The sequence below is a fragment of the Antechinus flavipes genome, chromosome 1, assembly GCF_016432865.1.
Source record: "Antechinus flavipes isolate AdamAnt ecotype Samford, QLD, Australia chromosome 1, AdamAnt_v2, whole genome shotgun sequence".
NCBI classification, from domain to species: Eukaryota; Metazoa; Chordata; class Mammalia; order Dasyuromorphia; family Dasyuridae; genus Antechinus; species Antechinus flavipes.
In genome coordinates, this window is record NC_067398.1 from 177,530,856 (window position 1) to 177,675,034 (window position 144,179).

Below are 144,179 nucleotides of genomic sequence, written 5' to 3' on the forward strand. Positions count from 1 at the left end.
CAGATCTTACTGGGAAAGGTTCTAGTTTTTCCCCATTGCATATGATGCTTACTGAAGGTTTAAAATATATGCCCCTAACTATTTTAAGGAAAAGTCCTTTTATTCCTATGCTCTCAAGTGTTTTTATTAGGAATGGCTGTTGGATTTTATCAAATGCTTTTTCTGCATCTATTGAGATGATCATATGGTTTTTGTTTGGTTGGTTGTTGATATAGTCAATTATGTTAATAGTTTTCCTAATATTGAACCAGCCCTGCATTCCTGGTATAAATCCTACTTGGTCATAGTGTATTATCCTGGGGATGATTTTCTGTAATCTTTTTGCTAATATTTTATTTAAGATTTTAGCATCAATATTCATTAGGGAGATTGGTCTATAATTTTCTTTCTCTGTTTTCAGCCTACCTGGTTTAGGTATCAGTACCATATCTGTGTCATAAAAGGAGTTTGGTAGGACTCCTTCAATCCCTACTTCTTCAAATAGTTTATTTAGCATTGGAGTTAATTGATCTTTAAATGTTTGATAGAATTCAGATGTAAATCCATCTGGTCCTGGGGGTTTTTTCTTAGGGAGTTGATTAATAGTTTGTTCTATTTCTTTTTCTGAGATAGGAGTGTTTAGGATATTTACTTCTTCCTCTGTTAGTTTAGGCAAGTTATATTTTTGGAGGTATTCTTCTATTTCATTTAAGTTGTCGAATTTATTGGCATAAAGTTGGGCAAAGTAACTCCTAATTATTGCTCTAATTTCCTCTTCGTTAGTGGCGAGTTCTCCCTTTTCATTTTTAAGACTAACAATTTGATTTTCCTCTTTCCTTTTTTTAATCAGATTTACTAAGGGTTTGTCTATTTTGTTGGTTTTTTCATAGAACCAACTCTTAGTTTTATTAATTAATTCAATAGTTTTTTTACTTTCAATTTTATTGATCTCTCCTTTTATTTTTAGAATTTCAAGTTTAGTGTTTGATTGGGGGTTTTTAATTTGTTCCTTTTCTAGCATTTTTAGTTGCAAGCCCAATTCATTGACCTTCTCATTCTCTATTTTATACAAATAGGCCTCTAGAGATATGAGATTTCCCCTTATTACTGCTTTGGCTGCATCCCATACATTTTGGTATGATGTCTCATTATTATCATTTTCTTGGATGAAGTTATTAATTATGTCTATAATTTGCTGTTTCACCCAATCATTCTTTAGTATGAGATTATTTAGTTTCCAATTATTTTTTGGTCTACTTTCCTGTGGCTTTTTATTGAATGTAATTTTCAATGCATCATGGTCTGAAAAGGATGCATTCACTATTTCTGCCTTACTGCATTTGAGTTTGAGGTTTTTATGTCCTAATATATGGTCAATTTTTGTATAAGTTCCATGAACTGCTGAAAAGAAGGTGTACTCCTTTCTGTCCCCATTACATTTTCTCCAGAGATCTATCATATCTAATTTTTCTAGTATTCTATTTATCTCTTTGACTTCTTTCTTATTTATTTTGTGGTTTGATTTATCTAATTCTGAGAGTGCAAGGTTGAGATCTCCCACTATTATAGTTTTACTGTCTATTTCTTCTTGCAGCTCTCTTAATTTCTCTTTTAAGAATTTAGATGCTACACTACTTGGTGCATATATGTTTAATATAGATACTTCTTCATTATTCATTCTACCCTTTAGCAAGATATAGTGCCCTTCCTTATCTCTTTTGATTAGATCAATTTTTGCTTTAGCTTGATCTGAGATCAGGATGGCTACCCCTGCTTTTTTGGCTTCATCTGAAGCATAGTAGGTTTTGCTCCAACCTTTTACCTTTAACCTGCATGCATCACCCCGCTTCAGGTGTGTTTCCTGTATACAACATATTGTAGGATTCTGGCTTTTAATCCATTCTGCTAACCGCTTCCTCTTTATAGAGGAGTTTACCCCGTTCACATTTATGGTTAAAATGACCAATTCTGTATTACTTGCCATCTTGTTAACCCCGGTTTATGTTTTTCTCCCTTCTTACTCCCTTACCCCCCTTCCCAGTATTAAGCTTGTGAGCACCACTTGCTTCTCACAGCCCTCCCTTTTTTAGTATCCCTCCCCCCCTTAGAGTTCCCCCCCCCCAACTTGCCCCTTTCCCTCCCAGTTACTGTATTCCCTTCCACTTAGCTTACTCCTTCCTTTTTCACTTTTCCCTTCTCACTTTTCAATGAGGTGGGAGAAGTTTCACCATAGATTGAATATGTCTAAAATTCTTCTCTTAATGCCAATTCTGAAAGCAGTAAAATACTCACTATATTCATCCCTCTCCATTCTTTCTCTCAGATATACTAGGTTTTCTTTGCCTCTTCATGAAATGTAGTACCCCCACTTTCCCTTTTTTCTGGTACAATGTCCTTTCCACATCTATTTTCTAGAACAAGGTATACATGTATTCTTTATACATCTTTATAGCCGAAATATAGTTCCCAAGATTAATCTTTACCTTTTTAGATTTCTCTTGAGTTCTGTGCTTGTAGATCAAATTTTTTGTTAAGTTCTGGCTTTTTCATCAGAAATAGATGAAATTCACTTATTTCGTTGAATGTCCATCTTCTTCCCTGGAAAAAGATGCTCAATCTCGCTGGGTAAGTTATTTTTGGTTGCATACCAAGTTCCTTAGCCTTTCGGAATATCATATTCCAGGCCCTTCGATCCTTTAATGTGGATGCTGCCAGATCCTGGGTGATCCTTATTGTGGCTCCTTGATACTTGAATTGGGTTTTTCTAGCCGCTTGCAGTATTTTTTCCTTTGCCTGAGGGTTCTGGCATTTGGCCACTATATTCCTTGGTGTTTTGATTTTAGGATCCCTTTCAGTAGGGGATTGATGAATTCTTTCAATGTCTATTTTACCTTCTGTTTCTATGACTTCTGGGCAGTTCTCTTTGATAATTTCCTGGAAAATAGTGTCCAGGCTCTTTTTTTCATCATACTTTTCTGGAAGTCCGATGATTCTCAGGTTGTCTCTCCTGGATCTGTTTTCCAGGTCTGTTGTCTTCCCCAGAAGGTATTTCACATTCTTTTCCATTGTTTGATTTTTTTGGATTTGCTTGACTGATTCTTCTTGTCTCCTCGAGTCATTCAATTCTGATTGTTCGACCCTGATTTTCAGGGAGGTATTTTCTTCACTCACTTTTTTAAGATCTTTTTCTAATTGTCCAATTGAGTTCTTTTGTTCTGTGGAATTTTTTTCCATTTCACCAATTTTGTTTTCCAGTTCACCAATCCTATTTTTCAAGGATTTGGTTTCTTTATCCACTCTCTCTTTAACTGACTTCTCCAGGCTCTTTTGCCAAGCCTCCCTCTCCTTTTGCAGAGCCTCCCTCTCCTTTTGCCAAGTCTCCCTCTCCTTTTCCCATTTTTCTTCTAGCTCCCTTGTGAGAGCCTTTTTAATTTCCTCTATGAGATTCATCTGTGCTGAGGAACATATGATCTCCTCCTTTGGGGATTCACCTGGGGACTGTTTGTTTTTAGTCTCCTCAGGATTTGGAGTCTGCTCTTTATCTGTATAAAAGCTGTCCAGGGTTAAATTCTTTTTCAGTTTCTTGCTCATTCTGTCTAATTATCAAAGACAAACTATCAAAGAAACAGAAGGAAAAAAACCCCTTGAATGGAGGCTGCTTTCTTTGGGGGAGGGGCAGGGTATTCGTGAGGCACGGGTCCTACTGTGCTATGGTGCCTGCACGCTGAGATCCGGGCGCTTTGAGATCCGAGCGGGCTGAGACACTGTGGGGGAGGGGTGGCCAGGTCCCGAGAGACTCCAGCTGTTTGGGGCTGTATTCTTCACCCCCGATGTTTTTAGCTTCTCTGCTGGGCTGCTGACTCGCTGCTGGAGCAAAGTTTCTAATCCTGTAGCAAAGCTCTCCCCGCAGAGACGGCTGCGATCACGCCCCACCCCCTCTCCGTTCTACTCGGTTCTGAGCTGCTATCTGTGCTCTCGCTGCAGCTGCTGCCCGCAGACTGCTTCAGCTTTAAATACCGTCCCCGCCCTCGCGCAAAAACAGACCTTTCTTGACGAGTCTCAAGGATGGTTTCTCTTGGTAAGTAATTGTATTTTTTTTTTCAGTCGAGCATTAATTCAGAGGCATGAAATGAAATGAATAGTGAGAGAAAAACACGGAGGTTATACAGCAGTGTATTTCCTCTCCGCCATCTTGGCCGGAAGTGCCAGTGTTCCACTTCCTTAATGGGATATTATGCAAGTCCTCTATGTGATTGCAACTTCCATTACAAATTCTACCACTTCTTATACCATAATTCTCACATACCCAGCTATTATTCTGCTCGTCACTTATACCAGTTTTTGTTCCTCTTGGTTTTTTCTTAATACTTTACTTTGTCTTAATATTTTACTTTCCTTTTGTCAGACTACTTTCTTGTCTTCACAATTTTAATACTCTACTTAAATAATCCATCTAAACATTTCTTCTGATGAACTACAGTTCATCCTTTTTTAATCCCCAACCCTGAGTAATTCCCAAACTATCTCTTCCACACATGCTGAGCAGAGCCTTGCAGGCAGTGTTCACTATAAATTCATGTTATCCATCTTCAGCTGGAACCTTTTCAGTTTTATTTTGCTTAAATTGATTCCTTAGTTTTTCACCTATATTCTCCTTAAGCTTCCCATACTTGCCCTTTCTCCACATCCTTAGCTAGGAACTTCCCCTCTTATTTTACTAAGAAAATTGAGATTACACACCATGAACTTCCTCTTCACTCTTTCTCTTCATCTCCAAACATACCAACACTACCTTCTACTTTCTTCTCTTTCTCTTGAATTTTAATTATGATGATTCTTCTCACCAAAGATTGGGAATACATTTACTTGCATGCTTAATGCCATTCACTAGTTCTTTTTTTCATTTTTTTTCAACAGATTAAACTCTCAATCATATCCCACTTCAAATCTTTGCTCTCTATGTCTTGGTTCCTTTCCTATTGCCTTCAAAAACATTCATTTCTGCAAACCTTCAAAACAAACTCCCCGAAAATGCCTTCACTAAACCCTATTCTGCATGTTTTTCCTATATCTCTCCTTTTCATCCCTAACCTACTAGAAAAACTAATTATACAGGCTTCTTCCAATTTCTCCCCACTCAACTCTTTGTAAGCTAACTTCTAATCTTCTCCCTTGACAAAAGCTGCTTTTGATAAAATTATCAAAAATCTCTTAATTGTCAAACTAGATAGTTTTTTTCCCAATTCTCATCATTCTTTGACATATGTATTATATGACTTTATTAACTTAGATACTCTCTACTCCCAAGGTTGTTGGTAATAATACTTCAAGTGTTTGCTGAAGCCATCACAAACTGGCTGAGAGAGCTGGTTGTTAAAATTTTAAGATAAGCTTTATACTTCAGAAATAAGAAAATATTAGATATCGAGTATTGATTATTATTTTTCTGATTTCCTAGATTTAAGAAAGTGGTGAAGAAAATATTGATAATATAAATAAAACTTAAAAGTGATTTTGCAACTGGTTGTTTTTTACCAGCCTGCTTCTACAGTTTTCCTTCACTATTCTCCTCTTCCCTGTCTAATCATTCCTCAGGTTGACTTTCCTAGTTCATTATGCCTATTATTTAGACTAACTATGGCTGTTAGTAAAGCACTTTTTTAGGCCTTATTTTCTCCCTATATACTCTCAGTGACTTCATTTGTTTCAATTGGCTTAATTTTCATCTACATGGAGATGGCTCCTAGATTTATGTAATTAGCCCATCTCTCTCTTAAGATTGAATCAATAAGTATTATGTACTTATTGTACTTATCATAATGCCTGGCACATAGGATATCACTAGATTACAGAGTAAATGAAAGGGAATAAAATGTAAGAATATTGGGAAAGGAAGTGATGAGTTATGAAGTACTTTGAAATCAAAATTTTGTATTTGAACCTGGAGGTGTTAGAGAATCATTAGGGTTTATTGAGTATGAGAATGACATAGTTAGACCCATAATACAGAAAAAAAACAATTTTAATGGTTGAAAGGAAGATATACCAAAATGAAGAGAGAACTATGACAAGTAGATCAATCAGAATGCTATTGCAATGTAAAGTACTAGATGAAGAGGCTCAACAATAGGGGGGTTTGGCCTTATCAGCAAAAAGAAGGGAGAGTATTCAAGAGATGTTACAATAGAAAAATTGATAGGCCCTGGCAACAGATTGGATATGGTGGCAAAGAGATGAGAAGTAGTGAGGAACCAAAAATGATAGCTAGGTTGCAAGTCTTTAGTCTTCATCACCATTTTTATTGGACATTTCAAACTAGATACCTGAAATTCAATTCAAATTCAATAGATCTAAAATAGAATTCAAAATAATTTTCTTAAACAATGCATTATTAGTGGAGTTGTTAACTGATCCAGTCATTTGGAGAGCAATGCTTATAGTATCTCTTTTTGTGATGACAAGAAATTGGAAAATGCATGGATGCTCATCAACTGGGGAATGGCTAATTAAATTGTGGTATGAATATATATTGTTCTATAAGAAATGATGAGCAGGATGATTTCAGAAAAGCCTGGAAAGATTTACATAAACTGATACTGAGGAAAGTAAACAGAACCAGGAACCACTGTACACAGTAAGTGGAAAATTGTATAATGATCAACTATGAGAAACTTGGCTCTTCTCACACAATATGGTATTTGGGATGGAAAATGTCATCTGCATCCAGAGAGAGAAGTATGAAGAATGAATGTGGATCAAGAATTCTTTTCAGTTTTTTTGTCTATTTACTTTTTCCTATGTTTTTTCCCTTTTGTTCTGATTTTTCTTTCATGACATAACTAATGGAAATATTGTTTAAAGTTATTGTATATGTATAACCTATATGAGATTGCTTCCTGTTTTAAGGAGGGAAGAGGTAAGGGAGGAAGGGAGAAACAAAATAGAACTCAAAATCTTATAAATACAAATGCTGAAAAATATCTTTACATGTAATTATAAAAATAAAATATTGAATTTAAAAAATATTGTTTTTCCCAGCCAGACAAGATCTCTTAAAACCTTCCTACTGAAGATCTTTCCATTTTTGCTGTGTATTATTTTCCCTTTGATCCAGTCTCTTTTTCTGTAAGCATAGGTATTCATATCTTTAAACTATTTGTCCCCCAGGCCTAGAATATTCACCCTCCTTACTTCTATTTCAAAGAATTCCTCTCTTCCTTCAAGATACAGCTAAAGGTATCATCTATATAAAACCTTTCCTGATATCACCAACTGTTGGTATCCTCTCTTTCTAAGTACCTCATTTTTAACAACATTGTATTTATTTGAATCTTTATATTTATTTTTATAGACTCAATCCTCTATAAGATGTTCTTTTCAGAGGAGGGATTGTTGCATTTTAAAAAAATAATTGCAATATTAATATCTGTCATATAATAGGTACTTAATATTTGTTAATTGATTGAGGCCTGTAATAAAGAATAAAGAAGTTACAATTACCAAGAAGATATATAAAACAATTTCAAAATTATTACAAAATTTAGTTCTACACATTGTATGAAATAGATCTCTCTCAGACCATTAGCACAAAAATTCTGTTATTTCCTGTCATCTCTTTTTGCTTCTTCCATTCCCTTCCTTTATGTTTCTTTTCCTTTAATGATACAGGCTATGCATATCTTGTGCTTTAGAATGACTTCAAATAAAAAGCATTCCCTATTGGCCAATTTAATTGTTCCAAATCACTCAAGAAATGCTTTGAATTTAATAATTTTAAGGAATGGTTTTAATATTAAAATAAATCAGCCAATTATTTAATCTTAAATAACAAATGAGCTGAGTTACTTAGCTATCATGACAAAGTGCTAAGTTGATGCAATATTGATATTTTAATTGAATTGTCATTTACACAATCATTTTTAAAATCTGTTCTTAAATGTGTTTTTAACGGATCCTGTTTTAAAATTAACTCTTGTTTCTTGGCAACTTCACTTTTTAATAGTTTTTTTAATTTATATTTGATTATTTAAATGGCCTTAATTATCCCTAGCATTGTTCCCCTCTTCATTCCTAGAAAATCTTTCCATATAATAAATAATACTTTTAAATAAAAAAGGAGAAAAAATGTTTAATTTATCAGTATATCAAAAAAGTCTGCAAATATGTGCAATATGCTACATTTATGGATGTTCAAACATTGAGGCGAGAAATGGTATTTTTTAATATCTTTCTCTTTTTCTTGAGTCATATTTGTCTCCTTGTTATTTTGCTATATTTACTTTTGATGTGTATGTGTGTGTATCTGTGTGTTCTTTCCTTTCACATTGTGAAATCATTTTGTATATTATTTTCTTTGCTCCATTTACTTCAATTTCAAATGGTAATATTGATCATTCAAAATCTCTCTGTAAATTCCTGTATTTTTTTTATATTCATTTGGTGCATAGTGAATTTTATTCACTCTTATTCTGTATATATAATAATTTTCTTAAGTGTGTTTTGTGTGGGTAACAAATTATATTTTAACATGATCCATCATTTTGCTTATTTTATTGATTAATTTTTCATATTTAAGGTTCTGCTATATTTTTCTCAAATTAATATTTTACCTCTTCTTCTTTAAAAATTTGTTTATTTAGAATATTCATTTTAAGAAACTGAGGTCCAAATTCTCTCTTTCCTTCTTTTCTCTCCTGATTCTTCTTCCTCCTCTTCTTCTCTTCCCTTTGAAAACACAAGCAATATGATATCAATTATACATGTGATGTCATGGGAAATATTTCCTTATTAAATGTGTTTCCAAAAAATCAAGGTAAAAAATGGAATAGCTATGCTTCAATCTGAACTCAGAGTTCAGATTCCCTCTGAAGATCAATACCATTTTTCATCATGCTACTTTTGAAATTATTTTAAATCACTGGATTATTTAGAATAGCCAAGTCTTTCACAGTTGATCATTATTACAATATTGCTATCACTATTTACCTATCCATGCATCTATCTATCTATCCATCTATCCATCCATCCATTCATCTAGCTAGCTAGCTAGCTAGACTTATATCCTATATCTCTGTCTTTCTTTTTGTCTTTTTGTCTCTGTCTAACATTATATACTTCTCTACAAAATAACTCTTTAGGCAACAACTGCTTAGTTATTTTTTCAGAAATTCAATTAACAGATTAGACTTAAAAATAAAGAAATCAATTGAATTAGGTTGTTTATTAAAAAGAAAATTTAATAACTGAGTTAATAATGAATGATATCTATGTTTATGACTTACTTGATTTTAAGTTGCCTATCTTTCTTGAATAATTTTATTTCATATGTAGGAATTTCATTTCACAAATTTATTCTGTACATACATAGGTAATTGGGAAGTCTGTGTTTTGAGATTATAATCTTATGAATTGCTTATATCAGTCTATTAACTCTGGATATTAATGTAAGGGATGTATTATGATTGTGTCAATCTGGCACAGCATAAAGCGTGAATTCTATGATGTATTTTAAACTCTATATTCATGAATTGTTTTCTTCTGAGTGGGTGGAACAGAACTATATAAAGATATATATTATGTTGCAAGATCTGTCTCAATTTGAAAATTCTACATGTATGTATATATAATATATTTATTTACAAAGTATAAATATTAATAATAAAGATGATGAAGAAAGAAAATTATTATGAACTCAATAATTATGGAACATCACTTCAAACATTGGCTTCCAGGTAAGAGTAGTCAATGGAAAAATAAGAAAATAGATCGGGGCATGTTACATATAGAAGAGACCTCATTGTTTATTCAATCCAAATACCTCATTTTATTGATAAAGGAACTAATGCTTCAAATATTTAAGTAAACTGTAAAATTAAGAGGCAAAGGTAGTTTGAACCCTGGTCTTTTGCTGCAAATCTAATTCTATTTCCTTCTATACCATAACTACCATATAAATAATTTCCCTTGTAGTTCTTGACTTCCAAGGGAAATTATTTAGTTATTTTGAAAAAAATATATTATTGATATTTTATGGGTTTTGTACCTTATAGATACTTATAAAAATAAAAATCAGTTCTGTATAAACTGAATCTTTATGACTTTTACGATAATTAAAATTCTTACATTCTAAAAATTGGAAAAGCGTATGGCCTTAAGAGAGGAGAGTTTAACAAGACATGATGAAATATTTACACTTAATGTTTTAGCCATTGTTAGCATCTCATATACTTGCTAGATGAATGCTAGGAATCTTGTAATCATTAACTTTTCACTACAATTATTGCAATTATTTATTAATTAAAATTATTCCCTTTGTAAAGGGAACCTTTCTGTCTGATTCTCTGTCTCTGACTCCATCTCTTACACACACACACACACATACACACACACACACACAGTTTCTCTATATTTAATCTATATTTATCATTTATTTCTCTGATTTCAATTGAGTCTCTAAAATTATATACAATTATTAAATGCTTCCAGAAATAGAATTTTTTAAAAAATCACTTGGTAGACATTTTAAAGCTTTACAGTTTGTCCAGCTGTACATACTTTTAATATACATACTTTTCCTTTTAAATATATACACTTTTCCTTTTCATTCAGCAGTCTAATGAAATTGAATACTATCAATAGAGTTCCATTGATGTCACCTTTCATTCTTCCTTTCTTCATATTGCTACTTCCACTTACTTTTACTTCTCTAGTAGGGCCTTTTATACTGTTCTTCAATGAAATAAAAATAAATGCCATGTAAAGAAACATATTCTGATAGTGAAAATTTATTATATTTTGTTGTATTCTTTGTTTATTTTACTGTCATGGATGCTTTTTGAATAAGAATAACATGTTATTAATTCAAGATTAACTTGTGATCCACTGTAAACTCCAATGCTTCTCTCATATTCATCCAGTATTTCATCATTTACCATTGGCCAAATTTGATTTTTCTACATAAGATAAAGATGGTGTGCTGGGATCTGTTGATTTACATTCTGCATTTTTTGATCACTTCTACATGTTACCAAAGTTAATAACATCCCTCCATCATCTTAAAAGGTTATGGCTAATGAATATCAAGGGAATTGACAAAAAGAAGGAGAGGGAATCAGATCTCAATTTTACAAAATAGTAATCTTCAAAACAATCTGCTACTGTCTGAGATATAGTGATGGCTCAATGGAATAGATAATAGATGACACATAATAATAAACAAATATCATTATTTAGTGTTTATTAAATGCAAAAATCTATGATTTTAAGGACAAAAACTCACCATTTGATCAAAAGTACTCAGAAAACTGGAAAGCAGGTCAGGAAAAACTAGATATAAACCAAGACTTCTGCATATGAGATAAGGTCAAAATTGGTGTGTGAGTTAGCAAAAGAGATGATGTCATGAGCAAATTGGGTGATATAGAATAGTTTTCCTGTCAAATCTAAGGTAAGGAGAAAATCTATGACCAAATAAGAGATAGACTTCATTATAAAATGTAAGACTGATCATTTCAATAACATTAAATTTAAAAGACTGCATAAATAAAATCAATGTCACCAAGATTAGAAGGAAAGCAGGAAACTCAAAAAATATATAACATAAATGTTAACATTTGATAACATTTCTCCACTATACATAGAACTGATTGACATTTATAAGAAAAGTCACTTCCCAACTGACAAATGGTCAAATTGTTTTAACATCCAATACTAAGAAGAAGAAATAAAAGTTATCTATAATCCCATGAAAACATGTTTTGAATCACTATTGATAAGAGAAAGGAAAATTATAACAAGCTTGAGGTAACTACACACAATTTAGATTGACTAACGTGATATTAAAAAAAAAAAAAAACTTACATGTTTGAAGGAAAGTGAGAGGGAAAGAAATGCCATTGCACTACTGGTGGAATTATGAAATGTTTCAATAATTTACGAGAACAATTTGAAACTGTTCACAAAGGGTCAGAAAACCACTCATATTTTTTGATTCAGAAATACCATTAACTGGATATGAATCCAAAAGATGTAAAGAGGAAAAGAGAAAGAAGTTAAATATAGAAAAATATTTATAGTAGTTCTTTTCATGGTAGTGAATTAGAAATTGAGATCATGAACATAAATTGGGGAATTGATGAACAATGTGTGGTATATTATTTTAATGGAATACCATTGTAATGTAAAAAAAAATTATAAGAAGGGTAAAAAAGAAAAAAAAAGAAATAATAAATAGGATGCTTTCAGAAAAACCTAGGGAGATTTATGCAAACTGATGCACAGTGAAATGAGCAGAACCAGAAAAACATTGTACATAGAAACAATGATATTGTACAATGATCAGCTATGAATGACTTCTCTGTTTTCAGTGATTCAATGATTAAAGACAATTCAAAAGGTCTTATAATGAAAAATGTTACTCACTTGCAGAGAAGGATCTGATGGAGTCTGAAGTATTTTGTTATCTTCCTATATTTTTTTTTATTTTATTCCTACAAAAGGGCTAATATAGAATATGTTTTTCATGAGTGCACATGTATGACATTTAGCAAATCACTTGCCTTCTAAAGGAGAGAAAACGGTGGAGAAAAAAGAGGAAGAAACAGAATTTGGAATACAGAATTTTTAAATGAATATTTAAAATTGTTTTTAGATGGAATTGATAAAAATAACATGAATTTAAATTATAAATTGATGATGGAAAAAGTTTTAGATAAGCAACAGTAATAATTAATTCCAGAGAAGAGTGATAATTGTTCATATGTGGTTATGTTTGTACTTAAAAAAGAGTTATGCAGAGTAAATATTATTTGATTGGAAGGGCTGGAAATATTTCATCAAGGTTGGGGAATATAATTGTAAACTATCATAGGAAGAGAAACTTTAACAATAGAATATATATATATATATATATATATATATATGTAGTATGCTAGACAGCAGAGTGGGTAAGAGTCCAAAAGATTTCTATGTAGTACTCTAACTTCTAAAGTTATATTGTAATTATTGCATATACATAAAGCTGAAAGCACTTTGAAGTGATGCCCACTGAATGGAATGAAAAAATAATGTTTTAAAGAGTTCAGAGGAGGCTGAATCACTATTAATTGGTATTGAGGAAAGAATAACAAAGGAGATGGTATTTAAAGTTGGTCAGTATAATAAAAAGGAATACAGTTTGAGGGACAATATTACAGGTTAAGATGATATGGTGAATGCAAAGGTGGATATGCAAAAGCATGTCTATTCAGTCTCACTAAATTAAAGGCATTTTGCAAAGGGTAGGAATTATTTGATTCAGCTATATGTGTATATCAACCCTTTGAAGAAAAGGTAAATTGCAACATCAAATTGGGAAAATGAAGATCAAAATATTGAGGGTACAATTACAATCATTTTATCCTGACCCATTGAGATAAATGATTAAGATTGAAAAATGAAAGGAATATAAGTAAACACAGTAATAAGAACTATTATTATATCTGATAGAATTTAACAACTTTCAAGCAATATCAGTAATAAAAGAGGTAAAAAGAGTCTAGAATCCACTCTCAGCTGCAATCACTTGCCAAATCTCCTTGCCAAAAGAAAATATAGCAAGCACATTGATTTAAAATACAGTCATACAGAGGTAAAAATGATGGGAATTAATGGAAGGGGGAAAATTATAAAAAACTGAAACCAAATCATCTCATTGTCATCAGAAGCTGAAACAGGAAAGAAGCAAATAAACCAAAAGACCATAAACAGTTCTAAAACTATTTTCTTCTTTAGTGAGAGAAGCAGCATGCTGAACTGAAGTGTTAGATTTGGAATCAAACACTTTGAGTTCAAGTTCCATATATATGAAATAGTCTATGAAGTTGAACAAGTCACTTAAATTTTCTCTCTCTTAGTTTCCTCATCTATATTATGAGAACGTTAGATTAGATAACTCCTAAAATCCCTTCCATCTTTAAATTTATGGTTATATGACAGAGGAAGCACCACATTTGTACTGTACATAATATTTCAGTCATCAATATGCTATTTGAAGTAATGAAAATGCTATAAAAGATAAAGAAAAAGCAAAGACCCATACAAGTAAATGCAAAAGGAATCAATGCTGTTTCTTTTTTTTTTTTAATAATTTTTTATTGATAGAACGCATGCCAGGGTAATTTTTTACAGCATTATCCCTTGCATTCATTTCTGTTCCGATTTTTCCCCTCCCTCCACCCCTTCCCCCAAATGGCAAGAGTCCTTTACATGTTGAATAGGTTGCAGTATATCCTAGATACAATATATGTGTGCAGAACCAAATAGTTTTCTTGTTGCACAGGGAGAATTGAATTCAGAAGGTATAAATAACCCAGGAGGAAAAACATAAATGTAAGCAGTTTATATTCATTTCCAGTGTTCTTTCTCTGGGTGTAGCTGCTTCTGTCCATCTTTGATCAATTAAGGCTCTCTTTATCAAAGAGGTCCACTTCCATCAGAATACATCCTCAAACAGTATCGTTGTTGAGGTATATAATGATCTCCTGGTTCTGCTCATTTCACTCAGCATTAGTTCATGTAAGTCTCACCAGTCCTCTGTGTATTCATCCTGCTGTTCGTTCCTTACAGAACAATAATATTCCATAACGTTCATATACCACAATTTACTCAACCATTCTCCAATTGATGGACATCCTTTCATTTTACAGCTTCTAGCCACTACAAACAGGGCTGCCACAAACATTTTGGCACATACAGGTCCCTTTCCTTTCTTTAGTATCTCTTTGGGGTATAAGCCCAGTAGAAACACTGCTGGATCAAAGGGTATGCACAGCTTGATAACTTTTTGAGCATAGTTCCAAACTGCTCTCCAGAATGGCTGGATGTGTTCACAATTCCACCAACAATGTATCAGTGTCCCTGTTTTCCCACATCCCCTCCAACATTCCCCATTATCTTTCCCTGTCATTCTAGCCAATCTGACAGGTGTGTAGTGGTATCTCAGAGTTGTCTTAATTTGCATTTCTCTGATTAATAATGATTTGGAGCATATTTTCATATGTCTATAAATAGTTTCAATTTCTTCGTCTGAGAATTGTCTGTTCATATCCTTTGACCATTTATCAATTGGAGAATGGTTTGATTTCTTATAGATTAGGGTCAGTTCTCTATATATTTTGGAAATGAGGTCTTTATCAGAACCTTTGATTGTAAAAATGTTTTCCCAGTTTATTTTTTCCCTTCTAATCTTGTTTGCATTTGTTTTGTTTGTACAAAACCTTTTCAGTTTGATATAATCAAAATTTTCTATGTTGTGGTCAATAGTGATCTCTAGTTCTTCTTTGGTCATAAATTCCTCCCTCTTCCACAGGTCTGACAGGTAAACTATCCTATGCTCTTCCAATTTATTTATCATCTCATTCTTTATGCCTAGATCATGAACCCATTTTGACCTTATCTTGGTGTATGGTGTTAAGTGTGGGTCAATGCCTAGTTTCTGCCATACTGATTTCCAATTTTCCCAGCAATTTTTGTCAAATAATGCATTCTTATCCCAGAAACTGGTGTCTTTGGGTTTGTCAAACACTATATTATTATATTGGCTGTTTTGTCCTTTGAACCTAACCTATTCCATTGATCAACTAGTCTATTTCTTACCCAATACCAGATGGTTTTAGTAATTGCTGCTTTATAATATAATTTTAAATCTGGTACAGCTAGGCCACCTTCATTTGATTTTTTTTTCATTAATTCCCTTGAAATTCTTGACCTTTTGTTTTTCCATATGAATTTTGTTGTTATTTTTTCTAATTCATCAAAGTAGTTTTTTGGGAGTCTGATTGGTATAGCGCTAAATAAGTAGATTAATTTAGGTAGTATTGTCATCTTTATTATATTTGCTCGCCCAATCCAAGAGCATTTAATATTTTTCCAGTTGGTTAGATCAGACTTAATTTGTGTGGAAAGTGTTTTGTAGTTTTGCTCATAAAGTTTCTGATTTTCCCTTGGCAGATAGATTCCTAAATATTTTATACAATCAGTAGTTACTTTAAAAGGGAATTTTTTTTGTATCTCTAACAGTTGGGTTTTGTTAGTGATATATAAGAATGCTGATGACTTATGTGGGTTTATTTTATATCCTGCAACTTTGCTGAAGGTGTAGATTGTTTCTAATAACTTTTTGGTAGAATCTCTGGGGTTTTATTTTATGTTCAGAAAAAAGTGATAATTTGGTTTCCTCATTGCCTATTCTTATTCCTTTAATCTCTTTCTCAACTCTTATTGCCAAAGCTAGCATTTCTAATACAATATTAAATAGTAACGGTGAGAGTGGGCAACCTTGTTTTACTCCTGATCTTATTGGGAATGGTTGCAGTTTGTCCCCATTACATATAATGCTTACTGCTGGTTTTAAATAGATGCTACTGATTATTTTAAGGAAAAGTCCATTTATTCCTATATTCTCAAGAGTTTTTAATAGGAATGGATGTTGGATTTTATCAAATGCTTTTTCTGCATCTATTGAGATGATCATATGGTTTTTGTTAATTTGATTATTAATATGGCCAATTATATTGATCGTTTTCCTAACATTGAACCAGCCCTGCATTCCTGGTATAAATCCTACTTGATCATGATGTATTATCCTGGGGATGATTTTCTGTAGTCTTTTTGCTAATATCTTATTTAAGATTTTAGCATCAATATTCATTAGGGAGATTGGTCTATAATTTTCTTTCTCTGTTTTCAACCTACCTGGTTTAGGTATCAATCAATGCTGTTTCAAGAGCAGGGAAGGAATGCTTCTTGAAACATGAAGATACCAAATAATGGGGGAGGGAGGGAAGAAACATAGATGACATTCCTATGAGGAGAAATAGAAATTGAGAGGATATTAACAATAAATCATGTAACTATTTTTATACCAAAGTTCTTCAGATAGACCTTGTGGGTGTCCTTATATCACTTCTATGCACCAATACTCCCTCTACTTTAGTCTAGGTTTGTAGCCTTTTTAAGTTAAATATTTTATGTTCAGTGTTGTAGCCAACCTCAATACTGTTATCCTCTTTGAAGGAATCAAATAATATCATTGAAAACATCAGACTAAAAAGCATGAAAACAAGCACATAACCTTACTTCAATGATGAGGAAAGTGTGAAAACATCATACATTATACAGAACCCATGCAATCATGCCATCATGAAACTGGCATACAATATTGATGAATTTCTCTGAACAACTGAATTTCTCTATAATTTTCCACAGGCCATCTGGACTAACAGTTTCATAAGCCTTTGTTTGATTGGTGATCAGTGAGTACAGAACTCTGTACTCAACATGATGACTATTTCTTGACTCTTTCTAAAACCACACTAACTCTCCTTTACATAGCCATTTTCCAAGTGAAGGATTAACTGATTAAAGAAGACTGACAAGAATCTTGCAAACAATGACTGAGAGATTCATCTGTGTGATTGGCACAGTACTACCTATTTCTTATATATAACTGGGCAATGAAGGCATCCTTAATCTCTTGGCATTTAACTTCCTCTTTCCATATAACACAGAATATTTGTCAGCTATTGTATAAGCTGTAGATTCCCTCTATTATAAATCTTAGCTGGAATGGAATCAGCATTAGGCACTTTGCCACACAAGAGGAACCTCCAAAACCTCTTCTTCAGTTGGAAGTGTGGCCAGAAAGGAATTGACTTCACCCTTAAGCTTAGGGCTCAGGAGTTTACATAGGATGTATTCATGGCTTCGATAATTGAGTCTTTTGAATAAAAACCAGCTAGGAATGGTGTGCCTGTGAGGGCAAGGCTGCCTAGTATAATAACTGAGGAGGTAATTGGGAGGAGTGAATATAGTCCTCCTATTTTTTGAATATCAAGTAGATAGTTTATGGCTTCAACATTCGTTGATAATAATTCGTTGAGAACTCTATCTACGGTATTGTTTAGCCCATCTTTTCAGAATCATATCTGTTGGAATCTTTACAAACTGCTAACTCATTAGAGTTGATAGATTATTGATCTGATCTTACAAGAAGATGTTTTGAGCCAGAACCTGAAATAAGGTACTAAGTAGAATTAATTGATACAATGCTTGTGTTCACACTTTTACTCATTGGAGTTCACAAGTATGAGAGATTCACAAAGTTAACTATGTAATTTTGTGAATTCACACCTCCCTTGAAGCTCTTAGGGCCAGAGAGCACTATGGGAGAAAACCCATAATCCCATTCTCTCAGAAGAGTCATATATAAACCAGTGAAGAGTGATTCATTGGAATATATTTTCCACTTGGCTGGCTGGTGGCAGAAGGAGAGTTTTCAGAGGAAGAAGCCACGAGTTGGAGCTGAGCTGAAGATTGAGAAGGCTCTCTCAGAGGCACAACCAGATTCATCTTCATCTCACACTACTGTGGTGGCTGGGCTCCTGTACTTCCCCCACTGAGACCAAGCTGGTCTGAAAGACTTGCCAGAAAGCTAGCCGAGCCCCAAGTAAAGGAAACAAGAGATTCATTCCATCTTTGTGCTGGCTGGAGGCTGAAGAAAGCAGAGGCAGAAGCTGGAGGACAAAACCTTTGGATTTGGAGACATTCGGAGGAAGCTCTTGGAACCAAGCAGAGAGAGAGGCCTCAACTAACCAGGCTACTTTGGAAGGAGAAAATAAATGTTTGTATTTTTACCAGCTGGCTGCATTTGGAGTAATTATTGATCTGAACTGAAACTAAGGCTGCCTCCGGAAAACCTCCCCCGAGAAATCTGCACCTCTCCCCCAGAGAGAACCATCATCTTATCTTATTATATTAAAGAAGAAAAAGATCACCACACATATCCTTATCACAATCAACATAGTTCCATTACTATTAAGCACAAAATGCATAAAGGTCACCACTAGTTTGTAATCATAATATTTTGGTAGGTAAAATAATAAGATCTTACAAATGATGTGATAAAATTATTAAATATTAAAATGACAAAATGATAAAATTGTTCAAATACTGTGTAAATAGTCTTCAGAACATCATAAAAACATTTTGGATTGTTACTATCAGAATAAAACTGAATTTCATTTATTTCTTACTGAGCCAAAAGTCTTGTATCTCTCTAAGCTTTGCTTGCACTTTAATTTTGATGGAATTAAATGTTGCCTTATTAGGTAAATTCCGTAAAGTTCTTATTTTTCATTTCTTGGCTTCAGATTTTACCCATCTTTTTTCATCAAAGCAATCCTGACATTTGCAATTTTTCCAGTCCATATATAAGTGGAAGTCACATTATTACAAGCCTATAACAATACAAGCTTATTAACTAGATTGGTTTTGTTTCCAAAACTTAGTCTAGCTTTGGCACACTCCTCATTATTGTGACCAGTATGTAATGACCATAGTACCTCCAGTTCCAAAAATAGCAATCTGACCTTCATTTTGTTTCACTCAGGGCTGCTGTTTGCAGGGGATACCTTCTGAGTTTTCTAGCAACAAGGGTTGTTTGTCTTTCAGATCTATTAAATTTCTTGTTCATAAATGAACACATTCCATGTACCAGATCTTTACAAAAATTGTATATGTTTTCATTTTTTGACCACTTGGTACAATCCCTTCCTGCTGTGGTAAGCACGCCAAGGTTAGGACTGGTGAATCAAACAATTTTAGAGCATCTCTTTTAGTCCCTTACCTCATGCCAGGAGATGAACTTTGCCATCCTTAAGAAGACTACTCAGAAACCCAGAAGGCTTCCAAATCCCATTATTGTTTCAATCCATTGAGAAGATAACCTTTTGGTCAATGTCACTTATGTGTAGGGTTGTGATTACAGTTTCCAGGGCATCCATACCTGCTGATTCATCACTAGTTTGTAATCATAATATTTTGGTAGGTGAAATAATAAGATCTTACAAATGATAAGTGATAAAATTATTAAATATTAAAATGACAAAATGATAAAATTGTTCAAATACTGTGATTATTATATAGTTATCAAATATTTAAATAATTAAATAGTAAAATAGTCTTAATAATGTCTTTTGACTCAGGTGAATGTGGAATTTAAGTAAGGAAGAGTTACTCAAAGTTGTTAGCCTTACTCTTCTTAAATCCCATCAAAGCCTCATGTCAAGACAAAAGTCAATTGTCAATGGACCTGGATGCAGTTGATGACCTTGGTATCTTTAGTGTCTGACCAAATTCTAAGAACACTACAGAACTTACTTATGATACCCTCATGGCCCATTGAAACAAAATATTCACATCTGCCTACTATACTGGGGAAGTCTTCATATGCCTATAGTAGACAACCCTCTAATTCAATGACAGCACCACTGGTTACTCTCTTTTTTTTTTTTTTTTAAATTTTTTATTTAATAATTACTTTATATTGACACTCGTTTCTGTTCCGATTTTTTTTTCCCCTCCCTCCCTCCACCCCCTCCCCTAGATGGCAAGCAGTCCTTTATATGTTGGATATGTTGCAGTATATCCTAGATACAATATATGTTTGCAGAACCGAACAGTTCTCTTGTTGCATAGGGAGAACTGGATTCAGAAGGTATAAATAACCCGGGAAGAAAAACAAAAATGCAGATAGTTCACATTCGTTTCCCATTGTTCTTTCTTTGGGTGTAGCTGCTTTTGTCCGTCATTTATCAATTGAAACTCAGGTCTCTTTGTCAAAGAAATCCACTTCCATCAAAATATGTCCTCGTACAATATCGTTGTCGAAGTGTATAATGATCTCCTGGTTCTGCTCATTTCACTTAGCATCAGTTCATGTAAGTCTCTCCAGTCCTCTCTGTATTCATCCTGCTGGTCATTTCTGACAGAACAATAATATTCCATAACATTCATATACCACAGTTTACCCAGCCATTCTCCAATTGATGGGCATCCATTCATTTTCCAGTTTCTGGCCACTACAGACAGGGCTGCTACAAACATTTTGGCACATACAGGTCCCTTTCCCTTCTTTAGTATTTCTTTGGGATATAAGCCCAATAGAAACACTGCTGGATCAAAGGGTATGCACAATTTGATAATTTTTTGGGCATAATTCCAGATTGCTCTCCAGAATGGTTGGATTCGTTCACAACTCCACCAACAATGCATTAGTGTCCCAGTTTTCCCGCATCCCCTCTAACATTCATCATTATTTTTTCCTGTCATCTTAGCCAATCTGATAGGTGTGTAGTGGTATCTCAGAGTTGTCTTAATTTGCATTTCTCTGATCAATAATGATTTGGAACACTCTTTCATATGAGTGGTAATAGTTTCAATTTCATCCTCTGAAAATTGTCTGTTCATATCTTTTGACCATTTATCAATTGGAGAATGGCTTGATTTTTTATAAATTTGAGTCAGTTCTCTATATATTTTGGAAATGAGGCCTTTATCAGAACCTTTAACTGTGAAAATGTTTTCCCAGTTTGTTGCTTCCCTTCTAATCTTGTTTGCATTAGTTTTATTTGTACAAAGGCTTTTTAATTTGATGTAATCAAAATTTTCTATTTTGTGATCAGTAATGGTCTCTAGTTCATCTTTGGTCACAAATTTCTTTCTCCTCCACAAGTCTGAGAGATAAACTATTCTATGTTCCTCTAATTTATTTATAATCTCGTTCTTTATGCCTAGGTCATAGACCCATTTTGATCTTATCTTGGTATATGGTGTTAAGTGTGGGTCCATGCCTAATTTCTGCCATACTAATTTCCAATTATCCCAGCAGTTTTTATCAAATAATGAATTCTTTTCCCAGAAGTTAGGGGCTTTGGGTTTGTCAAACACTAGATTGCTATAATTGACTATTCTGTCTTGTGAGCCTAGCCTTTTCCACTGATCCACTAATTTATTTCTTAGCCAATACCAAATGGTTTTGGTGACTGCTGCTTTATAATATAATTTTAGATCAGGTACAGCTAGGCCACCTTCATTTGATTTTTTTTTCATTAATTCCCTTGAGATTCTCGACTTTTTATTGTTCCATATGAATTTTGTTGTTATTTTTTCTAGATCAATAAAATATTTTCTTGGAAGTCTGATTGGTATAGCACTAAATAAATAGATTAGTTTAGGGAGTATCGTCATCTTTATTATGTTCGCTTGGCCGATCCAAGAGCACTTAATATTTTTCCAATTATTTAAGTCTGACTTTATTTGTGTGGAGACTTTTTTATAATTTTGCTCATATAATTCCTGACTTTCCTTTGGTAGATAGATTCCCAAATATTTTATGGTATCAACAGTTATTCTGAATGGAATTTCTCTTTGTATCTCTTGCTGTTGGGTTTTGTTGGTGATGTATAAAAATGCTGAGGATTTATGGGGATTTATTTTGTAGCCAGCTACTTTGCTAAAATTATGAATTATTTCCAATAGCTTTTTGGTAGAATCTCTGGGGTTCTCTAGGTATACCATCATATCATCTGCAAAGAGTGATAGTTTGGTTTCCTCATTGCCTACTCTAACTCCTTTAATATCTTTCTCGACTCTTATTGCCGAGGCTAGTGTTTCTAATACGATATTAAATAATAATGGTGATAGTGGGCAACCTTGCTTCACTCCAGATCTTACTGGGAAAGGTTCCAGTTTTTCCCCATTGCATATGATGCTTACTGATGGTTTTAAATATATGCTCCTGACTATTTTAAGGAAAAGTCCATTTATTCCTATGCTCTCAAGTGTTTTTCACTAGTTACTCTCAATATGATTTTGACCATCAACAAGAAGGTTTCATAGGGATCTGGCTCCTGAGTATGCTACAGCTTCTTGGAGCCATAAGGGAGAACTGGGTGGCAGGTGGGAAACAAAGATTGGTGAGTAACCTTGTAAAAGATTTAGCAGCCCTCACAACAGAGGTGCTAGTTCTCCTTGAAAGCCCTATACACCTTGATAATGATCTTTTTATATTGAAAGTTTTCTTGATGAAAAAAGGCAGGTTTTTGCAAATAACTTTCTACAATTGAAAATAACTTTATAGTCACAATTGATTTAAAAGTGAAGAGAATAGGGGAAGCTAGGTGGCACAATGGATAGAGCACCAGTCTGAAGTCAAGAGGACCTGAGTTCAAATCTGATCTCAGACATATACTTTGTTGTTTATTTAAAGAAATAAAAGCATTTGATTCATCAGTACAAGGTGTAGCTTTTTTCCAACAAGGTATCTCCTACTTATATGCTAAGATTAGGCAAAAATGTTTTGATGCATGATGCAACAACAATACTTTTTTCCTAATGAATCTATAAAATAAGGCATATGTCATTCTTACAAGTTATTTGACATGTCTTTACTGATGTACAATGCAGATACAAATCAAATGAATCTTCTCATGCTTTTCAATATTCGTCATATTCATTATCCTTTTTTTAAACAACATAATAATGTGCCACAACTTATTCAGTCATTTTCCAATCTGAAGATATCTATTTTATTGCCAGTTCTTTGCTACAGACAAAACCCAGCTACAAATATTTGAAGGCATAGGGCTCTTTTCTTTTTATATTTGTCATTCTTGGAATTTATATCTAGCAACGAGATACTAATGTTTCCTCTATGCTTCAAATTTCCATTTTTCAGATTTTCAATATGACATATTCACTTATATATCCCACCACCACTGTGATATTATAAGGAGATTCCATGTTGGATCCCATCTAGAAAAGTTCCTGGTCACTTTTTAGGTATATTTCTTTTATTTTTCTCTTACCAGTACTCAGAAATTAATGGAGGGATTTTCTTACACTCTTTCATACAATTTCAAGAGTTGATAGTGATCATAGAGATCGTTGAGTTCAATACTCTAATCAATATTTTTCCTTCACTGAGTCTATTACAATATTGTTCCTTCACTGCAAAATTATTTTTGGCATAGTTTAAATGGATTTTAGAAAATACAAACCATATCCACTTGAAATTAGCTTGAAAATAGTTCAATTAGCTTGCAACATATTTAACTATTTCCAAGTTTCTTTCAGACAATTCCTATGTTTATTGACATTTTTACTATACTTTATACCCTTAATAAATTTCTTCTCTCTCTTTCTCTCTCTCTCTCTCTCTCTCTCTCTCTTTCTCTCTCTCTCTCTTTCTCTCTCTCTCTCTCTTTCTATCTCTCTGTCTCTCTGCCTCTGCCTCTATTTCTCCTTGTGTATGTCTCTCTGCCTCTCTTTTTCTCTTCCTTTTTCATCTTTCCCATAATTCATGTGGCCCATAACTTATACAATAACTTTTTAATAGAATCTTATAATTCACAAAATTCTTTATATACATTATGTCAAAGTCTCTTAAACTATGGGTCAGGATCATATATATGGGGTCATGCATCTGAATGTGGAGGTCATGATCAATTTGACAATACTGATTGATATCAGTATTACTTCTACAATATCATATAGATTATGAATAAGGAGTAATTTCAAGGCTATTGTATCACTAAAGATGAGGAAATTCATTTTAATTCTCAATCTCCAAGAAAGTCCTTATTCAAACACAGAAAAATCTTCTAAAACTCTAATCTAGAAACTATATGCAGAAAACCATCTTTGTAGTAATGGTTAGTAACATCATTGATTTTGTCATTATGACAAGATGTGATTGAGCTATATTCCTCTAATGTTTGTTGTTATTTTTCAGTCATTTTTCAGTTGTGTCAACTCATCATAACCTCATTTTGGATGTTTTTTGGCACAGGTACTGAGGTGGTTTGCAATTTCCATCTCCATCCCATTTTATATGAAGAAATTGAAGTAAACAAGGCTAACTGACCTGCACAGGGTCACACAGTTAGCAAGTATTTGAAACCAAGTTTGAAGTCATATTTTTCTAGACTAAAGGTTTGGTTCTGGTTCTCTAATCCTTGTACCACATATCTGATCTTAAATCTAGGAATTATTAATATTTTTCGTTTCTTCCATTTTTAAAAAAATTGACCCTTTGGTTAATCTTGTGATTCCTATGGGACCCCTCCTAAGAAAAAAAATTTAATGTGTATAATAAAATCTAGGATTACTAATGAAACCAAATATAGTGAAATGTAGTTGTCAAAATGCATTTTAATCTAGCAGGAGTCAAAATGTTAGAGAAAAGGTAATAAGTAGTTTGAGTCTTCCCCAATCTCCTCTGAATATCAATGAATGATACCATAAAACAATTCCTGAAGTGGCAAAATCCACAAAAGGAGAAGCCAACGACAACTTAAAGGTCAGCAGGAAAGATCTATTGCATCAGGGTGGGAATGAAGCACAATTCAGCACAGGTAAATCAGCACAATCCCAGCCATAGCAAACCAGAAGCAGACTTTGAGAGCCATTCAATCATAAGCAGAAATGGCTGCATCCAGCGCTCTCAGTCCACAGATGGTAAGGGTGTCAAACAAGTTATTAAAAGGAGAGTTAACTTTGTTATCTTCTGAATGTGTGTTTTGATCTTCTTTTTTTCCTCATAATAACTTTTTATGGTCAAAAGTTTTACTCTTAATTATTTTATTTTTCCATTCTATTTCTTAACTTAATTCTTTGAAATTTTAGAGGCACTGGGGCAGGACTCTGTTGCTTTGTTCACATTCAAATATGTGTGGAAGTCTTGGGTGGCAGTCCGAGGGCAAGGAGAAGTACAAGCACATCAGAACTTGCAGGCTTTAGGGGAGCTTGGATTCTTGTTATAGTTCCAGAACAGAAAACAGTGCTTAGGGTCACTCATGGACGAGAGAACAGGTCAGCAAAATAGTAGATTTGCACAACTCCTTAGATCAGACAATCCTGGAAGAATTGAAAACTTATTAGAAGTAACTCTGAAAACAGGTTCACAAACCCTCTGAAATCTGGGACAAATCACTCTCTACTGTGAAAGCAGAGCCCACTTTATCAAAGAGTTGAACATAGAATGGAAAAATAATCAAAAGTAAAACTTTTGACCATATGGTGAAAAGGAAGATCAAAACATACACTCAGAAGATAATAAAGTCAAAGCTCCTACATTCAAATCCTCCAAGAAAAATAAAAATTTGTTTCAGATTGTGGAAGATATAAAAAAAGGATTTTGAAAATCAAATAAGAGAGGTAGAAGGAAAAAAAATGAAAAGAGAAATGAGAGTGATGAAGAAAAAAAATGAAAAAAAAGAATCAACAGTATGGTAAAGGAGCAAAAAAAATGCTAAAGAAAATATCACCTTAAAAACATAATATGCTAAATCATAAAAGAAGCACAAAAAACAATTCAGGAAAAGAATTTTTTGAAAACTAGAATTATCTAAATAGAAAAAGATGCATGAAAATTCAGTGCAGAAAAAATTCCTTAAAAGTGGAATTGGCCAAATGAAAAAAAAAAAAAGGTACAAAAGTTTACTGAAGAAAATAATTCCTTAAAAATTCAAACTGAGAAAATGGAAGCTAATGACTGTTTAAGAAATCAAGAATCAGTCGAATAAAGAAAATAGAAGCCAGTGTCCAATATTTCATTGGGAAAAACAACTAACCTAGAAAATAGATTCAGGAAAGATAATTTTTAAAATTATTGAACTACTAGAAAGCCATGATTAAAAAAAGAGGCAAAGTAACATCTTTCAAAAAAATTATCAAGGAAAACTGCCCTGATATTCTAGAACCATAGGGTAAAATAGAATTTTAAAGAATCCATTGATCATTTCCTAAAAGAAATCTCCAAATGAAAATTCCCAAGAATTTTATTGTCAAATTTCAGAGCTCATAAGTCAAGGAGAGAATTTTTGCAAGAAGTAAGAAGGAAACAATCAAATATTCTGAAATCACAGTCAAGATAATACAAGATTTAGCAACTTCTACATTAAAGAAGAGTTCTTAGAATATGAAATTGTAAAAGACAAAGGATTATAATGAAAAAATCATCTACCCAGCAAAACTGAGAATAATTATTCCTAGAGAAAAATAGTTATTTAGTGAATTAGAGGTGTTTCAAGCATTTGGATGAAATGATTAGAACTCAATAGAAAATTTGATTTTCCAATAGGAAACTCAAGAGAAGCATAAAAAAGTAAACAGAAAAGGAAAAGTCACAAGGAACTTAATAATATTAAAGTGTTTACATTTCTTCATGGGAAGATGATGCTTACAACTCATAATAATTTTCTCATTATCAAGGCATTTAGAAGTATATATTAAACAGAGGGCACAGGTGTGTGATTATAATATAGACAAATGATAGATTAAAATCAAATTAAGGGGTAAAAGAGGAATGCACTGGGAGAAAGGAAAAAGAATAAGGTAGAATGGGATGAATTATAAAAGAGGTAAGAAAAAGCTTTTATACTGGAAGGGAAAATGGGGAAGGAGAGGGGTGACAGCCTTATTTTTATCAAAATTGACTCACAGAGGGAACAACATATGACCTAAAGTATAGAAATTTCTTTTCCTATAGAAAAGTAGGAAGGGAAGGGGATAAGAGAGGGAGGTGACATATAGGAGGTTATACTAGAGGAGGAAATATCAGAAGCAAAACACTTTTGAGGAAGGACAGAGTGAAAGAAGCAAAATAATATAATAAATGGTGGGGGAAATAGGATAGAGGGAAATACAATCAGCAACCATAATTGTTAAAAAAAAAAAATTGAAACGTTTTTCTGATAAAGATCTTATTTCTCTAATAGATAAAGAACTGAGTCAAATTTATAAAACTAGAAGCAATCTTCCACTCTATAAATGATCAAGAAATAGAAAGTTTTCAAATGAAGCAATTGTGTGTGTGTGTGTGTGTGTGTGTGTGTGTTTGTGTAGTGATATGAGAAGGTGCTTTAAGATGCTATTGATAGAGGGAATGCAAATAGAAACAACTCTGAAGTACTGCTCATGTGATTAGATTGGCTAATAGGACAAAAAAGGATAATGATAAATTGAAGCATACTTTTTAAAAACTTGCCTGACTTTTCTTGAGATTCTTTTTTTGGTGGAGGAAAGTATGTTTTCTTTCACAACTTAACTAATTTGGAAATATGTTTTGCATGACCACACATGTATAACAAATACTTAAATGCTTGTCTTCTCAATGATAGTGGTGAGGAAGGAGAAAGGTATAAAAGTTGGAACTCAAAGTTTTTAAAACAAATGTTAAAAGTTACTTTTATATGTAATGGGGGAAATAAAACACAATATTTTTAAAATGCTGACAGCAGTGTGTGTGTGTATGTGTGTGTGTGTGGGTGTGTGTGTGTAATATCCTCTACTTAATATAATCTTTTCTAAATGCTTTGGGTTCCTAGAATTTTAAAGTTTCCAAAGCATTTAAAAATTATCACATTTGATCTTTACAGCAATCCTTTGAGATTGTGATTATATATATTATTTGCGCATCAACTTACTAATTAAAAAAAAAAAACTAGAAAAGAGTTGAATTGGCTTGCTTATGGTTGAACTAGTTAGCACATTTGGACAAACTTCTGTTAAACTCAAATCCAACTATCTTTCCTATATTACATTATATCTGTAAAGTAATATTTGTCTCATATACTTGCTACTTTGAGCAACAACAAAACACTATGAGTTGAAGTTCCTTTGGAAGGAATAGAAACCAATCAGCAAACTAGTTTGGGGCTAGATGGGTTTCTCTGCTGATCTATGTTATGCATGACAATTTAGGCTCCCACTTTCCATTACTAATTTATTTCCTTTTCATCCCTTTGGAGACCAGTGAGAACATTCCCCTAAATCAAAAAGCTATTTTTGTAATTCAAAGTATGTTTTTATATTTAACAAAACTGCCTGAAAATAATGGCAAATGTGCAAATTGATAATCAAATGCCATAGAATTTAGGTGGGTTAAAATCTTTGACATGTGTAAGATTGTTCACACCAAAATGTTGTCATAAATAGCTTCTAGCCACACTTTCAGACAAAAGAAGTTTACTCTTCCTAGTTGCCTATAGCTACTTAATTACTTTAAAAAGATGTTAAGTGGAGTGACAGCCAATGAATTTGTCCATAGCTCTTTTCAGTGACAGGAAAAATTTGTTTGGATTTTTCTTGTTTAATTCAACAGTAATCAGTGGGTGTTGCTTTAGACCTCAGGTATCAATTAGGTATATTTGAAAATATGACACCCTGATTTGGGATTCTTTCACTATTTTTGCTCAATTCTTCTTCATGATGCTAAGGCCTCCTAATGACCCTGAAAGAATCTTGCAGTTAAAGATCTCCTAGAAATCCATACAAGCTTGTTGTTGGTTGTTTTTGGTTGTTATTGTTGTTGTTTTGTTTATTAAGTTGAAATATATTGACTTGAAATGGGCAAACTAAGTATCATGAACTCAAATTTTTCCTAGATGCTTCAAATTGGCAAATCAATGCTGAGTTTCCTTAATGAGGATCAAAAAAATGCTTTAAAAGTAGTGTTGGTTGTGGAATGCTAGTGTCTATTTCACATTTCTATTCAGCTATCCCAAATATTGGACCTAATTCCAAATCATAGCCATAATTGAGGAAAGAAGTAATTGTTGTGAAGGGGTTTGCCTTTCTTGGGTCCTCTAATTACAACTACTGACCAAACACCACCAATGAACACACTAAGATAAGCTTGGGAGCTGAAGCAACATTATACCATACTGCTTCCCAGTTTTCACAGCCATCATTCAGGGTAGTAACTGTTATGCAGAAGAAAGTGGAAAGCCATTCTCACCCATCACCAACTAATACCCACACAGAAGGCAAATGAGCCAATCTACCTGAAAAAACAAGGGACTCTGATGGAGAGACAGAGAGCAGCCTGTTTTAGACAGGTCAAGTCACAACCACCCTGACTACCATCTCTCCTGAGATCTTAATGGAAACAGTCTAGGACCCCAATCCCAAGAAAATTGAAAATTCCAATGTTTCCAATCCATTGCCTTCAGACATACTCCTAGGAAGAAATCCCTGTGAAGAAGTGCCCTGGCAACTGCTTCAGGAAGTGCTTTAGTCACAGCTTCTGAAGATCCAGAAAAGAAATTTCTTGCCACCTAAGCACTTGGAGCCATCAAATGGTTCAACATCAGAAACTGATATAAATTTTTCAGTAGAAAATACATTAAAGGAGATTCAGTAGTATCTGCTTTGTTGTTGTACCCTAAGGACAGTAAGATTTCCTTATGACTTGCAGCATAAATGTGTTGTCTAGTCTATTAGAATGCAAACCCCCTAATGTCCCTAATGTACCTTTGTCATTTTTATGACAAAGTTAGAAACCAGATTGCAGAGACTTAAGAGAGTATGAAGAAAATAACTGTAACATTTGTTGGCCTTCTCAAGGATTTTAGTTGCAAAATGGAACAAAGAGAGATATGTAGTAATAACTAACAGGGATAGATAGATTCTTTTGTTTTTTGAGGATAGAGGAAACATAAATATATACATCTATGGCTCAAGAAGCTTTTGTGGCTCTGCTTATCATTTAAAAATCTTCTCAATCTTTTTCTTAACCTATCTTTACAACCTGATTTCACATTATTCAACTTGATTCCTTTTACATTCTAGCCAAACAAACCCACTTGTCTTTGCTACATGACAGTTCATCTTTGATTCTACATTTGCATGAAGCTGACCATGATTTTCTCCTTCCCTCCTCTATACCTTATAATCCTTAGTTTTGGTTTTCCTTTCTGTTAATGTTCTACCTCACTTCCTAATTTATATATATATATATGTATATATATGTATATGTATGTATATATGTATATATATGTATATGTATGTATATATGTATAATATAATATATATATATATATATATATTATATATATATATATATATATATAATGTCACATTCATCTACCAGTTAATATATAACTTCCCTTCAGTGAAATATAAGTTCTAGGAGATAGAGAGACAGAGGGACAGAGACAGACGGAATAAGGAAGGAAGAAAAAGAGTGAAGGAGAAAGGGACAAAGGGAGGGAGAGAATATATAACTCCTTGATAATAGGGACTATCTTTTTGATAATATGAAGCACTTGGACAGTGTTTTGATCATAGTAAGCACTTAATAAATGCTTCATTCATTCATTGCACTTCTCATAACTGTTTAAAATCAGGACCTTTGTTTATTATAGAGAAATTGATATGCATAAAAGAGCAGGTGACCCAATGGTTAGAATATTTGGAGTCAGGAAGATTTATCTTCCTTAGTTCAAATCTGGCCTCATCCACTTACTAGCTGTGTAATTCTGGACAAATTATCCTAGACAAGTAAGTCATTTGCTTTGTTTACCTCAGTTTCCTCATTTGTAAATGACCTGAAGAAGGAAATGAAAAACCACCCTGATATCTTTCCAATAAAATCCCAAAATGGAATCACGAAGAGTCAGAAATGATTGAAAACAACTGAACAACAACAACAAAAAGAACACTTAAATAATTTTTTAAAAATATGATTTCTCTTATTCTTAAGTGGATAAATTTTAGCCAGATCTTGTGTCCTTTTTGTTCTCCAGAATGCTTGTGTATAATGGTGTTTTTCAGTTTTTTAGAATATGTTTTATTTACTTTTAAATTTTAATATATTTTGTTTTCCCCATTATATGTTAAAATAGTTTTAATGTGTTTCAAAGTTTTAAAAATTGTCAATTAACAAACATTTTTTCTCTCCCTCCCTTGATGAAAAAAGAAAGAAAAAAATCAACAAATATGGATAATGAAGCAAACCAAATTCCTACATTATTTTCATTCTGTATAGGTAAAACATTATATCTCCATCAGGAAATAGGGAACATTCAGTATTATCACTCTCCTAGAATCATGATTGATCATTGCATTGATCAGAAACTTTTTTTTTTTTATTTTAACACACATTGCTTTATGAATCATGTTCATCAGAACAAATTAGGACAAAAGGAAAAACATCATGGGGGAGAGAAAAAAAAAAGAAAAAAGAAGTGAACATAACATTAGTTGATTTACATTCAATCTCCTTAGTTATTTTTCTAGATGTAGATGGCATAGTCGAAAGTCTATTGTGATTGCTTTAGATCACTGAAGCACTGAGAAGAACCATGGTTGATCATTGCACATTCTTACTGTTATTATATACAATGTATTCCTAGTTTTGCTTGTTTCACTCAGTATCAGTTCACGTAAATCTTTCCAGGTCTTTGTAAAATTAGCTTGTTCATCATTTTTTATATTACAATAATATTCCATTACCTTCATATAATATGACTTGTTCAGCCATTCTCTACTTGATGGCATCTACTCATTTTCCAATTCTTTGCTACCACAAAAAAAAAAAAAAAAAAAGAACTGCTACAAACATTTTTGCACATGTGGGTCCTTTTCCCTCTATGATTTCCTTGGGATACAGACTCAGTAGTGGCACAGTTTTATAGTCCTTTGGACATAATTCCAGTCTCTAAAACAGATGGATCATTTCACAATTCCACCAATAATGCATTTTCCATATCCCCTACAACATTTATCATTATCTTTTTTCTAACATTTTAGCCAATATTGATCAGAAATCTTAAGCTACAATTTTGTTTTTATTGTATAAATTGATTTTCTAATTCTGCTCATTTTAGGTCTTTCCAAGTTTTTCCAAAATTATCCCCTTCAACATTTTCCCTCATATAGTATTCCATTTGTATGTTAGAATTTATCATTCCTCAGTTGATGGGTAAAACTTAGTTTCTGCTTCTTGGTTGCCACAAAAAAAGAACTACTAATTTTTTTTTTAACTCATGGATTCTTTTCTTCTTTCTTTATTATCTATGAGGCCTAATAGTGTATGTATTATTAGAACAAATCATGTTTCAAACAACATCACACAAATCTTTGTAATAAAGCTCATTTCCCATTCCAATCATACATCTTCTAAAGTTTTGTGATTTGGAGATAACACTGTCCTGATTTAGTCTTAGCCTACAAGTGATTCTTGTGAGGGGAGAAAAGACTTGAATTGAATCAATTTTCTAATTTCATAATCCATGAAACATAGTGAAATGGAGAATTCTATGAGAAATTAATGTAATTTGATAAATTCAAAACATTAGAACTTTCAAATTTAAAATTCCCCCTGTGGCTCAAGAAGAAAACAGCATGCAGATAAACTTTAAAGCAATATTAATATTTTAAGCTATAAATAAATTTAACAACATTGGTTCAACTGAATATTATTTCTATCATGATTTAATTGGCATGACCTACATTTCTCTTATAATTTCATGAACTTATATTCACCCTCCTCATATACTCTGCTGGACATCTGGAGCTGTGTTGGGAGAGGAAGAAGATCTTAAGGAGAGCACTGGGGAGAGACCTTTACTGCTGCCACCTTCCATTCACTACTTACCTGTTTCAGGATAGAGAATTTCCACTTCCCAGGCTGTCTGTCTAGCACCTTGCATCACTTAAACGTAAAGGAAGATTCTATTAAAGCAGAAAAAAAAATCCTTTTATATATGGCAAAGTAGGCCAAACTTATATTAATATTATATTTTCCATTCTTACTAGAGGAAGAAGAAAGATGGTAATTTTTTTTTATCCAACACTTTCACCCAAGATACATATACATCCTACCATGATACTCCCCCTTCCAAGTGAACTTTGAATTCACATTCATAAGGATTTCAAATCATACGTTAGATAATAATAAAATACTACATGCTCTATGTTTGACTAGAATACTATAGGGAAAATAATGAATTCCAACAGGAAATTGTTTTAAAAAAATCAGTCTCTTTATTATTTTATTATCTCAGACCTTCCTTTGGGTTGAAGAGGCCTGTAATAATTTGTCTATTTACCCTATTGGTTAGACCTTATTTAGGCAAGGACTGAACAGGATCAGAATAGTATTTGGATGAGTTGCCATTTGCATCATTGAAATGGCAACTCATCCAAATGCTGTTTTGATCCTATTTAATGTGAAAATGCTCTCATTAAAGTGATGACAGATTTGTATTTTGAAGTATTGGAGATTTTGTTAATTTAGATAACATTTTAGCTTTAGAGGGCATTTGAGAAAAACAGTAATTAATTTGATTTTAAAGAACCGAAGTTATGGACTGCCAAGGAAATACAGAAAGCTCTAGGTAATCAATTTAGTTAACTTTCTAAAGTAAAAGCAACATCAGTCTTCTCCTTTGTTCCAAACAACTCCCAGTTTCATATCATTTGCAAATTCAATTAGCCTGTTCCTAATGCTTCTCACATAGCCCATCTGACCTCTGTGTCTTTCTGTTCCATTTTCACCCTTCTATCCCCACAGGTTACTCTTGGTGCACGTATGAGCCTCATAGCCTTAACCTTCCTTCTCTGTTTTTGTCTGCTATGCTCAGTCTCTTATGTAATGAAAAGGAAGGCCATTCAGACAGCTTTTTAGTTTCTTCTTAATAAAACTAGTAAAATATATCTACAATGATTTTCTCTACCTCTTTTTTTTTCTGATCCCATATCTTCACTTTACATAAAAGCACCCAAATATATTCCTATTTTGAATGTGTTGATTTCTTCTCCTCACGTAAACTACTTGACAAAGTCAGTGTCATAAGATTGTCTGACTAGATACTTAGGATGAACTAAGCTTGAAACAAAAATGAAATAATAATAAATTTGACTTGGATACTTTCTGTGGTCATAGACATAAATATTATCATCAAAAATTATTTATTTACATGGTGGTATTGACCTTTTAATTAAATTGAAATAGCTGGAGTCTATCATGTATTGACAGGTATTTACATAGTACATAAAATTATAGGGTAAATAGATTATTTCTGTTATAAAACCAGGGGGCAGATTGGGCTCATCTTTAGAACAGTCACCAAGTAGTCTGGAAGACCATATAATTGCTATGTAGTTTCCTAGCATTTACCAAGCAAAATGAAAACCTGAATGTAAATGCTATTTGTCTAGTGACTTGTAATTGAGGACATTGCTCTGATTTTTATTTTCTTAGGGATTAGGTGCCTGAAATCAGTAATAATATTCCCATTGTCCTCAGTTATGAGGAAGAATCTAAAAATATCTATTCAGATGGGTTTTTTTTTTTTGAGAGGGAAGGAGGGAAGGGTGTTGGTAGAAGTAGAAATCTTTCTATCCTGGTACCAACAAAATAATGGATATCAAAAGGTTAATCAGATCATCTCAATTCAATTTATAATGCAGACCTTACTATAATGGTTCCTGATCACTGTCACATACTCAAATATTTGTTCAACATTTTATTTTTATTTTTTGTTTTGTTTTGTTTTGCAAACAACTGGGGTTAAGTGACTTGTTCAGGGTCACACAGGTAGTATGTACTAAGTGTTGGTGTTCAGATTCTCCTGATTCCATTGTGCCATCTAGCCACTCCCAACCATTTATTTCTAATGGTGAGAGAAGAGTCTAATGAACACAATATATATTTCAACTGATTCTCTGTAAGTGATACTCTTTAAAAGATAAATTGCTTAGAAAAGTGTCTGAATTTTTTGCTCTTTAAATTGAAGTGTCATATCTGTTTATGGAACAGTTAGCAGAAAGGAAATTTTTTCTACATCACTTCTAGTTTCAGACCTTACCTTAAGAGAAATAAAGGACTGAGCACTTTCCTATTCTCTCATCCCACAGCCAATTCTTTTAACCAGCTCTGAGAAGAGCACCAATTAGTATCAATTACTGTGGTCAAGGTGATTTTAAAAAATAGTGTCAAATAGTATATCCTCTGAAATAATCTACTCATGCTACACCTTGGTTATTTATGTCATAGCAGATGGTTGTTTTCTGTGCACCATTGTTAACTCAAAGTGTCAGTAAACTGTGAATTCAGGCTACATGGGACTAAAATGCAAATGTTTTATGTTTATCAATGAAGGCAAATTTCTCATTTCATTAGTCTAACTGGAAGCAGTGCATTGCCACCATGCTGCTGCTACAAGTTCTACTAAAACTTGTACATGAGCAAAAATGGATATGGTCATAAAAGGAGAGATTCCTGTTCAACTGTGTAAGAAGTATTAAATAGAAATGTGGAAACAGGGCTGTTAAAACAAGAACTGGACTAAGTCTCAAATGCAAAACATACCTTTTTGGGGGAAGAAGAGTTCAAAAAGTATTATGAAAGAATTAGTGTACATTTATCATTTAATACATTTTAGAAATCAGCAGCTCTGTGGAGAGGCAGAAGCAAAACTTGGTGAGCATCATAAATGGGAACTGGGCTATTTTTAGCTGGAGACAGAAACCAGGGCATTCAGAAATCTTTGGAGAAAGGCTGATATCATCAGGTTTCCAGAACCACTTGACATTTCTTGAGGTTACAGGAATTTCCAAATTCCCAAGGCCTTTATCCATTATTGGAATTTTTGCTTCTTCTGTGAAATATCTGTTTCTGACATATATGGCTTCATTGTGAGGACAAGCCAGAGCCATAGACTTAATACACTTTAGTCTTGGGTGCCATTTGTAGAAAATAAGAAAGTTTGTTTTTAATCTGATTGTGTAGACTGAGGAAAAGATTGGGAGAAAATCTGAACAGAGCTATAAAAAGATACACACATACACACAATACACTGTGAGAAGTAGTTAGACCCTGACTTCCCCACCTCCTTCCCTTAGAGCACTCCTCATAAAAATGGTATTTGTTGGCAAGTAAAACCATTTTTCCTCTATGTCAGAGTCAGTGTTAAGTTCACGTTTGTGTTTGGAAATTCTGTTCCCAACTTTCCACTCTATCCAACTCTATCCCCCACAGCAAGAAGAAAATAATGGAATTTGCATATTGAGTTGATGAAGTAGAGAAACTGTTTTTGACAAGCTGGGGGGCAGTGGTGGTGGTTAGAAATCATGCAAACACACACACACACATGCATTATGGCAGAATCTTAATTCAACATATTTGTCCTCTACTTTTATGTACTTTTCTGCTTTCAATTAAGATGCTTTATTAAACAGCATTCAAACATGTGAAGGGAAAGACAGAGCCTGACAGAATTTCAACAGGTTCTGTGCATTCATACTGCCTATGTCACCTCTTAATTAGTAACCAAAATGCAATGAACAGATTGTACAGTTTACCATTCTAGCCTAGCTCCTACACTTTCTATTTGCACAGAGACAGCACATTTAAAGGGACCCCCATCCAGCGGGACTTTCATCCTCCCACTATCCCTGGAATAGGCCCACCACCATCAAGTAAATGCCACTTCATGTATGCCTTAGCCTGCAGCAGCAGCTGGCATTACCAAGCAAGAGAAAGGACATTTTAATCTCCTGTTTAATGCATTTTTCTCCACCTGGGATAAGAAGCCAAAATTGCTGTTAGCAAAAAATGCCTTAGTCATTAACTGAAAGGGCCTCTTTTAAAAGCGTTCCATTACTCCCCCACTGGGAAATTTCAGACTTTATTAGCATTTTTTGAATTTGTATTAGTAGTACCTGAGTGGTAAAATGCTAACGGATGAACAGTTTGCTATTTTCGATAGATTTTTTTTTCTTTCAGACTTCCCTTATACTGGAGGGAAGAAAGGGAGAGAGGTCAATATATCACGCTCCTCACTTAGCTCTTAGCTACAAAGTCAATAGTTAAAGGAATCATCTTAATTTTCTGTTATTCTTTCCCTGTAAAGCACAGAAGAATGCCTATGTGTGTGTGTGCTCCCTTACCTAAAGGCTACTAAGAGGATATTAAATATTCTTTAAATGCAGCTCCTATGTATTTAAATCATATGCATGCTGTGCTAGCATTACCCTGCTTAGGAGATAAGATTTTTTTTTAAACTGCACTTTCTTTATTTTTTAAGATAATAGAAATTCATATACCAAAGCTCATGTTGTCAATGGAGTGGTTGTTTTGTCCTTTAGTGCTATGATTGGATCTTAAGGGTTCAAAGAATGAACTTAGTCATGCTCCAATTTGGATTTGGGTACTTTTTAGCTCTCTCCAGTTTCTTTACTGGCCTCCTATGATTGATAAAAATCTATCTTGAAATTGTGGGAGTCTTCAGAAGCTTCAAGTAGGTCTAATATTATTTAACACTATTTGGACTTCATTAAAGAAGGAGTTATATGGTTCAGCGTGGCCAAGCAATCCTTGAGGTAAATTGCTCAAATTGCTCAAATCCAGAAACATATAATTCAAACTCACATCAAATATTCATCCATAAGGATTTGTATCATTTCAATCACTTATTAGACACTTATTATGATCTAGGAAGTGTGCTAAATGATGGGGTCAACCCCATTATTAGTTAGAGAGTTTAGGCAAACCCTCAACCCATAAGAACCTTACAATCTAATGGGGGACATAATATATAAATAAAAATATACAGAGTAAGTTATATGAAGGATGAATAGGAAATAACTAATAGAAACAAGACACTGGAATAAGCATTGGACAAGAAAAGTTTCCTGTAAAAGATAAAATTATAGTTGCAAAATTATGCTAAGATAATCAATAGGTAGAGATAAGGAGGGAGAACATTTCAGGTATGAGGGGCAGGGCTGTCATAAAGTTTCCAAACAGAGCAATGGATCATATTATGGGAATAATTGAACCAATATTTGTCATTGACTTCATTATATTCATTTGAGCAATATGTGTATTACCATATATTTTGAGTGCCCCTGAATTGATTTTTATCTTTGCTGACTGAACATATTTCAATTGATTTGTATAAACTATGGGTTTCTTAAGGAAGATTTCCTTAATTTTTTGTGTGTTTTATAGGAAATATGTTAAACTTATGGATTATTCTTAAGAGAAATATATTTAAATGTATAAAATAAAATATATAGGGTTATAAAGGAAACAAATTATATTGAATTATAGTTAAAAAAAAAAAAACTAACATCAGGTTAAGTACCCCTGCCATGAGGCAGGATTTGTGAATTATTAGACCTGATAGCCATGCCAAAGACCAGAAGGAAATATTCTGAAGAGAAAGAAAGAACTGGGTGGCATTATGCCTGATAACAAATGGAAATGAACATCCAGAACTTAGTAGGCAAATAATGAAGTAGATTAAATATTTCCTAAAACTACCAATTGTCACTCTAATGGTCAGCACCCACAGATAAAATACATGTAAAGGGAGTGACACAATACTGAGATGAATTTGGACTAAGTTTTTTTTTTTTAAGAAAACCATCAAAGGGCAGCTTTTTTTATGGTTCTTTACTACCATAGGTGTATGTGTATATATATATAATCACTCCCTCTAAACCTTCTCTGAATGAAGCCATGGTCCTACAGATGATATAGAGGAATTTGTTACTGTGTATGTATACACACACAGAGAGAACATGTTGGGTGGTATCCTAGATTCAAACAAATGCATATAATGGCTTTACTATAGAGCTGAGAATTAAAGAAAACCATAGAAGTATAAATTCAGTAGCCATGCAAAAATTATATAGGAATAAAAAAGAATGCTATCAAAGGAAGAAAGTAACAAATTCCTCTAAATCATCTGTAGGACCATGGTCAGATGTAAAAAAAAAACAATGTATTTGGTTAGGTAGATTATTATAGAATTACTGTTTCTCTTATATAAGTCTAGGAAATCTGGGAAACACAATCCATAATACAATCTTTTCTTAAATAAACATTGGCCACCTGAACTAAAAGAGGGCACTCACTTGCAAAAGGACATTCCATGAGAGTATAGAGCAAATTTTGTTTAAAAGGAGGGTGGAAAAACAGAGGCTTTTGAATGAATAACCATTAGTATGAAAGATTTATATAAATTTCAGGATTTAGGATTCCAAATATGAAACTCGACTGGTAGATATTGTTGTAAGTTCTTTAATCATCTATCCTTTATCAGCTCCAAATTGGTAGCAAGGAGAGGGTGGCTTCAGATTCTATTGTTGTGTTTCTGTTTCTTAGTGTCTATGCCTACAAGTCTGTCTCTCTGTCTGCCTCTGAATGTCTTAGTATCGTTCTCTGTTTTTCTATCTCTATATTTCTGTCTCTGTTCTCTGTCTCTATCAGTCCAACTGTTTTCCTTTCTCTGTCTCTGTTTCTGACTCTGTTCTCTACTTCTGTCTCTCTCTATTTCTATCTCTCTGTTTCTATGTTGATCTGTCTCTTTCTTTGGTCTTTCCTTCCTTTCCTCCATTTAGCTTTTTATGATAGCTCATGGCTTTCTCTGTTTCAAAAGAAAAAAAAAATTCCTGATCAAAGCAGTTTTTCATGTAAGTCAAAGATGATCTCAAGCTTTCAGTGACTTTTCTCTCGAGTAAGATAAGAATTATGTCTCCAAAATCAAATTCTCTTCAATACCAATGATCTTCTCCCTCTGGCTCTTCTTTATTTTTATTCCCTTCCTCCCTTTCTCTTCCTCTCTCCTTCTTCTACCTCTACTTCTCTTTCTGCCTTTGTCTTTCTATATATCTTTCTCTCTGTCTCTGTTTCTCTCTCTCTCTCTCTCTGTCTCTCCAATCTCCATCAATTATCAGTCCAACTTGTTAGCATGAGTATTTGTTGAAATGAATTTAAATAAAATGTGATGAGAGAAGAAAGATTCAAATTATCTTGTGCATGCTTGTCTCTTTGCCTGATGTATATACCTAATGGAACTTAGTTCTTTGAGAGCAGAGACTGACATTTGTTTTGTCTTATATCTTCAGCCATAAGGATAACACCATAAATTTAACAAACACTAAAACTACATAAATGTTTCTTGGATTGAATGGAATTGGGGAGGAGAAAATACCTAATATTCCTTATATAACCACTTTTCCTGTGATTGCCCCCTGAACCAAGAGTATGCCTGAGTGCAGAAGGTAGTAGCTGCCATTTGATTGATTGGAGATAAAAAAAATTCCAGCAAGACTAATCAAATTGTCTTCTCAATCTCTCTCTCTCTCTCTCTCTCTCTCTCTCTCTCTCTCTCTCTCTCTCTCTCTCTCTCTCTCTCTCTCTCTCTCTCTCACACACACACACACACACACACACACACACACACACACACACCATCCCATTATATTAAATTAAATTTCTGTAGTCTCTTACCCCAGGCTTATTGCCTGAGACGTTCTTGTAATAATCTTAACATAGGAGGATACCCTCGAAATAAAGAAAGGAGAATTGCCTGATATGTATAGATTCAATCAAAGGTTTGAGAGTTTACATAAAATCATTTGTTGGAATTTAAAGGGTCCAGAGATCATCTATTCTAACCCTTTCAGTGTATAAAAAAGGAAATTCAGGTCTAGAAAGGTAAGTATTTTCTCCAAGACCCATATAACTAGTTATAGAGTCAAGAATAGAAATCAGTCTCCCAAGTCTGGTTTGCAAAGTACTTTACAAATATTATGTCACATTATCCTCAAAACAACCCTTGGAGGTCACTGAAGCACACATAGGTTAAGTGATTTACTGAGGATCACTGAGTTATGATAACTGAAGCCAGTTTTGAACTCAGGTCTTCTTGGATCCAGGTCCACAGTTCTGTCACTGAATCACTTAATTGCTATTTGTTTCTTTCTATTATACAGCCTAAAATTATATATCAGGGACCAAATTTTGTTTCCTGACAGGTGATAGCATTATTGGTCTAAATTCAGAAACAGAAGGTCATTATCAATGTACTTCAATTAACTAATTGAGCCAGGTTATTGTGTAAGCAATTATACTTTTCAGTGATGGAGAGATAAGGGATAAAAAAGACTTTGTCCTTCCCCTCAAGATTATATTTTAGAGGAAGAAACAAAATCTACATTATAAATAACTAAAATAGTAAAGATCATGAGATACAGTGAAGGAACTTAGAAAAATGTATTATATAAAATCTTTCTCTGATAATCATTAAGCTTCCAGTTGGTTGTCTGTGATGGAATACTGTTTCACTTCAGGCAGTTCTTAACTCTTTAAATTTTCTATATATATAGCCCTCAAAGAGCTTATATTCCATTAGAGGAGGCAGTGTGTATATCTACAGATTATACATACATAGATACGTATATGTATGCATGTTTGTAAATATTGTGTGTGCATAAACATGCATGTGTATAGGTGTTCATACATGTGCACATTTATATGTGTGTACACACATTATACACATGTGTAAATGTGGGTGTGAAAATAAAATGCTGCATGGGATATTCAGAAAGAGGACTAGTACCTCTGATAATGAGGTCTGGGGTGATCATCCACCATTTGTGTCCCACATGTCACCTATCTTCCCTATGACTCCAAGAAGCTGTAGCCTGTATGTGATCACATCCCACTAAAACTGTCTTGCCAGACAGACTAAACTAAGCTCAGAGAAGCTGGCAAGCCTCATCAGTGAGTTTGGGCGATGTCTACCCAAGCATGTAAAGACTGCCTCTGGCAGAAAGGGATAAGAATAATGTTTTCCAATGGCCACAAAGGTGACTGAAGCAGGCATTATAGAATGGTTAGAGCTTGGTAAGACATTGAAGATGTCAGGATTATCCACTATACCAGATGTCTTGATTTTTTTTTCCTTCTACTGGACTTGAATAACTCTAAAAGAGAGAACAAGGCTAATGACATTTCAAAACTCTACTTTATAAATCCAGTTTATGGGAAAGTCCAGATATCATCTGTGATGTTATTGTCCTCTTTGAAACAAAGGACAAACAACAACTCTGTTCTGTCTCTGTCTCTGTCTCACTCTCTCTGTCTCTCTGTCTCTGTCTCTATTTGTCTCTCTTCCCCCCTCTCTCTGGCTCTCTCTACCTCTATCTCTGTCTCTGTCTCTCTCTGTCTGCCTCTATCTCTGTCTCTGTCTCTCTTTCTTTCCCCCCTCTCTCCCACATCTTTCTTTCTGTCTGTGTGTCTGTCTGTCTGTCTCTCTCGCTCTGTATATATATATATATATACACACACATACACATATACATGGATGTACATATCATGTAATGCATATATGTATGTGTGTGAATTTATATATATGTATATATGTAAATGCACACAGTGAATCAAGAAAGGCTTCATTAAAAAGGTGGTGCCTCAGCTCAGTTTTGAAGGGAATTAGGGATTCTAAGAAGATGTCAAATGTTCTGGGCATGGATAAGGAAAGCATTATATATGTGGAACATTTAAAAAAAGTAACTTTAACTACCTTTGTCTTTGTATCCACAACATTTGGTACATGATAAGTACTTACATGCTTATTTATTGATTAGTCTATTAATGTCTTCATTCAAATTATTGATGAAAATTGTTGCATAGAAGAGAATTGAAGAAAGAATGACATTATTAATAAGTTGAAAAATAAGAAAAAATATAAATCAAAATAATTCTGTAAATTTCTTTATACATATCAAACTGGCAAAGGATGGGAATAATTGTTGTTAGAAGTATTATAGAAAGAAAATTCCAGTAATATTGCTGGAGCTGTGGAATAGCTTAATTATTCTGAGATTATGTTTAAAAAACTATGAAAAAAACCCATACTCTTTTAACCAGACATTGCAAGGAGGTTAAAATAATAGATAATAAGGTCTCATATATGCCAAAATATTTAAAGAAGCACATTTTAAAAAAATATCCATTTTAAAATTAACTATAAAAAGGCAAAAAAAGAACATTTTTATGTAGATAGCACAGCATAAAAAAAGGACTGAATGTAAAATCTTGCATTTCTATTTAACCTTATTTACTTTTTTTTGACAAAGCTATGTAATAAATACTACATATTGTTTTTGAAGCTACCTTGATTTTTTGTACTTTCTTCTAAATTTTCTTTTGTTCCCTACTGTGTACTTTTTATTTTTTCACTCTCTCTCCCCATCCCATCCTAGAGAAGGCTACCATTAGGCATAATTGCTACCATTGTGTGTAAGTATTATATATATATATATATATATATATATATATATATATATATATATATATATATATGTGTGTGTGTGTGTGTGTGTGTGTGTGTACATATATATTATATAAACACACAAACATAAATAATCATACACATTTATACATGTGAAACCATTCTATTCATCCTTCTGTTTATCAGTTCTTTCTCTGAAGGTAAATAGCGCCTTCCTTTAGGGGTCCTTTGTGGTTGATTTGAGTATTTACAATATTCAAAATGACTTAATTATCAAAGTTTGTCTTAAAATAATATTGCTTTTACTATGTACTATATTCTTTTGGTTCTACTCATTTCACTCTTTATTATTTCGTCCAAGTCTTTTCATGTTTTTCTAAAATTAACTTGCTCATCATTTGTTATAGTATAATAGCATTCCATGACAATCATATACTAAAACTTCTTTAATCATTCCTCAATTAATGGACTTACCCCTATGTTCAATTCTTATCACCACAAAGAGAGCTGCTATAAATATTTTAGGATATATATGTTCTTTTCTAGTCCACCATTAGGAAAAAGACCTAATAATAACATTACTGGATCAAAGGATATACATCTATATAAAACTCTTTAGGTATAATTCCCAATTGCTCTTCAAAATGGATAGACCATTGTTTCAACAGTGAATCAGGGTCACAATTTTCCCATGTCCCTTACAACATTTATCACTTTCTGCTTCTATAATTTTGGTCTGTAGGTATAAGGTAATATCTTAAAGTTGTTTGAATTTGCACTCCTTTATTCAATAATGATTTAGAACATTTTTCATGACTATAAGTAGTTTTAATTTCTTCACTGAAAAACTTCCTGTTCATATCCTTGACCATTTGTCAATTAACTAGAAGAAAAATTTGTAATAGCAAAGAAAAGGTTGCGGTGGGGGGGAGAGGGGAATGATGGCAAGTAATTGGTAAATGGCCAAAAAGAATCTTTGTACATTAACATAAAGAACTATCCCACTGAAATAAACAATGAAAATTAAAAATGCAAAGGAACATGACTACACTTCTCTGGACTGATGCAAAGTAAAGCAAGCAGAAAGAGGGAGAAAATACATGTCTACAGTGAAATCAGTATAAAGGAGTAACAACTCCCAAAATAAAATTGTATGCTGTCTAATTGTAATGGTTATGCTTGGTCCCAAAGGAAAGAAAAAAGAAAACTTAGAGTCTTAGTTGGAACACAGAATAGGTTATCAGGCTAAATTAATATATTAATTAATTTTAGAAACTATTCCCTCTTTTTTGTTTTTAAATATTTTTAAAATTATGACTCTGAGCAGAGAAGGGGGATTAATTTGAAATGGAAATAAAAAGATCAAAATTTAAAATTTATTTTATCTAATTTATTTTGACATTGTCTTCCTTTCTCACTTAAGCTGGAAGCAGAGTCCACTCACATGCCTAATACTTAGACTGATAAAGAAGTTTTAACCTCTTATGTATTTTTATACTTGGGCCAGATTGCCTCTCCTTAGGCAGCTTGGTGGCCCTCTTCTCCAAATAGTTGATCTTATTGCTGCCAAAATTTGTAATGACATCTGACTATCTTTAGCTCTACTACAAACCCAAACTCCTCAACTTAAGTCATTCCCCCCAGCCTCAGACTCCTTCAAGAGCAGTGATTAAGTACACATGGCATCCTTCTCAGTTTAAAATTTAAATTTAACAAAATGGTTAAAAGAAAAGGATAATAAGCCTTTCGAGAGGCCAATCTCTCAATAATGGTGAAAAAGAAACTTCAAAAAAGACCTGAAGAGGCTAAGGAATTGAAAAAGACAATGCTGATGATTTTAAAAAAAATGACAAGGAAATGGAGGGAAAAGATTGCATGTGTGCAGGTTTAGCAGGGCCACAAAGAGTCTTTGACACTTTTTTCAAACCATATTATAAGGCATGCATTTAATATATCATTTTAGAGCACCTCTGTTACACATTTACCTCCTTATTTTTCTTCTATGCATGTGATGCATACACGTGGAGAATCTCTACTTTCTCAATTTAAATTCTAAACTAAGTGATTTTTGTCAGAAAATTTCAGAAAATTAGTCCAATCAAGTACTTCTATAGGAAATAAACTCCTTAACTGGTTTATCTATAAAGAGAAGTTGAATATATTTGAACAAATACTAGTCATTTTGATAGCAAGACCCTTCCACAAGCTACCATAGAGGAAATTCTCAATACCATTGAAATGGGTCTATATACCTAACCATTCTCTATATCACTGAAATCACAAATCTGTTCTAAAAAATAGAAATGATGATGATGGTGGTGATGGTGATGATGATGATGATAATGTTGATGATGTGTTAGAGAAAGAGAGGAAGAGGGAAGAGGGATTGACAGAGATAAATACAGATAGAGAAATGTTATAAATAGATATAGATAGATACATATAAAAATGATAATTAGATAGATAATTAGAAAGATAGATTGGTAGATAAATCAGAATTTACCAAAAACCTAACTTTAATTTTTGTCTGCACATACTTAAAATGTAATTAGCCTTCATATATTTGCCATTACTGTTAGTTGATTAAAAGATAATGCCCAATATTCTTTGTCTATTTTAGTGGTATCAAACTCATATTGAAATTGGGGGTTATTAAAATATACATAAGAATCCTTAAGAGCAACATATTGACATTAATATTATCTATGCTCTTTTTATTGTTTTTTGGTTTTTGGTTTTTTTTTTTTTTTTTTTTTTTTTTTACATTTTAATCTGGTTAGACTGCCCTGGAGAATATATCTGGAGTCATTGTAAGAGGTGTTTGATTCACTTCTGGTCCTCATTAGAGAAGATTCTTAATATGAAGCAGACAAGCTTAACTTATGAGCTATGTTCATATTGGGGAAGATATCCTATCTGATGACATCAAATATTCAAGGTTTTCAGATACCACTCCTCTGCTGGGAAGCTACCTCTGCCCCTGCATGCCTTTGTCTTATATTTCTGAATTCTCAGCATTGGTATTCCTGATTATAGTTTGGGATAACATATTTCTTCTGTTTTTCTGACATGTTTGAAAGTTTGATTCTGAGATTCTGTGCATTAACCTTAATGCAGTGATAGAATTCTGATTGCAATTCTTTTTGTTACCTCTGATAACACCTGATTGTTATGACCTGACCAAAGCCCCTCAATCATGACATAATAGATCAATTGCAAATAGCCAATACCTTTCTCTGGGCATTTAATAATCTAAAATGAATTTTAAGTATATTATATGTAGATGCTTGCATAATGTCATTAAATTGAGTTCTCTTTAGCAGTGGATCTTCTAATCCAAACTCCTATGTCATATTTTGTGATACTTGTTTATATTTTGAACAAAATTAAGAATTATATAATATAAAGATGTATAAAAAGATTATATAACTGTTTCAGATAAAATAATAAAATTTAACGTCTTTTTTTCTTATTTTTTTAATTAAGAAAAGGAAACATAAAAGTGTGTTTAATTAATACTTTTAAGTATTACTTCTGACATCACTTTGACTAGTGCCTATCGCAATTCATTCATATGTTTTCAAAGTGTGTGATTTGTTTCTACATTATTTCTTAAGTTCTCTAGAGAGGATCAACTCAGAAAGTAATTGAAGGACTTCCTTTGGTTCTTTTACTATTTCATGGGCAACAGGCAGCACTTGGGCCTAAGTACAAATTTACTTCAGAGACTGAATGAAAATAAGCCAAGAGACAGATATAGATCATTAGTCAACGAGACTCCCCTCCACCCTCTTCCACTCCATTTATTATAATTGTCCCAAATGAGCAATAAAATTGAAATAAGAACTCCAGGTGAAATAGTTCCAAGTATATCATTATGGACATTTCATGCCTATGACCATTAAGCTTAGAAATAACAGAATTCCTGGGGACCATGACAAATGGCTCTTAACTGCTTAAATAAATTTATGTAGCTAAGAGACATGTTGGTGAAAATTCTCTACCAAAGGGAATATGATGACAAATACATGTCTTAACCCACAATATTACAAAGTATGCTAATTTAAAAACTTGGATCTTTTTTAGATGTTAAAATAAACTAGCAAATTCTGGAGAGCAATTTGGAGGCAGGCTCAAAGAGCTATAGAACTGCATAACCTTGGATCAAGCAGTATCACTAGTCTGTAAACCAAAGAGATTAAAAAAAAAAAAAAAGGGAAAAGACCAACATGTGCAAAAGTATTTGTAGCAGCTCTTTTTATAATGACAAAGAATTGGAAACTGAGTGGATGCCCATCAATTTGGCAATGGCTAAATAAGTTATGGTATAAGAATGTAATGGAATAATATTGTTCTGTAAGAAATGAATGGGGTGATTTCAGAAAAGCCTAGAAAGACTTAAATGAAGCGAGTGAAATAAGCAGAACCAGGAGAACATTGTACATAGTAATAGCAAGATTGTGTAATGATGAACTATGATAGACTTAGATCTTCTCAGCAATATAGTAATCCAAGATATTCCAATAAATTTTCACTGGACAATGGCATTTGCATCCAGATAAAGAATTCTGGAGACTGACCATTGATTGATCCATATTATATCACCATAGTTGTTATTTTCTCATATTTTTTCTTTCTTTTTTCGTTCTGATTTTTCTTCTTCAACATGACTCATATGGAAACATTAAAAAAAATTATACATGTATATAACCTATATCAGTTTGCTTTTTGTCTTGAGGAAGGGAAAAATAAGGGAAGGAGAAAAATATTGGAACTCAAAATCTTATAATAATGAATGTTGAAAACCATCTTTACCTATAATTTGAAAAAATACATACCATCAACAACAGTTAGAGAATGCTATGAAATATAAAATGGATCACTTTTTATTGCATTAAATCAAAAAGGCTTTTTGCATAAAGCCAATGCAATCAAGATTAGAAGGAAGCAGAAAACCGGGAAATAATTTTATAGCCAATATTTCAGATAAAAACCTCATTTCTAAAATATAGAGAAGGTGGAATAAAATTTATAAGAATATGAGTTATTCCTCAATTGCTTAATAGTCAAAAGATATTGATTAGAAATTGATTAGAAAAATGAACATTAAAACAACAATAAGATCCCACCTCATATCTGTCAGATTGACCAAAATAACAGAAAGGGAAAATAATAAATGTTGGAAAGGATGTGAGAAAATTGGAACACTAATGCATTGTTGCTGAAGTTGTGAATTGATCCAATCATTCTGGAGAACAATTTGCAACTATTTTCAAAGGACTTCAAAGTGTTAATAACCTCTGATGTGAGATCTATATCCCAGAGATCATTTAAAAAAATGGAAAAGGACCCACACATACAAAAATGTCATATCAACTCTCTTTATAGTGGCAAAGAATTGGAAATCAAGGGAATGTCCATCAATTGGGGAATGTCTAGAGAAGCAGTGGTATGAGATTGTGATGGGATACTACTGTGCTATTAAAAAAAAATGATGAACATGTGGATTAAAAAAAAAAAACCTGAAAAGACTTATATGACCTGGTGTTGAGTGAAGTGATCAGAACCAGGAGAACATTTCACAGTTATAGAAACATAATATGATCACCAACTTTGATAGACTTTGCTTTTCTCAGTCATACAATGATCTAAAGCAATTCCAACAAAAAAAAAAAAACCTCATAATTGAAAATACTGTCCACATCCTGAGACATATGATATCTCAATGCAGATCAAAGTGCACTCAATTCACTTTTTTTATTTGTTTTTGTTTCTTGTAGGTTTTCTGTTTTAATTCTTTCAAAATATGACTAATATGGACATTTTAAATTCTTCTTTCAAAACATGATTAATATGGAAATATATTAAACTTGATTTTATATGTATGACCTAAAGAAAGATAAACTGGCAACCAAGTCCAGGTGTTTTAAGCATCCCTAATATAGAAATCTGCTTTAATTAAAGTTGTAAGAATTCTTAAACCTGAAGCTTAATCAAAATATAGACTTTTAAAATACATGAACTTTAAACTCCAATATATATTTTCTATAATGATAACTCTCTAAAAAGCAAAGTCTATAAGTGTTTCTTAGGTATGTATGCATTTATAATAACAGTCTGGAATAAAATATCTTATAGAAAGAAGCCAACATAAGACAGGTTAATTATTGACAGTTCAATTGAAGTTCTTTTCTTACCTTTTGTTTTGTTGGTCACTTATATAGAGTTTAATTTTGGTGTGTGATAGTTATTTGTTATTATTTAGAAATATAAAGAAAAATTGGAGAATTGAAAGATACTCAACTTTACCATACTTCCACCCAATTTGTTTGAAATTTTAAAAATCTGGTTTGGGTGAGAGAAGCTATTGTTAGAAGAACTAAGCTGCACATTTATAAATGAGAACAAAAAATTAACATGAAATCCAAAAACTCCAACCAAAATAAGAAAGGATTCTGGCTAAGAAACACTGTCTCTTCAATATATAGCAGCAGTATTTCAGAACTAAAAAAGTTAAACATTTAGAGTATTCAGAGTACATCATAGTTTAAGAAGTAAGAGACGATCTTAGTATTTTCAAGTCTATAAAAAAAAGGAGTTAAATTATAAGTGACCCAGTACCATCAATTTTGTACCTACTTTAACTACAACATAGGTGTTTTATTCATCATTCTGAATTCAGCTTTGAAGTCAAATGCAAAATATGGTAGTCTTTTTTTAAATTAGGGATCACTTTGTAACCACCTTTATAATGTTCCAAAAGAAGAATTAAAAGAGATGGGAAATAACCCAGCTAAACTAAAAGGTTCCAAACAATACCGTTGAGCTGCACTCCCAGAATCCATTACCGCTTCCCAAGATGACAGAGTATTTCTGCAGGTACAGTGGGGAAGGACAAGTCCTGGCTGTCCTGCCTCTTGACAGAGGAAATAAATCACCCTCCACACTGGAGGATACCTTTCCAGGCTGCACGCTGGGAACTTCATTACACAAGCTGTGCCACACATTACTATGCATATTGCCACTGATTGGACATAGGCTCACTTCCACAGCCTATTTCTGTCATTGTCTTATGAGGAAGAGATCCATTTTCCTCTTAGACAGATGCAGGTTTGGAAAGGACAGGAAGAAAAAGGTATTGAGCGGCCAAGAGTTCTCAATGTGTAGACAAAGATCCTCTTGACTTAACGATATGTCTAATCTACATGAACCCAGTACATTCCTAGTAAGGTACATTAAGAGCAGTCCAATCCTCATAGTTTGCCCATCCCCTTTGATCTTAATTTGCCTGTTGTTAAACAGAAACTTCTTGCTGGGATCTTAGTTTCATTAAGAAGAGGAAAAGGGCTGTGTGTGTGTGTGTGTTTCTCCAAAAGAAAATAAAACAATATGTCTCAGTTTTCAGCTTATTGTTTTATGGTCTTCCTTCTAATAGGAGTGTTTGGTCAATTAAAGACTCAGATTAATTCATAAAAGATTTTGTTTACTTGTTTTTGCTTTGAATATAATTTGGATTTTTGTTAATGAAAAGAATTGCAGTGAGAGCCTTATATCCACTGGCTGCAAGCTTAGTGTCATTTTAGAAGTCAATAACATAAAATTAATGAACCAGAGGAGATAAAATTAATGAACACAATCATTAGCAAGCTTCCTGTAGACTGAGGGCACAACTACAACATTGGATGCACAATTTTCATAATTTAGATTTTTTTTTCTTTATGGATTATACTATGGCTGAAATTTCCTCAGTTTCTATCTATAAACTAAATAAATGAAATGTTTGCTTATTTTTGCTACATGGGACCTCCAAAGCATTATAAAACAAGAAAAAAATAGATATTTTCTTAAGTCAAGCCAAATTTCTGGGTAAAATGAAACTTTTAAAATTTTATTTAAAAAAACTTATTAGAGAAGGAAATATGACATGTTAATGTGTTAATTATTGTCTCCTATAGGCTAAGGATCCCACATTTATTTAGTATCATGTACCACATGGGGCTAGATTTAATATTTCTAAGATATTTTAACGTTCAACAACTTATTAACTTTTATTAACATTGCTACTATTGATCATCAAGGAAATACTAGTTACCCTCATGCATTACCAAAAGTGACCTTTGTAAAAGATATTGTCACATCACCAAATCACATACAGAAGGCTATTTTGTGTATAGTTATTTTGGAATTGGAAGAGTTTGATTTGTATTTTAGACGAGATCAAGATTATTTTTATTGTGAACATTTTGGATTCTGATACTATATGTTCTGGTTATTCCTCAGTTTATTTCCCATTCCTCTTCATTTCTTACAAAAGAAAGAGAATAAAAATCTTTGAATTGTATTCTCCTATTTCTAGTTCCTTAGACTCCAACAGTGAAATCTCTAAAATTATCCATAGAAAATATTACTTTGGCTTTGCTTGGGAGGGATCAAGAAAAAGCAGAGTATATCTTCATATCCTTGCTAATACACTTTTTACATATATACCTATGCAAACTCTCTCTCTTTTTCTCCTCTCTCTCTCTGTCTCTGTCTCTGTCTCTCTTTCTCTCTCTCTCTCTCTCTTCTCTCTCTCTTTTTCACACACGCACACACACACGCGCGCGCGCGCGCACACACACACACACATTTAGTATACACAATCCTGCCTTTTCTGAACAAGGGCAATTTAAGCAATCAGTTCTTAACAATAATCTTATCTATGATAAGTACTTTCAAATTACAAATTAAGCAGCAGAAAATTGGCACTTTTTTCTCTAGATCTAAAATTTTCAATATCACTCCTAATTCTGCTTTATCATTTTTAATATTGAAATACATTTTAAACTAAATATAAAAATGTATTATTTGAAGTCATGCTTTGATACCAAAAACAATTAACTTGTCACTTCATTTATTGATTTTCAAATTTTTAAGGATGAATAATTTAGAATGATATAGATATGCATGATATAGAATGATTTCCATAGTATGAACTCATCAACTCATAAAAATCATAACTCATCTGTACCTTAATAGAAAGTTTTGTAGGTTACTGTAACTAAGCTTCTCATGACAAGCTTCTCTAAGCTTAATTGGGTTGCCAAACCTGTAATAGAAACCATTTCATCTTGATAGGTCCTGACTACTATTACCTTCGAGAGCCCAGGGTCACCTCCACACCAGCATGAAGCATCAGAATAGAAATTTACCAATTTGTAAAATGATACTATTTAACATATGCCATTATAATATCAGACATTATCCTTTGAAAAATCTTATTTTTAGCATTCCCTTTCTTTGCAAATAATCACATGTTCCACAGAATATTAAATATAAATACATTGAATGAAGGAATATAAAATATAGGTAAATGTAATATCATGTAATAATAACTGTAATACATATATCACTTTCAATATTTCCATTACTATATTCTATTAAAATTCATGTGCAATTTTGAAAAAGATAATTAACTGAGGTCAATGGAGAGGGGATAGTTTGACAACATAAAGACTCTAGATTCATATGTAGAAGTGAAAAATATTGGTAAAATAAAGTGCTTTTTTACATTTTACATTCAATAAGATGTTCTATACTGAACATCATCTGTTCTGAAATAAATATCATTCATTTTGTTGATTTGATGATCTTCTCTAACTCACCCATGAAATCATTATAGTGACAGCATGAAAAAGGAGAGGGAGGGGCACTCAATGTGGCAATATAGCTTATGTAAGAATACTGAGTAAATAACATTAGGGAAAAACATTTTAAGATTCAAGTCTAAAGTACATTTTGATTGGCCATTTGGAGTTGTTTAATGTACTAAATTGATTTATTGACTTAAGAGACATGTTTTTTCTTTGGTCTATGGCAAGTCGTACCTGTCCATTTGTGGTAGTGTTAGTCTTCAAGTCTTTGACTATAGCAATCTGTTAAACATATGTTCCAAGTTCAAGTGCATATTTTTGAATACATTCAGAAGGAAATTTTATTGGTCCAATTTCTTCTCATTTATGCACAATAATATATATGTGATCCTTTTTACAGTGATTTCTTTCCTTTTCTCAACTCCCATGAAACCATCTTCCATCCAAGGCTTCTATATCCTTCACATAAATTATGAAGCTTCCAGGAGAGGGTGGGACATCATAGTAGGGGCCTATTCTTTTCCTTACAATAAACTAAGAAAAATTCACTAAACACTTATTATGTGTCAGGTATTAGGTTACAGCTTATGATAAAAAAAAAAAAAAAAAAAAAAAAAAAACCTCTGCTCTAAGCCTGGACACACCCACTTTAGCATTGGATACAAACATACTTAGTTGTAGCTCTGCTCAGAAATCACATACTTCTTAAAACAAGTTTCTCTCAAAGCATTGTAGGAAAAAATATGAAATATTTTAAGCAATACATTTTTGTAACATTTTTCAAGAGCATACTTGCTGATTTCCTGATCTTCAGGGGTCAGGGAGCTTATTTTTTCACTTTAGTTTGGCTATTACAAGGTTAAAGTCTCATATTAAATATGGCATGAACATCTATGTAGGAAAAGATGGGAGAAAGACAAAACTGTGACAGTACTCGAGATAACCATAAGGGTAAAAAAAAAAGAGTTTTAATGTCTTTTATGCACAAAATCAATTTTATATTCAAATATTTATAATTTTACAAAATATAAAAATATTTTTCAAAAAAATTATCGTTCTTTTATTTTGCTTTATAGAAAATGATGCCATAGTTCTTTAATAATAGTCTCACTGCTGTATTTATATTTTTCTGCACTTGGTAATATCAATTAGCCACTCTAGTCCCCTGCTTATCTTAATTAATGCCTAGTTTGTAAAGAAAGAAGTACCTTCAGCTCCACTCTAGGGTAACAAACAAACCAGCCACAAAATACTTATGATGGATCAGCTTAGGGACTATTCATTAGTTGTATGAAGGCAGTTTACGGGATAAATTTAATCTACATAGTATTCAAATTAAAAGCATGATTGTTCTTTGGAGTTTCCTTGTATTTTAGTTTAGAAGTTCTTTTGCATCTCTGTCAAGAAATAATCAAAACTTAAATATAGGTAAGTACTAGAAACAGTCAATTATAAGGTACTATGTATTTTGAAGTTTTTTTCTATGCAAAAAGCAGTATTTGTATTGATTTTTTTTAAAGCTATCTGTATAGGCTAAAAGAAATAAAGGACTGTTGTAATTATCTACAACATCCAGAGAGGAGGGAACCCTGTTAATGAAAACAAAAGCATTGTATTTTGTTGTGATTTATCAAGATTCATTATCTACATTGATCCAATTTACCAGATAATTACTCAGGTTTTCACTTTATTTTGCATGTATAAACACAGCCAGAGTGATAGTCAATTACTATGAAATATACCTTAAATAAATATTAGGTAAAAATATTTACCAGCACTTTGTGTCACAAAGAGTGGACTAGTATTGCAATAGTTAAATATTTTACTGACTTCAATATTATGATCAATATTCACATTGTTTTTAATAATTGTTTTAAAAAGAAATCAACTCCCTACAAGGAAAACGTAATTCTTCAATCTATTTCCTAGTCAGTCTAATTGTCTGTGTTCTATGACTCACTTTGGATTCCCTTCACAAGATCTGGATTGCCCAGTCATATCCTTTGGTACTCTGCTCTGAATCAATTCATTTCAACAAACATTCATTGAATTCATACTATGTGTAATCTATGCTCTGAGGATTAAAAAAAATAGTTTGTATTTTATCCTAGAAGCAATAAGGAACTACTAAATTGTCTGAACATGTGCATTAGGAACCTTATTTTTAGCAGCTGTGTAAAGAATAGAACATAGTGAAAAAAGACTGGAGTCATGAGTCTGTTGCAGTAGACCAAGAAATGAGATGATGAAAGCCAGAAATACAGTAGTGACCATATAAATAGAAAGCAAGGAGCAGATGTAAGAGATGTTGAGGACATAGAATTGATGACTTGACAACTGATTCCACTTGGCAGGGGAGGAGTAAAGGAAATAAAAGAATCAAAAAACATGTCCAAGTTGCCTATCTATATGGTAGAAAGAAGAAGTTATATCTTTAAAATTATGAAGTTTGGAAAAGGGGACAATTTAGAGGAGAAGAGAGAGTTCTACTTAAAATTTTGAACTTGAGATGAATCCCATAACAAAAGAATATAGAATCTAGGAATTGAATAGTATAGGAAACATTATTATTTAATCCAGAAATTATGAATTTATAGATATGAAAATGAGAGAAGAAAAGAAGAAGAAGAAGAGTGAGAGGGAGGGAAAGAAGGAAGAAGAGAAAAAAGGGAAAGGGAAAGGAAAACAGAGAGAATAACTACAGAAAACAGGATTTTATTTAAAACTACAAATTTCATTTCTACCATTAGATTGTTTTAAATTATGTAAAATCTATGTTCCAAGAAATATTCTTTTTCTTTGCTTCCTCTGAATTTCCTTTTATTCTTTCTTTTTTTTAAATAACTTTTTACTGAGAGACCCCATGCCAGGGTAATTTTTTACAACATTATCCTTTGCACTCACTTCTGTTTCAATTTTTCCCCTCCCTTCTTCCACCTCCTCCCCGAGATGGCAAGCAGTCCTTTACATGTTAAATAGGTTACAATATATCCTAGATACAATATATGTGTGCAGAACTGAATAGTTCTCTTGTTGCACTAGGAGAATTGGATTCAGAAGGTATAAATAACCGGGAAGAAAAACAAAAATGCAAGCAGTTTACATTCATTTCCCAGTGTTTTTTCTTTGGGTGCAGCTGTTTCTGTCCATCAGTGATCAATTGAAACTGAGTTAGTTCTTTTTGTCAAAGAAATCTATTTCCATCCTAATACATCCTCATACAGTATCATTGTTGAGGTATATAATGATCTCCTGGTTCTGCTCATTTCACTTAGCATCAGTTCATATAAGTCTCTCCAAGCCTTTTATTCTTTCTTATTTGCATTTTAAATGTTTCAGTGACTACTCTGAGGAGATATACATACATGCATATATATGTAGGTATGTATATGTATGTGTGTGTATGTACACACCAATAAACAACCAAGCAATTAAAATCTTCACATTGTTCATGTATTTAAAAAAAAGTATAGAAAGAAATACATATCTTACACCAAATATATCAATTCTCTATCAGAAGATGGGTAAAATGTTCCTCTTAGATTCTTGGAAGATGTGCTTGGTCATTGCACTGAAATGTTGTTTTACTTCAAAATGTTATTCTTGTCTAAATTATTCTCAATTCATTCTGCATCAGTTCATATTATTATGTCATTACATTCACAGACCACAAATGATTTAGTCATTTTTAAATTGCCTAAGGTGACTGCTTAGGTTTTACTCCTTTTCTTTTCCCTTTTTAAAATCTACTTTGGGATCAGGAAGTTGATTTGGGCTGTTGCTGTTCCCTCCCCGATATTATTCTCCCTCTTAAACCTCCTCTCTATTCCTCTTCATTTCCCTATAAGTTTGATGTGTTTTTATTCCAAACTCTCTGTTCAATCTTCCATTCTCCATTTCAGACATCATAGATGCTCTCTCCCATCATTTCTTCCATTTTCTTATACTCTTCTATTTATACATTTCAAATATAAAAAGTAACAAATTCCAAGTCCTTCTTCACTTCTTTCTACAACAGTGAATGTCTTTTACCATCCATCTCTTTTTCTTCTTTAGGTCTTCAGAAGAAAGACATGCTAAGGACCTCAGTTTTTTTTTTCTTATTTAATTCACTCAAAATTCTTTAAAGACATTAAGTTTCTAAAGAGAAATTTATTTTTATCCTCTGTTTGAATGTTAGCATTACAATATACTACAATACTTTTCAAATACTCAAATAAAATTGCCTTACTAAGATTCTTTAGACTCATGTTTGCATTTCAAGGTTTCTACTGTTTTGATCTCATCAGAAATGTTTGAAAGTCCTCTGTTCCACTAATGATCCACTTTTCTCCTGGAAGAATTATATTCAGATTTTCAAAGTGAGTTATTCTTGGGTATAAGCCTAGATCTTTTGCTTTTGAGATATTCCAATAGTTCCTCTCATTTTCATCAGACATTGCCAGGTAGGTCTTTGTAATTTTGAGTGAAATTCCTGTATATATGGAATTGCTTATTTCTGAATGCTTGCATTATTTTCTAAGTTTCATTACTTGTTGAGTTTTTTTTTATTATTGCAAACATTTATATATTATCTACACATCATGAGACAATTCTTGTAATAAAATGAAACAATCAAGCAAAACTCATGGTACAATGACCTCCTGTTATTTATATAATGTGCCACTTCTCCCACACCCCTATCTCCATTTATTTTTTTTAAATCAAAAGGAATCTATTTTCTCTCCATTTGACTTCCCATGCCATTAAAAAAAAAGAAAGAAAAAGAGAAAAAGCAAAGCAAATTCCCATGTAACAAACATACATAGTCAAGAAAAACAAATTCAGTGATTATATTGATCATAGTTCTTGTAACTTTCAAAATTGTTCGTCTATATAAAAGTGTTGTTGATATTGTATAATTGTTCTGGCTCTATTTCATTCTTCATCAGTTTATAAAATATTTAAAATTGTTCATTTTTATTATATATGTGCTTACATTATTTTTCTTTGACTTGAGAGTTAAGAAATTTTGCTACATCATTCCTAGCATTTTTCCACTTGGAGTTTCTTTCAAGAAATGATATTCTTTCTACCTTTACTTTGTCTTTTGTTTCTAATACCTTTGAATAGTTTTCATTTAGGATATGATATCAAGTTTTTTTTTTCTTTTAATTTTTCTTTTTCAGGAGTTCAATGATTCTTCAATAATCTTTCCTTGATCCATTTTCTAAATGATATGGGTGTTGTTGTTGTTGTTTGAATTTCAGATTCCTTATATTTTCATCTTTTTTTTTCCCCTGAGGCAATTGGGGTTAAGTGACTTGCCCAAGATCACACAGTTAGGAAGTGTTTCATGTCTGAGGTCACATTTGAACTCAGGTCCTTCTGACTTCAGAGCTGGTGTTCTATCCACTGAGCAACCTAACTGCCCCTCATCCATTTTTCTAAATCACATTTTGTTCTAAGATTTTTTTTTTTGTTTGTTCTCTCATGCGCTCATTGATTCCTCTTGTTTTAGGAATCTATTATTTGAGTAGTTTTTTATTGCATTTTATTTTCTCTTACTTATTTTCCTTTCAATTCTTTCTTATAAAGCTTTTATGTAATACTTTTTTTATCTCTTGAATAATTCTTCAATGATTTTTGTTCCTCCCTCTGAGTATTTTCCTGGTCTGTATCTTCTTTGATACTCATCTTTCCAGGTTTAGTACCTGAATTATACCTTTACACTAGGACCAAGATCTACCCTCTGTTGCTCTTTGGGATGTGGTGATCAAACCTTTGATTTTTCTCTAACTTCCCTAGTTCTCTGAAGAATCCTATTATATTGACTATATATTATTTCAATACTGTAAGTTATTTTGGTGTTTCCAAGGTTTCCAATCTGAAGCTTAGGTTTTTAATAGAGGAGGCATCAGGTCTCACTCCCGCCAGACTCACTGAGTTCTGTAAACTATATTTGTCTGCCACCATCTTTGCTTGTGCTGAGAAGCTATTAGTTTGTTTGCTTATACTAACATTGGTTTTGTAGTCATACCACTTTTCTATGATGTTCTGGTATCTAAGAAGTCCCTTTAGTTTCCTGTTGGATTTTTTTTTTACTTTAAAAAAATTATTAATTTTTAACACTTAAAAGTTTGAGTTCCAAATTTCCTTCCTTCTCTGGCCCTTCTACCACTTACTGAGAAAGAACGCAAGTAACATGATATCAATTATACATGTGAAATTTTGTAAAACATTGTCATATTAGCCATGTTATAAAAATAAAAGCAAAAAATAAAGTTCTATACACACATCAACTTGAATTCAGAATTCATCAATTGTCTACCTGGAGGTAGATAGAATTCTTTATCATAAGTCTTACAGCATTATTTTAGATCATTGTCTTAAACAGAGTAACTGTGATCATTATTACAATATTACTATTATGATATATTTTCTCCTGATTTTTTGCACTTTACTTTTCACCAATTCAAGTAAATCTCCCCAGATTTTTCTGAAATCAGCTTACTTGTCATTTCTTAAAGTCCCTATCATCATTTTCTATGATCATCATTTCCTACAGAATCAATAGTATTCCATCACAATCATATACCACAAGTTTAGTTGCCTCGATTGATGGGCATCCCTCAGTTTTAAATTATTTGCAATGACTAAAAGAGCTGTTACAAATATTTTTGTACATATAGGTTCTTTTCCGTTTTAATTTGATCTCTTTGAGGCACAGATCTAGTAGTGATATTACTACATCAAAGGGTCTTCAGTTTTATAACCCTTTAGGAATAGTTTTAAATTGTTCTCCACAATGGTTGGACTAATTCTTAACCTCACCAGGAATGCATTAGTGTCTCCAGAATTTGCTACTTTTTTTTTCCTTTCGTATTAATTAACCCAATAGGTAAAAGGGTATTCTAGAGTAGTATAATTTTGCATTTTTCTATTCATTAGTGATTTATACCATTTCATAAAACTATGATAGCTTTAATTTCTTCTTATGAAAATTGCCTTTTTATATCATTTGATTTATTGAATTTTTTAACAATTTTTCTGCCCAATGTGAATTTTGATTTTTTGCTAGAAAAGCTATGTGAGCACCAAGTAATCTGTCTCCATTCAGAAAACCATCTAGGACAGAAATCCATAGGACATTTTTAAACCTCTTCTGGTTCTGTTATCAACTTAAATGTATATAAAAGGCTAATCTATAGTTGTACTATGCCAACTGGAAATAGTCATCTCTAGGGAAGAGATAGGCTTTTCTTCCTTTAAGACTTAGAAGCAATGCAACCTATGGTCTCCTAAGCTCAGAGGGAATACAAATACACATAAACACATACACATATACATATGCAGATCCATGTGATACACACACATACACACACACACATACACACACACAGACAAATATATATATATATCACATATATGTATATATGGTATACACACATACCTAATTTTTTCAATATGTGTTTTGGATTCTTAATGTGATATATAAACTTCAACCAGATGCACTGAACAGTTAACTGTTCTTGACACCTCAGTCACATTCAGTCTCTGGTTACTCTGCTTCCCTTTCCTGACACTATTGCTGCAGCTCAATTCTGCTGCAGAATTCTTGAATTCACTTGAACACCCCTTTTCTTCCATTGACATATACTTGAGATCATAGGGATGAGTTTTTCTGGTTTTATTTTTAGGGAAAAAGAGTTGTTCAGCAGTTCAAAATATTACACTAGAGTAATATAATCAGGATCAAGAATACCAGAAAAATCACTTATTATGTGTATATATTGTAGAGGACTGCAGATAGTGGGGGAACTTTGAGTGAGTTATAAGACCCTTCAGTCCAGAAGAAACCTGCTAAAAATATCTGGTTTGGCTCTCCATTTCCCCTATGTAATTTCTCACCTCCCTCCCTGAGAATTCATGAAGGGAGTGATCACCTGTGTTCTACTTGAAGCAAGGATAGTTACAGCAGGGTATTTACTCAGTGTGATTGATGAGATAATGGTTCTCTAGTTCACATATACTTAGTGTGATATAATGATGTAATCACTCTAGTTGTTATATACTTAGTGTGATGTGATGATGTAATCATTCTGAGGTATTTAAGGTCTGAGAGGACTGGAGAAGAGAACTTGAACTCAATTTCAGACTCAGACTAAGACTCAGAGGAAACACAGACTAGGACTCAGACACAGAGGAGACAGAGAAGATGGAGACAGAAACAGAGATCCTCTTGGTGGCTCTCCTGCCTTTATCAATCCTCCATTTAAGACCAAAGCTTGTCTAGAGATCCTCCAGAGAGCTAGTCCAGACATTGCAATATATTTATATAGTACTTAACATGTAAATTATTGTATTAAGTTATAAGTTCCCAGGATTAGCTCTGTTCAATACAACTCTTACTTTGACAAGTATACTCACTATTTCATGGCTTTATATGAGAATGATATCTTTTACTTCATCACTTCAATGAGGCAATTTTAGAATTTCATCAGCTAGGCTTTATGTATTAAACTTATTTGTCAGATATAGACTCCCAGGCTCCTCCTCAGGCCATCAGAAAGCCTCCTGATAGCATGGTTTTTTGTGTGCTTCATTTATATTACCATAGAATCACTTGTTATCTGATTTTTTCTTCCTCTAAACAAAGGAGAAAACAAAAGAAATATGGAAGTATGGATGAACCAGACAATTTTCCGATTACTTTAAAAATTATCCATGAAAACCTAATCTTTAGGTTAGGTACTTAAAGAATACTCCCTCATTTCCTCATTTCCTAAAAGTGTTTATAAAATAGTTCTAAGCATTAGGAAATTCAATTTGATTGCAAGGAATAGGACAAAGAAGAGTAAAATGATATGTACTGATAATGACGTCTTAAGCACATTGATTTGGGTGAGTGCCATGTAGCCATAGCACCATTGATGATATTATTTTTTATGTCATAACTAATTGAAGGCATTCTGAGCACATATTTAGTTAGATAGACACATGTCTATACAGGAAAGGAGGTAAAGGATCATGAATTTTAGAACTCAACCATTAAAGTTTTACTGAGTGATCAGTATGTGCTAGGTTCTGAGAATACAAAGTGGGGAGGGGAAAGCCCTGACCTCAAAGAGTTTGCCTTGAGATAGGAGAACAGAGTATTATCACCCTTAGGGATGTGACTTTTGGAGAAGACATTCAATACCAAATCTGTAACACATTCTGGAAAGCAAAGAGATGGCAAGCCTTTCCAAAAGACTAAGGCTAATACTTCTTGAAATTGCCTAAATCATAATTTGAGTAATTACCTTCTCCCAATCTACAATTTGGCTTCTGTTTCATTGGAATGTAATCTGAATTGGATATTATTTGAATCTCAGCTGGAAACTGCTGTTTTGACTAGATGTAATTTCATATTGTATATAGGATATTTTGGTATTTATATCACTTTCACTTCCTGGCTGAAAAAGGCCTGCTACATCGCTGTGTGCTATTAAACAGATGCCAGGTTTTATTCCTGACTTAAATGTGTTTCAATAATGGGTGAAAGTTGAAAAAGTTTGAGAAGGCTTTGGCAAATGTTGAAGATGAACAGCATTGTATTAGGGTGAATATATTATACATTCCCCTAAAGACTGCTACTGGTCTCTTCTCTTTCAATCTCATAAATTATATGGCTTAATATTGGCTTTGGAATTTTCCAGATGGATTGGTCTTCTAATGGCACTTCTTCCATTCATTTTTTCTCCTTTGGCAAAAGAAAGAAGAGGACAATTTTATTCAAATTATAACAATGAACTATCATTCACTTGTACAAAATAGAAATTGTCTTTCCATTTTGGTGACACACAAGAGTATTTCTAAGTACCTCAAGAAACATTCTGAAAAACAAATATCTCAGAAGTAAATTCACTTTAATTCAATGTAATTGAGAAAATAAATATTTGGAATAAAGGCTACAGAAGCCAAATCTGTTTGAAAAGGAGTAAGCATCACTAGTACAAACATAGCACAAGCTAGATTTGAAATGAATTTCCTTTTTTGTCTTTGTTCTATCTGTTTGAAATTTAGAAAGTTTCTAAGTCATTTGATAGTTGAAATCCCAGTCATATTTAATTTTATATTTAATGGAATAACTGAGGTTGTAGAGAAACAAGTTTTCTTGTCAATAACTTAGGAATGTTAATAATTTTAGATGAAAAGTAGATAAAGAAACTGAGAGTTTGAATTTTAGTTTACAAACTGTGAATCTAGGGGCCTTATATAACCTTTCTCAGTCTTAGTTTCTCCCATATTAAAATGGGGATCACAATAGTATCTCTCTCCCAGAGGTCCTGAAAATCAAATGAGATTGTGTGTGTATGTATAAACAAAGAGAGAGGCACACACATACCTATATGTATGTATATATAAATATATTTGTATATACACACACACACACATATATATACATATGCATATAAAATATATATGACATTGCAAAGACTAAAATGCCACAAAGTACAAATTTTTTTTAAAAAAATTATTTTTTTAATTAAAAAATTTTTATTCATAAAGTTTATTTATGCTGTAAGAGAAGACAAATGTTAAACATCCAGTTGGTTTGTCTCCCAGTTGACATAGTCTATGTCTAAATTATTGCCCTTCCTCTTAGTTTGTTTCTCCTATCTCAAGGAATGATTAGGATAAGTGAGAATTACAGTAGTACAGTGGAAAGAAAAACTATTGATTCTGAAATCAGAGAACCTGGGTTCAAATCTGCCATAAAGACTTAAGATTTGAATGATTTTGGTTAGGTCTCTTAACTTTCCTAAATCAATTTGGTTTAGATAAGGTCTGAGATTCTTTTCAGGTCAAAATGTAAGACTCTATCATCCTCAACTCAGCATTTCTTCAGTGATGATTATTTTTATTATTAATGACAACTCATATTGATATGAAAATCGATTACCTTGCTGATAATTACTGTGTAAAATAAGTGCAATAATTGTTAACATTGCCATTTTATTAGTAAGGAAAACTGTAATTTAGAGAGGTTAATTTCCTTCCTAAAGGGCAAATAGCTAGAAAATGTCAGCTCAAGAAGTTGGACTCATGTTTCCTTCCTGGTGACTTTTCTTACAGTCATTGACCTAATGCCTGGCTAACATATATACAGGCTTTAAGGTCTGCAGAATGCTTTACATGTATTATCTCATTATATCGTGGAAGTAACTTTATTATTATTCCCAATTTATAGGAGGAAACTGATGGTGATGGAGATTAAATAATTTCCCCAGGGTCATACAGAGAGCAAATGTCTGAGACTGGATTAGATCTCAGGTTTTCCTGACTCCAGGTGAGCACTCTCTGCTGTGTTACCTAGAACTAAAAAAGACCCCAGAGACTCTCTAGTCCAAGTCCCTCATATCAAACTCTTCATGACCATGTTTTTTTGTTTGTTTGTTTGTTTTGTTTTGTTTTGTTTTGTTCTTTGGCAAAGATAATGGAATTGTTTTCCATTTCCCTCTTCAGCTCATTTTATAGATGAGGAAACTGAAGCAAACAGGATTAAGTGACGACCTGAGTTACACAGCTAATAAGTGTCTGCGGCCATATTTGAACTCACAAAGCTTAATTTTCCTGATTCCAAGCCCAATGCTCTATCCACTACCCTTCATTTTGCAGGTGAAAAAACTTAGACCGGGAGAGGTTGTTACTATGACTTTCTGCTACAATGTATTGCTACTCCTCTACTTCAGATAGCATCTTGTCTGTCACATAGACCCAATATAAAACATATTTACATTGATTTCACATGTTTATCAAGAAACCATAAAAAATTCTGAACAAATGAGGGGACCTCCAAATTGACTTTTCTTAAATGTTGATGATTGAAGATCTTTCTTAAAGCAATGACCTAAGAGAAGGTAGTACAAATGGTACATCACAGGACCACCAAAATAAAGGAGCCAGATAACAAAACTAAATGGAAATTGCTGCTCTTTCTCCTGTTAATAGACTTGTTCTTAGTTCTAGTTCTTATTTTCTCAGAATTATTCATATGACAGGAAGGGGAATGCTCCCAAAAATGAGTTTTTTTGCTACTGTTTGCAAGGCAAATGGAAATGTAAGGAATACCCATGCCAGCAAATCTCACATTCTATATATCTACTCACTAGAAAAGTAGCAGTGATCTGATTTACAATAATCTAAAGCATCCTATTTGCGTCATCAACATATCACGACCTCTTTTAAACTGAAATTATTCTTGGTTGAGCATCCTACACAATTGAAAGTGTTGAAAGACAATAAACATAATAAATGTGATCTCATCACCAATATTTTCTATTTTAGGGCTTAGTATATTGCTTTGTTTTTTAATAAATTTAATCAAAACAACAGTTTTGTCAAAACAATTCTCCTTTCACTTTTAGAAATTTGCTATTGGCATGCTTACTATACTTTTCCCACCTCACATAATGAATTTTATGTACATTTGCTAGCTTTACAAAGTTTCAGCTAATGCTTCTTCAGGAAGAACCAAATGAAGCTCTTATGACTCACATAATAATCCAGCAAGAGGGTATTCAACCTTTAGTGTGAGATAATAATTAGGAGCTTTTATTACAAATAAGTTAAGTACACAAATAGACACATACAATTTCTAATTTTCAATAAGATAGAAAATTTTCTTTATTTCTCTACATAAGAATTATGGGGTTAATATTATGTTCATTGTTAGATTTAATTTTGGCCCATATTTTCCCATTACTCAATTATGTCAGTGAGAAAATGATTTTTACAATTCCTACTAATTGGAATTTTTTTAAATTTCATTTTACTAAATAGGAATTGCTACAACAGATCACTCTCTATCTTAGCAACAGAAAGAGAAATGAATCACATTATAGATGAGTGAATTAGCTCTAATGCTCTGATTTTGGATTATAAGGACTATGCAAATATGGCCCAGGTAACAAGATGTTAATTCAGTGGGAGAAGTGAGAGGAGTGCTATGGGAACAAATCCACAAAAAAGAACATCTCATTTCAACCATTCACATACAAGACAGAACTCAGATTCTAGAGCTGGAAAGATACTTAAGGGACATTTCATCCAATCTGTCCTTTATTTTAGGCAAGGGGATTGAAATGCAGAAATGGAGATGTCTCTAATGGTACATTGATAGTTGGTATCAGAAGAGTGATTTAAACATAAGTCCTCTACATTCTAAATCCAACATTCTTTATTGTACCATACTGTCTTCTTTCTCTATCAGTGTAATAATACCATTCTACAAAGATAACCAGAGACAATAGCTAGAAGCATCACTTATTTCAAAAGTAAAAGATATATGTATGTGTGTATATATATATATGTATATATATATATATATATATATGTATATATTATCTATTATATCCTGATTTAAAGGCAGTAACAACTTCATAAGTTATACACATTTAGAGGACTGGGTAGTAAACAGGGAAGAAGAGGTCACACAGATTTCATTACCTCTGACTTTAAAATTCACTTATAAATCAATCAGCTCCTTCAGATCCTTCAATCATATGGTAGAAAAGGAACATTTTTCGATCTAGAGAAGACCATCTGTCTTCTTACACTTTCTCCTTTGTCTAGACTTTATCCCAAATAGACTTTACATTTTGAACCACATGTTAGAATATATAGTGGAATCTGTGACTACAAGCCAAAAAGAGCTATAGATATAGTTACAGAATCTATCTGACCTTTAATCATCCCATCATATAGCTTCTTGGTGCTGAAGTTCAAAAATTTCAATTAAATACTAAGGTGTGTGTGTGTGTGTGTGTGTGTGTGTGTGTGTGTGTGTGTATGTGTATCTGTCTCTCAGAGAAACAGGGACAGGGAGATACAGAGAAGCTGGAGTCAGAGATAGAGGCAGAGAAGTAAAATGGAGAAGGCAAAGATATTTTTTCCCTACACACACACACACACACACACACACACACACACACACACACACACCTCTTTTCATCAGAGAATCAGGCTTGTGGATTTATAAAGCCAAAGTAATGTTACTTGGGGCTTTGAAATTGTAATTTTCATCACGTAAGTATCCTTTCATACAATATAAAATGTGGGTACATCAGAACAACTCATTGGTTTGGCTTTTGATGTGAGAGAAATGCAAGAGTGGGGTATTCTGGCCTCAGCAATGCACAATCTCTTTACTCCATTTTTTTTTCAGAGATGTTCTTTAAAGCCTCTTTTTTACAGTTGAAGCCTTGTCCAGTATTTTACAATTAATGATTTGGCAGTGTTAGCTCCAATATTTGTTAGCCAACAGTGGGCTGAATGTGAAGTTGGCACACAGATCTTCAGAGGTTTGTAGATTTCAGTTAAAAAAGCTCCCTCCCTTACTTTGCTCTACTCAAACATTGCTGCTTTACCTCATTGAAATATTTAAATAGGTCTGTCCAGGGAAATAAAAGCATTTTTTCATGTGCTGGGGCCATCTAGTTTGGTATATTTCTTGATCAGATAAAATGGATAATTAAGGATCAAAAGAATGGAGAGATTTTAAACCCTTGTGTTCTACTGGGAGCAAGGATCATTTTCCAGCTATTTGCAATTTCAAATCTCAACAGACATTTTAATGTAAGTCTAAGGCTAACAATCCTGAGGTGGGGGAAAGTGAAAGCTACATCTGGATCAGCCATGCTATGTTCTGGTTACTCCACTGGAAAAACTTCAGTCAAATATAGGATACAATATACTACAGAGCAAAAGATTTGCTATACATGTTGACAGGATAAAATATAAAAAAGACGTATTGCTTACAATATGTTAATATTCTTGCCATTTTACATTATTTGTTCTTTTCCTTTCTTTCAATTTGAATGGCCATTTCACCATATTTGTATGTGAATACTTAGTGAGGGATGTAAACTATAATTTCTTTTTATATTGGAAGTACAATATTTGGGAAAGCGAGATAGAGATGGAATCAGGAGTCCTGGTTTCAAATCCCGCTTATGACTCCTGTTCTAATGCTTATATATAGGATCATATAAAAGCCTTATGGCTCCAATTAATCATCTGTGAAATGGTAAAGATAAGATTTAGCCTGCCTACCCCCCAATCTTGTGTAAGGAAGAATCTGTAATATTAGTTATGAGATTTAGGGTTCCTGGCAACTGATTGACATATGACCAGTGAGGTCACAAATATGTGAAGGTGAAAAACATTATATTCTAGGCTTGAGTGCTAGACTGTATGAAAATAAAGTTGGAATATCAAGTGTTGAGTAAGAGTAAGAAGTTTAGTTTGTGGGGTTTTTTAAAGGGAGTTTTATTTAACAAATCTGGAAAGATAAATATTGAATATTGCATATTGAATTCTGCAAATAATAAGAAGCTATTGGAATTAACTGAGGATTGGAGCTATCAGAACTGTACTGTTCCTTATCACTTCACAAAGTCACTTTGGTAACTGCATGCAGAATAGAATGGAATTGGGGGGGGGTGAGGTGAGGAAGGGAGACCACTTAGGAAATTATTTCAATAGAATTGGGGTCATTTATTTGACCTGACAGAATATCCCCAAGCATTACGGCAGGGAGTGTCCATTGTTATGATTCTAGTCCCTCTTATCTTCCCTTCAGAACTCTCAATACAGTTACTTCTATCCTCCTTGAGGAAGAAACAAAAACGTAGAATTCAGAGGCTAATATGGACTGTTTTGCCTTCTGATTCCATCTACAATACAGATAATTTTATTGGTGGTTCATTTGGGTTTACATTTCTGAGTAGTTTTTGCTCCTTTGGGGAATACATGGAAGCAAGGCAACCAGCTAAAAAAATATGACTACACTGCTCTAATTGTTCTTCCATAGCCCCTTTTTGGATAACTCACTTATCTCTAAGGAACATTGACTATTAACTTATAGAAACCTCTTCACTTTTGAAGTTAACTTCTCCCTTGACTACTTCTCCCATTGGAAGCACTTCCGTCCTGACATCTTGCCTTCTGATTGACTGGGTGCTCCCAGAACTTCCATTGAAGGGAGGGGCCCAGGCCAACTAAGTCTTCTTCATTCCCCTTCAACCTCTATTGCTGACATAACTCCACAGAATTTTCTCTATTATTTTCCAAGACTGGGTGTCTTAACCTTGCACACCCCGCCCTCATTCAGTTGTGACTTTTTATTTATTTATGTTGTCTTTTATTAGAATGAGAGCTTTTTAAAGTCAGTCACTTTCTGCCTTTCTGCTTGTATTTGTATTCCCAGTGCTTAATAGTAAGTACTTAATAAATGCTTGTCTACTTGAATTCATAATAACATACAAAATGTATACGGAGAAGCAGAGTAGGATGGACCCACAAAAGACATGAATGACACAAATCCAGGCATTCACAGATTTGTGAGGTGAAGTATCCTTAGCTCCTTTTGACAATATAATCATCAAGTGGACTAAGAAGCCAGACCAATGCTGATTTAATCTACAGTGGTTCAAAAAGAGAGGAATCAGTCTCAAAACTGCAGGATTCTGACTATTCATTTAGCTCCTGATTTTGATTTTTTATTATGTAAACTTATTCTGCTAATGAAGATGGAAAATCACCTGATTGACGCTTTAAATTTCTCCTTTAGCTCTAGCCCTTGCCCAGATAACTATTTCCAAATCTTGAAAGCCCTCAGTTAACCTTCTTTCTTTGTTTCTTCTCCCCCAATCTCCTTCAAATACTGTCCTCCCAAACCCTGACACTTTTCCAAGTCGTCTTCTTCTTCAGGTACCAATTATTCCCACCAATCTGTTCCTCACAGCATCTCTAAAAATCTGTTCTTTTCTCTTTATCTCCACAACTAAATCAAGTTACTTCAGTAACTCTGTCTTCCTTCCTTTTTGGCATGTCCCTTTCTCACCTCCTTTCTTTCTATCTGCTCAATATGCTACAACCAAATGCATCTTTGAGTCCTGTGATCTTGTCACTCCTTCCTTAGTTTCCTCATCAAGTTTACTCCAACTTTTTTTCATCAAAGACAAGCTTCTCAGACTCACATTCATATCAAGTTCTTGCATCACCTGTTTCATCTCAGGTTTCTTTCATTCTCTCTTTCTCACTATTTAAGTTAGATTTATCTGAGTCCTTCAATTAATCTTTCTTAACCTGGAATCAGTGTGCCACTGTCATTCCTTCCCACAGTGAATTTTGGATAGATTTTAAAGTCTCAGAAAATTTTATGAGGAAAAAAGGCATCTTTATTTTCCCTAATCACTAATTGAAATTTAATAATTTTGTTTAATATTTAAAAATATAATTCTGAGAAATAGTCCATAAGTTTTACCTGATTCCAAAGGGGTTTATGATTTAAAAACAGAAGAAGAATCCTTTCTCAGTCATTTTTACTCCCCTCTATCATAGGACTTGCAAAATAAGAAAGGGGGGAGGAGGAGACAAATAACAACCCTCAACCAAAAAAAAAATACCTTTTTAAAGGACTTTTGGAAATTCTGCATTTTCAGGTTATTTTGGAAGCATTGGGGAAAGTAAAAAAATTATTAGAATAGGTTCATGATGCATTTTTGGTATTTGGAAACAATACTTAAACCAAGAAGAAGATTGGTGCTATAGAACAGAATAAGAATCTATCTCAAAGGTCACAGTAAGCCCAGTGATGGGAATGTGGGAAGTCTGCAAAGTATTCTGGGTAGGAGGATCCACATTCTTTTCTTTCAACTGCTGACACCTACAGCTTCCCTGCTTTTTCTTATCTGCATATGGATAATAATTGTGGCAATTTGAACACCTAAGAGAATTGTTACTACTCAGAAAATTAATAATGCTAATAGACTTATGGAAAAGCCCAGTCCCCTACCTTTCTTCAAGAACCAGTTCTAACAATATCTTCATGATTATGCACTCCAGGGAAATCCTTGATAGGGTGGATTTTTGTGCCTTTCCAAACTAAAATAAAACACAATTGATTTTTTTCTAATTCTAACTTTCTAGTCTTCCTAAAATGATTTGAAAGCAAATTGTTATGAAAGAAATAATGCTGCTCTGCCCCATCCTCATACCCTTCCTCATCTTTCTTGTTCTATTAAATTCAATTGATCTGCCTTTAAGAAACAGAGAAGATAAGTGATTATATAAATTTCTAGGGAGAGCAAAAAGCAATAAGAGCTAAGGTGCAAATAAAGTGTGTGGATATTGGGCACATGGAGACAATGTGCATTTGAATCCATTCCTTTTAAGCCACACTGGGAATGTAGAAAATGGAGGTTATGAGGAGTCTCACAATCTCCACCCCCCCCCTCCCCACCATCTGAGGCTTGGAGTACTCCGAAGCTCCTTCTAAGGGTAAAAAAAAAAAATGTTTCCCAAAGCCTCCAGCGAATGTTAACATGCCAATGTGTGCTCATGACACTCTGAATTACAGCCCTGAGGCAGCAAGGAGCCCTTGTGATTGAATCCTGACACAAGAAAGGAAGAGGGACTTTGTACACGCTCAGCTGGCATGGGCGCTGCAGCTTTAAACCACATTTGAGCAGTGTGCTAAGCTTTTAATTTATATGGAAAAAAGTCTCAGCTATGAAGCAATTTAATTATTTCAAGGTAAGGAGTGAACGCTCAACTTCCAGAAGAAACAAGATCTCCCCCCATCCCTTCCCTGGCCCTCAAGCTGCAGTTCCCTTAACCTGGGAAAAGAAGGATCTTACTTCATCAACCTCCTTTATTCCTCCCCCCCAAAAAAAGGAACAAAAAAAGTAGGAGGGAAGAAAAGGGGATTTTTTTTTCTATTTGAACTGAGTTATTTTAAGAAACAACAAGCATTTGTAAAATATTAGAAGACAAAATGATGGAAAAAATTAAAAATGCATATACATATATACATGCTTTAAAAATCTAATTTGGGGTCACAGCTGTAATTGCTAAGGCTTTGAGTTGTGTGTCATGCTGGAATAATGTCATGTTAGTGAGGGGAATGCATTCAGCTTTACTTTATGCCTCATTGCATCCTAAGTGTGATGCTATTTCAATACAACACCTACCACTTTTAGGTCTTTATGCTTAAGTATGTCTTGCTGGATGAAATCAAGCTACAAATTGGATGAAATTTGGTCCTCCTGAAATATACTACTGTTAGAGACCTCTAAAACCAATTGTTTCCCAAGTTCATCTCTTTGAATTCAAAATTCAAATTGTTACTTTTTACACTGAAAAAAAAAAAACCCAAAAGCATATCTTGCCACTGGATGAAAAAGTTTCTTGCCTGAAAAATAATGCAATAAAACAAATCTAATACTGGAGTTAAGCCTGACTCAGAAAAATTTCTACTGCTTATGGAGAAGACTTTGACTGCTAACATGAAAGCAATTAAATGTCCATTGCCTGGGTTTAATTGGCCCTTCACATTCCGAATCTCATCTAAAACACTTCATACAAGTGAACTATCCAGTGGTCAGATGACTTCTTATCTTTATATAGTAGCTATACCATCTGTGTTTGGTTCTACAGAAAATCTTATTACATATATTATTGCACATTGCCTTGATCACAATGTCTTTTTTCCTGGACATTAAAATATTTTTCCAAAATTTATGACCCAGTATCAAGAAGTATATAAAAAATTATCAACTATTATCTAAAACATCATTCTAAATCACATAATAAGAGAAATGGAAATTGAATCAAACACTGAAATTTCATTTTTTTACCTAAGAAATCGGTAAAGACAATAAAAGAGGAAATGATATTAGTTCACATATTAAAATTATATCTCAAGACTTGGAAGGGACTTGGGGATCATTTGTCCTATGTCTTCATTTTACAGATGTGGAAACTGAGTAAGGTGAGAAAAGTTGGGTGACTTGTCCAGATTACACAGGTAGGAAATGGAGGAGACTTTATTCACACTCAATTCTCTTAAGTGCAAGATCACCCTTCTTTCCAGAGTATTATACCCCAAGTAGTCCAATCATTTGAAAAAATAATTTAGAATTATACCCCCCAAAAAATCACCAATATTTTTTTACCCAGTAATAAGACTTAAGTTAAATTCTATTCAGAATGTAATAAGTAGGTTACAAAAAGCAATTATTAAATTACTAATATTTTCTTTTTTGTGAGAACTTTATGTACAATCTTCCCATCCTATTCATTATGAGAAGAACACACTTTTTAAAAAGCAACTTTTTGACTGCCAAGATTTTAGGAGATACCTCTAATAAATATAAGTTGCTAAAAAATGATTTTAGACTAAATGGATGCTGTTTTTAAAGGAGCACCAACAGTTGAATATTTTAATAACTTATCAACCCACAATTATTTTGTTTTAATATTAATAGATATAAATAGGCAAAGTCAAATAGAACAACTATATGAAAAGAAAAAAAAGAGGAAACAGATACCCATGTTCATGACATTTCTAATTGATATAGCTTATAAAAGCAAAGTTTTCCCAAGTGTGATGATAGCATTATTAGAGATAGCATTAACTACCTGGTAAATTTTTTTCTGGTAAAATTTTTGTCACATAAATAAGACCTCAAAATATTCAACCATGACATAAAATTTTGGCCAAATACTTTGACAAACTTATTTTTCATAGCTATGTGCCATAAAAACATGAGCTGAAAATCACAACTTTGTAAACCCCCACCAAAGGTAATGTAGTTCCTTTTGAACAAAAAGTCTGGTCAGGGGAAAAAACAAAACAAAACCTACTAAAGAAATCTTCAAAAAGATTCATTATGTTCTGTGCTGGAAAGAAGCCACCAACACTGTTAGGTCAAGTTCATGGGACAATAGTTTCCAAAGGACATTAGCTAAATGGAATAAATATGGCTTAAAAAGGTAGCTAGAATGGTGAAGGATCCAGAAATTATATCACATAATGAACTAAAGATAAAGAGGTTAAGAAGGCTGTCAGGCAATCAATAAATACTATCATGTGCCAGGATTATGCTAAAAACTGAGGATGCGAAAGACAAAAGATTCTTTTTGCCATTCAGAAACTCAAAGGGAGAAATTATATAAAAACAACTATGTGTAAACAAGCTAAGTATAGGATAAACAGAAAAATAACAAAGGTAAAGCATGAAAATAAAGGGAGATTGGGGAAGACGTCCAATAAAAGGGGTATATATATATATATATATGTGTGTGTGTGTGTGTGTGTGTGTGTGTATTCAAGGCAAGGATCTGGGCACTAAGGATACAAAGATGGAAAATGTCATAAATACCTGACTTCCAGGAGCAAGTTATCTGTTAAAGAGAAAAGTGGCAAACACACATGTGCATACACACATGCACATACATTCACACATACACATGCATATAACTGCTTATGTATTATATATAAATTCTATATTTCTATTTATCAGTTCTTTCTTTGCCCGCAGAGAGTGTCTTCCTTTATGTACTTTGTAGTTAATTTGGGTATTTATAATAGTGACTTATTCACTCAAAGATGTTCTTAAAACATTTTGCTGTCACTGTATACAACATTTTCTTGATTCTGCATATTTCTTGTTTTTTTTTTCTCTATCACTTTCTAGGAAGCTAAGTAGTAATTTTCCCTTGAGGGAAGAGAAGGATTTCAACAGGACTTGATGAATATTTCCCAGCAATAGAAAAAGCCTATGAGAATACATGAGAGAGGGGGGAAATTTAAAGATAAAATAGGAAAGAGTAGTCAAATTTGGCTGTAATAAAAAATATCCCAAGAGATGGGATTTGAATGATAGTGGAAAGGCAAATTGAAACCCAATTGTAGAAGGCATGCAAAGGAAAGCTGTTTTCAAATATTTGGAAAACTGTCATGCAGAAAATGGAATAGATTTATTTTGAATTTTTCTGGAACTATGGTTTCCTAAGTTTCTTGATTAGGTTTTTTAATCAACTTCCATAAGTTTTTTGATCTGTAATAATAATTTTTTTTTGAGCATGCACACCCAATAGATATATACTTATAAGTGATATGTTGCATCATGGAACTAAAAAGGATGCACAATTTCAAATGTATGCCAAATAGAAATGAAAATGTGATGACATAAAGATGAACTCATATTTGATAGTGTAATGACATCTAAAAGCAGTCTCTAGAATTTATAGAGTAGGAAAGTGAGCTGATAGAACCCGAACTTTAAGAAAATTACTTTCATTGTTATGTGGAGAATGTATAAGAGAGGGAAGAGCCAGGCAAAGACTCAAAAGGAGCCTCTTTTGCTGAGCCTATGAGAAATGATGATTGTGCATAGGTGTGCAAGATACTGGGCACATAAAAGTTACAAGATTTAGTAACTGATTGGATATGGAACACAAAAGAAAGAAAAGAGGGGTACCAAGTTGTGAATGAAGTATTTTTTTAAAAGAGAACTTTTAAGAATGGTGAGTTTGAAAGGAAGACTAAAGTAATGAGATATTCAGTCCAGATATAAATGTCCAAATGTTTGTTCAGAGTATGAATATCACACTCTCACTAAAATCAAAAAGAGGAGGAAAAGGAACGTCTTAGTGATCACTGATTGCCTTAGAGCACAGAGTCTACAGAAGGAAGGGCTATTAACTCAGTTTTAATAAGATCTGCTGGTGAGAGCATGAGGATGCCTGGAGGGGAGGATTTTGTTTGTCCTGCTGCTGAAATGGGTGTCTGGGGCTAGTTTATTTAGAACTGTCCTTAAGGTCTGACCCCAGAAATGAAAGGGTAGAGATTTGGAAGCTTGCACAGTGAGAACACTGGTCAAAGTGAAAGAGTTGGAGCCATTAAGGGGTAAAGCAAGTGGTATGAATGTGTTGAAGATAAACCTCAGGAATTGTTAACATGAGATAGAGATGTACCAGGAATATACTAGCGTTCAACTGTCCAAGCTTGTGAGAGCTGATTGTTTAATTTTTAATATAAGCATTTATGCCATATTAGCAAACAATGAATCAAGCCTTGATGTATTGTTTTGTTGATCATCTAGATTTAAGAAGCTGATAGAGAAAATGTCAATGATATAAAGTTAAAATTGTGTGAGTGTGTGCCTTTTTTGGATAGGGACGGGGGAGTTGTTTTATAAAGCCAATAATTAACTTGTTACCAGAAACTACTGGATAGAATCTATTTTTTCATGCCTCAGTGGATTGATTCAGAACACCTTGTTATCATTCCAGTGATTTATAGGTGTGGGGAAATCTCACTTTGGAAGACCATTGCAAGAAAAAGTAGTTTGAAAACCAATGGGTAAAATTTATAAGAAGATTTTCTGTCAACATAAAGAATAATGCTCTACCAGTGATAACTGCCTAACAATGGACTGGGCTGCTTAACATTGTAATGAGTTCCCTGAAACTGTAAGTGTTCCAAAAGAGACTGTATTACCATCTGTCAGGAGGTTTGTAGAAGAGATGACTATATTGGGAAGGAAATTGGACTAGATGACCTTTATATTTTAGATTCTAACATTCTGTGATTCTGTTTATTTAAAGAATACTTTTAGTGATCAACTCTATGAAGCTAACTCCCAGATTTGTATATCAAGCCTCGAACTCTCCCTTAAATTCTATTCTTGAATTTCCAATTGCCTGTCTGGTCTATTTCTTGGGATATATAATAGTACTTCTACCTCTAGATTTCAAAAATTGAACTCATTCTCTTCCTTTAAATGTACTTTTCCTCCCAATTTCTTCATATCTGTTACTGGATGACCTTTCTACTTCTAGTGGCCCAAAATTTAAATATCAGTATTATCCTGAAATTTTTCTTCTCCCTCACCTCTGTTACATCTAAAAATCAGTCAAGTTCTTTCACCCCTAAAATAACCTCCTATTCATCCCTACTTATACTGTCCCTACCTTGTTTCAAGCTGAAACCTTTCTTTTTGCCTGTACTATCATGTGCCTCCTGTAAAGAAGTCGATCAAGTGCCTACTATGCCATACTAAATAGAAAGTATGTTAAAGGACATCCCTGCACCTTCTTTGGAGGTCACAAAATGCAAATAACTATTTTCAAGCAAGCTATTCACAAGGTAAATGGGAAATAATGAATAGAGGAAAGACATTAGAATTAATGGATATCAGTAAAGTTTTCCTGTAGAAGAAGATGGAGTTTTAGCTGTGTTTTGAAGAAAACTTAGGAAGTCAGAAGATAGAAATGAGAAAGGAGAGCTTTCTAACTATGAGGGATAAATAATAAAAATGTCCATTTTGGAGAGAGGCTGTGTCTTGTTGCAAAAACAGCAAGGAGGTCAAGATCACTAGGATCAAGAAATGGTAGAAAGGAGTGGGTAACAAAAGGTATAAGGCTGAAAATTTTGCAGGGGTACATGGCAGTGTGGGATGGGGAGAGGGTTTTGAAGAGTTTTTAATGTCAAACAATATTTTAACCTAGAGTTGATAGAGAAGCATTGATAAATGAATGGAGGATTGACTGTAAAGCTCTAAGGCAGTCTGACCAAACAGCAGGCTATCAAAATGGCATAGGCTTCAGGTGATGAGAACCTGTATGATAGTTTTATCAGTGGAAGAGGAGAGATTGACTCCAGAATTTCTTCTTTTCTTGTACATCCTCCCAACAGAAAATTTCTAACACTCAGATATGCTTATATTATTTCCTACTCAAAAAAACATCATTGTTTCCTTCTTACCTAGAAAATTAACTACATGTTTCTCATTCAGGAATTTGAGATCCTTCACAAGTTGACCCCAATATAATTTAACTTATTGCATACTACTCTATACAATCTGTATTCCAACCAAACTATCCCACTCCTCCCCTGATGATTTTGTCACAGGCTGTCCTTTATGCCTGGAATACACTGCTTCATCTCTGCTTTTTTTTCAGATTCTTTTCTAACTTAAAATCCAATTCAGTTGTTACCACTTCCATAAGGCTATCTGTGACTTTCTTAACTATATTTTATATGTACATCCTGTAAGATTCCTAGGGAATTTTCTTTGAAACTTCTTTCCTCTATCAAATTATACCTTGTATCCCATTTATTTGCTTACATATCTCTGTCTTTTCATATTAAACCTATTTCAAGGTCAGATACTAAGTGGCTTTTTTATTTTTATATTGAAGCTCCCTCAGAGTATACCCTGATTGTGGTAAGTGTTTAGCAGTATTGGTGGAATTGAACTGAAGAATACAGGTAGTTGAGCAAAACATGGAGATGTTGTTCTTAGGAGTTATAATTGGTAATACTGAAGCTTTGGTGTTAAAATTAGATAATGGGATAAAATATTTGTTTAATGAGATTTATGACTTTTCTCCCTTGGTTGGCTATTTTTATTATGTGTATTTCTTATTCATTAATCCCCACTAAAATGAGGAATGAACCCCTCAGAATTTTCCAGGTATTTACTTGTAAATCAATACTTTTCACACCTATGATTAGAATCTCATCCACAGACCATGATCATAGATATCATGTGCTCCAGGCATTTGTTTCTGTCCATCAGAGGAAGAAAAACAACTCTATCTTCTGAAAATACTGAGAGGTGGAGAATCTCCATATCAACATTATGATTCAGATCCCAATATTAGAATTGCTTTTCAATCTCAAAGGATGAATCTACTCAGCTCCTGCATCATCTCTAGCACTTGAACTAGTCTAATGGTATTAAAATCTAAGTAAATCTAACTTTCTCCCTCTCTCTTTTCTTTTCCTGTAAGACTCACTCCTATTCCCACCATTGCTCATTAACTTTCAAACTTCAAAAAAAAAAAAAAAGAATTATTCAAAGATTATTGTTAGCTGTTTTATAGAGTCAGAGGGAACATTTTAAAACAATTTTCTGAATAAAATAAAATATCACTAGGATACTTAATTCCAATTACTCAAATTATAGAATCCATGTGCTTCAATGTGATACTCCTCCTCTAGTGAAAAGGATACTCAATTCCAGGAGGGATGTTTTGTTTTCTTGATTTATTATTGATCATCTTTTTTTATATAAATATGCTATCATTATCCCACAGAGATCAGATATGAGATGTACAAAAATATTTATAGAAACTCTTTTTGTAATAACAAGGAATTGGAAATTAAGCAAATGTTCAGCTGTTGCTCAATAGCAATGGTTAAAGAAATCATGGGCTAAATATATTTTTAAAAATCTTTGAGGACAGCTAGGTAGCACAGTGGATAGAGAATCAATCCTGAAATCAGGAGAACCTGAGTTCAAATCTGGATTTCCAGACACTTAACAGTTCCTAGCTGTGTGACACTGGGCAAATCACAACCCCAATTGCCTCAGAGGAAAAAAAAATCTTTGTTCAAATATGAACGAGTTTTGGAGGAAATTGAGAAAATGTCTACGAAGTAGTGCAGAGTGAAATGACCAGGATTTGGAGAACAATTTATATGCCAACACTATTGTAAAGGTGAAAAACTTTAAAAGACTAAAACTTTCATCAATGCAATGATAAGCCATTAGTCTCAAGGATTCAAGCATACTACCCACATCCTACCAGAGAGGTAATGGAGTTAAAATATAGAATCAAAAAAATAGCTAAGGTGGAAATTTGTTTTGTTATGCTATGGATATTTTTATGAGGTTTTATTTTTATTTTCTTAATAGTGTAATTGTGGGGAAAGAAAGTAAGAGACAGATAATAAATTTCTGCTAAGTACACAAAATGTCCTCTTCCCAATAAAAGATGCCTTTAATATTATTAATATCGCCAGATATCTTCCTGACTTTTTTGGGAGGGGGGATATTTACAAATAATGTTAAATACTCTGGGAGAAAAGTGGGAAGGGGAAAGACAGAGAAAAAATGTTGCCATCAAAGGCTTTCTATTGTGAAATAGTAATGAAAAACTGAGGGTAGTTCACATGAGGAAATATTTTGAGTACAGTTAACATGATGTAATTTTAGCAGATTTCTGTGCTTGCCTTTATTGTAGGAAACAGAGTAATAGAGATATGGCTGAAGTCATGGATGGCATACATGCAGTGCATATATACTATACATATATACATATGTGTGGTAAGTATGTGTGTGTGTGTGTGTGTGTGTGTATATATATATATATATATATATATATATATATATATATACAAAAAAAAAAAACTAGAGAGAGAGAGAGGGAGAGAGAGAGAGCATTTGATCACTTTGTGCCACATGAGGAAATATGTAAGCTAAGTTAAACCTTAACCAACAGCATAGCAACTGAATAAGAATGGGGACTATAGCTGTTATTTCATAAGTATAAAGAACTCCTAGGAAAGAGACTCTCTCTATGAATGCATCAGCCACATCTCTTCATCTAATAACCCTGCAGGGCTGCTAAGTGCAATAATAACAACAGTCACTACAACAACATATATAGCACTTAAAGGTTTGAAAAGTGTTTTATGAATATCATCCTACTTAATCCTTAATAACCTAATAATCCTATAACCATAGGAGATAAGTGCTATTATTTCCCCCATTTTACAGATAAGAACACAGTGTTTAAAAGGAGTCATATAGCTAGCAAATATCTAACCCTATTTTTGAATTAGGTCATCTTCATTCAAGCTGCCCCCCTAAATCCAGTGTTCTTCCCAGTTGCCTCCAGATGCTGAAGTATAGAGAATAGATCACCTTACCTAGAGTCTGGGAGATCTGTATTTAAAGACAGCCTCAGGCACTTGCTAGCTATTGTCAGATACATTGAGTAGTATGAAAATGGGCAATTGAGTTTACCTATTTTTGCCACAATTTCCCTGCCTGTAAAATAGGGATAACAAGAGAAAAACTTGTCCCAAGCTTGGGATCAAATGGGATATTATTTATAAAGCACTCACCACAAGTCTGGCATATAGCAGATGTTGTATAATACAAACTGTCATTGCTGTTGTTATTGTTGCTGTTAAAGACTTACCCAGGATCATGTAGACAATATCTGCCAAAGGAAAGAGATGAATCCAGATTTTCTTCTTTTTTTTCACTTAATAGTATTTTATTTTTTCTTACTACATGTAAAAATACTTTTCAACATTCATTTTTGTAAGATTTTTTGAGTTTTAAATTTTTCTTTCTCCCTCCTTTTTCTCTTCCCTCCCCAAGACAGCAAGCATTCCAATATAGGCATTACATGTACAATCAGGTTGAATATATTTCCATATTAGTCATATTGTGAAAGAAGAATCAGAATAAAAGGGAAAAAACACAAGACAGAAAAAAAACAAATAAGTTATAAAAGGTAAAATAGCATTTTTCAACCTGCATTCAGACGTCATAGTTCTTTCTTTGGATGTGAATGGTATTTTCCATCATGTCTTGGAATTATTTTATATTATAGTGATGCTGAGAAGAGCCATGTCTATACTTTTTATTATTATAAAATGTTGTTGTTATAGTACAATGTTCTCCTGGTTCTGCTCACTTCACTCAGCATTGATTCATGTAAGGCTTTCCAGGTTTTTCTGAAATCTATCTGCTCATCATTTTATAGCACAATAGCATTCCATTATATTCATATAAAACAACTCATTCAGTTATTGCCTAGTTGATGGTTTTCCCCTCAATTTCCAATTCTTTCCCATTGTAAAAAGTGCTACTTTAAATATTTTTATACATATGGAATCCAGGTCTTCTTAATGTCAAGGCCTGCTCTGTATCTACTATACCACATTGCCCCTCAAGTCTTAGACTACTGAATAATAAAACTTGCACCAAAAGAAAGAAAAAAACTGGCCTTATAAGAGAATAAGATGAAGGGGGAACATATCTCAGAAGGAGAGACTATTGATGGATTTTGGAGGAGGAGACCTTGACCTAATTAGAAAGTATATTGAGTCTATATTTATCATAAATCAAGATATCCTGAAGCTAATGGTGATAGCAACACCAGCAGGTAGCTGAAGCAGCATTAACTTCAGTACCTCTCAACCCAAAATTGGTAAAGAAGAGGGGCCAAAAAGAGGTTATAGGGGATGCTTTACTGGCATTAGATGCAGCTGGTGCTGATTAGAAATTCTGTTGCTCTTGTGGTTCTGATCACAGTAGCAGATATAAGAGGAATACTTGTAATTTGTCAAAGAGAATGATTGCAGTTCCAAGGCAGGGAAGACCCAAGCACTAACATTCTGATTGTAGCATAGGAAGTCATTTGGTCACAATTTCAGGGTCACAAGGAACACTCTTTCTCATATCTGCTAGAGAGTAGGGGAACAGAGCATACACCAGGACAGCAATGCCCATATTTTTCCCCCAGATCACACCACCTTCAAAGCACCAAAAACTTGCACTCTCCTATAACTATCTTTAAAAACAGCAGTGTGGTAAAGCCAAATGCTTGGGTCAGTGCCTTCCTACCCTCAGATGAGTAGTGTCAAACTTTAACATAAAGTTCAAAGTCAAGAAATAGACTGAAACAATGAACAAATAATCAAAACAAAAAAGTAATAACTTTACCATAAAAACTACCATGATGATAGAGAAAATCAAGATTTCAATTTAGAAGACAATAATATGAAAACAGCTAAAAGCAAAGCCTTAACAAAAAATATTAATTGCATATGAGCCTAACAAGAATTCATAGAAGAACCACCTGCCAAGACAAACCCAGGAGCTATATAAAGATCATTACACTATACTTTTCATACAAATAAAGTCATATTTAAACAATTAGAAAAATAGCTACTTTTCATGGATAGGCCAAGCTAATATAATTTAAAATGACAATTCTATATAAATTAATCTACTTATTCAGTGCATACCAATCAAATTTTTGGGATAAGAACTCATCATTTGACAAAATTGCTGAAAAACTAGAAAAGAGTATAGCAGAAACTAGGCAGAGAACAATATCTCACACCATATCCTAAGATTAGCTTTATTTGGGTTCATGATTTATAAATAATGGTTGCTACAATAAGCAAATTAGGAGAGCAAGAGATAGTTTATCTGTCAGATCTTTAAAGAAGGGAGGAATTCATGACCAAAACAGAAAGAAACAACATTATGAAATGCAAAATGGATAATTTTGATTATATTAAATTAAAAGGGTTTTTGCCCAAACAAAAGCAATGCAATCAAGATTAGAGGGAAAAAAGCAGAAAGCTGAGGAAACAATTTTTACAGTGAGTGTTTCTAATAAATGCCTCATTTCTAATATATATAGAGAACTTAGACAATTTTATAAAAATACAAATTATTCTCTAATTGATAAATGATCAAAGGATGTGAATAGACAGTTTTCAGATAAAGAAATTAAGGCCATCTTAAATATTAAGAAATATGCCAAATCACTATTGATTGGAGAAATGCAAATTAAAACAATTCTGAGTTGCCACCTCACATCACTCAGATTGGCTATGATGGTAGGAAAAGATAATGATAAATGTTGAAAGAGATATGGGGAAACTGGGACACTAAAGCATTATTTGATGAAGCTGTGAACTGGTCCAACCATTCTATGGAGCAACTGGAACTAGGGCTATAAAACTGTGCATACCCTTTGATCCAGCAGTCTCACTACTGGGTCTGTATCCCAATGACATCATAAAAGAGGGGGGGGAAATCCACATGAGGAAAATGTTTTTAGCTGCTCTTTTTGTGGTGGCAAGAAATTGAAAACTGAGTGGATGCCCATTAATTGAGGAATGACTGAAGAAGTTATGTATATGAATATAAAGGAATATTATTGTTCTATAAGAAATGATGAGCAGACTGATTTCAGAAAAGTATAGAATGACTGCCATGAACTGATGCTGAGTGAAGTGAGCAGAATGAGGAGAACACTATACAATAACAGCAAAATTATGTGATGATCAACTATGAAAGACTTGGCTCTTCTCAGCAATGCAGTGATCCAAGACAATTCCAATACACTTGGGATGTAAAATGACATCTGCATCACAGAGAAAACCATGAAGATTGAATGCAGATCAAAGAATACTCATCATTTTTTGTTCTTTGCTTTTTCTTTTACATGTTTTTTTTTTAATTTATTGTGATTTTTCTATCAAAACATGACTAACATGGACATATGTTTAAAATGTTTATACAAATATAATCTATATAAGATTTCTTGCTGTCTTAGGGAAGAGGAAAAGAAGGAAGAGAGAAAAAATATGGAACTCAAAATCTTATACAAATGAATGATGAAAATTATTTTTATATGTACTTGGAAATATAAAATATTATTAAAAGAAAAAAAATAAATCCTGGAAAAGTTAGTTTTGAGAAAAGTTTAAAAAATTTTAGGAAAAGAAAGGAAAGTGATACAAAAAATTATGAAAAGATCATTAAACAGCTTGATTAAAGAGGCACAAATAGTGAGGAAAATAAACCCTTTAAAAACACTAGAATTGACCTAAGGATAAAAGAGGCCCAAACATCACTGAAATAAAAAACTCCTTAAAAAGCAGAATAGGCCAAATTGAAGAAGAGGTAAAAATCAGTGAGGAAAACAAGGCTTTAAAAATTAAAATTGATCAAGTGGAAATTTCTCCATGATACTTCAAGAAACATTTTTTTAAAGGCTAAAAGAGAAAAAAAATATGAGAACATGTAAAATATCTTATTGGAAAAATAACTGACTTCGAAAACAGATCAAGGAGACATAATTCAACAACAATTGAGTCATTAAAAAAAGAGAACAAAGGAAACATCAAAAAGTAAATTTGGGGACTTAAAGTTTATCTGTTTATATTCATAAGTGGGAAGATAATGTGTGTAATTCATAAGAACTTTATCATTATTAGGACAGAATAAATATGCATAAAACAGAGGTCATGAGTATGAATCAATTATGTTAGCATAAACTCAAAAAATGGAGAAGTGAGAGAGTTTCATTGAGAGGTAGAATGGAGAATATTTTCTCATATAAAAACATATGTAGAGAAGAATTTTTCATAGCGGAAAGGGAAATGGATGGTGGTAGTGATAAACAATGCGTGAACATCACTATTATCTGAATTAGTTTAAATAGGGAAAACATGAAAATACAACTCATTATAGAAATCTATCTTACTCAGTAGTGAAAAAGGAGAGGAAGGTCATAAGAGATAGATAGGAGATTTGGGAGGAGATAATAAAAAAGGGCAGATTTAAAGAATCAGTGGTCAGAAACAAAATAGGCTCTTGAAGAGAAACAGGATAAAAAGAGAAAGAGAAGAATAAATTGAAGAAAATGGGGGGATAGGAAATACAGAGTTAGCAATCATAACTATTAATAAGAATGAGATGAGTTCACTCATAAAATAGAAGCAGATAGAAGAATGGAATAGAAAGTACAATCCAACAATGTGTTGCTTAAAGGGACATACCCAAAGCAAATTGACACAGAGTTCAAATGAAGGGCTGCTACAGAATCTACTATGCTCCAGCTAAAATTAAAAAAAAAAGTCAGGAGCAGCAATCATGACCTCAGACAAAGAAAAGTAAAAATATAATTAAAAGAGATAATCAGGGAAAATATATTTTGCTTAAAGATACTATAGACAATGAATAAATATAAATATTTTCTCTTTTTTTATACCTTTTTATTTACAAGTTATATGCATGAGTAATTTTACAGCATTAACAATTGCCAAACATTTTGTCCCAGTTTTTCCCCTCCTTCCCCTCATCTCCTCCCCCAGAAGGCAGGTTGACCAATACATGTTAAATATGTTAAAGTATAAACTAAATACAATATTAGTATACATGTCCAAACAATTATTTTGCTGTACAAAAAAAATCAGACTTTGAAATAATGTTCAATTAGCCTATAAAGGAAATGAAAAATGCAGGTGGACAAAAATAGGATTGGGAATTCTATGTAGTGGTTCATAGTCATCTCCCAGAGTTCTTTTGCTGGGTGTAGCTGGTTCAATTCATTACTGCTCTAATGGAACTGATTTGGTTCATCTCATTGTTGAAGAGGGCCATGTCCATCAGAATTGATCATCATATAGTATTGTTGTTGAAGTATATAATGATCTCCTGGTCTTGCTCATTTCACTCAGAATCAGTTCATGGAAGTCTCTCCAGGTCTTTCTGAAATCATCCTGTTGCTCATTTCTTACAGAACAATAATATTCCATAATATTCATATACCACAATTAATTCAGCCATTCTCCAATTGATGGGCATCCACTCAGTTTCCAGTTCTGGCCACGACAAAGATGGTTGCCACAAATATTCTTGCACATATAGATCCCTTTCCCTTCTTTAAAATCTCTTTGGGCTATAAGCCCAGTAGTAACACTGCTGGATCAAAGGGTATGCACAGTTTGATAACTTTTTGAGCATAGTTCCAAATTGTTTTCCCACATCCCCTCCAACATTCGGTTTTGCATTATCTTTCCCTGTGATTCTAGTTAATCTGACAGGTATATAGTGGTATGTTGTCTTAATTTGCATTTCTCTGATTAATAATGAACTTGGAGCATCTTTTCATATGGCTAGAAATAATTTCAATTTCTTTGTCTGAGAATTGTCTATTCATATCCTTTGACCATTTATCAACTGGAGAATGGCTTGATTTATTATAAATTAGAGTCAATTCTCTATATATTTTGGAAATGAGGCTTTTATCAGAACCTTTGACTGTTAAAAAATGTTTTCCCAGTTTGTTGCTTCCCTTCTAATCTTGTCTGCATTATTTTTGTTTGTACAAAAACTTTTCAATTTTATATAATTAAAATTTTCTATTTTGTGATCAATAATGATCTCTAGTTTTTCTTTGGTCATAAATTCCTTCCTCTTCCACAAGTCTGAGAGGTAAACTATCCTATGTTCCTCTAATTTGTTTATAATCTCATTTTTTATGCCTAGGTCACAAACCCGTTTGGACCTTATCTTGTTGTACAGTGTTAAGTGTGGGTCAATGCCTTGTTTCTGCCATACTAGTTTCCAATTTTGCCAGCAATTTTTGTCAAACAGTGAGTTCTTATCCCAAAAGTTGGGGTCTTTTGGTTTGTCAAATATGAGATTATTAAAGTTATTGACTGTTTTGTCCTTTGAATCTAAACTATTCCACTGATCAACTAGTCTATTTCTTAGCTATTCACCAAATGGTTTTGGTAATTGCTGCTTTATAATATAATTTTAGATCCGGTACAGCTAGGCCACCTTTATTTGATTTTTTTTCATTAATTCCCTTGAAATTCTTGGCCTTTTGTTTTTCTATATGAACTTTGTTGTTTTTTTTCTAGGTCATTAAAATAGTTTTTTGGGGAGTCTGAATAGCATAGTGCTAAATAAATAGATTCATTTAGGTAGTATTGTCATCTTTATTATATTTGCTCGCCCTATCCAAGAGCATTTAATATTTTTCCAATTGGTTAGGTCAGACTTTATTTGTGTGGAAAGTGTTTTGTAGTTTTGCTCATATAGTTTCCAATTTTCCCTTGGCATATAGATTCCTAAATATTTTATTCTATTGGTAGTTACTTTAAATGAAATTTCTCTTTGTAACACTAATTGTTGGATTTTGTTAGTGAAATATAAGAATGCTGATGACTTATGTGGGTTTATTTTGTATCCTGCAACTTTGCTACAGGTGTGATTATTTCTAATAGCTTTTTAGTGGAATCTTTGGTGTTTTCTAAGTGTACCATCATATCATCAGCAAAGAGTGATAATTTGGTTTCGTCATTACCTATACTAATTCCTTTAATCTCTTTCTCAACTCTTATTGCCAAAGCTAGCATTTCTAATACAATATTGAATAGTAACAGTGATAATGGGCAACCTTGTTTCACTCCTGATCTTATTGGGAATGGTTGCAGTTTGTCCCCATTACATATGATGCTTGCTAATGGTTTTAAATAGATGCTACTGTTTATTTTAAGGAAAAGTCCATTTATTCCTATACTCTCAAGTGTTTTTAATAGGAATGGATGTTGGATTTTATCAAATGCTTTTTCTGCTTCTATTGAGATGATCATATGGTTTTTGTTAATTTGATTATTAATATGGTCAATTATATTGATAGTTTTCCTAATATTGAACCAGCCCTGCATTCCTGGTATAAATCCTATTTGGTCATGGTATATTATCCTGGGGATGCTTTTCTGTAGTCTTTTTGCTAATATCTTATTTAAGATTTTAGCATCAATATTTATTAGGAAGATTGGTTTATAATTTTCTTTCTCTGTTTTCATCCTACCTGGTTTAGGTATCAGTACTATGCCTGTGTCATAAAAGGAATTGGGTAGGACTCCTTCATTCCCTGTTTTTTTCAAATAGTTTATATAGCATTGGGGCTAATTGTTCTTTAAATGTTTGGTAGAATTCACATGTAAATCCATCTGGTCCTGGAGATTTTTTCTTAGGGAGTTGATTAATAGCTTGTTCTATTTCTTTTTCTGAAATGGGACTATTTAAGAAATTTATTTCCTACTCTGTTAATCTGGGAAGCCTATATTTTTGGAGGTAGTCATCCATTTCATTTAGGTTATCAAATTTATTGGCATAAAGTTGGGCAAAGTAACTCCTTATTATTTCCGTAATTTCCTCTTCATTGGTGGAAAGTTCTCCCTTTTCATTTTTAAGACTACTAATTTGATTTTCCTCTCTCCTTTTTCTAATCAGATTTACCAAAGGTTTATCTATTTTATTGACTTTTTCATAAAACCAACTCTTCATTTTATTTATTAGTTGAATATTTTTTTCACTTTCAATATTATTAAATTCTTCTTTTAATTTTAGAATTTCAAATTTAGTAATTGATTTGGGGTTTTTAATTTGGTCTTCTTCTAGCTTTATAGGTTGCAAGCCCCATTCATTGATTTTCTCTTTATTTTATTCAAGTAATCCTCTAAGGATATAAAATTTCCCTTTATTATCACTTTGGCTGCATCCCACAAATTTTTGGTATGATGTCTCATCATTGTTATTATCTTGAGTGAGATTATTGATTGTGTCTATGATTTGCTGTTTCATCCAATCATTCTTTAAGATGAGATTATTTAGTTTCCAATTGCTTTTTGGTCTATTTACCCCTAACTTTTTGTTGAATGTAGTTTTTATTGCATCATGTTCTGAAAAGAAAGTATTTACTTTCTGCATTTAATTTTGAGGTTTTTATGTCCTAATACATGGTCAGTTTTTGTATAGGTCCCATGAACTGTTGAGAAGAAAGTATACTCCTTTTTGCCACCATTCAGTTTTCTCCAAAGATCTACCATACCTAATTTTTCTAATATTCTTTTTACCTCTTTAATTTCTTTCTTATTTGTTCTGTGGTTTGATTTATCTAATTCTGAGAGTGCAAGGTTGAAAGCTCCCACTCTTATAGTTTTGCTGTCTATTTCTTCTTGCAACTCTCTTAACTTCTCCTTTGGGAAGATAGATGCTATACCACTTGATGCATATATATTTCATAATGATATTGCTTCATTTTCTATGCTACCCTTAAGCAAGATATATTCTCCTTCCTTTTCTCTTTTAATTAGATCAAATTTTGCTTTTGCTTGATCTGAGATAAGGATGGCTACCCCTGCTTTTTTTTCTTTATTTCACCTGAAGCATAATAGATTCTGCTCCAGCCTTTTACCTTTACTCTGTATGCCTCTCCCTGCTTTAAATGTGTTTCCTGTAAACAACATATTGTAGGGTTCTGACTTTTGATCCAGTCAGCTATCTGCCTCCGCTTTATGGGAGAGTTCATCCCATTCCCATTTATGGGTAAAATTACTAATTCTGTATTTCCTGCCATCTTATTATCCCCAGATAATGCTTTTCTTTTGATCGCCCCCCCCCAACCTCTTTCCCAGTATTAAACCTATGGGCCCCACTTCTGTCATGCTACTTACTCTCTTTAGGATCCCTCTCTCCCCACTTTGAATCTCTTCCCCTTTCTTGTACCCTTCCCTTATTTACTCTTTTCCTTTTTCCCTTTTCTTCTCCCCCTTTTTAATGAGGTGAGAGAAAATTCTCTATAAAACAAATATGTCAATTATTTTCTCTTTGAGCCAAATCTGATGAGAGTAAGATTCACACGATATTCCTCCCCATCTCTAAATTCCCTCAGATATGACAGGTTGCCTTTGCCTCTTTGTGGGATATATTCTGACATTATCCCCTTTCCATTTCTGTGATGACCATGTTAGCACCCTGGATACCTTAGAATCAGCCAGACTTAGGACAAGCAAAACTTCTTAGTCTTTATTCTTGGTCTTTTGGGGTAGGATCAAATTGGATGGAAGCAGAATCTCCGCAACCTTCCTTTTTTGTTTCCCGCCCAGAGAGTGACCCTGGCTAGTCTTTCTCCACCCCCTAGTCCCTCCTACAATTCTCTGTATACACCAATTATTGAGTCAGCACAGGATAGTGGGAAGGGCCATTCCCCAAGCACATGCCCATAGAGTATTGTCCAATTGGTAATTAGCCTTAAGAGCTTGAAACGACCTCAGTGCAACAAATCATGAGTTTCAGCCCTCTACATCTCCCACTTTCTTTTGTTTTAGAACACAGGTGATCACGCCATCCCTGACTTCTCAGGAAGGGAGGTGAAAGCACTAAAAAGGAAATGATTACGCCCTCCCTGACATCTCAGGAAGGGAGATGAAAAGCACCAAAGGGAAGTGGGGATTGCTAGCGGGTTTCTGGGCTGAAGGATCTTATTAGAAACAGGTATGCACAAACCCATCAGCATGGGAGGTATTACAAAAGCACATAGCAATAATGCACAGGGTATTAGTGATGTCTCTCCTCACAAACAGTGCAGGTTCAATATGATGCAACAAACATGAATTGTACATGCAAGTAGTGATATACCAAACAATATGAATGAACATGGTGTTGTAAAAGATTTCGAGAAGTCCTAGAAGGAGGGTATGTAAACAGCAAACACATACACCTTCTTCAGCAGCTGAGAGATAGTCCAAAACCAATCTATTATCCATTGCTTCACATGTCAGGGAATCCAATGATCCCCACAAGTTTTTGAAGCCCTGCAACAGTCTTTTTATGTGTTAGAGAATCCAGTGATTCCAGCAGATTTTGAAGTCCTGCAACAGTCTTATCATTTCTCAGAAAATCAAATGATTCCTGAGGGTTTTGAAGTCCTACAACAGTCTTATCATGTCTCAGAGAATCCAATGATTCCTGAGGGTTTTTAAATCCTACAACAATCTTATCATGTCTCAGAGAATCTAATGATTCCTGAGGGTTTTGAAGTCCTATAACAATCTTATCATGTCTCAATGAATCCAGTGATTCCTTAGGGTTTTGAAGTCCAACAATTTTTGATGACCATGAGTCAAATACCATAATTGCCATGCTCACTCAGTGGCGGGCACAGAAAACAACAGAACCACCCAATATTTCTTGGGTCTTCTCCTTCATCTCAAGGGTCTGCTCCATCTCTCTCTGATGGACAAGGCAAATATGGCTCATTGGCACCCATTTGATTCCTTGTCCATCTGTGGAGATAAAAGCAAACCTTCTCCCCCAAGCAGTTAACCTATCTGGTCCCTTCCATTCAATAGTTTCTGGATCTCTCTATATAGCCTTGTGATTATCTAAAGATAGTGGAGCTGTTCGTACTAGACACTGCCCTTCTGGTGGGTTATAAAACCTGTCTGCCAGAGCCAGTGCATCTTTCTCAAAAATCAAGAAGTTAATAGGATAAAGAGCTAAATTTAGAAGTTCTCTAGGATTACCATGGCTCCCCCTTTCTTTTGTTTTTGGAGGAGCATCTTAATGTCTCTGTTTCTCCCCTCTACTATTGCCTGTCCTTGAGGATTAAAGGGTATGCCAGTGGTGTGTAAAATCTTATACTGGGCACAAAAGAGTGCAAAATATTTAGAAGTATATACAGGTCCATTATCTGTTTTTATTGCTTGTGGCACATCCCTAATTGCAAATGCTTGTGTAAGGAATTCAGTGACCACTTGAGCTATCTGGTATTGCTGCTGGTATTGCAAAAGTGAATCCTGAAAAAGTGTCTACTGCAACATGGATAAAAGACAGACGACCAAAAGATTTATAATGGGTCACATCCAAATTTCATTTGAGTATCAAACCACGAGGGTTTTTCTCTGGAGGCAATGTAGGAGCTTGGAAAGGAAGGCCAGCTGTACAGGCTTTTACTATGCTCCTAACTTCCTCTCATGTTATTCCAAATTGTAAACATAAAGCTCCATCAGCCTGATGATATTTAAAATGAGATTCTTGGGCTTCTTGAAATAAAGCTATATTGGCCAACATAGTTAGAAGGCTATTTGCCTTTAAATTACCATAAAAAATAGGACCTGGAAGTCCACTATGATCGTGGACATGCAAGATATAAATCTTACATGGATGCTTTCTCACTTGCTCTTGAAGTTCCGTAAAGATCTAATCTATATTAGAAGCTATAAATTTTATTTGGGTTGTGGCAATTCTTTGTACCACACCTACTGAATAGGCTGAATCAAATATTATATTTATATCTTCTGGATAATAATTAAAAGCTACAATGATTGCATACAATTCATTCTGTTGAGTGGACTGAAAAGGAGTTTTGACTACTCTATAATTAAGTCACAAGAGTATACAGTACAAATATTATGTTTGGATACATCTGTAAAGATAGTTGGTCCTTTAAGAGGTACTTAAGAAACTTTTTCTTCAAGAATCCATTACCAATTATGTAATAGTCTGGTTATCTTTAATGGAGACCCATGTGTAAAATTTGGAGCCATGGCTAATAAAATTTGCCACTCTGGAATGATTTCACAGCATACATTAATTTGTACATTACTATAAAAGGTATACAGCTTGTCAGGGCTTATCCCAGATAATTGTACTGCTATCTCAGTTGTCCCAGCTGCATACAACTCTATTCTCCCCAATTGTAATCCCTTTTTCCCATCAGATTGCTTTCTGGTTGGTTGATTGTGTAATCCCCTTCTTCCATCATATGGCTTCCTGGCTGATTGGTCATGTCTGGGTACTGGACTTCTAGGCACTCTCTGGGTGTAGCATCGGCTGCCAACATGCCCAAGTCTTTTTTGTCTTGGGCCCCTCATCCCATTTCCCTGAATCAGTCTACATTCTGATGCCCAATGGAAGCCTCTGTTGCATTTTGGAGATGGGGTTTTGGGTCTTGTTCTCCCACCCTATTTTCTCACTCTGTTTCTATTCCAATATTGAGCTTTCAGATGCCCTACTTTACCATGTTGAAACCATTGATGAGTTTCTCTGGAACCTTTATCATTCATCTCAATAGATGCAGAAAAAGCATTTGATAAAATCCAACATCCATTCCTAATAAAAACACTTGAGACCATAGGAATAAATGGACTTTTCCTTAAAATAGTCAGGAGTATATATTTAAAACCATCAGTAAGCATCATATGCAATGGGGAAAAACTGGAACCTTTCTCAGTAAGATCTGGAGTGAAGCAAGGTTGCCCACTATCACCATTATTATTCAATATTGTATTAGAAACACTAGGCTCTGGAACCTTTATCATTGTAGTATTCACATAGTTGTTGTCCTACTAGCTTCCAATTTTCTAGCCCTATCTCCTCTTCCTTTAAGAACCAAGAGGACGTGTGTTCTAATGTACCCAAGAGTCAAGCAATATGCAACCAAGTTACAATTAAGCCTTGTCCATTGATCAACTTAAGTATGCTTTCTATAGCACCCTCTCAGGGCGGGGGTGGGTGTGGGGTTGGGGGAGAATCTTTTCCTGATATCTGCCCCATTTCAGCTAGAAAAGATTACTAGATTAGTCCTTAACAAAGTTCCCTGTTTGTCTATTAAATACCCTGTTTCCTGGTCAGCAGAGACTTCTTCAATGAAGTTAGGGTTCTCGGGCGCAAAATGAGATGACCACGTTAGCACCCTGGATATCTTAGAATCAGCCAGAGTCAGGGTAAGCAAAAGTCTTTAGTCTATACTTGATCTTTAGGGGTAGGATTGAACTGGATGGAAGAGGATCTCTGCGACCTTCCTTCTTCATCTCCCACCCATGGAGTGATTCTAACTAGTCTTAGTCCACCCCCTAGTCCTCCTACAATTCTCTGTATACACCAATTATCGAGACAGCACAGGATAGTGGAAAAGGTCATTCCCCAAGTACATGCCCATAGAGTATTATCCAATCAGTAATTAGCCTTATGTGCTTGAACCACCCTCAGTGCAATGATTCAAGAGTTTCAGCCCTCTACACATTTCTGCTTCCCTTTTTTATGTTATATCAGTAAAATCAAATTATACATATAGTTTTTATGTATATCCACAACAGAAATACATTTCTCAAGAGTTCCTTTTACCTTTTTCTGCTTCTCTTGATTCCTATGGTTCGAGATCAAATTTTTTGTGTAGATCTGTTTTTTTTTTTTTTCCTTAGAAACAATTGGAATTCATTTGTTTCATTAAATGCCCATCTTCTTCCATGGAAGAAAATGCTCAGCTTATCTTGGTAGTTTATTCTTGGCTGCATTCCATGTTCTTTTGCCTTTTGGAATATCAGATTCCAGGTCCTTCGATCCTTTAATGTGGAGGCAGCCAGATCTTGGCTGGCCTTATTGTGGCACCTCAATATTTTAATTGCTTTTTTCTGGCTGCTTGTAATATTTTCTCCTTAATCTGATAGTTCTGAAATTTGGCCACAATATTCCTTCAAGTTTTTATTTTAGGGTCTTTTTCAGAAGGTATTCAATGAATTTTTTCAATGCCTACTTTACCTTCTGATTCTATTTTATCTGGGCAGTTTTCTTTGATGATTTCCTGTAAAATAGTATCTAGACTCTTATTTTTTATCATAATTTTCAGGAAGTCCAATAATCCTCAGATTATCTCTCCTAGATCTATTTTCCAGGTTTGTTGTTTTCCCAAGTAGATATTTAACATTTTTCCCTAATTTTTCATTTTTTTGGTTTTGCTTAACTGATTCTTAATGTCTCAATGAATCATTCATTTCTATTTTTTCAGTTCTGATTTTTAATGAGTTATTTTATTCATTAGTTTTTTTTTTAAACTTATTTTTGTATATGTCCAATTGAGTTTTTAAATGAGTTGTTTTGCTCTATGGAATTTTTTTCCATTTCACTAATTTTTTTTAGTGAGTTGTTTTCTTTTTCCAATTCACAAATCCTACTTTCCTGGGATTTTTTTTTTTTTTTTGCATTTTCCAATCCACAAATTCTGTTTCCTTGCACTTCCTGGGAATTCTTTAGCTTTTCCAATTCACATTTCAGGAAGTTGTTACTGTGTTGCATAGCTTCTCCTTCCTTTCCCTATTTTTCTTCTTGCTCTCTTTTAAGATTTTTAATACTCTTTTCTAAGAGAGCATTATGTGATAGGGGCCAGGTAACATTCCCTTTTTGGGATATTATCTGGAGACTGTTTGCTATTATTCTCCTTGGGGTTGCAAACCTCCTCTCTTTCTGTATAGAAGCTATCAATTGTCCTTTTGATTTTTTTACTCATTTCTTAAAGCTTTTAGTGTCTGCCTTCAGGGCAAGGAGGTTACTAGCAAAGCAAGAATGGGCATATGAACCGTAGCTGTCTTGTAAATGGGCTGCAAAAAGCGGTGAGGTATGGGAGTCCTCTGGGGAAAATTTCGCTACTGGAAGTGATTCAGACCTAGGTGGCACAGGGCTGAGCTGCAGAAGTGCCCAGTGAAGAACCCAGCTGTGCAGATTAGTGATTGCTCTGAGACTAAAGGCTGAGCAGTGAAAGTGTCACTATCCCAGGCCAAAGCTCACCATGGGGCTGTGGATATTAGCAGCTGACCAGCAAATAGCTCTGCTCGGACTGGAAATGTTTCTGCCCAGGGAAGCACAGTCATGCTGCAGAAGTTCTATTGCCCCAGGCTGAGCTCCCCACTGTGCAGATTAGAGGCTGTCCTGGGCTGTGCCACCCTGCTTTGCAGATTTGTAACTGCCCCGAGGAAAAGCCCTGTACTGCAGAATGGGGCTTCCCAGCTGTGCTGGTATCTGTGCTGAGTCACTTTCGGTTTTGAGTAGGTATAGCCAGATCCTGTTAAGTTCTGGCCTTATTTTAGAGTACCCTCTGCCTTTGGCTTTAATTTCTCTGCTGGTCTGCTGTTTTGTAACCAAGACAGAGCAATCAGTCTATGCCAGCATTGTCTCTGTAATTTTTCTAACCACAGAGGCCACCTCCTCTCCCTGGTTCACTCCTTTTGCTAGCCTTTCCTATTTCCCTGTTCGCGCTGATCTGCTCTGGCCCCTCAGGACAAACCTTTTCTGATGAACTTCCAGGTTATCTTTGGCTGATAAGTTGTAGTACTTCTAAGATTTGTGGGTTTTACCAGTCAAACATTATTTTTGAGGCTGAATTTAATATCTGATCATGAGGGTATGAGAGGAGCTTAAAAAGTTGCGTGTGCTTTCTCTACTATCTTGGCTCTGCCCATAAACATTTTCTGAAGCAAGTTTTTCTGAAAAAAGCCTCATTTTGCAAATATATAAGGAATTGAGTAAAATTTGTAAAAATAAGAGCCATTCTCCATTTGATAAATGATCAAAGGGCATGAGTAGGGAGTTTCCAGAAAACAAAAAATCAAAGCTATCAATGGTCATAGAAAAAAATACTCTGTCACTATTGATTACAGAAATGTAAATTAAAATAGTTCTAAGGTAACACTTTAAACCTTTTAGAAAAGACAAATGCTGGAATCCATGAGAGCAAATACATATACCAATAAATTATTAGTGAAGTTCTGAATTGCTTTAATCATTCCAGAAAAAAAATTGGGAACAATATACTAAGTGCTGCAAAACTATGCCTATAAATGTAGAAAACTCTGAGGTACCATTACACACCCTTCAGATTGGCTAAAATGAAAGGAAAATATAATGACAAATGCTGGATCACTCCCCTGCCTCCACCTACCAGAATCATCATTTCCTATACAACACATCAGGACTTGCACAAAGAGTGGGCGGGGGCCATTCTTTCTACAAGCTTATATATTAATAGAGTATGGTCCAATTACTATTTAGCCTCATGTGCTTGGGACCTCAGTGCATCAACTCAAACCTCAGCCCATTACGTCTCCCGCTTTCTTTTGTTTTAGAACACAGGTGATCATGCCATCCCTGACTCCTTAGGGAGGTCAGAGCCCTCAAGGGGAGGTGATCACATCCTCCCTGACTTCTCAGGAAAGGAGGTGAAAGCACCAAAAAGGAGGTTCCCCCATGTATAGGGGGAAATTATGATACTAATATATTGTGGTGTTTTTTTTTAAAATAATTTTTTATTGATAGAACGCATGCCAGGGTAATTTTTTACAGCATTATCCCTTGCATTCATTTCTGTTCCGATTTTTCCCCTCCCTCCCTCCACCCCTTCCCTCAGATGGCAAGAGTCCTTTACATGTTGAATGGGTTGCAGTATATCCTAGATACAATATATGTGTACAGAACCAAACAGTTTTCTTGTTGCACAGGGAGAATTGAATTCAGAAGGTATAAATAACGCGGGAGGAAAAACATAAATGCAAGCAGTTTATATTCATTTCCAGTGTTCTTTCTCTGGGTGTAGCTGCTTCTGTCCATCTTTGATCAATTAAGGCTCTCTTTATCGAAGAGATTCACTTCCATCAGAATACATCCTCAAACAGTATCATTGTTGAGGTATATAATGATCTCCTGGTTCTGCTCATTTCACTCAGCATCAGTTCATATAAGTCTCGCCAGTCCTCTCTGTATTCATCCTGCTGGTCGTTCCTTACAGAACAATAATATTCCATAACGTTCATATACCACAATTTACTCAACCATTCTCCAATTGATGGACATCCTTTCATTTTACAGCTTCTAGCCACTACAAACAGGACTGCCACAAACATTTTGGCACATACAGGTCCCTTTCCTTTCTTTAGTATCTCTTTGGGGTATAAGCCCAGTAGAAACACTGCTGGATCAAAGGGTATGCACAGCTTGATAACTTTTTGAGCATAGTTCCAAATTGCTTTCCAGAATGGCTGGATGTGTTCACAATTCCACCAACAATGATACTAATATATTGTTGGTGGAATTGTGAACTGATCCAACTATTCTGGAGAGCAATTTAGAACTATGCCCAAAGGGCTATCAAATTGTGTGTACTCTTTGTTGCAGCAGTGTCTACTGGGTCTGTATCCCAAAGAGATTATAAAAAAGGGAAAAGTATTCACATATGCAAAAATGTTTGTAGCAGCCCTTTTCATACTGACAAGGAATTGGAAGCTGAGTGGATGTGTCTCAAATGGGTAATGGCTAAAAAACTTATGGTACATGAATGTAATGTTATATTATTGTTCTTTAAGAAATGATCAGCAGGATAATTTCAAAAAGGCTTGCAGAGACTTACATAAACTGATACTAAGTGAAGTGATCCTAAGAGAACATTGTACACAGCAACAAGATTATGTGATAATCCACTATGATAGACCTGGCTCATTTTAATGGTGAAGTGATTCAGGCCAATTCCAAAGCCTTGTGATGGAGAGAGCCATCTGCATCCAGAGAGAGGACTATGTGACTGAATGTGGATCATGAGATATTATTTTCACCTTTTTTGTTGTTGTTTGCTTGCTTTTATTCTTGCTCATTTTTTTTTTCCTTTTTTGATCTGATTTTTCTTGTGTAACATGATAAATGTGGAAATGTGCTTAGAACTATACATGGTTAATCTTTATTGGATTACATGTTTTCTATGGGAGGTGGGTGAAGGAAGGGAGGGAGAAAAATTTGAAACAAGTTTTTGCAGGGGTAAATGTTGAAAACTACCTTTGCATCTTATTTTGAAGATAAAAAAAAATTATCATTATAGTTTTTATTATGTTATTTAAAAAGCAAGTAAAATATTCATGCTTTTAATGCTATATCCCAAAGAAATCAAAGGGAAAGGAAAATAGTCTCTATGTACAAACATTTACAGTGACTCTTGTAGTAGCAAAGAATTATAAATTGAGAGACTATTCATCAATGAAGAAATGGTAGAACAAGTTATGGGTTATTATTGGAATGGAGTATAACTGTAACATAAGAAATGAAAAAGGTGTTTCAAATATATATATATATATATATATATATATGATATGTATGAATTGATGCAAAGTGAAGTGAGCAGAAAAGGTGAACATTGTATACAGCAACAGCAATGTTATAATGATGAATTTAGTGACTCCAATCAATGCAATGATCCAAGACAATTCTAAAGGATTATTGATGAGAAAATGCTAACTATACACCTCCAGAGACAAAACTCATGAACTCTGAATTCATATAAAAGTATAATTTTCTTGCTTTATTTTTTCTTTTTTATCATATAGCTAATTTATCAATATGTTTTGCATTATTTTACAGGTATCACTGATATTATATTGCTTACCTTCTCAGTGGATGGGTGAGGGGCTGAAGGAAGGGAGAGAATTTGGAACTAAAATTTTAAAAAGAAAACAATGTATAAAAATAATGTATTATTTTTTAAAGTCAAGAGGAATGTTGCCTGGTCAGAAATTGAACACATGCATAGCATAGATGTTCTTAAATGAATTTTCTGGGAGTCACTATTCAATTATAAGGAGGGTCTTAGGGGCAGAGGGTATTTTCAAGGTATGAGTTCCAGAACTAAAATGATTCTTCTAGTATTCTAAAGATATTCTAGATTTTAGTTTTTATTACAATCAGATGTTTCCTTGATTATTTAGTTCAATTCTTTTTAGTAGTAGACTTCTGAGAAAGATAGCAAGAGATCATTTATTAGTCATATGACTTTACCTATAGTCCCCTCCCACACATGACTATGTAGAAAATGTGGAAGCCAGGCAATACCAAATCTGAGGGAATTATTAGGAGCTGAAATCAAACAAGAGTAAGATTGAACAGATGAGTTGTAAAGATGAGAAGCCCAAAACATAAAGGACAGACAAGTAATGAGAAAAGCAGGATGGAAAAAGCTTAAAATGATGAATCAGAAAGAAACAAGATGCATCCTAAATGTAGCTGGTGAGGGTATATACAGATTCTTACTTGATAAAGAAATTTTCAGACTATAGCTTCCTTTTTAAAAATTGATTTTCAAGGTTTAAAAAATTAGAGCATTGGGCTTTTATATTTTCTCCTTAAATTCTACCCTATCATTAAACTCTTCCTTGTCACAAAGAACAACTTGTAAGCCAAATCAACTGATACTGTGACCACATCTGATAACATAAAGAATATTACACACTCATAGTACTCCATTCCTCCTTTCTTCTGAGAAGATATAGGTATGTTTTGTCATCAGGTCTCTAAAACCTAAATTGTGTATCACAATTTGTCAGTTTAGCTGCTGGTTAAAGTTGATATTTAAAGCTTTAAAATGACTACATATTGTTAACTTAATACTAAGAAATATTCCCTAATTTCATATCATACTTTTCATGTTTCCTTGAATTTCTCATTAATCATTTTATGATAAATAAAATAATATTTTGGTATCATATACATTATTTACATATATTCAGACATAAATAAAATAAATTAATACTTAATTTTATTCATAGAACAGAATTTATACATCTACAAATATATTTGTTGGTAGAGTTATGAATTGATCCAATCATTCTGGAGAGCAATTTGGAACTATACTCCAAAGGCTGTAAAACTGTGTAACACGAATATGCAAAAATGTGTATAGCAGCTCTTTTCATAATGACAAGGAATTAGAAACTGAGTGGATGCCCCTCAGTTGGGGAATCGCTGAATAAGTTATGGGATGAATGTAATAAAATATTATTGTTCTTTAAGAAATTATCAGCAGGATAATTTCAGAAAGGCCTGGAGAGATTTCCATGAACTGATGCTAAGTTAACTGAGTAGAACCAAGAGAACATTATACACCCATTTATTTACTCTAATTTTTCCCCACTCTGTAGCTCCTTTGTGATGAAAAGGTATACTGTACCAGTCATGTCCAATTTTAAATAGTAAAAGAGATACTGTCTCGGTGCCATATGTATACCTTTCAAGAAACAGGAAGAGAAAAAATACTATCATTAAAAATTAGAATTTCTTTACCAGATCTGTGATTTCATGAATGAAAAATAAAACACTTAGTGATGTAATTTCCTCAAGCCATGGATATTAGCATCTTCTTTATAAATTAATGTTATTAGAGAATTGTCTTGGGCATTGAACAATTAAAAGATTTGTTAGGCATCACAGGCAGTATACAGTAAAGAAAAGATTTGAATCCAGGAACTTTCAGCTCTGGAGAAGTCATTTCACTATTGACTATGCCAAATTATCTCTTAAGAGAGTAATGATAATGATAAGGATGATTACCATAATGAGGATAATATCAAAATAACTACATAAATGAAAGCTTTAGTATGTATCTTAGTGTCTTGGTTGTCTCTGTCAATATTCAGAAATGCTCAAAAATTAACATAACATTTCTACAGCTCATCACTTACCGTGAGACACTGTTAAAGCAACAATTTGTTAATAGGAAAATTTTTTCTTTGAATTTTTACCCTAATTAACAAGGCAAAACTCAGGACAAAGAATTAAATGAATTTAATAAAGTAAGCCAAGGTGGCAATACATTGATGGTCTGATTATGGAAGAACAGCAATGACTTCAAGGTAGAAAAAAAATTTTATATGTAACTTTAAGACAATTCAGATAGATCCATTTGGGCTCTTACATCTAAGTTATTCCCCAAGGGAGCAAGAACATGACAATTTGCAAGTAGAACATATGGTAAAAGTAAGTGATACAAAATGCTGCAGATAATATGTTTTTCCTCACCAGATTCTTTCCCAACACTGATGGATAAGCAGCGCTGAGAAGAAGAGATAACTGCATCAACATAATTTTCAATCATATATTCATTGAAGAAATAAAGTTCTAATACCTAAATAGGTATCTACTAACTATATATTAATATACAGTTAGAGAGAAAATATGTTATTGGCTCCAGCTGCCATTAAGATCTTCAAATCCTAAATTGAGCAATGCTTTTATAAATTGATTCTCAGCTTCACAAGAGTATCAGGTTCCCTTTTCTCTGCAAAGCTCTTACTTTTAGTAAATGAAGTAGAGGGCAGAAGGAGTGAATAGAAACCTCTCAGAAGAATTCCCATATTAAACCTTATCTTCCTACTATATATTGAATCAGCTTGAGTCAAACTGCATGCCATTAACAATGCTTCAGTCATCAACAGAAGTCTTTACTCCCAATTTAGCAAAGCTTCTCCAGGCTGCTCTGTCATCATGTCTAAATGAAAATCTACATACAACCTTAGGAACCAAACCTTCCCAGTAGAAACAGTTTCTGCTTAAGGAGGAATTTTTCAACAGTGGAGGCAGAGAAAAAGAAAAAGTTCAGCAATTGAGTTAAATCAAGGTAGGAATTCTGTTACTGTTTGCTTGCATTTTTTTTTCTTCTCAGGTTATTTTTACCTTCTTTCTAAATCCGATCTTTCCTATGCAACAAGATAGCTGTATAAATAGATACACATACATTGTATTCAACATATACTTTAACATAGTTAACATGTATGGGACTACCAGCCATCTAGGGGATAGAGTGGAGGGAAGGAGGGGAAAAGTTGGAACAGAAGGTTTTGCAAGGATCAATGTTGAACAATTACCCATGCATATGTTTTGTATATAAAAATCTATAATGATAATAAAAATAAATCAAGGCAGGAAGCATATTCTTTTGACAACCTAATGTGCTTTCAGTGTCAATTTGTTCACTAAGATTATACAAAAGGAAAAAAAAAAGTCTTTTAACAAGAAAGGTTGTAAAGATTCAAGTTTTCCCTCCCTCAGAGGAGGCTAACATCCTTACTGCCACTTCTCATACATCTTTCTCAAAGTTTCTTTTTTTTTTTAAATAACTTTTTATTGATAGAACTCATGCCAGGGTAATTTTTTACAACATTATCCCTTGCATTCACTTCTGTTCCGATTTTTCCCCTCCCTCCCTCCACCCCCTCCTCCAGATGGCAAGCAATCCTTTACATGTTGAATAGGTTACAGTATATCCTGGATACAATATACGTGTGCAGAACCGAACAGTTTTCTTGTTGCACAGGGAGAATTGAATTCAGAAGGTATAAATAATCCGGGAAGAAAAACAAAAATGCAAGCAGTTTATATTCATCTCCCAGTGTTCTTTCTTTGGGTGTAGCTGCTTCTGCCCATCTTTGATCAATTGAAACTGAATTAGCTCTCTTTATTGAAGAGATCTACTCCATTAGAATACATCCTCAAACAGTATCATTGTTGAGGTATATAATGATCTCCTGGTTTTGCTCATTTCACTTAGCGTCAGTTCATGTAAGTCTTGCCAGTCCTCTCTGTATTCATCTTGCTGGTCATTCCTTACAGAACAATAATATTCCATAACATTCATATACCACAATTTACTCAACCATTCTCCAATTGATGGGCATCCATTCATTTTCCAGCTTCTAGCCACTACAAACAGGACTACCACAAACATTTTGGCACATACAGGTCTCTTTCCCTTCTTTAGTATCTCTTTGAGGTATAAGCCCAGTGCTGGATCAAAGGGTATGCACACTTTGATAATTTTTTGAGCATAGTTCCAAATTGCTCTCCAGAATGGCTGGATGTGTTCACACTTCCACCAACAATGTATCAGTGTCCCTGTTTTCCCACATCCCCTACAACATTCCACATTATCTTTCCCTGTCACTCTAGCCAATCTGACAGGTGTATAGTGGTATCTCAGAGTTGTCTTAATTTGCATTTCTCTGATTAATAATGATTTGGAGCATATTTTCATATGTCTATAAATAGTTTCAATTTCTTCGTCTGAGAATTGTCTGTTCATATCCTTTGACCATTTATCAATTGGAGAATGGTTTGATTTCTTATAAATTAGAATCAATTCTCTACATATTTTGGAAATTAGACCTTTATCAGAACCTTTGATTGTAAAAATGTTTTCCCAGTTTATTGTTTCCCTTCTAATCTTGTCTGCATTTGTTTTGTTTGTACAAAAACTTTTCAATTTGATATAATCAAAATTTTCCATTTTGTGGTCAATAGTGATCTCTAGTTCTTCTTTGGTCATAAATTCCTCCCTCTTCCACAGGTCTGACAGGTAAACTATCCTATGCTCTTCCAATTTATTTATAATCTCATTCTTTATGCCTAGGTCATGAACCCATTTTGACCTTATCTTGGTGTATGGTGTTAAGTGTGGGTCAATGCCTAGTTTCTGTCATACTAATTTCCAATTTTCCCACAATTTTTGTCAAATAGTGCATTCTTATCCCAGAAACTGGGGTCTTTGGGTTTGTCAAATACTGTATTATTAAAGTTATTGGCTGTTTTGTCCTTTGAACCTAACCTATTCTATTGATGAACTAGTCTATTTCTTAGCCAATACCAGATGGTTTTAGTAACTGCTGCTTTATAATATAATTTTAGATCTAGTACAGCTAGGCCACCTTCATTTGATTTTTTTTCATTAATTCCCTTGAAATTCTTGACCTTTTGTTTTTCCATATGAACTTTGTTGTTATTTTTTCTAGTTCATCAAAGTAGTTTTTTGGGAGTCTGATTGGTATAGCACTAAATAAATAGATTAATTTAGGTAGTATTGTCATCTTTATTATATTTGCTCGCCCAATCCAAGAGCCTTTAATATTTTTCCAGTCAGTTAGATCAGACTTAATTTGTGTGGAAAGTGTTTTGTAGTTTTGCTCATAAAGTTTCTGATTTTCCCTTGGCAGATAGATTTCTAAATATTTTATACAATCAGTAGTTACTTTAAGTGGAATTTCTTTTTGTAACTCTAACTGTTGGGTTTTGTTAGTGATATATAAGAAAGCTGATGACTTATGTGGGTTTATTTTATACCCTGCAACTTTGCTGAAGGTGTGGATTGTTTCTAATAACTTTTTAGTAAAGTCTCTGGGGTTCTTTAAGTATACCATCATATCATCAGCAAAGAGTGATAATTTGTTTTCCTCATTGCCTATTCTTATTCCTTTAATCTCTTTCTCAACTCTTATTGCCAAAGCTAGCATTTCTAATACAATATTAAATAGTAACGGTGATAGTGGGCAACCTTGTTTCACTCCTGATTTTATTGGGAATGGTTGTAGTTTGTCCCCATTACATATGATGCTTACTGTTGGTTTTAAATAGATGCTACTGATTATTTTTTTTAATTTTTATTTTATTTTATTTAATAATAACTTTGTATTGACAGAATCCATGCCAGGGTAATTTTTTACAACATTATCCCTTGCACTTGCTTATGTTTCATTTTTTCCCCTCCCTCCCTCCACCCCCCCCCAAGATGGCAAGCAGTCCTATATATGTTAAATATGTTGCAGTATATCCTAGATACAATACATATTTGCAGAACTGAACAGTTCTCCTGTTGCACAGGGAGAATTGGATTCAGAAGGTAAAAATAACTCGGGAAGAAAATCAAAAATGCAAATAGTTCACATTCGTTTCCCAGTGTTCCTTCTTTGGGTGTAGCTCTTTCTGTCCATCATTTATCCATTGAAACTCAGTTAGGTCTCTTTGTCATAGAAATCCACTTCCATCAGAATACATCCTCATACAATATCGTTGTCGAAGTGTATAATGATCTCCTGGTTCTGCTCATCTCACTTAGCATCAGTCCATGTAGGTCTCTCCAAGCCTCTCTGTATTCATCCTGCTGGTCATTCCTTACAGAGCAATAATATTCCATAACATTCATATACCACAATTTACACAGCCATTCTCCAATTGATGGGCATCCATTCATTTTCCAGTTTCTAGCCACTACAAACAGGGCTGCTATAAACATTTTGGCACATACAGGTCCCTTTCCCTTTTTTAGTATCTCTTTGGGGTATAAGCCCAATAGAAACACTGCTGGATCAAAGGGTATGCACAGTTTGATAACTTTTTGGACATAATTCCAGATTGCTCTCCAGAATGGTTGGATTCATTCACAACTCCACCAACAATGCATCGCTACTGATTATTTAAAGGAAAAGTCCATTTATTCCTATTCTGTCAAGAATTTTTAATAGGAATGGATGTTGGATTTTATCAAATGCTTTTTCTGCATCTATTGAGATGATCATATGGTTTTTGTTAATTTGATTATTAATATGGCCAATTATACTGATAGTTTTCCTAATATTGAACCAACCCTGCATTCCTGGTATAAATCCTACTTGATCGTGCTGTATTATCCTGGGGATGATTTTCTGTAGTCTTTGTGCTAATATCTTATTTAAGATTTTAGCATCAATATTCATTAGGGAGATAGGTCTATAATTTTCTTTCTCTGTTTTCAACCTACCTGGTTTAGGTATCAGTACCATGTCTGTGTCATAAAAAGAATTTGGTAGGACTCCTTCATTCCCTATTTTTTCAAATAGTTTATAAAGCACTGGGGCTACTTGTTCTTTGAATGTTTGGTAGAATTCACATGTAAATCCATCTGGTGCCGGGGATTATTTTTTTAGGGAGATGATTAATAGTTTGTTCTATTTCTTTTTTCTGAAATGGGCCTATTTAAGCAATTTACTTCCTCCTCTGATAATCTGGGAAGCCTATATTTTTGGAGGTAGTCATCCATTTTGCTTAGGTTATCAAATTTATTGGCATAAAGTTGGGCAAAGTAACCCCTTATTATTTCTTTAATTTCCTCTTCATCAGTGGAAAGTTCTCCTTTTTCATTTTTAAGACTGCTAATTTGATTTCCTTCTCTCCTTTTTCTAATCAGATTTACCAAAGGTTTATTGATTTTATTGGTTTTTTCATAAAACCAACTCTTAGTTTTATTCATTAGTTCAATAGTATTTTTTACTTTCTATATTATTAATTTCTCCTTTTAATTTTAGAATTTCAAGTTTAGTAATTGATTGGGGGTTTTTAATTTGGTCTTTTTCTAACTTTTTAAGTTGCAGGCCCAATTCATTGATCTTCTCTTTTTCTATTTTATTCAAGTAAGCCTCTAAGGACATAAAATTTCCCCTTATTACTGCTTTGGCTGCATCCCATAAATTTTGATATGATGTCTCACCATTGTCATTATCTTGAGTGAAATTATTAATTGTGTCTATAATTTGCTGTTTCACCCAATCATTCTTTAAGATGAGATTATTTAGTTTCCAATTACTTTTTGGTCTATTTACACCTAACTTTTTGTTGAATGTAGTTTTTATTGCATTGTGATCTGAAAAGAAAGCATTTACTATTTCTGCCTAACTGCATTTAATTTTGAGGTCTTTATGTCCTAATATATGGTCAATTTTTGTGTAGGTTCCATGAACTGCTGAGAAGAAAGGATACTCCTTTCTGTCACCATTCAGTTTTCTCCAAAGATCTATCATACCTAATTTTCTAATATTCTATTTACCTCTTTAATTTCTTTCTTATTTGTTTTGTGATTTGATTTATCTAAATCTGAGAGTGCAAGGTTGAGATCTCCCACTAGTATAGTTTTGCTGTCTATTTCTTCTTGCAACTCTCTTAACTTCTCCTTTAGGAAGTCAGATGCTATACCACTTGGTGCATATATGTTTAATACTGATATTGCTTCATTGTCTATAGTACCCTTAAGCAAGATATAGTTTCCTTCCTTATCTCTTTTAATTAGATCAATCTTTGTTTTTGCTTGATCTGAGATAAGGATGGCTACCCCTGCTTTTTTGACTTCACCTGAAGCATAATAGATTCTACTCCAGCCTTTTACCTTTACTCTCTATGTATCTCCCTGTTTTAAATGTGTTTCCTGTAAACAACACATTGTAGGGTTCTGACTTTTGATCCAGTCTGCTATCTGCCTCCTCTTTATGGGAGAGTTCATCCCATTCACATTTATGGTTAAAATAACCAATTCTGTATTTCCTGCCATCCTAATATCCCTAGATTATACTTTTCTTTTTCTTGCCCTCCTTCCCTTCTTCCCTAGGATTAAACTTATTGGTCCCACTAACGTCATGCAGCTCTCCCTCTTTAGTATCCCTCCCTTCTCCCTTTGAATCCCTTCCCCTTTCTTGTACCCTTCCCTTATTACTATTTTTCCTTCTCCCTTTTCCTCTCCCACTTCTTAATGAAGTGAGAGAAGAATCTCTGTAAAACAAAATGTAAATTGTTTCCTCTTTGAGCCAACTCTGATGAGAGTAGGATTCACACAATGTTCTTCCCCCTCTCTAAATTCCCTCATATATGATAGGTTTCCTTTGCCTCACTGTCATATGCAGTTTTCCTTTTTTTATCTCCCCTCTTCCCTTTTTCTGACACTATCTCCTTTTCATTTCTACTTCCTTTTGTTATGTTATATCGGTAAAATCAAATTATACATATGGTTTTTATGTATATTCACAACAGAAATACAGTTCTCAAGAGTTCCTTTTACCTTTTTCTACTTCTCTTGATTCCTCTTGTTGAAGATCAATTTTTTTGTTTACGTCTGGTTTTTTCCTTAACAGATGGAATTCCTCTAATGTCCATCTTCTTCCGTGGAAAAAAATACTCAGCTTAGCTAGGTAGTTTATTCTTGGCTGCATTCAAAGTTCTTTTGCCTTTCAGAATATCGGATTCCAGGCCCTTCAATCCTTTAATGTTTAGGCAGCCAGATCATGTGTGACCCTTATTGTGGCATCTCGGTATTTGAACTGTTTTTTCCTGGCTGCTTGTAAAAATTTTTTCTTTAGTCTGAAAATTCTGAAGTTTGGCCACAATATTCCTCAGAGTCTTTATTTTAGGGTCTTTTTCAGAAGGTGTTTGATGAATTCTTTCAACGCCTATTTTCCCTTCCAGTTCTATTACTTCTGGGCAGTTCTCTTTGATGATTTCCTGTAAAATAGTATGTAGGCTCTGTTTCATCATAATTTTCTGGTAGTCCGATGATCCTCAGGTTATCTCTCCTAGATGTATTTTCCACGTCTGTTGTTTTTCCAAGTAAATATTTGACATTTTTTCCCAATCTTTCATTTTTTTTGGTTTTGCTTGACTGATTCTTGATGTCTCAATGAATCAGTCATTTCTATTTGTTCAGTTCTGATTTTTAGTGAGTTATTTTCTTCATTAGCTTTTTTTACTTCTTTTTGTATATGTCCAATTGAGTTGTTTTGCTCTATGGAATTTTTTTTCCATTTCACTAATTTTTTATTTTTATTTTTTTAGTAAGTTATTTTCTTTTTCCAATTTGCAAACTCTGTTTCCCTGCACTTCTTGGGAGTTTTTTTACCTTTTCCAATTCACATTTCAGGAAGTTGTTTTCTTTTTCTACTTTATCAAATTTTTCTTTTAGTGAGTTATGTGCCTTTCCCCATTTCTCTTCTAGCTCTCTTTTAAGGTTTTTAATAGTCTCTTCTAGGAGAGCCTTTTGTATTGGAGACCAACAATTGTCTGGAGACTGTCTGCTATTAGTCTCTTCAGGGTTGAAAAGCTGTTCTCTTTCTGTGTAGAAACTATCAATCGTTCTTTTGATTTTTTTACTCATTTTGTTAAAGCCTGTAAGGTCTGCCTTCAGAGCCAGGAGGTTACCAGCTTCCTCTGCAGAGCAGTGAAAGCTATATGGACGGGTAGTTGTCCTGACAACTGGCTACAAAAAGCAGTGAGGTACCGGAGTGCTCTGGGAAAGAGTTCCCCCCCAGGGAGTAAATCAGGCCTGCTGGGTGGAGCTGGGAAAGTGCCCTGCAAAGAACTCCTGGCTGTGTGAGATAACGACTGCCCTGGGGCTAGACACTGAGCAGTGAGAGTTTCACTTCCCAAGTCAAATCCTGCCCTGGGGCTGTGGGTGTTAGCAGTTGAGCAGTGAATGGATTTGCAGGGACCAGAATTATCTGCAGGAGAAGAACAGTCAGCTGGGGAGGTTCTATTGCCCCAGTCCGAGCCCCCTACTCTGCTGATCAGAGGCTGCCCAGGCTGAGCCCCTCACTCTGCAGATCAGAGGCTGCCCAGGCTGTGCCCCACCCTGCAGTGCAAATTAGTACCTGCCCCCGCAAAAGCCCCAAACTGCTGGATGTGGCCACAGGGCTTAGGTAAAATCTGCCTGAGTCACTTCCGGGTTTGAGGGGTTACAGTCAGATCACATTAGGTTTTGGCATTTTTTAGAGGACCCTCTGTTTTAGGCTTTAACTTCTCTGCCAGTTTACTGCTTTGTAATCAAGCAGAGCAGTTAGCCAAAGCAGAGTCGTCTCTATATCTTCTCTAGCCACAGAGCTCACCCCCGCCCCTGGTCTGCTCAGGATGCTAGCCTCTCACTGCCTGTGCTAGTCTGTTCCTGGCCCCTCAGGACAAACCTTTCCTGGCCATCTTCTGGATCAGCTGGTAAGTTGTAGTGCTTCTAATCTTCATGAATTTAAGTAGTGAAGAGTTATTTTTGAGGCTGCATTAAATAGTTGGTTATGAGGGGAATGAGAGGAGCTTAGAGAATCCTGTGTGCCTGCTCTGCCATCTTGGCTCCGCCCCCGAGAATCTCAAAGTTTCTAAGCAGATCAATTTCAGAACAGAATATAGGCAGTTCACAAATTTCAAATTATTTGAAATATGTGTCTTTACTTATGAATAACTACCCCAACTGGGGATTTACCCCCAGTAAATTCTTTACTTTTCCTTTCTCACCAAGGCTCATCCTTCCCAATGTTGTTATTGCAGTTTTTCTTCTTTCTTCTTCTTTTCTCCTTTCTCTCAATAGCTGCACCTACTGACCAAATCTTGTTACTACCCTTGAATCAATTCATCAATAAGCATCTTCATTAAAGAACTATTGTATAAAGGGTAGTGCAGATATAAAAGCAAGAATCAAAGTAGCTGATCCTTTCAAAGAGCTTACAATCTAGCATGTGGAAATTAAACTTAAGATTTAGGTATTTACAAAATAGATACAATATAAACTCAAAGGTAACTGGAGGAATAAATGTTATGGGCCAGAACTCTTGAAACAAAGGATTCTTACAAGATAATAAGTCAGTGGAATTGATAGACACAATAGTTATCTAATTTAGCATGGTTCAGTATGATTGATTTAATCCTACAAGGAGATGCTACAAGCCAGAACTTGAAACAAGGTACTAGTGGAATTGAGGAGACAATGGTTAAATCTAGTTTAACATTGATTTAATTCTACAACAAATAATGGTTTCCTGGTGATATAATGGTAGTTTGTACAAAGTATGAGGCATATAAGCAAGAACTTCTGAGAGCCAGAAAGGACAAGTACACTAGAAGCTGAGACAAATTCATTCCATCTTTCACCTTTATGGTGACTGCAGGCTGAAACACAAACCTTTGGATTTGGAGAGAGTCAGAGAGCAGAGAAGGAGGCAGGAGCTCAATCCCATGGAATTAAGGAGAGAATTAGGCCTCTAAGAAAACTAGCTGAGACCCAAGTGAAAGAGAGAGGACTTTAAAGGAGACAATAAAAAATTTGGATTTTAAACCCTGGATGCAATTGTGGTGATTACTGAACTGAAAGGAAGGTTGCTCCCAAGACCTCCAAAGACCCCCAGGAAACCTCAACAGAGAAAATTACATTTTAGAGAATATTACAAATGGAAATGCTGAGGGAAGGGCATCCAGAAAGGTTTCATGTTAAAGATGGTCCTTGAGTAGAGTCTTTAGCAAACAAATGAGCACACACAAACACACACACACACACACACACACACACACACACCTAATAATTCTGAGGGATAGAAGTGAGGAGAAACAGACAAAGGAAAAATCAATGCAAAGGCACATGGATGGGAGAGAGAGTGTCAAGAATGAGATCACAAAAATGAGGTACATTGCAGATGGACTGTGAAGGTGGCACATTTCAACTATAGATTACTCTTTTTTAGGAAGCTTTCTTTACACAAAATCTAAGTTTAAAAAATTAATTAATAAGCATTTTAAAACATTGTGTTTTGGGCATCATGTTAAGCATAGGGCATCTTCTGAGTGAAAATTACTCTGCCATGAGTGAGAGGAAGGCTCCTGAGCAATCATAACAAGATTGAGGAATTGGGAAATGCTTGACAAATAAATAAAAATATAGTACAATAAAGAGAGTGCTAATTTGTGGTTTTCTAAGTCAATATATTGGGACAGTTAGGTAGGAAGTGAATAGAGCTCCAGGCATGGAGTCAGAAAATCCTGAATTCAAATTTGACTTTAGTTTGTCTGTTTCTTCATCTATCAAATGAGCTGGAAAAGTAAATGGCCAATAACTCAAGTATTTTTGCCAAGAAAATCTTAAATGGGGTCACAAAGAGTCAGACATGACTGATAAAAATTATAAAATAAAATAAAAAGAATAACAAAGTCAATATATGCCTAACAAGGACCCATTTCTATTTGAATACAAGACCCAGACTTCCTCCCTATAACTGAGGAAACTTATTGGGAAATCTAGTTTAGCACCCCTATTTCCACTCCCCTTTAACCACTCCTATCCTACCTCCCCCAAGTGAGAGTCCCATTTCTACCATTAGAACTATCATTTCTTTAGCCCAGAAAAACCATCTAAAACCCTTGGGCCTACAACTTTTGGTTGCTAAAACTCCACCTCTTTCCAAGCCTGAATTAAGATTTAGAATGAATTTTCAGAGTTTAGAATTTTCTGGATTTTTATGTAATGTGACAGTCCAGTTCACTGATTCTCCACCTCTGGATTATTTTTGCACCTTTCTGAGTACTATATTTAAAGGAGGACATTAACAAATTGAAATGCACATAAAAAAAAGGGGAGGCTGATAAATGTTTGTTAAATTGTTGATGGAGAAAGGAAGCAATACCATGCTATCCAGGAATAGACAAAATAAATAGGGATATTTAGCTGAAGAAGACATAAGGAGTATATTACCTTCAGATATTTAGGGCATTGTTATATCAACAAAGAATTAGGTTCTTTGCTTTGCTAAAAACAAAAACATAAAAAAACAAAGTGAATGACAGCACCACAGTATCAGAATTAGAAAGGACCCAACCAAGACACATCTTATACCTTAAAAAAGGAAACATGACAAATATTTATTAAGTGGCTACAATGTTCCAGATTCTGTACTAAACAATTTTAAAATACTATCTAAATCCATTCTAGCAATATGCATGTGAGTTAGGTGCTATTATTATCCCCACACACAGATGAGGGAACTAAGACAAAAGGCTAAGGATTTCTTTAATTTAAAACAAAGGTTAAGGATTTCTTTAATAGCACACTTGATACAAGGTTATTCAGTCTTTATTAGAATCTCTTGAGCAAAGAAAAATGTGCCACATATAAAAATACATTCCACTTAAAGAAAGCTCTGATTTTTTAGGAAGTTATTTCTTATATCAACTTTTTTTTTTCCTTTCTGCAAACTCACTATAACTGAATCATAAAATAGGTAGAGGGGAGTAAGGTACAAGAAGACTGGATACATAGTATTCAATCATTTCATGAAGGACTTTAAAAAGCCAAACAAACAATTTTATTTTTGATCCTGGGAACAATAGGGAGCCAATAGAGTTTATTGACACGACCAGACCTGTTCTTCAGGAAGATTAATTTGACAGTCACATGGAAGATAGACTTGAGGGAGGAAGACCAACCTTATTGTAATAGTTCAGGCATGAAGAAATCAGAGGCTGCATCATGATGGTAGCAATATATAAGAACATAAAAGAAAGTGCACATACACATACAACACACAAGAGAAGAGTAGATAATCTAGAAGATCTCTTCCAAATGTAAATCTATAATCAAGCCATTCTCCAATTGATAAATAGTTAAAGGATATGAACAGACAATTTTCAGATGATAAAATTGAAACTATTACCACTCATATGAAAGAGTGTTCCAAATCATTATTGATCAGAGAAATGCAAATTAAGACAACTCTGAGATACCACTACACACCTGTCAGATTGGCTAAGATGACAGGAAAAAAATAATGATAAATGTTGGAGGGGATAAGGGAAAACTGGGACACTGATGCATTGTTGGTGGAGTTGTGAACGAATCCAACCATTCTGGAGAGCAATCTGGAATTATGCCCAAAAAGTTATCAAATTGTGCATACCCTTTGATCCAGCAGTGTTTCTATTGGGCTTATATCCCAAAGAAATACTAAAGAAGGGAAAGGGACCTGTATGTGCCAAAATGTTTGTAGCAGCCCTGTTTATAGTGGCTAGAAACTGGAAAATGAATGGATGCCCATTAACTGGAGAATGACTGGGTAAATTGTGGTATATGAATGTTATGGAATATTATTGTTTTGTAAGAAATAACCAGCAGGATGAATACAGAGAGGACTGGCGAGACTTACATGAACTGATGCTAAGAGAAATGAGCAGAACCAGGAGATCATTATACACTTCGACAATGATATTGTATGAGGATGTATTCTGATGGAAGTGGATTCTTTAGACAAAGAGATCTGAGTTTCAATTGATAAATGATGGACAGAAGCAGCTACCCCCAAAGAAAGAACATTGGGAAACGAATGTGAACTATCTGCATTTTTGTTTTGTTTTTTTTCCCCAGGTTATTTTTACCTTCTGAATCCAATTCTCCCTGTGAAACAAGAGAACTGTTCAGTTCTGCAAACATATATTGTATCTAGGATATACTGTAACATATCTAACATATATAGGACTGCTTGCCGTCTAAAGGAGGGGGTGGAGGGAGGGAGGGGAAAATCAGAACAGAAATGAGTGCAAGGGACAATGTTGTAAAAAAATTACCCTGGCATGGATTCTGTCAATATAAAGTTATTATTAAATAAAATAAGATAAAATATTAAAAAAAAACAAATGTAAATCTATAATCTATTTGCTTATGCTGAAAAAGAAATTTCTTCAACTTTTGCATATCTCTAATTGTCAAGATTTTCAGACATGAAACCTCACCCTGATTCTTCAATTTTTGTCCATTGATCCTAGTTCTGTCCTATATTTCATTAACCTTTTTTTAAGGCTAGAACTTAATTAACATTTTTGTTGTATCAATCAGAAAACATAACTTTTTTTTTGAAATTAACTCAATTCTTGGAATGCAATCTATTTGTAAAAAATAGGAACATCTACTCATATTTACTCCTTTTGAAGCTGTTAGCTGCTTTTCAAGTCCAAAGGTGACATTAAATACTAAATACTGGGATGGATAACTGGAGCTCATACTCCTGTTTCTTCTGTGTTATACTTATGTGCCCTTTAACAAGCATTTTAACTCTTAGGAGTTCAGTTTCCTCTTCATTAAACATAGGAAAATGTCTTTATTGGTAGTAGAATGAATGATTTCTGGTCCATTCCAGCCTGAAATCTCTTGAATCTATCTTTACTTTTCACCTGGTTTGAAGTTAATGACAATTGCTGCTTGTGAATTTTTACACAGAACCTTTCATCATTAAAGACAATGATTTTTGAATTTACTGATGATTTTTGAATTTTCCTTTTGGCTCACATATTCAGATCACATATTGTTTGTATTTACATTTTGTTTTTAGCTTTATTTAGCTCTCCTCTGGTTTTCTTTCATTTATTCCAATGTGAATGCTCTCAGCAGGAGAGTGACTATATTTGTAAACCCTCTGCCCTGGCCCTCCTAAAAAGACACTAAACATATCTTACTTATTTTGTAGCCTAGAAAATTATATAAATTAATTAAATTCAACCATATTTTTCCCTCTTTGAAAATGTCCTTTTTAGGATTTTCTGCCTGCTTTTTTGGCTGCATTCTTTCTTGCCTGGAAGGGAACAGAGAGGTGTAAATGATATTCACACCTCTTAATTGGAGTAATTAGCAGTTCTTCAGGTTATTCTGCAGCACAAGGTCTATTGCTTCACTGGCAGGGTTGCAAGAAACTAGATTAAACACTTAATGACCTGTCCATAGTAGGGTAAAAAACCAGCTTCAATTAGCTACATCTAGCTTCCCAAATGATTGCATCATGCTTCCATCCACAAAGAAACATTCTTGAGAGATATTGTCTATCTGCAGCGCTGGTTTTATAACCACTGCCTGAAACACGGTAGATGAATTTATAGATAGACAAATATACACATATATGCACACACACATATATGGGCTCACACATACATGCATATATGTATATAATATGTGTGTGTTATATAGATCTATATACATATAAGTGCATTTATTGCTACCAATGTACACATATATATGTATATGTGTTATATGAGATCTGTAGCATATAAATATATTATAAAAAGATATTCTTAGTGGTATCCTTGTGTCATCTTCTCTAGAAATCCTTCTAGACTCATCCTACTTATGTCAGTTGATTTCCATTCATTTGTTCCTAATTCTCTTTATTTCTCTCAATGATCATATAAGGAAAGAGATATAAATGGGATCAACTAGTCAAATAATGTCTGTACGATACAAATAGAAGAGAAAGAAACTAATGAACAAGGCAAGATAGATATAGATATACTCAAATTTTATACATGCACACACTAAACTGAACTTTTTAAATCATTTATCATATTTCTCTTTGGTCTCTTTTGTTACTCTTTTTTGGAGGTCTAAGGATGGATCAACCAACACAAATAATTGAGCATTACCAGTGGACAAGACACAGAATCACAGATTTCCTGAGTTAGAAGGTATGCCCAGAAGGTCATCTGCTTCTTTTTCTCAATATAGTTAAAAACTAAACTAAACTTTTTGATGCTCTTAGCTTTCTTCCCCATCTTCAATTCATTCTAAAATTTATCATTCTTGACATTTGTCTCACAAGCCCATAATATATTACTTTATTTTTTGTTATCCATTCTTCCATCCATCTTCTTTATACAGTCTTTCCTAATTTTTTTTGCTTATTTAAAGCAGTTTCTAGAGCTAAGGCATTCTTTCTTGTCATATGGAATTATTTGTCTTTGAGGATTAAAAATTTCATTCTCAAGAGATTCACATCCCTTTAAAATGTGTTTTTTTTTTCCCTAGGATGTATATCAGTTTTCCTAGCTTTTCTCTTCTCTGTCAATTTCTTCCCCCTTCCCCTAACTATTAAGTGGACAATAATTTTACTCATTTTAAGAAGTGAAAAATTATCTAGGATATCAGCCTTGCATCCTTTGCCTTTCTTCTAAGTTTCCTAATCTACTAAATTAAAACTTGATTCAAAATCTATTCCTTAAGTGAAGCCAGGCTCTTGATCTTTGCTCCATCATTTTCTTATTCAAAGCAGCTGATCTGTCCCTTACCAAGATGAAATTCATTAATAGATCATTTTAAGAGACCTTCCAAATGGTGAGGACCTGAAAATTCATATATATATATATATATATATATATATATATATATATATATATATATATATAAATTATTTTCTAAGTAGCTAAAAAAAAAGTTGGTAAGTAAACTAAGAAACTATTAGGGGTGGAAAGAATTGGGAGAGACTATTTAGAAATTAGCATATTGGTCAAACAAGCTGCTGTAAATTGCCAATAATTCTGGATTAGTTTTAATAGATGCTTGAACTAAATTAATCAATGGAGGATCACAGAGTTGTGTTCTACTGCTGAAATATGTTGGGTCCAATGATGTAGCTCAAAAAAAAAATAGCAACCATGTGGACATATGAAAGTAACTTAATGTGGTGGCAGCTGGAGAAAAAAGTCTGCAGGAAATTTTTTAAAAATATCTTTCAACACAGTGAATGTAGGTAGGAATTTTTTCATGGACATCACTATAAATGACTTGGGTTTCTGTATTGGATTAAAAAAACACAGTCTGTACAGGAGTATTTTTATAGACAATGTCAAGCACACTCTTTTTTGGTTATGGCTCACATAAGAGTTCAAGATAAATCACAAGAAACTGCTCTGAGGAAAACAGATTTTCAAATAAATTCCATGATATTTGCTTTGGCCAGAATTTTTACCTTTTGACTGTGTCTACAAAACACAACATAGATTTGGAAATTATCCAGTGAGTTAATTGAATCAACATAGGCACACAATTCAGCTAAATTAGGTCCTGGAGGGAATTTTCTCTCTCCCTTAAATTTTCTGATTTGCCTTTCTACCTTGATCTAATTCTCTTGATCATTGACAAATTTCCCTTGTGCTTTGTTTGGTATAGACAAACAACCATTTTATGAAGTCTTCCTCTGCAGGGCAGCAAAATGATATGAGACTTCTCTTGCTGTGAGAGAATTGAAACCCAGGGCATAAACCTGTGTATAACATCAAAGAAGTGGATGGCAAACCAGGCAACTGAGAAAGAGAGACTACAGAACTGATTTCTTACTTGATTATCTTTATTCGCATCTTAGGTTTTCCATCCTCTTACCTCCACTCCCATTGTTCCTTAATGAAAACTCTTTTCACTTAAATGAAGAAAGAGAAACCTTGAGTTAGCCCTCAGCAGTTCCTTAAGTGCCAATTGCTACTTTGGTTCACAATCAATTTCTGCTTTTATATTATAGCAGAAAATAAAGGATAAATTGTTATGGATCATTTATTGAAGTTACATAATGGGCCCTCCATAACAGGATGTCTTCATAACAATGAAAATGTTAGATGATTTTTTCCTTCCTATGAATTTTTTAAAAAGGTAATTTATTCATGAGCAGAAACAAGTAAAACCACCTTCTCACCAGTAAGGTCATATTGATAACATGAATCACTTTTTGCCTGATGCAGCTGGATGATACCCAGTGGGACTAAGTTTTCATTCAGATACAAGTGCCAATCAAGGAAGAAAAAGCACCTGGTGAAATCTGAGTGTGCCCAGCAGGAGTTCTGGGCTCTATTTATGAACCAAACAGTGTCTATCTCTGTGTCCTTAAACAAATCATTTGCATCCTCTTTACTGTGCTATTTTCCCCCTCTCAATAAGAATTTCCATCCAGAGTTATCTTATAAAAATATTATTAGCTTTAATCTATTCCTTTCTCCTCTTTGTGTCTGGGATTTCCCTGACAATCCCTTTCTTGAAAAATATTCTCCCTCCCTCCTTTCTTCTCAGTCTCAGGTCAAAGAGAAGAATCACTTTTTAGCTTTGGAGGCCCCTACAGAAACCTACAAAGAAAAGACTTCTCCCAAGGTATACAGATTTATTGATAATTTCACTCTTGAGGATGAGATTATTCTTGTTAGCTTCAACTGCCTTCTGAGGTATGTGATCAAGTTTTACATAGATACATGACACCTGCACCGAAACTCCACCAGAGAATGTGAAGCAGTCATAATGCCACAAACAGAATTAGTTATGTGTCTACAAAACATATTCAATTCAAAAACATGAATTTTATGGTTGTGAACTGAATTAGGAATTATTCTTTCTTTACATGCCTTAACCTGTCAGTTCACTAAATTATATTAGATTTCCATTTCAGTATAAAAACACTTCATAATTATATGTTTTCAAATATATTACTTAATTTCCCTTCACATCAAATGAGTTTCTATGATATATATGTGTTATGGACCAGGACTTAAAATAAGGTACTAAGTGGAATTGAGGAGACAGTAGTTAAATCTAGTTTAGCATTGATTTAATCGTACAACAAATAATGGTTTCCTGGTGATATAATGATTGGTGTATACTCAATGTAGAACATATAAGGAGGCCCTCTCAGGGCCAGAAAGGACAAGCACACTAGAAGCTCCCAGATGCTCAGCCAGGATTCAGTTGAGGAGATTCAGAAGTTAGAGAAGGTAGGCCTCTCAGAACCAAGGAAAGAGATAGGCCTCCAGAAAACTAGCCAAGCCCCAAGTGAAGGAGACAAGATTTCGAAGGAGACAATAAAGGATTTGGACTTTAATCCCTGGCTGCCCTTGTGCTTAATGAATTGAAACATGAGCTGCTCCCAGAAGCCCTCCAAGAAACCTGCTCCCAGAGAACATTATATTTTAGAGAAGAATGTTACATTTTGGCATCCGAACATGGGACAGACACGATCCTGATTTCAGTGTAAAAGCCTCCTATCCTGATTTCAGTGGAAAAGTCTCCTTGACCCAGAAATTAGGGTGAGTACAAAGACAAGAAAACTTTGTTAAAGGGCTAAAATAGTATTTCATCTAAAATGGTACAGATGTTTAGAAAACAGTCTTCATAGCCAATTTAAGGAAAATGTGCAGAGAGCATTGTCAGACTTATGAAAAGCCAAGGTTTGATTATAATTTGGGAGCAGATCACTGAACTTTTAGAACATGTATGGTACACATCTCCTTGGTTCTCTGTGGAAAAATAATTGGATCTAGATGTTGGAATCTTTACAAACTTTTGTCATTAGAGTTGAAAGAGACAATAATTACCTAATTTAGCATGGTTCAGTATGATTGATCTGATCTTACAAGGAGATGTTATGGGCTAGAAGAAACAAGGTACTAAGTTGAACTGATAAAAACAATGCATGTGTTCACACCTTTAGAGAGCTCATATAAGCAAGAAGCAATTAGGGCCAGAAAGTACTCTGGGAGGAAACCCATAATCCCATTGTCTCAGAGAAGGAGCCTAAATAGAGCTTCAGTGAGCCAGTCAAGGGAGTTCAGCTGAATTAGATTGAGAGGGAAGCATCAAGTGAGTTCAGCCAGAAGCCCTCTCTCAGAGGCAAGAAAGATTCATTGCAACTTTTGCCTTGGTGCTGGATGGAGACTGAAGAAAGCAGAGGCAAAGGACAACTGCAAGAGCTCTTGGAACCAAGCAGAAAGATAGGCCTCTAAGAAAAACTAACCAGGCTATTTTGGAGGAAGCAATAAAAGATTTGAACTTTTAGCACCTGGCTGCATTTGGGTGATTATTACTTCTAACTGAAACTAGGCTGCCTCCAGAAAATCTCCCCAAGAAATCTGCTCTCCCAGAGAGAACCATTATTATTTTAAAGAAGAGAAACACTACATCTAGAGGAGTGGAAATTAGTAGGAGAGCAACTATGTGAATTCTACAATGATAATGGAACTGATTCAATTTCAAGACACACTTAATACATATAATTTAATACAACTGGCTTTAGGAAAGTATATAAATTATAAGAGGAAAGAGTAGGATGGGGAGGATCCAAATAAATTAGGTGAAAAGGATGAAGAATCTGATAAGAATGGAATTAAGTACAATTTTAAGTGTGGTGCTTCACAGCACGAGAAATTAGGTCATTCCCCATCCCCTGACTTACTTCCCTCAATTAACCCTTCATGGGTGGAAGGAGAAGGAGGAGGAAGGGGAGAGGCAGTGACACAATCAGCACCACCTATGAAGCAGCCTATGAAAAATTATAAAAAGCATTAGGTAAGGCAAAAAATGAATGTATCTGGTTCTATAAATGCATACCCTGTGATTGAAGAGCTTGACTCTTTTGATATGGAAAAAATTAAGGATTTGAAAAAAAGTTGCTCTCTTTATGGGGCTACATCATTTTATGTTAAGATGTTACTAGATAATTTGGCTTATGAAATCTTAACATATGAAATGTAAATAACAGAGAAACATGAGAAAAGCATCAATATTCAAACCCCAAGTTATGTTTGGTGAAATTTTGCTATTTGAGGCAAACTCTTATGAGACTATAATCTGATATTGTTTTGACTATGAATTCATGTATGGTTGTTTGACATTTTATTAAACCAATAGTCCACCAGACAAAAAGAAATGGCATTGCTGCATTCTAAAAACTGTCCTTGGAAAAAGTTAAGGAGATGACCTTAATTTGTTCTAAGGTAAGAGCCTCTTGACTCAGTTTTCCCATTATATTATTTCCTTTCTTAACAGAATATTTCCTTGCCTGTATAATCCTGAGCCTGGCTTTCGAGACCCTATGAATAATGTGAAGCTTTACTACATAATTGGCCATCAGATATGAATCATGCTTGGAATAAAAAAAGAGCTAAAGCAATTTTTCTTCTTTTAAAGTGTATATATATATATATATATATATATATATATATATATATATATATATATATATATATATCAAGTCAATTTGTGTCCTTAAAAGGACAAATCCTGATACTGTTATAAATATATTCTTCCTTTCCCGTTAAGCAAATTTCTATAATCATGGCAAGTGAGCAGTAGAAGTTTTTTAAGTACAATACTAAATCTATTAGTTAATAGATTAATAGTTGAACATCTCTAAATTATTTTAATAGAATGAAAGCATAAAAAATTTAAAAATTTAATCTGTATTTGTGATCAAATTATAATATAGGGAATATATCTTCTTTAAGAAAAGTGGGGGTCAGACAAAGTAAAAATCCAAAGATGTAGTTGTAATGTGAAACTTTTCTAAGCAAATTGAATAGCAAATTTTGAGAAAGGAACAGAATTAATTTCCTCCAAGATAAGTTTTATATGTGTGTACGTATGTATGTACATATGCATGTATGTGTGGATATGTTTGAGATTGACTTTAAACTGCACCTAGGTTGGAAATTTGAACTATTATGATTTATTAATAAGTTTTCTAAATTGGATTCAGGATTTTACATATAAAATTGCTTTGATAATTTTAAATAAAGTTAAATTACCCCCCTTTTAAAATATCTAATAATTTTAAAATGCAAAAAGGTTCATTTTACAAGTTAGACCCTCATGATTTAAAAAAAAAATTCTTGTATAAGGTACAAGTTTTAGTTAAAAATATAAACAACAATTAGTAGGTAAAAACTAGAATTCCCTAAAGTCCTAGGTGAATGATAGATTTGAAGTTATTCTGATAATTCTATTGTTAATAGGATTATTCCCATAAGATTTGAACTGTTTTTCACCACATGAATGAGTTATTAGAAAACCAAATGTAATAGAATATATTTAATTGCATTGTCTTGTTACTGATAATTACCTACTAATCTCTACAAGTGATTTGGAACCAGAGAAACAGAGCACCTGCTTCAGAACTATTATGAGAATTAGTTCTATTCCAGAATATTTAAGAAGATATTTCCAGGGACCAGATGACTACATGGAACATCAGGGATTCAAGACAAACTATGATGATCAAATGGACATTGGAAGTACATTACTAAGATAAAGAAAAACTTTCTGGTATTTTGCGTCTGAGGTTTTTTTGGTTATTTGGGGATATGTATATCTCTCCCCCCAGAATTAGACTATTATGGACTCTCTAAGCAGTTCAATCTTTAGCCTTTCTTATTTTACCTATAGAACCTATTTAATCAATATTGTTCTTAATCTCTGTATTAACTGGTATATATTTTTTCAGTGATGTTTTCTTATTGATTGTGTGTATGAGCCCATTAAAAAGCCTTTTATTTGGCTTGCTGATCAAGTGATTTACTCCATGAATCAAAGACTAATAGAGAAAATTGTCAGAATTGTGAGAATCAAACTGGACTCCATCTTATATTTGAGACCTAAGTTTCATTTTTCTGTAAATCCCATATGCTTGTTAAGTATGGGAATTGATTGGCATTCTTTTTCCCATATAGTAAAGTCAAGCTGCAAGCTCCTCGCTTCTAACTTTCAAAATTTATTCATGCCCCTCACAACCCAGGCTCCTAATATTTCCCTTAATTAGAAATCAAATGACCTAATCTTATATCTTAGTTTATATTCTATTTTTGCATTAAAAATTGTCTCTCCTCATACTTGGGATTCAGTGCCCAGCTGAGGAGGCTTGCTGCTGATTAGTTATGCTATTGACATGCATTGTTTAATAAGTTTATATTTTCATAAGGCCAAAGTTTTGTTTCTTCAGTTGTTTGGTATTTCACCCATCACACTATGAACTTTGCTAGCTGGTCTTAGGATGGTGAGACAATTTTACTTTCAATTCTTAGGTCCTTCATCTATATAATAAAGTTTTCCATAATGTTGAAAGTCATTTATAATTAAATTTTTATTGCTTCCCCCTCTTTCATTCTTCAGATTATTTAATTTCAAAAAATTTTATCATCATGGATGTCTTCCTCTAGATTCACTGTAGTTTGCCCATGTTCCTGTTAAAGCATGGTGCCTTGTGCAAAGCAAAATGCCCTACACGTGGTCTGATGATTGGAGAATAAAAAGGGATTTATCTCTCTTGATTATACATTGATTCATATAGACCAAAATTAAATTTATTCTTCTGAGCAATTATACAATTCTATTGGTTTATATTGAGTTTGTGGTGAACTAAAATGTCCTGGTTGTTTTCACATAAAACTATTTTCAAGTAATACCCTTTTTATCCTATGTGAAAATAACTTATTTAAATGCAACAGAGGACCAAATTTAACATTGCTAAATATCACCTTTTTATTTCAGATTTTAAAGATATTTTGATCCTTAATTCTGCCAACAGTCATATGCACTATCATTTCTGTTTATCTGTCAGATACAAATTGTATAAGTCCACTTGAAATGTCTGCCTACAAATCACTCATTTAAAAATAATGTAATAGGAGAGAGTGAGAGTTGAACATTTTGGGATAGCATGGTGGTAGAGATCTTCTAAGTATCTTGATATACATGTGAAATAAATGTCCTTTGATTTTCATATTTCTAAACATACCATCTTTCAAAGGTTTATCTAAATACACAACAACTTATATATAGGATATATGCACTACTATTTTCCTGTTACCTTCCCTTATAAGACATTACTTTCCACTTTTAATACTTTCCTTCAAACTTTGCCATCTAATTTTAAGAGTTTCCTTTCTATAAGTTGTTCTTGGATCTGCTTAAAGGTCTAGACCTTATCGTGTTATGGAACAGAGACCTGAAAAAGATCGTAAAGGTCACTAGTTACATCCCATATTCCATAAAAATCATTGCAGAAAAAAAATCATTCTCTCTGAGAAGCAATTCATTTGTCATTCCCCTAACTCAGTGTGTGTTCTTCATATTTGTCTCTTGTGTCATTCTTTTTCTTTTCTTTTTTTTTTGAGTCTACATTCCTTGGAATAGTGACTGTCATTAATTTGGAGCAGCTGAAATTGTTATTATATGGTGCCATGTATATTTAGAATGCTTTGCTAAGTAATGATGATTCAGATTTGGTAATCAGCACTCACAAAGATCTCATAGCTGTGTGGTTCAACCCTTACTATGCAAAAGCTATTCCCTATAGATGCAACTGATTGGGTTTCTCTTAGAGGAAACTTTTCACCTTTTTGGTTCATTATGGTGATGATGATGATCATGATGATGATGATCAATTTCAACCAATATCTCTGATTTTTTATGCTTTCCCAAGAAAAGAGATAGACTCAGGGATAGTAATTGAATTTAAAGGTCATCTAGTTCAAGCATATTATTATACAAATGAAGAAGCTGAGGTCTAGAGAGGTGGAAAGAGGTCACAAAAGTAATAAATGGAAGAGCCAGTATTTAAACTGAGGTTTTCTGATTCCAAATCAATTACTTTTTCCCTGCACCCTGTTGTCTCTCCAATTGTACTTGGTGTCCTCAGCTTGAACAATGGAGGGTTTTCAATTCTCTTTATTTTTCTCTTTGAAGAAATCAGAGAGTGCAATTAATATACTGCAATTTCATTCAGAATTCATTAATTCTTATCTGGAAGAAGATAGTGTTTTGTTGTTTTTATTTTTTTATCATGAGTCCTTTGGTATTATCATGGATCATTGCATTAGAGTAGCTAAACTTTTCACATTTTATCATTTCTTTTCTTTTTTTCTTCTTTTTCTAGTAAATTTTTATTTTTAATGCACATTTTATGTGCATATGAGAGAAATAAATCACAACACAGGAGAGATTAAAAAAAAAAAACAAAAAACAAAAAAAGAAGTGAACGTAACATGTATTTATTTACATTCAGTCTCCATAGTTCTTTTTCTGGATGCAAATGGCATTTTCTGTCCCAAGTCTATTGGGATTGTTTTGGATCACTGAACTACTAAGAAGAATCAAGTCTTTCATGGTTGATCATTGTACATTCTTGCTGTTGTTGTGTACAATGTATTCTTAGTTCTGCTTGTTTTGCTTAGTATCAGTTGATGTAAATCTTTCAAGGTCTTTCTAAAATCAGCTTGTTCATCATCTTTATAGAAAAATAATATCTTAATTATCTTAATATACCACACAGTTGATCATTGATACAATATTGCCATTGCTGCATACAATATTCTCCTGTTTCTACTCACTTTATTTTGTAGCAATTAATATAGGTCTTCCCAGGTTTTTATGAAACCGCCATCCTCTATTTTTCTTAAAACAATAGTATTCTATTACAATCATATACTCTAATTTATAATGTGCTTTAAATGCCCTACAACACTGAGAGTGGTTTGGTGGGGGTGGGGAAGCAGGGAGAAAGCTGATGAGAAGAGATGAGGACATTCTTAAACACCTTAATTATACTTTTATTTGAAAAATTTTAAAGTCTCTAAGCTATCTTTTAAAAAAATCACTATTACATATTTTGTAAAATTGGTGTTTTATAATAGCATGCTACTTGGATATAAATCCTTCTAGCTACTGGCAGGAAGATAGCCATTTTGGCTTTACAAAAAGATAAATGAAAAAAAGGAAAGTGGTAAGGTACAGATTGACTTAATAATTTACCCAGGGTTTAACTGAAAGTTGTTATGAGAAGTAGAGTCTGAAATCTAACCTCCAACTTTCTATAATATTTCTCTAAACAATATAGTGCTATTCTGATTGAGTAAATGAAAATCTGTAGAACAAAGCCTTAAGCTTAAAGATTTCCTAAGCTTACATCTTTTATTATGCTTCAAAATTGATTCTATATTTTTGGATAAACATCCTCAGAAATTCTTAGCAATTCTTTATTTATTATGAGAACAACACCAGCTGATTTAAATTTTTGTGATATCTACAGAACTGAAGTTGATAGACATATCTAACCCTATTTACAAGATCTAGCAATTAAGCAACATTGTATCACTTGTCCAAAAATTTTTTCTCACTAATGTCATAAATATGTTAAAGTAACCAATTATATTCTGGGGAGCACATAAAAATAAACATAATAAACAGCAACAACAAAAAGCAGCAACAAAAAAGATGACAGTTCCACAGCTCTAGCTGTTACATAACCAAATATTTAATACTTTTAAATTGGGGGCTCTCTCCATTACAAAAAAAAAAATTGCTGCCAACTACAATTTCTAATTTTCAACTTTGAAAAAAACTATTCAACTAATTTTGAGTTTATTTTCATTTTGTTGCTGGAGATCATTTTTAAGTGAAAAAATCAGAGCTCTGAATTTGGATTCAGAAGATTCTGGTCACATCATTTTAAAATGTATATATCTCATTGATGGCTTGCTTTTATTTCATCTTCATTTCTGAATATTTTACTCTTTATTTCCTATACCCTGTCCCCCAAAATATTATCTTGAATTTTGGCTTTTTTTTTCTTTATCATCCCTAGAAACTTGAGGAAACAAATAATCTCCTGGTGTTTCGGCCCTTTATTCTGCAAAATGGAGATAACTCTTCACTTCTGATCTCACTTAATCATATTATTGTGAGAAATAAAAACAATACTATTATGTAGATAGCACAAGTTTTACCATTATGGCCATTTCAGACATCAGAGAACTTAGAGTGGTTAAGTGGTTTTCCCATCATTAAATAGACAACTAAGTATCTTAGGTAAGATTCAAACACAAGTCTGAGTTTGCTAAATTTCAAACCTACTGTTTTTCCCATACTGCCATGTTGTTGCTTTGTAACTAAAAATGTAAGCTAATAATAATATTTCTGCAGAGAAAATAACTGCACCATTGGGACTATTCATTTCCAGTTGGGTTAAGAGAGCAAAAAGTCATAATGAATGCAAGGTCACACATGTCCATATGCCAAGGAATACACAAAAAGAAAATTGTATATTCATAAGGATGGCATCTGATATCTAGCCTTGTTTTTCTAAGGTACACCAGATAGAAAGTAGCCAAGCAAATAAACAGGAATTCAGTGGGAAAACCTCTTCTGAACTCTAAGGCCAGACAACTCAAGGGTGGTCCTAGGGAATAAAGGATCCAGGCAGGGCTAGACTAGAATACTAGAATAGTATTAGGAGTAGACAAACAATTGGAAATTTGGCCTTCTTCAGATTCCATTCCCCCCTGTCCCCTCCCCCTACTGAGCATTCTGTTATGTTTGTAAAAATGTTACTACAGTATGGGCGAAGGGGGAGAGGGACATTATGATTTATATTTGCAGTTTTCTAAAGAAAACTGTGTGGGTAGTGTCCATTGTGCCAAACAGATTTAAATGTGTGAAAGCATCAACGAATTTTTTGATATTTAATACACATTATATAAATAAAAACAAGAAAGGCCCAATTTATTCTTTCTAGTGGTTAAAATGCCAGCAGGAGTTTGGCTGAGAAGGAAGACCTTGAAAGATGTGAAAGGTAGCAAATTTATACATGGGCATAAAGCAGTAATTCATTATCAAATTTTAAGAAGAACATTTTTAGGAAATGATTCAAAAGAAATAAAATAAAAATTGTAAACTTCCCCAATTGAGGGATTTTTTTTCCTTCAAAGGAAAAAAAAGATGCATATCATTCATAACCTTTTGAGAAACTTAGAACAATAATGATTTTTTAAATGATATAAATTTTATAACATTTTATAATACTAAGATGATATTTTTAAAATGTTAGACTTTTAGAAATGAGATCTTCATAGTCATTCATAGTAGAATTCAGAAAGATTCTCAAAGGACTTAGATTTGGTAACTTAGTTTTCTTAATAGAACATGATTAAAAAAAGTGAATTTCTGTGTATAGGGAAGAGATGACAATTAAATGGAAAGTGTTTTGGGTTTTTCTTCCTTTTATTTTTATAGTAATGCATCCAATAAGCCAAAATCTTTGCCTCCGGTCCTTGAGCATATTGAAGCCAGATTTAGGCATTTATTAATAACTTAACAGAATATTATAAGTTCCACCCCCATCACTACCAGAAAGTTCCTTAAAATTAGCATTCAAAAATTTAGATACTCTGCTTAAGGCACAGCCCAAGTCATGTCATTCTCTTGGCCAAAATTTTTCAATAATTATGCATTGTCTGTGTAGAATAATCCTTTATTCAAGGTCCTCCATGGCCTACCTCCTTATTGTTTTACTGCTTTATATCACACTTCTTTTCTTCATATATCCTATAGGTCAATCACACTTGACTAACCTTTCCCTGAATATACCTTTGTGTCATTGTGTTACTATATCTAGATTTATGCCAGACTGTCCTCCTGCCATCTCCCACTCAGACAGCTATATAAATTATTCCTGTTTTTCAAGCATTACTTCAAATATTACCTATTCAATGATATCTTCTGTGATCACAAAAGCCAAAAATTATCTATTTTTCTCTAAATCCTGTAATATTTTGTTATCTATTTATCTATTTGATAGTACTCTCTCTTTATCTCTTTCTCTTTCTATGTGTGTATGACTGTCTGTCTCTCTGTCTTTGACTCTCCTCTATGTCTCTCCATTATTTATAATTATATTTATACATGCTTTATATCCTCTATGAGAGCATAAATTCCTTGAGGATAAAAATGAGTCCCTTCATAGAACATGGCACTTTATCTTTTACATAGTAGGTAGATAAAAAATTTTTGCTGAGAATCTTCTGTAGACAGTGCACTTGATAATGAACTGATGTCTCACATATAAAAAATATTTTTTATAAAAAGCAAAAGATCTTAAAGAAAATTGGTCAAATGGAGAAAAAACAAAACTTGAAATATATATAGCAAGGTTGAGTTAATTAGTATTCTCTTTTATTTCTGAGTGAGGACATCAAAATTTAGCTTGTGTAAGAAATATGTACAGTATTTTAAAGTTGGCTCTTGAAGGTGGGAAGTCTGTTTTGTATTTTAAAGAAAGCAAAAACTCTCTTTAAATAAAAAACTAGTGTTAAGACTATTCTTGGAACTTACTTGGTTTTAACCCCAACAGCAATTCACTTTATGCATTCGACTCACATTCAATACCAAAGCATAGAAAGTGTCTCAGAAGATCCATAGAAAGCAAACTAAAGTTAGGTTTCTTTCTTTTCTGTTACAAATGTGCTGGAATTTGTAGTTGAGTCATAGATTTCTCTAGTTGAAAGATTTCAAATCACCTTGTCTTACCTTCTTATTCAACAGATAAGAAAATTGAAGTTAGAGAATTTAGATGACTCGCCAAAATGATTTAGTTCATTGCCTAAATAAAAATAGAACATAGCTCTTTTCAACTTTTTGGCAAATAAACATTTTAATAAACTAACATGCCTTTTTTGCTTTCATTGAAATTGAAGATTATGAATATGAAAATGGAAAAATAGAGTGGAATGAACTTTTGGGTAAGTGGCAATTTACTACTCAGAAATCCTCTGGTGAAGATTAGATAATTACTCATTGGGGAAGCTATAGACCATCTTTGATCAGAAGGTCTCTGAAATCTATTGCACCTCTGAGATTATGTGACAGTCTCTTAAAAGTTTTGAAGAGAACTGGAAAGAAGAATGCAAGTAATTTATGAAGGATTGGTTTGTAGGAACAATTAAAGGTTTGCATGATTTTAGAAAATAAGAGAAAGGTTATTGGCAGCAGGAAGAAGAGATGAGGGAGAGAGAAATGGGAAGAGGATCTTTTGTCTTCAAAGATAAAGATTTGACTCACCCAACCCCTCACTGCTTTCTGCTACTTTAGCAGTGGAGCATCTAGTTAAAGTTGTTGGAGATTGTTTAACTATGTAGTATAAAAGAAGGAGAAAATTGGGAAACTGGTGGACTTGGAAAGAAACTTGATATTGGGAGAAAATAAATAAACTGATGGGCTACATCTTGAGAAGGATTCTTATGTAAGAAATTGAGCGGGGAACCTGAGGAAATTTTTGTCCAGGAGTAAAGGAGTGGGGGAAGAGTGGTCACATGGAATCCTCTCCTCTCCTAATCCCTCTAAGTGTGTTCCAGCCAAAATTTTTTTTAATCAAGTTACCTCCAGTGCAGCAAACTGGTTTAAAGGGACAGGCTTATTTTTAGGTTGATTGACTGAATATGTTTTTTGCTATATAATGGTTTTCTTGTTTGGGGAATATGGTCATAAATGTGATCCATACTTTGGTAGGATTATTTCTAAAAGTTTAAAGAATCTTTTAGATTCTTTTATGTGGTATTTGGACATTCTGTATAAGTTTTAAATTGACTGTATTGGGTCATCCTGAGGTTTTGTAAAGGGCCTCTGAAAATAATAGTTTTTCTTTGTCCTTTTGAAAATGTTTCTGTTATGGACAATGTGCAATTTGGGATATTTTTCTAGGTATTGAGTATTTTAAAAGCAAAATGATTTGTATGTATAATGTTCACTTATGAAACATCTACTTGGATAATTGTTTAAGTTGTGAACTTATTGGGACAAATTTCTTACTGTTATCATTATAAGGTTATGGTAAATATCTGTTTAGGATTTACCAGAAATTTGATTACTGGAACCTGTTATTGGAGGTAAAATTTCTTGGGCTTATAGTTAATTAGTTAATGCTTTATGCGAGTTTTAGAGCTCCACTCTCTCACAGTTAATGGGGAATAAAGCTGGGTTAAAGCTATTTTATCCTGTGTGTGCTGAAGGTTGAGTTTTGACTGCTTATGTTAAGTTCTTGCAATTTTTCCTTCCATAACTGATCTCTATGGTCAAAGCAATGGTCAATGGAATTATTAATGCAATGCAATTATTTCATAACTTGCTGTTTTCAGTCTGATTATATGTAATCATTGTATCCTAAATGCTTAGGCAAATAAGTATTTAGCCTGCTCATCTGCCTGTTATTGGATATTTGTGTTTTGGGTTTTTTTAAGGTTTCTAAATGATGAGGACAATTAACAGTGAGACCTAAATGCTGTTAAGATTTGAGACTACAGCTGGTGCCTGTCCTAGAAAGCAGTAATCTTTTCAAATAGAAAGCTGCTGGCTCTTCAGATTTTGCAGCAGTCTTGTAGACCAGTCTTTTTATCTCAGACTGTTCTAACCTTTATTTGTTAGATTTGTGTCAAATCACGGATATTGACTTACTTCTGGGACTTTGACCAGCTTTGATTGTTAGTATTGGGTGCCAGCACACCCACTCTCTGCATAGACTGAGAACCACCAACTATCTTCGCCAGGAGAAGCTTTGTCCCCTCACACCTGATGAACTGATATGGGGGCCTGTGGGAATAGTTGATGACTGACTGTTAAATCTTGACTGGGTCATCTGTTACTATGTGTTTGAGATTTGAGATGGAAATTGTTAAACTATGTACCTGTTTCTGTTATGTTTGAGTGATTTTTAGGAAATGCTACTGTACTAGTCTGTTATGTATAGGGATTTTGATTCATTCTTGGGATTTATATGTGGAATGGTCATTTGATAATTCCTTTCCATGAGAAAATAAAAAGATGGGAGGAAGAAACAGAACATTGGGGAAATTGGGGAAATTTTTCTCAAAATACCTGAAAGAATCAGAACCTCTTATTCTGTCAGAATTGCCCTGGCGGACTCAGTTCTTGGGATTATTTTTTTTAGAAACAATCAGAAATCACCTGTCTTGGGACTGGCAAACTTTCTGATCTGTTTTTCCAGTCCTGTAACCCCAGTTCATTAATTAGTATTTCAGCAATCTCAATGGATCTTGTAGTTTGATATCAGGCATCTGAAAGTTTGGCATTTGCCTGCCTTGGTGGTCTAACTGTGCATAATCTGCTCTGCAGTCTGATCCTTTCTGCAGCCCTGCAGTCCTCTGGGTGGGGACAGGTGAAGCTACTCCAAGCCTCACCTTTCTCCCATAAAGAGGGTTGCCCCTCTGAATGGGCTTTGAGCTTTTGAGCCCTACTACTCTGTAAGCAGAGACTGAGTTAAGTGCACAAATGACTGCAGACCACCTAATTCACAGTGAACTGTCCACCTCAAACTAAATTCTCTGGCTGAGATGGTGCCCCAACTGCAGAGGACCTGACATGCTTGCAAAAGGGAGCCTTTCTATTACTGTTAACTCTGGGGTTATCAGAGAGAGACTTGTCCTTGCATTTTTTTTTCTTTTATTCAGAAGAGAGCGTGTGTGGGATGTTATGCCACAGTCCTTTTTAATTGTCTGACTCAGTTTCCCTAATTGGTTCTGCCTCAGTTTTCTTAAATTGTTCTGTTTCAGTTTCCTTAACTGTTCTCCTCAGTCCCCTTAGTTGCAAAATCCCACTCTGGTTCATTAAGAATAGGGCCACTTGCTCTAAAGTTATAAACTGTTAATGTGAGACTCAAGATAAGGGGGAGTTCAGACTTCCTGGCTCCTATCAGAATGTCCAGAGTCTCCTACCATGCTGTCAGAACCAGATTGCTATTCCCACTCTCAATGTTCTGCCCCTGCCCCTGCCTTGGTCTAACTCACATTCATCACTGGATACTTTGAGAATAGAGTCCTGTCCAGGCAAGCAAATTCTCCAATTAATAGAATTTTGGGAGCTTTCTGATCTCTATCTTTTTTGAGTTTCTCTGGCCTTACATTTGCCTTCTTACTTCTCAGGTTGATGCAGACTCTAGAGAGTCTCATCATCTATTTAGAAAAATTAGTGGACTCCCTAGCAGAGGTTGTCAAGTCAGTCTGGGATCATTAGGGAATCACTCGCTTCCTTGCATAAATAGTTGGATGACCAGGAGGCCAGTTGTAGGGCTTCAATGTCCTGGTATCAGTCACTCTAATTGCAGGTCTAGTCCTCTTGTTCCTTCTCCTCCTCCTCATAACTCCCCGCATAATTAAGTGCCTCACCTCTTATGACTTATTCCCCATTGGCCTCAGATGAGTCAAAACTATTAACATAAAAAGGGGGGAGTAAAATGGACAAAAGACTGGCCCCCTCATCCCTGGGTTAAGGGGCCTCAGGCTTATAGGAAAATGTTGCTTAAACTAAATTAAGTGAAGTGTTTTGTTCAGACAGAATGCTTGCCTAACGATGTCAGACATCCTGTAAGCTCCCCAGTATCCCCCTTCTCAAGCAAGAAGTCAAGTCACTGTTGTAACCACAAGGCAGAACAAGAAGTGCTTATGAGCCTGTCTCTATTTGGGTTTGACACAGTATTCTACTGAGAGTCTGTCCCAGCCATCTCAGCTGGTAAATAAACAATAAATGATTTCTAAATTACAAACACTTTGGCTGTCCTGAATTTGATTGCCTGGGCTATTTCATAAAATAAATAGAGGTATTTCAAGCTATAAGTTTGTAGCTCTTACATTTTGAAATGCACAATTTAGATTATAGGTAACTGATCAATCAATAAAAAATTATTAAGTATTACTACAAGCCAAGCACTATGCTAAGCACTAGAAACACAAAAGGAAGCAAAGACAAGAGCTCAAAAATTGAATCAATAAAAATATTTTGACATTCAAAGAGTGCTTTGTTTTTTCTTAGACTAGTTCTATAATTTCTCCTTTAGGAGAGGGTCTCCTAGTAGGAAATTTCTTTAGGTCAGGAAGATCAAAACTTGTTTAGTAAAACATAGACTGAGATAGTCAGAGGGGGTGCTCTATAAAACATAGACTGAGATAGTCAGAGGGGGATAGTCTTGAGATTAAATGGCTTGCTTACAGTCACATAGTTAGTATGTGGCAAAAGGAGAATTGAAATGTAAATCTCCCTTCCTCAGAGATAGGATGGCTCTCAGTTCTAGGTTCCTTCTCACAGAGCACTTTTCAGTTTAAAGAATGTTTCAGGCCAGACCAAATTACTTTGGGTTTGTTTATTTGTTTGTTTGTTTGTTTTAATTTAATAACTTTTTATTGACAGAACCCATGCCAGGGTAATTTTTTACAACATTATCCCTTGCACTCACTTCTGTTCAATTTTTCCCCTCCCTTCCTCTACCCCCTCCCCCAGATGGCAAGCAGTCCTATACATGTTAAATAGGTTACAGTATATCCTAGATATAATATATGTGTGCAGAACCGAACAGTTCTCTTGTTGCACAGGGAGAATTGGATTCAGAAGGTATAAGTAACCCAGAAAGAAAAACAAAAATTCAAGCAGTTTATATTCATTTCCCAGTGTTCTTTCTTTGGGTGTAGCTGCTTCTGTCCATCATTGAGCAATTGAAACTGAATTAGCTCTCTTTATCGAAGAGATCCACTTCCATCAAAATACATCCTCATACAGTATCATTGTTGAGGTATATAATGATCTCCTAGTTCTGCTCATTTCACTTAGCATTAGTTCACATAAGTCTCGCAAGACCTCTCTGTATTCATCCTGCTGGTCATTTCTTACAGAACAATAATATTCCATAATGTTCATATACCAAAAATTACTCAGCCATTCTCCAATTGATAGGCATCCATCCATTCATTTTCCACTTTCTAGTCACTACAAACAGGGCTGCCACAAACATTTTCGCACATACAGGTCCCTTTCCTGTGATGACCCCGTATTTAAACTCAGCCCGAGTCAGGAATTCAGGTTAAGGGAAAAATCTTCAATCTTTATTCTCAGTAGAGATGAGGGGGAAATTGCAATAGCAATATGGGCAAGAAGGATTGCGATAGCAATATGGACACCTGCAACAGGAAGCCAGCTAGCAGAGGGGGATTGGAGGTGAAGGGCCATCACAATACCAATGCGAGCAGCTGTGACAAGACGCCAGCCAGCAATCTCTCCTTCTGCTTCCCTTTCTCCTCCCCTGCGTCCACCCACCAAAATTGTCATTTCCTATACAACACATCAGGGCTTGCACAAAGAGTGGGCGGGGGCCATTCTTTCTCCAAGTATATATATTAATAGAATATGGTCCAATTACTATTTACCCTCATGTGCTTGGGACCTCAGTGCATCAACTCAAGCCTCAGCCCATTACACTTTCCCTTCTTTAGTATCTTTTTGGGGTATAAGCCCAGTAGAAACACTGCTGGATCAAAGGTATGCACACTTTGATAATTTTTTGAGCATAGTTCCAAATTGCTCTCCAGAATGGCTGGATGTGTTCACAATTCCACCAACAATGTATCAGTTTCCCTGTTTTCCCACATCCCCTACAACATTCCACATTATCTTTCCCTGTCATTTTAGCCAATCTGACAGGTGTGTAGTGGTATCTCAGAGTTGTCTTAATTTGCATTTCTCTGATTAATAATGATTTGGAGCACATTTTCATATGGCTATAAATAGTTTCAATTTCTTCATCTAAGAATTGTCTGTTCATATCCTTTGACCATTTATCAATTGGGGAATGGCTTGATTTCTTATAAATTAAAGTCAATTCTCCATAAATTTTGGAAATGAGGACTTTATCAGAAACTTTGACTGTAAAAATGTTTTCCCAGTTTATTGTTTCCCTTCTAATCTTGTCTGCATTAGTTTTGTTTGTACAAAAATCTTTTCAATTTGATATAATCAAAATTTTCTATGTTGTGGTCAATAGTGATCTCTAGTTCTTCTTTGGTCATAAATTCCTTCATCTTCCATAAGTCTGAGAGGTAAACTATCCTATGCTCTTCCAATTTATTTATAATCTCATTCTTTATGCCTGGGTCATGAACCCATTTTGACCTTATCTTGATGTACGGTGTTAAGTGTGGGTTAATGCCTAGTTTCTGCCATGCTAATTTCCAATTTTCCCAGCAATTTTTGTCAAATAATGCATTCTTATCCCCAAAACTTGGGTCTTTGTGTTTGTCACTAGATTATTAAAGTTATTGGCTGTTTTGTCCTTTGAACCTAACCTATTCTATTGATCAACTAGTCTATTTCTTAGCCAATACCAGATGGTTTTAGTAACTGCTGCTTTATAATATAATTTTAGATCTGGTACAGGTAGGCCACCTTCATTTGATTTTTTTTTCATTAATTCCCTTGAAATTCTTGACCTTTTGTTTTTCCACATGAACTGTGTTATTTTTTCTAGGTCATCAAAATAGTTTTTTGGGAGTCTGATTGGTATAATGCTAAATAAATAGATTAGTTTAGATAGTATTGTCATTTTTATTATATTTGCTCCCCTATACAAAAGCATTTAATATTTTTCCAGTTGGTTAGATCAAACTTCATTTGTGTGGAAAGTGTTTTGTAGTTTTGCTCATAAAGTTTCTGATTTTCCCTTGGCAGATAGATTCCTAAATATTTTATACAATCAGTAGTTACTTTAAATGGAATTTTTCTTTGTAACTCTAACTGTAGGGTTTTATTAGTGATATATAAGAATGCTGATGACTTATGTGGGTTTATTTTGTATCCTGCAACTTTGCTAAAGGTGTAGATTGTTTCTAATAACTTTTTAGTAGAATCTCTGGGGTTCTCTAAGTATACCATCATATCATCAGCAAAGAGTGATAATTTGGTTTCCTCATTGCCTATTCTTATTCTTTAATCTCCTTCTCAACTCTTATTGCCAAAGCTAGCATTTCTAATACAATATTGAATAGTAACAGTGATAGTGAGCAACCTTGTTTCACTCCTGATCTTATTGGGGATGGTTGCAGTTTGTCCCCATTACATATGATGCTTACTGCTGGTTTTAAATAGATGCTACTGATTATTTTAAAGAAAAGTCCATTTATTCCTATACTCTCAAGTGTTTTCAATAGGAATGGATGTTGGATTTTATCAAATGCTTTTTCTGCATCTATTGAGATAATCATATGGTTTTTGTTAATTTGGTTATTAATATGGTCAATTATACTGATAGTTTTCCTAATAATGAACCAGCCATGCATTCCTGGTATAAATTCTATTTGGTCATGGTGTATTATCCTGGGGATGATTTTCTGTAGTCTCTTTGCTAATATCTTATTTAAGATTTTAGCATCAATATTCATTAGCGAGATTGGTCTATAATTTTCTTTCTCTGTTTTCAGCCTATATGGTTTAGGTATCAGTACCATGTCTGTGTCATAAAAGGAATTTGATAGGACTCCTTCATTCCCTATTTTTTCAAATAAATTATATAGCATTGGGGCTAATTGTTCTTTAAATGTTTGGTAGAATTCACGTGTAAATCCATTTGGTCCCAGGGATTTTTTTTTTAGGGTGATGATTAATAGCTTGTTCTATTTCTTTTTCTGAAATGGGACTATTTAAGCAACTTATTTCCTCCTCTGATAATCTGGGAAGCCTATATTTTTGGAGGTAGTCATCCATTTCGCTTAGGTTATCAAATTTATTGGCATAAAGTTGAGCAAAGTAACTCCTTATTATTTCTGTAATTTCCTCTTCGTTGGTGGAAAGTTCTCCCTTTTCAATTTTAAGACTACTAATTTGATTTTCCTCTCTCCTTTTTCTAATCAGATTTACCAAAGCTTTATACATTTTATTGGTTTTTTCATAAAACCAACTCTGTTTTATTTATTAGTTCAATAGTTTTTTTTTAACTTTCTATATTATTAATTTCTCCTTTTAATTTTAGAATTTCAAGTTTAGTAATCGATTGGGAGTTTTTGATTTGGTCTTTTTCTAGCTTTTTAAATTGCAAGCCCAATTCATTGATCTTCTCTTTATTTTGTTCAAGTAAGTCTCTAAGGATATAAAATTTCCACTTATTACCGCTTTGGCTGCATCCCATAAATTTTGGTATGATGTCTCACCATTGTCATTATCTTGAATGAAATTATTAATTATGTCTATAATTTGCTGTTTCACCCAATCATTTTTAAGATGAGATTATTTAGTTTCCAATTACCTTTTGATCTATTTACACCTAACTTTTTGTTGAATGTACTTTTTATTGCATTGTGATCTGAAAAGAAAGCATTTACTATTTCTGCCTTCCTGCATTTAATTTTGAGGTCTTTATGTCCTAATATATGGTCAATTTTTGTGTAGGTTCCGTGAACTGCTAAGAAGAAAGTATACTCCTTTCTGTCACCATTCAGTTTTCTTCAGAGATTTATCATACCTAATTTTTCTAATATTCTATTTACCTCTTTAATTTCTTTCTTATTTGTTTTGTGATTTGATTTATCTAAATCTGAGAGTGAAGATTGAGATCTCTCACTATTATAGTTTTGCTGTCTATTTCTTCTTGCAACTCTCTTAACTTCTCCTTTAGGAAGTTAGATGCTATACCACTTGGTGCATATATGTTTAATACTGATATTGCTTCATTGTCTATAGTACGCTTTAGCAAGATATAGTTTCCTTCCTTCCTCTTTTAATTAGATCAATCTGTGCTTTTGCTTAATCTGAGATAAGGATGGCTATCCCTGCTGTTTTGACTTCATGTGAAGCATAACAGATTCTGCTCCAGCCTTTTCCCTTTATTCTGTATGTATCTCCCTATTTTAAATGTGTTTCCTGTAAACAACACATTGTAGGGTTCTGACTTTTGATCCAGTCTGCTATCCACCTCCTCTTTATGGGAGAGTTCATCCCATTCACATTTACAGTTAAAATGACTAATTCTGTATTTCCTGCCATCCTATTATCCTCAGGTTATACTTTTCTTTTTCTTGCCCTCTTTCCCTCCTTCCCTCATATTAAACTCATTGGTCCCACTTGCGTCATGCAGCTCTCCCTCGTTTGTATCCCTCCCTCCTCCCTTTGAATCCCTTCCCCTTTCTTGTACCTTTCCCATATTACTCTTTTTCCTTTTCCCTTTTCCTTTCCCACTTTATAATGAAGTGAGAGAAGATTCTTTGTAAAATAAATATGTCAATTATTTCCTCTTTGAGCTAATTCTGATGAGAGTAGGATTCACACAATGTTTCTCCCCCTCTCTAAGTTCCCTCAGATATGATAAATTTCCTTTGCCTCATGGTTACATGTAGTTTCCCTCTTTTTATCTCCCCTTTTCTCTTTTTCTGACAGTATCCCCTTTTCATTTCTACTTCCCTTTTTTATATTTTATCAGTAAAATCAAATTATACATATGATTTTTATGTATATCCACAACAGAAATACAGTTCTCAAGAGTTCCTTTTACCTTTTTCTACTTCTCTTGAGTCCTCTTGCTGGAGATCAATTTTTTTTTTTTGTTTAAGTCTGGTTTTTTCCTTAGAAACAAATGAAATTCCTCTATTTCATTAAATGTCCATCTTCTTCCATGGAAAAAAATACTCAACTTAGCTGGGTAGTTTGTTCTTGGCTGCATTCCAAGCTCTTTTGCCTTTTGGAGTATCTGATTCCAGGCCCTTCAATCCTTTAATGTTGAGGTAGCCAGATCTTGCGTGCCCCTTATTGTGGCTCCTTGGTATATGAACTATTTTTTCCTGGCTGCTTGTAAAATTTTTTCTTTATTCTGAAAATTCTGAAGTTTGGCCACAATATTCCTCGGAGTCTTTATTTTAGGGTCTTTTTCAGAAGGTGTTTGATGAATTCTTTCAAAGCCTATTTTACCTTCCGGTTCTATTACTTCTGGGCAGTTTTCTTTGATGATTTCCTGTAAAATAGTATCTAGGCTCTTTTTTTCATCATAATTTTCAGATAGTCCAATGATCCTCAGGTTATCTCTCCTAGATCTATTTTCCAGGTCTGTTGCTTTTCCAAGTAAATATTTGACATTTTTTTCCAATCTTTCATTTTTTTGGTTTTGCTTAACTGATTCTTGATGTTTCAGTGAATCAGTCATTTCTATTTGTTCAGTTCTGATTTTTAGTGAGTTATTTTCTTCATTAGTTTTTTTTTTTTTTTTTTTTTTTTTTTACTTCTTTTTGTATATGTCCAATTGAGTTTTTTTGCTCTATGGAAATTTTTTCCATTTCACTAATTTTTTTTTTAGTGAGTTATTTTCATTTTCCAATTCACAAATTCTGTTTCCCTGAACTTCTTGGGAGTTTTTTACCTTTTCCAATTAACATTTCAGGAAGTTTTTTTCTTTTTCCACTTTATCAAATTTTTCTTTTAGTGAGTTATATGTCTTTTCTGTACTCCCTTGCATAGCTTCTCTTTCCTTTCCCCATTTTTCTTCTAGTTCTCTTCTAAGGTTTTTCATAGTCCCTTCTAGGAGAGCCTTTTGTATTGGGGACCAACAATTGTCTGAAGACTGTCTGCTATTAGTTTCTTAAGAGTTGAAAAGCTGTTCTCTTTCTGTATAGAAACTATCAATCATTCTTTTGATTTTTTTTACTCATTTTGTTAAAGCCTGTAGGTCTGCCTTCACAGCCAAGAGGTTACCAGCTTCCTCTGCAGAGCAATGAAAGGTGTATGGACGGGTAGCTGTCCTGCCAGCCGGCTACAAAAAGTAGTGAAGTACTGGAGTGCTCTGGGAAGGAGTTCCCCAACCGAGAGTAACTCAGGCCTGCAGGGCTGAGCTGGGAAAGTGCCCTGCAAAGACACCCCCCCTCCCCCCCTCCCCCACCCCTGTGTGAGATAAAGACTGCCCTGGGGCTAGATGCTGAGCAATGAGAGTTTCACTACCCCAAGCTAAATCCTGCCCTGGGGCTATGGGTATTAGTAGTTGTGCAGTGAATGGATTTGCAGGGACCCAAACTCAGACCAAATTACTTTGAAAAGTCCCTTCCCAATCCAGGATTTTCTGATTCTCTGACAAACACCCAGCTTAGATTAGAACTGCTCATGTGGTTTTTACTATTTGGAATTCTCAGTCAAAATATAATTAATAATAATTTATTGAATACATATTGTGTACTTTCCCTCCCTGGAAACAAATAATAAGCAATTTTGTTATAAACATATTTAATCATAGTTTGTAAATATAATGTTATGTTGAATTTAATGGAGATGGAACACAGAGGTAAATTTACTGATTATGCATGTGTGTGTAGGACTTTGCCTTTACAAAAGGATGGTCTTCAAAAATACTGTTTTATTTTTCAATGAAGACAAGCAAGAAGGTGACAAATTCAGTGGTGATATATACAAGCCAATTACAGCAGGCAGCATCAATGCTTATACCCTAAAATGACAATGACATCATATGCACTATGGAATGTGGACCCCTGTCAATCAACCTAGTCAATCCAACTAAAAAAGAGTCAGAAAAAGAATGTGAATGTTATTCTACAAATAAAAGAAATTCTAAAGAAACCTAAGGAAGCAAACATATTAGTAATTGAAAAACATATTTTTTTAATGTAAATTCTTTCTGGAATTTCCCCCATAGTATTCTTACACATCAGTCTTATTTTTGAGGCCATTATTTATTCTCTTTCTCCTCTGTCATATAAGACAACCCAAAGAAAGAATGAAGCTGAGTGAGGAAGGGTTTAAAGGGGAAAAAATAAAATGAGTCGAGGCAAGCTAAAATATCTTCTTCCACCATATCCATGGTGCCAAGAAATAAGAAGAATTGTTGTAAGCCTAGCTAATGCAAACCTCATCCTGGAATTATGCCTGATTGTAGCTCAGGGTCAAAAAATTCCCTTTTTTCATGAGGTTAAGTTCTGAACATGAAACTACATGTGACATCAGTAGGACACAAGATAGAAGTCTAAGGGAGATTTAATGCATTATGGTAAATAGAGATTTAGAATCAGGATGACCTCAGTTCAAAGCCCACCTCAGGCACTTCTTAACTATGTGATTATGAGCAAGTCACTTAACTTCCTCTGTATTTTATTTTCCTGTAAAATAACAATGTTAAGAATACTACCACTTCCCACCAGCAGCACCACAATCGTGATAGAACTGCTCTGAGAAAGGATTGAGCTAATTTATGCAAAGCACTTTAAAACCTTTAAGGGATTACAGGGATGTCAGTTATTGTTATTTCTCCCTGTTTTCTCAGTAGACACAATATTGTTTGGTTCCAATCAATAGACTTGGGGTCAGGAGACATGGGTTTAATTTTTTATAATCCCTCAATTCCTTTTTAATGCTAATGTTAATTCATTCTGTCTTTTGTGATTTGTATTCCATTGAGATCAACAGAATGCCTGGGGAATTAGAAATCATAGAACTGGGGATTTTTATTCCAAATCCCAGAAGACTCTAGGGGTGTATATGGAATATTATTGTTTTCAGTCAGTCAAGCTAATAAACTCAATTTATCAAGATCTTCTTATGTGCCAGGCATTGTGCTAAGGTCTGAGGATACAAAGCAAGGCAAAAACAGAGTTTATATTCTAAAGTTAGAGAGAGAATTTAAAAACAGCTATGTACACACATGATGTTACAGGATAAAGAGATATAATCTCATAGGAAGGCACTAGTAGTAGGTTTCAACTATGTGAAAAAGAACCAGAAAAGGATTTCTACAGAATTTGGGGGTTTTTGATGAGATCTGAAGGAAGCCAGGCAAGTCAACAACCTTAGATATTTGAAGGCTGATTCAAAACAGGGATTTGTCTTGTTTCATTCATTCATTGATTCATTCACTCATTTATTTATTGTCTGTCTGAAAACAGAGCTACTATAATTGAAAGAGTGACAGATAAGGGAGATAGACTTCAACTCAATAAAGTAGAAAAAAATATATACTTACCAATTTGTTCAAAAGTGGAATGGACTGCTTCTCAAGTTTGTCAATTCCATGTACGAGATGCTGTAAACAGGATTCATCCTTTTGGGTGAATTTCTTCTATGGGCCTTCTAGTTCTTGGATTTGGGGAATCTAATATCATTCATAAACAGGGAGGCACATGGAATAACCATCAGAGGTGGGATTGGAGGGCAGGGACACTGGAGAAAGAAAATAACTGCCACTAAAAACATAAGCTTTTCAAGCACTCTAAAGCTGATAAGTGTATAAAATTGGATCTAGATGGAACTCCTTAGTTAGAGTTTTGGAAAGGATCAATATCAGACCCATAATATAGGGTAAGGAGAGAGGGCAACAGAGATAGATAGTATCTTTCTGGGGCATAGGAAAAGAAATAAGCATGTATATAGCATCTGTTATGTACCAGGCACTGTGTTAAGCTATTTCCAAAGACACTATCTTATTTGATTCCTCCAATAGTCCAGAAAGGTAAGTGTTATTTTTAACAATTCTGGAAATTAAGGAAGAGGTTAAGAGACTTGTTTAGGGTTACAGAGCCAGTATATGTCCAAGACCACATTTGCAGTCAGTTCTTCTTAACTCTGGGTCCACATCTATCCACAGAGTCACCAGTGCAATGCTAAGTGCCTGGTTTTCCTGGCTGGCATTTCTTGTGTGACTCCTGTATTTTCTGTTTCCTTGTTCTATGTGTATATCTGAGGAAGTCTCAAAGATCTTAGATTCATAGAATAGCAAAAAAAAAAAAATTAGGTTATGATGACTTTGTCACAGATCATGGACAAC